The 144,179-nt window shown below is 37.3% G+C and overlaps 1 protein-coding gene across 3 annotated transcripts; it reads left to right on the top strand.

Annotated features, from left to right (window-relative positions):
- Positions 1 to 23,759: 23,759 nt before the first annotated feature.
- EPC1 (enhancer of polycomb homolog 1) lies at positions 23,760 to 123,286 on the top strand. 3 transcript variants are annotated; one of them, XM_072651940.1, is made up of 15 exons: positions 56,606 to 57,057; positions 91,293 to 91,452; positions 97,400 to 97,545; positions 97,645 to 97,851; positions 98,231 to 98,379; positions 99,172 to 99,331; positions 103,045 to 103,221; positions 103,313 to 103,402; positions 103,490 to 103,638; positions 106,222 to 106,574; positions 115,997 to 116,115; positions 116,196 to 116,282; positions 117,391 to 117,532; positions 117,641 to 118,007; positions 121,923 to 123,286. In XM_072651940.1, the coding sequence occupies exons 1-15, from the start codon at positions 56,905 to 56,907 to the stop codon at positions 121,993 to 121,995; spliced, it is 2,532 nt and encodes an 843-aa protein (XP_072508041.1). In that variant the 5' UTR covers positions 56,606 to 56,904; the 3' UTR covers positions 121,996 to 123,286. The 3 variants fall into 3 exon arrangements, with proteins under 3 accessions (XP_072508040.1, XP_072508041.1, XP_072508039.1); XM_072651939.1 differs by lacking the exons at positions 56,606 to 57,057; positions 116,196 to 116,282 and adding an exon at positions 23,760 to 24,071 and having other exon boundaries at positions 121,923 to 122,489; XM_072651938.1 differs by lacking the exon at positions 116,196 to 116,282 and having other exon boundaries at positions 121,923 to 122,489.
- The last annotated feature ends 20,893 nt before the right edge of the window (positions 123,287 to 144,179 follow it).

The raw sequence follows: 144,179 nt of genomic DNA, 5'->3' as shown, positions 1-144,179 counted from the left end.
CTTCTCCCTCCTCACTTCCTTCCCCAGAGACACAGAATAACTTGGACTCTTTATGACAAGCATTTGGCAAAGTTTAATTTTAGCAGCCTACCAAGGCAAGAACCAATGCAGGCTCTGAACTTAACTCAGTTTTTGCATAACTCACAGTGGTATGAACACCACCACCCAAAAGCACATATAAACCTATAAGTGTTACCTTACCCTTCCTTCAGTGTATGGACAGCTCTCCCTTAGATAATTTCCCCATCCCTATCCTCTGTGTCTTTTTTGTATAATTTGTGTAAATTTGGGTAATTTTGTGTAATTTGTAGTTAACACATTAATATCAGCCTTTGGAAATGGAAATCCTTCATGATAAAAGATTCTTCAGCCTTTGCACTCCATTACTACACTTGGACCACAATCTTTTCTCTTCACCTTGTTCCCTGTGTCCCAGTTGGAACTCATCCAAGTTCTGGCCCTGGTTGTCCTTAAGACCTTTTCTTCAAATGTTCAGTTATCAGTCAATTAGCAATTGCTTCTCACCTATTGCACTTGACATACCTCCCAATGAATACTTCATGTGTGTCCAATGGATCCTATCCCAATCCTAACAAAAGTCTTAGCTATGTGGTGCAATGGATAGAGTGCCAGAAGCCTCATCTTCCTGAATTCAAATCTGCTCTCAGATACTTACTAGCTGTGTGATCCCTGGGCAAGTCATTTAATCCTGTTTGCCTCGGTTTCCTCATCTGTAAAATGAACTGGAGAAAGAAATGGCAAACGACTCCAGTATCTTTGCCAAGAAAATCCCAAAAGGGGTCATGAAGAGTCAGGGGTCACAAACAACTGAATAAACAACATTTAACAAGTGGTACCATCCAGTATATGTCTGGGTGTCTGAAGTTTTACTATGTTTTAGAAAGAACCATTTTAGTCTTATGACGTTGATAATAAAATAAACTGCATTCAGTCTGATAGAAATCCTCAGACTCTTTAGGTCAGCATGATAATAGTGTCTTGAGGCATAAATACATCTTTTTATGTATCATACCCTCCCCCAAGATTAAAAATCTATGAATGGAGTATAGTTTTCAAAACAATAGAAGGAACATCAATCAATCATATACATAATACATATAAAGAAATACACATATGCATGTACATATCATTATTTATTTAAATAACAGACATGATAATTTTCTTTGCAAAGTAGGCAAGGGGTACTACTAAAAATCTCATGTTATAAAAGAGCTACTAGGTTTATGACTTGGTTAATTTGAGCCATGCTCCATTTGATTTGCAAGTCATGCCTTTAGAATGTCTCATTTGGTGTTCAGTTGGCACTAGCAATGGGGAGTGGCGAGTCCTCTAAGGGCATGGAATTTCTGAGGCAGTGTATGGAAGGAGAAGAGCAGGAATGGGGTCTGAGTCAGATTTCATAAATTTAAATCCTGGTTGCACTATTTCCCTACAGGGCAGCATCAGTGAAATCTCTTACTCTACCTATCTTTCTCATAAAATGCAGAAGTTAGATTATAATCTAACAAATAGGTAAACACTAAAGTCACAGGGGTTCCTACAACTCACTCTTCTCAGGATTCTAGAAAGAACCCTGGTGAGTAACTCTTCCTATTAACACTATTAGCTCATGAGCTCCCTCAGGTATATTTCCTATTAACAAATCAGCCAAGATAACTGCATTAACTCAACTAAAAACATTTACTAAACGGAAGTCAGAGCAAGAAGAACAATTACATAATATTCGAGAGGTATTCACAGCTGCTGTAATAGGATAGCACATGGGGGCCATCCTCCCAGCCCCAACTGACTCTGGGAATCAGGTCAAAGTAGTCCTGCCACTATCACAGCCACCTACCAAAGAAAGGGAGAGATGACCAGGTCATCCTTTTGTATGTACACTCAGTTCTGGTTCAGCACTCTCAGACTCTTTAGGTCTTCTAGCTCTACAACCAATTAGGAGACTTTTTTTCATCAAACAGTACCAACCTCTGAGTCAACATGGCTGGAAGTAAGCTAACCCCATGATTACTTGAGATTGAATTCCACCTCCAACATTCACTAGGTACATAACCTTGGGCAAAACACATCTCAGCCTCGGTTTCCACATCTTTAAGCCTAGTTTCCTCATCTATAAAATGAACGTAATAATGCCTTTAATGCCTTATACATTTATTTTGAGGATCACATGAGATAGTGGGGTTTTGTGCCTTTCTTTGTTTCCTCAATGCTTAACACAGTAGCTAGCACACAGCAGGTACATAATGGATGCTCTGTGACTTGGCAATGTATGCAAACCTCTTTGTAACCTGTAAAGTTCATAGTAGGAACTTAATGAATGCTTGAATTGAGTATCCTTTATCATACGACATGAGAAGAGACTATCTGTCATGTTTCTGCCTGTCAAGATCATTTTGAATCTTGACTGTTATCTGCCATTGTACCTACTCATCTCTTTGAGAGACACCCCAGTTTGAAACCAGTGCCTTCTCTGTCTTCACTCCAGTCACTGAAAAGAGTTGAAATGTTGGAAATGTTCAAAGTGTTGAATGGGGTTGAGACCAAGCCCATCAACACTTTGTTTTTTTCCACTTTGCATTCTCTCTGTCTGGGATCCCTTTCACCCTCTGCTTCTCTAAGCCATGGCCTTCAAACATCCACCCCAAACTCCCTTTCTCCAGGAAATTTTTACCTTACCTTAACTCAGAATGTTCCTCTACTTTACCACCCTTTGTAACCTATGGCCTTGATTTGTCTCCATTAATCACTCTTGTGGTCTTGTAAGTGTTCTTCAGTAGCTGGGGAAAGAGGGGTGTACAGTGAGAATGTTCATCAACGTGACCATTGTTTTCTCAGTTAGATTATAAATGTACATAGGAAAAGAGTGAGCTTTATGTGTAGAGCAACCCACCAGTGGTGAGGGCTGTTATCCCCCTAGCCTTCTCTAAAGAATACTTTTATTCCTGCCAGGAGAGGAAGCAGGAGGTTAGGGCTAGAGGCTATTCCACTCTCCTCAGATAAAGGGGGTACTAGTTCAGAATTATATCTATTTGTTCCCTTAAATATTGTTAGTCTGGGGATACGATCGAGTTTGAGCTAACTTCCGATCATTTCATCATCATTATTCAGGGAAAGGGGACTCAGGTCTACATCCAAGGCTTGTCTTCTTTCCCACTAAATATCAGTTCCACAATGGACAAGCATAGTGAAAAAATGCAAAGAAATCCATTTATCCAAACCATAGCAAAACAAAAATCAAAGAAGGTGTACATAGGAGAATATATACCAGACAATACAGGGTACAGGAGCTCTCCTTTTGGAAGCAAGATAACTCAGCAAAACCAAGAGAGATTGTCCTTGATCTCCCCCAAGGGGAAATTCCCCTAAAGTCCCTAGTGTAACAAGCTGAAGATAGGGATATGATGGAGAATGCCAGCTCCTCCCAGAGTCTTTTCTGTCAGCAACCTGAAATGGAGTTGGCCTCTCCCATCTTCAAATCTGGAAGTCAAAAATACCCAGAGAAACAAAGGTGGAAACTCTCTAACCTATTAACAGCTCCTCCCTGTGTTTCACTTAAGGCAGGGCCTTCATCTCCACCAATAAGGAGAGAGTACCATACCAATGAAATTTGGAACCGGGGTTACCTAAATAAAGGGCAGAGACTGTGACTTCTAATTGTTTCTGCCTATGCATACTATATACCATACTGCTCTGCATTTCCCATAGTTTTTTTATGTAGGCACAGTAAGCATTCAAAAATGTTTCCTAATTATAATTTGATAGAACCTGTGATTTTGTTGCCATAGGGAGCTCCCTACAAGGAAATACCCTCCACCAATGCAAATAAGCAACTGCTTTACAACTTAGCCTTGTAGAGAGTTGCCTGAGAAGTTAGTGTGTATCAGTTGTAAGACTTAAGCCCAGATCTGCCTGACTGCAAGACAGTGCTTTTCATTATTAATGAAAATAATGATTATTTGGGTTGAAAGTTAAGATAGTAACATGTTAGCTTTCATCATGTAGGACAGGGAGAGATAGAATGCCTCTCAAATTTGTTATGGCCTGAAAATCCCAGTTAGTCTGGATGTCCTTCAGGCTGTTTGCAAAGCAAGAGGGATGATTTTTTACCCATGGCAAAGGTCCCCAGGAGTAGTAACTTGGAACACTAAAGAAGAGAACAGGAGGAAAACTTCAGGGAAGCTACATGTCACTTCTCTACTCAATAAATTCAGGTGACTCCCCATTGTCTCTAGGATCAAGTATAGAATGTCAGTTTGGCATTTAAAGCTACATAACTTGGCCTCTTCTTACCTTTCCAGTTTCCTTACACTTGAACTCTTTGCCATGGACTTTATGATCCAGGGACACATGCTTTCTTGCTTTCACTTCATACCAGCAAATTGGCAAAGATGACAAAAGATAGAAATAGTCAACATTGAAGAGGTTGTGACAAGATAGGCCCACTAATGCATTGTTGGTAAAGCAGTGAATTGCTACAACCATTTTAGAAAGCAATTTTAAATTATATAAATAAAATGGACAAAACCTCCAGACATTTTAGCCCACAGATTCTACTTACAGGTATTATCAATCACCAAAGGAGGTCATTGGTTAAAAAATAAAACACTCTGTATACATCAAAATATGTATAGTAGCACTCTTATAGTATCAAAGAATTAGAAACAAAATAGAGAATATTAGAGAATGATTAAACAAGGTATGTTACATGAACATAATGGAATATTACTGTGCTGGAAGAAAGGACAAGTACAACGAATATCACAGAGAAGCATGGAATGGCTTAGAGGAACAGATGCAAAGTAAAGTAAACAGCAAAGAAAACTATACATACTGACTACAAAAATTCAAACTGAAAAAACAATCACAAGTTAATAAAAAATGAATGTTGCAAAATTAAAGAGAGCTTAGTCCCAAAGATGAGTTTTGAGAAGAAATCTCTCCCCACAACTTTGCAGAGGTAAGGGGACCGTGAGTGGGAAATATTGCACATATCAATTTTTTTCTATGAATCTAACAGTTTGGCTGAGTTTTTTCTTCTTCTTTTTCTTCAAAAAATTCTTCATATATAAAAGATTGCTCTCTGGGAGGAGGGAGAGAGAGGGTTATTGGGGGAAGACAAAAGATATAAATAAAATATATTTTAAAATAATTCTGCAAAAATGAATTTGTTCCAGCTTCTTCTTACCATTGATGTAACACATATTATTTCCCTCATGTTATTTATAAATAACATCATCTCAAAAAGCTGTGAAGAATGGTAGAGGAAGAGCCAGTATGCGGAAAGCTTCATGTGAGATCTAATTAAATCAGATCATCCCAAAAGCATTGCAAGGTAAAACTGGAAGAAAGTTAATAAACAGATGAAAAATGAACAAACCTGTCAGAATCTCAATAACAGGTTATTTTTATCCTTAATGACAATGGAACCAACACATTTGAAGTCTAAGATTTCAGTTCTAAATGTGCCAAGACAACAGGTAGAAATGGCACTAAAAGACAAAGATGGAGAGACAAAGTGAGTTAGACCAAGGATACACAAAGATAACCATGTAGGAGACAATATGTTTTGGAAAGCTCAAGAGATATCTGGAAGAGAAGATTCCAAACGACTGAAAACATTCACAGATGCTATTAATAACAAAAACCATGATCAATAAAGCATTAATAGTTTCTCATTTCTATAAAATCTTGATTAGAATCAATTACCCATACATAGCATGTGTACCCTCAATCCTTAGATACTTACTAGCTATGTGACCCTGAGCAAATCATTTAATCTCTATCAGCCCCAGTCTTTTGTACAACCTCTAGACCACAGGTGGGGAACCTGTGACCTCGAGGTCTAGTCTAGACAATGACAAATAAATAAGCCCTTTTTGGAATAGAAGGTGCTGTGGAGGATACCACCACTGCTTCTTCTCTAGCAGGACCTACACACTACTTTGTCTTTTCATTTTTCTCCTTCCAATCTCCTCCATTTCATTCTTAATGAGACTTTTTTCCCTAACATTTTTATAACTCCCACCTTGGGGCCAGCTCATGCTAAAAACTCACATGTAACTTCCTTTGGGTGAAGTTTCTCATACCTCCCCCAAATCATGGCATCTGTGCTCACACATGTGTGACCTTTAGACATAATGCACAATGGAATCTTGTTTGTTTCACCATCAACATACAGTAAAGACTGTGAAGTCTGTATTCTCTGCACCAAGTCAATTGTGTGTCTGTGAAAATATGAATTGCTAAAGAAAATAAGTCTCAGAAGCCTCCATTCCCTGTTTATATTTTCATCCAGGAAGAGAGAGGACTTGACTGAATTTGAAAAATTGTACAGTATTTTTAAATATACCATGCTACTTCTTAAAACAAAAACCCATCTTTTTAATACTGGTATTCTCCCAGTGATTCTATCTAGCTATAAGGTATGGAGCACCACAATATCCAAAAAATTAAAATTATAGATGATGTGCAAAATGCAACATTGGGCACAACAAATAGGCTACACATATACCCATGAGAACTTAAATGCAGGAAGTGGTATAAAAGGTATCTTCCAGGAAATTAATGATCAGAAAAGGAGGTGGGCTAGTCATATAGTGAAATAAATTTAACAGCTTGGTGAACTCAATCTATGAAATGTTAAAAGGAGAAGATAAAACCTTTTGGTAGATCTTTTTTGACGAATTTGTGGGAGGACATGGTTAAAAATTGCATAGGATGAGAACGTGTGGACAAAATGCCACCTGTATACTTTTAGAGAGAGTACACACATCAGTGAGATTATCATCTCAAATCAGATGATTCCTAGATTTAAAGACCTTGTCCTAATCTCTCCAAATCTCACCAAAATTATGTATCACCATCTCCCTGCTGAATATCTTCATCTGAGCATTCCATAGTCATTTCAAACTCAACAAATCCAAAGTGGAACTCATCTTCCCCACTAAACCTGACCTTCCTCCAAACCTTTATCTCTTTTGAGCACACCAACATCCTTCCTAGCCCACAGACCTTTAGTCATCCTTGATGACTCTTCACAATCTCTTATCCCCCACCTACAAACAATTAGCTGCCAAGTCTTGTCAAGTCTACTTCCACTCCATGTCTTACATATGTCCCCTTCTCTCCACCTACATTGTCACCACTGGACTTCAGGTCCTTATCTCTTTTCCCTGAGGATAAAAATAATAGTCTCCTAATTAGTCTCCCTAATTCCAATCTCTCCCCTCCTCACTCTATCCTCCACAAAGCTTTGAAAATAATCTTCCTAAATCACAATGCTCAAGAAGCATCAGTGGCTTTCTGTATCCCCAGGATAAAATATAAACACTCTAGCTTGACATTTAAAGTCCTTCACAGTCTGGATCATGCATACATCTCCAGATTAATTTTACATTATTCCCTTTTATCTGCTCTACATTATAGCCAAACTTGCCTATTTCCTGTTTCCAAGATGCAACATTCCATCTCCTACCTCCCTACCTTTTCACAGTCTATCCCACATGCCTGGAATGTACTCACCCCTTACATTCCCCTTGCAGAATTCTTAGATTCCTAATTAAAGCTTTATGCATGTGCTGCCTTCTATAACAACCTTTCATGATCCCCCTGATTATTATCACTTTTTCACTTCTCATATGATATTTATCGGCATATATGTATGAGTGTATAAAAACATGTGTATAGCATTCTCTAGGAGAATGTCAGCTGCCCGAGAGCATAGACTTTTTTTTGTTTTATCTTTTGTTTTGGGTACCTAGCACATGGAAGACTAACACATATTTGCTGAATTAAGTTAATGTCATTACTTTGTATTTACTTTGAATTTATATGTATATAACTTATATGTGTGTAACTTCTTTTCTCCCCATTAGAATGTCAGGGACATTCTTTGAGGTCAGGGACAGTTTTGCTCTTGTCTCTGTATCCTCACTAATTAGCATGATGCCAGTAATATAGTAGGTGCTTAATAAATGCTTGCTGAATACATAAAATCCACAGAAATATTATTCTCCTTTCTTCCAAGTTTCTCTGCCATCTTATTTTTTATATCTTATTGCACTGTCTGAGAAGGCATAGTTTCCCAAACATTCCAGTGTCTCATTAACCACTATGTCATCTCTAGCAACCATTTTAATTGAAAAAAAATTTGTAAACAATTCGTCCATTAATGATATTACCAAATAGTCTAGCCAGCAGTTCTTATTTTCTTTCTGAACTTTCTTCCAAAATAAATCATAAATTGTCTGTAACTAAGCTTGTTTTTTCCCATAACTAAACTTATGTCACACTTTTCCATTCTTGGCAACTGAACTACTGTAAAAATGTCTTTCAGAGTCATTTCCAGTGACATTACAGGCTCAGAGAATATGTTTTCTATATATGGGAATTTGGTGATTTCTCTGAATTGTTGCTGAACAACAAATCATCCTTGGAATGGTTCCAAGAACTTCTATAAAGGAGACCTACTGACTTTTCTTTTCTTCTGAGATATAAAGAACAAAACAGATGCCACAGCTGTGACTGTGATAATCACACATGTAGACACCCAATCAAACTATGTGATATTTGGAGACCCAAGAAAGGAGATAACTCTCCAAAATGTATGGCAAGAATATGCTCAGGAGCAGGAAACTTGACAATAATTTCTGCAACAAATTTCATTAGAATCTGGGATCTAAAGTTATGCCTATAAGAACACTTTTTTCCTTTCTTTGTCTCACTTCTACCCCTCTCTATTTCTGGACTTTCTGTTCACTTAAAACTCAAGTAGAAAGCAAATGTTAAAAAATTGTTTTAACATGTATTTTGGGGAAAATAAAATATATTTTAAAAACTCAAATGGATACATGGTCTTATCAGTTTGAGAGTTTCTTCCGATGGTGCTGATTGCAGCCCATCTATGCCTGCTCATCCTGGTGATTTTCGTAAATGCCTTCCCAAGAGTTCATTACAATGAGTCCACCCAGTATGCGCAAAGCCTTCCTTGTCTTCCTTGCCTTCTTTCCCACTCCCTAACCCCAGTCTCCTGTGGCATCTATGATTAAGGAGAGGAAACATCTAAAGGAAGGACAGAAGAATGGTAATGGTAACATAGCAGAAGAGTGAGCAGAAGAGGTGGGATTTGGATCAAGCAGTTGGTGATAAATAGGTCATCATCCACATGTTGCACTACCATTTTAGTATGGAATAAGAAAATTAAAGGACAGCAGCAAGTTTGCATAGCTCCTTTCACTATTGGGCTAAATCTGCTTAATGTCATAAAAGGAAATATTCATGTTATTGAATGAATGATTATGGGCATAAATTATCTTTATGGGGGTGGGGGTGGGGCAATACCTAACAGTTGCTTTAGTATCCTTGTTTACTTCACCATTAGAGAGCTAGTCTATCATTTTTACATTTTTCTACTACATTGGCCAAGATTCCATAGGCACTGCTTTCAGTGAAAGTCATACATACATTATTTCTAGAAATAAAATTACCCTTGCTAGATGTACTAGAAAACAGTGACTAAAAATTGTCTTTTTAAAGGTGTTTTGAACATTATATGTGTGTGTGTATATGCATATATACATTATACTTACTATCCTTTGAAAGCAAAAATGAGACCATTGTCTTATGGTGTGTAGGGTATACCATTGAATTTAGTACTGGGAGGGACTTTAGATATTATCTAGTGAAACTGCTTTACTTTTTGGTACAGAAGCTGAGGCCTAAAATGTGAAGCAAGTGGCCCATGTTTGCTAAAGTAGCCCAGTAGCAAAACTATAACTTGAGCCCAAATTCCTTGAATTCTCAACCCGATGTCCTTTCCATTGTACCCAGCTATACACACACACACACACACACACACACACACACACACACACACACATGCACACATTTCTGTGTGTAGAGGGAAGGGAAAGGGAAGAAGCATTTATATAATACCTACTATGTGCCAGGCTCTGTGCTAAGCACCTATTATCTCTTGATCCTGGGAGGTACGTGCTATAGTTATCTTCATTTTATAGATGAGAAAACTGGAGACAACTGAGGTGAAGTGACTTTCCTAGGTTCACCCAACCAGTAAGCATCTGAAGTCAGATTTGAACTTAGATGCTCCTGAGTCTCCAGGACCAGTGCTGTATCTACTGCACCACAGACTGTCTCTCTGAATATATTGTGAGTATATACATGTTAATGCTGTTTATACTTTTGGTATTTCTTTGCAGTAGTTGCATTTGTGTTGATCTAGCCACAATCTTTCAATCCTCTTTGTAGAACACGGCACAGGTTTTTGATGGCTAGCTTGGAAGTGGACTGTGTGCTTATGAATAGAATGACTTTGCCACTGTTCAGTTATTCAGTTGTGTCTGACTCTTTGCAACCCTGTGGATCATATTGTCCGTGAGGTTTGCTTGGGAAGGATACTAGAGTGGTTTACTATTACTTTCTGTGGATTAAGGCAAACAGAGGCTAAGTGACATGCCCAGGGTAACACAGCTAATAAGTGTCTGAGGTTGGATTTAAACTCAGGTTGTTCTTGACTCCAAGCCCAGTGTTTAATCCACTAAACCACTTGTCTTCAAGAATGACTTTAAGTGACCCCTAAGTATATTGAACTCATGACTCTCAACCTCATCAGTACCATCCCAACTTGGGAATTCATTCATACTAAGAGTACCTCCAACAAAGTTAAATGATGCCCAAAGATGTCATTTGACCAAGAAGAATCCTATGGATTGAGTCTCTCCAAGATCTCGCAGAACCATCCCTTCCTTGCCATTCCTACTGCTGCCTCCCCAGGTCAGGTCATCATTATCTCCTCCTAGCATCATTAAAAAGCCTAACAGGTCTTCCCTCCAGTTTATTTCTCTTCCAATTCATTCTGCCATTCAGATAAATGTTCTTTCTGCATAGCTTTGATCATGTCATTCCACTTACTCAAAGCTAACTCTTCAGTAGTTCATCCACTGGCTCTCCTTGAAGTTGAAAACAAAGGATTTGGCAGAGTTTTTTTTTATTGTGTGTCCAAAGGCAACAAGAAATGCCTTTTCATGGGACACAAGTCATCTCACCTTGTAGCAATCATGAGTAAAAAAGGCCACCATAAAGATAATCAGAGCTTATGAGACAACATCTGTTGTACAAGATGAGGAGGAAGAAAAATTCTATAAAGAACATGGCCAGGTCCTCCAAATTATATCATCTTCTCTGACACTTGGTGATTTCAGTGTGCAATTAGATAGAGTAGAATTGCAAAAGATATGTTGGAAACAAGTTTGAGAAACAAAAGAGACCAAAGGCTTGTAAACTACTCAAAGTATCATGCTTATAGATCAGGATTACTTTCTTCATGAAGAGAGTTTAAAGGTGCTGGATATGCTGAATACTTAACAGACAGGATATGACTGGTTACTGATGTTGGAGTCATATTAAAATCCACTATTCAAAAGCAGTCTGACTCTTGGTCAGAACAAAGGTCTAAAATAACATTAAATGAGAAGAAATGCTAAGAATGAGAAAAAAAACACCTTGAAACTGCAACAACTGCAACAACTTTTAAAAATTTGTTTCATTAACTATCTCCCAATTACATTTTGAAATTTTTAACATTCATTTTTCAAATGTTTAGGTCCAAATTCTCTCCCTCCCTCCCACACACCTCACTCATCCCTTAAGAAGGCAAGCAATATCTTATCAACTATACATGTGAAATTATGCAAAAGATCGTTGCACTTCTCAAACATCAGATTACTATTTACTATTGTGTATTGTGTACCTAATCTATTCCACTGTTCCACCACTCTATTTCTTAGCCAGATTCTTAGTACCAGATTGGTTCATGATTACCACTTAGTAATATAGTTTGAAATCAAGTATTGCTAGACTGCGTCCCTTCACATTTTTTTTCATTTATTCCCTTAATATTATTGGTTTTTTGTTCTTCCAGAATAATTTTGTTACTATTTTTTCCAGTTCTATAAGATAATTCTTTGGTAGTTGAATTGGTATAACACTGAATAAGTAAATTAACTTAAGCATAATTGTATTTTTATTATATAGACTCAGCCTACCCATGAGCAATTAATATTTTTCCAATTGTTTAAATCTGTCTTTATTTTTATGAAAAATGTTTTGTAATTGTGTTCATATAGTCTCTGGGTTTGTCTTGACAGATAAATGCTCAATTATTTTACATTGTCTGTAATTCTCTTACTATCTCTTCCTGATGGATTTTGTTGGTAGTATATAGAAATGCTGATTATTTATGTGGGTTAATTTTATATCCTGCAACTTTGCTAAACTTATTCATTGTTTCAAATAGTTTTTTTAGTTGAATCTCTAGGGTTCTCTAAGTATACCAGCATGTCATCTGCAAGGAGTGATAGTTTTGTTTCCTCACTGCCAATTTTTATTCCTTCATTTTCTTTCCTTATCTTATTCCTATAACTAACATTTCTAATAAAATACTATATATTGAAAAATAGTGATAATAATGGCCATTCTTGCTTCACCCCTGATCTTATTGGGAAGGCCTCTAGTTTCTTCCCATTACAGAAAATACTTGCTCTTAGTTTTAGATAGATACTACTTATCACTTTAAGGAAAGTTCCATTTATTCCAATGCTTTCTACTGGGTTTAATAGGATTGGGCATTATATTTTGTCAAAAGCTTTTTCTGTATGTATTGATATAATCATGATTTTTGTTGTTTTTGTTGCTGATATGATCAGTTATGCTTATAGTTTTTCTACTATTGAACCAACCCTGTATTCCTGATATAAATCCCACCTGGTCATAATGTACAATCTTTGTGATATATTGCTGTAATCTCCTTGCTGGTATTTTATTTAAAATTTTTGTATCAATATTCATTAGGGAAGTTGGTTTATAGTTCTCATTTCCTGTTTTTGTTCTCCCTGATTTAAGTATCAAAGCCATATCTGTATCATAAAAAGAATTCTGTAGAGCTCCTTCTTTGCCTGTTTTTTTCAACCTGGTTCTGGTGCTTTTTTCTTAGGGAGTTCATTTATGGCTTGTTCAATTTCTTTTCTCAAGATAGACTAAGTATTCTATTTCCTCTTCAATCAATCTGGGCAATTTATATTTTTGTAAATATTCATCCATTTCATTTAAAATGTCAATTTTACTGGCATATAATTTAGCAAGACAACTACTAATAATTGCTCTAATTTCATCTTCATTGGTGACACATCCACCATTTTCATTTTTGATAATGGTAATTTGGTTTTCTTCTTCTTTTTAATTTTTTGTCCATTTTATTAATTTTCCCCCATAAAACTAGTTTCCAGTTTTATTTATTAGTTCAATTTTTTACTTTCAATTTTATTAATCTCTCCTTTTATTTTCTGGATTTCTATTTTGGTGTTTAAATGGTGACAAATTTTTTCTTAGTTTTTTTTTTTAGTTGCATGCCTAATTCTTTTATTGGCTCTTTCTCTCTTTTATTAATGTATATGTTTAGAGATATAAATTTCTCCATAAGTACTGCTTTGGCTGCATCCTACAGATTTGGTATGTTGTCTCATTGTTATAATTGTTTTTATGAAATTATTGATTGCTTCTATGGTTTGTTCTTTAACCCATTCATTCTTTAGTACTACTTATTTAGTTTCCAATTCATTTTTAATCTAAGTTTCTTTTGGCCTTTATTAAATGTAGTTTGTGTTATTGTCTGAAAAGGATGCATTTGATATTTCTGCTTTTTTGCATTTGGCTGTAAGGTTTTTTATGCTCTAACACATGGCCAATTTTTGTGAAGGTGTCATGTACAACTGAGGAAAAGGTATATTCCTTTTTTATTCCTTTTCTCTAGAGGTCTATCATATCTAACTTTTCTAAGATTCTTAATTTCTTTCTTATTTATTTTATTGTTTAATTTATCTAACTCTGAAAGGGAAAAGTTGAGGTCCCGCACTAGTTTTACTATTTCTTCTTGTAATTCATTTAACTTTTCCTTTAAGAATTTATATGTTCTGCATCCAAATTTGATACATATATAATATTGATATTACTTCATTTTTTATGATCCCTTTTGGCAAAATGTAATTTCCCTGATTATCTCTTTTATTTAGGTCTATTTATGCCTTTAGTTTGTGTGATATCATAATTGTTACCCCCGGCCTTTGAAAAATTCTGCTGAAGCATAATAGATTCTGATCCAGCCCCTTATTTTAATTCTATGTGTGTCTCTCTGTTTCAAGTGTGTTTCTTGTAAATAAAATATTGTGGATTCTGGTTTCTAATCTATTTTGCTATCCATTTCTGTTTTATTGGTGAATTCTTCCCTTCACAGTTATAATTACCAACTGTATATTTTTCTCTATCTCATTTTTTCTTTTTCTCTCTCTCTCCCTCTCTCTCTCTTTCTCTGTCTCTCTGTCTGTCTGTCTTTTTCTCCTTCTCCTTCCTTATCTCCCTCCCCTTTTGTTTTTCATTTTATCCCTCCTCTAAAATCTGTTTTACTTCTGCCCACTGCCTTTATCCATCTTCCCTTTTATCACTTCCCCACCCCTTCCTTTCTCTTATCCCCTTCCATTCCTAGTTGCCTGTTGGGTAAGATAGATTTCCATATCCAATTGACTGTATGCATATATTTTTCCCTCTTTGAACCAATTTGAGATGGTAGCTTGAGAAAGATAGTTTCTTTACCCATGAAATCTTTATACAAATAAAATCACAGGTTCAGTCTCTATTGCTAACATTATTATGAACCTGACAAATATCAATAAACATGAACATTTCCATATACAGTGAAAAACAAAAAAGGAGAATTATATATGAAATCATAGATCTCTATTATATTTATAGCATGTGTGTGTGTAAGTAAAAAACTCAACACAATAGTTCCAAAGTAAAATCACCTTTACCACCACCAAGAATTACAATAATTTTTTTATATTGGTTGGGGTTATATTTGATTTCTTCATCTCTCTAGCTTTAGTACCTGATTTGGGACTTTGTGCCAAACAAATCATGAAAGCCAAGTTCTACCTCTTCCTGTGCTTTTGGGTGGTATGACCTACCCTGCCTGCTCTCACAATGAGTCCCCTGGGTTTCTTTATGGATCTCTGCTTTCTGAAGTTAAGCCTCCCTGAATCTTTGAAGTTCAGAGAGCTGGATCCTCAGGCTCCTCTCTGGTGTTAAGACAGAATGGGAAGGACCTCAAATCTCCTTCATAAATGTCTGCTATCACTTCAAAATATCTTGTATTCAGGATCATAGATTTCTAGCTAGAAAGGACCTTAGACATTGCTTGGTCCAGGGGTCCTTAAACTTTTTTGTGTCAGTCTGGTGAAACCTATGAGCTCTCCAGAATAATGTTTTCAAATGCATAAAATAAAATACGTAGAATTCCAAAGGAAACCAATTATATCAAAATATAATTTTAAAAGTTCAGGAATCCCAAGAACCCTTGGTCTAGTTCAACCCTACCTTCATTCCACAGCTTTGGGAACTTGAGTTTAATGACTTGTCTAAGTTCAAAGAGATAAGGAAGAGAGCTGGTAATTAAAACTATGTCTTTTGATTCTAAATCTAGCATTCCTTCTACTGTTATCTATTTATATGTTATATCCTCAAAGAGAGCAGGAGCTCCTTGAGAGCAATTGTTTTCATTTTTGTCTGCATCCCCAACATCTAGCACATAGTTTTGAACCTAGTAGTTTCTTAATTTTTAAAAGCTGAATCAAATCTATTCTAGAAAAAAATGAAATGGATGAAGAATGTCTATTGCTCCAATTATGGTATGCCATGAGAAAATCAGTTATTTAAGTTTGTTCATTAGTATTTATATATAAGACAGTCACTGCAGATAGACCATGAGGTAGACCCAAAACTGAAAGAAAGGAGGAGAGTAGAGTAGATTGCATTTGAGAAAATTTATAATTCCTATACTTAAGAGCTTACAGGAGACTACGAAGGATATGACATGTACATATAGTACACAAGTATAATAAGAAAAGTACAATAATTATAATATAAGTATAATAAAAGGCATGATGTAATGAGTTCAAAAGAGAAGTCCAGATAAAGTGGTCTATGGAAAATTTAAGGAGAAAGGAAACATTTTAAATTTGGGGTCACCAGTTACTTTGCTTAAACTGATTGGTAGTAGGCCAGTCCAATTGCAAACCCCTATTACAGTGTGAATCAGAAACTAGAAAGAAAAGATTTGTTTTTGGATAGTAGCTGTCTATTAATGTACTAAAAGTTGCCTGAAAGGCTTATTTTTCTGGCTGAAAAGCTATAATGAGTCACCTTACTGGCACTCAAGAATTTACCCTTCAGGACCTCTCCTTCCTTTATTAGCCAATTCAGCCACCAAAATAAAAGTTCCTTCATGCTTCTAGGATTGTAACATAACTTCGAATACAGACAAGTCATATCCCAGTACCTGCTGCCAGGCACTCTTTTGAGAAAGGGGAGTTGAATTCAGTAGTTGAAGGTCAGATGCACAGATCTCAGACTGAATCTGTGACACATCATTTTTGCTTAGATCCCCTTCTGAAGCAGTATGGTGTACTGGAAAGATCATTACACTTAAATTCACAGGATATGAATTTAACCCCTGTCCCTGACTTAGTTTGTTCATCTATAAAATAAATGAGTTGAACTACATAATTTTGATAGTTCCTTGAAGTTGTAAATCTTTTTGCTTTAATTTTGAAGATTTCAAAGGATCAAATTAGATAAAGAAGTGGCCTCAAAGTCAAAAAGGACTTGGCCATGCTTAAGTTATTTAACTTCTCAGTGCTCTGGGCAACTCAATAAGTCTATAAGTTGCAAAAAAAAAAATTAGTGCCACATTTTTTGGGGGTGGGAGAAAAGGAAGAAGAGAGAATTTCCTTATCCATGAGTTCTTCATACAAATAAAATCACAGTTTCAGTCTTTATTGCTATCCCTATTATTATGAACTTGATAAACATCAATAAATATGAACATTTCCATATATAATGAAAAACAGGATTGTATATTAAATAATAGATCTCTATTATATTTATAACTTTTGATAGTTTAAAGGTAACAAACAACACGATAGTTCCAAAACTGTCCTCCAGCTCTAAATCCATATATTTAAATTCCCTTTTCATGTATCCTTTATCATTTGTTGTTTTTCAAGCCTTTCAGTCATATTCAACTCTTTGTGACCCCATTTGAGGTTTTCTTGGCAGAGATACTGGAGTAGTTTGCCATTTCTTTCTCTGGCTCATTTTACACATAAGGAAACTGAGGTAAATAGGGTTAAGTGATTTGCAAGGGTCACATAGCTAGTAAGTATCTGAGGTCAGATTTGAACTCAGGTTTTCTTGACTCCAGACCCAGTGCTCTACTCACTGCACCATTTTTCTGCCCTAGATCCTTTGTCATGGTGTTAAGCAATTCAGAACTCAATTTGCATAAATTGACCTGCCTTATGGGTTCCCATTCGTTTCTTTCAGTGTCTCAATAATCAAGTCTTTTACAACCAAACACTGAAAGAAAAGAAAAAACCCTCTCCCATAATGACACTGCTTTGTTACTTTGACATTCACTCATAACGTTGTTCAACACATGGTGTGGTGAGTGGCACCAAAGGTCATCTAGATTCATATTTATTATATGCCAGTGCTATTCTTTAGCACTGACCGAGATGGGGTCTCTCTCACTCCTCAGGTGCAGGAAGAAGCTTCTGGAGTTCATCCAAAACATGACCCTAGTTGTGCCCCTCCACACTTGCTCCCGACAGTACATAATTTGAGTAAATTCCAAAGGTGTCTAGTATTTAGAATTGACAAAATCCTAAGCAGAGTGGTATGATAGGTGTGGTCTCTCCTGCTATGCTCTTTTACTCATGCTTAAAGGTGGAGACTCAGATCGTGGTCATTCATCTAAAAGTCTAAAGGTCAAACTAGCTTAAGAGTCCATATTCACTTTCAGCCCACTCCATAACAGAGGCTCTATTAGCCCCAACCTGGGCCCCAGTTCCCTCACAAATACAGACAAAAAAGAATCTCATTCTCCCAGGAACATTTAGGACAGCGTGCACGTATTCTGGACCACTGCCAAAAGCCTGGACTAGGACAATAGACAGAACCGTGTGCATAACTCACAACACTATAAATGCAGGGGCAGATCACCCAACCTTGTGAAGACCAGGTTCTCTGTGAAGCTTGGTCCTGAAAGTGTGTATAGTACTCACACTCAAATCTCCCACTGTTACAACTTTACAGAAAATTCCTTGGCATGCTAACCAACTAGGATCAGGGAATTTGTGCTTTGTTCCATAGGCAATAGTCATTGCTGTCACTCCTGAGACATAGTGACGCTGTTCCATACCGCAAAGGGTAAAGGGAGAAGTACGCTATTGATTTAGTTTATCTGAAATTGTGCATACAAAAAAAATGAAACAATACCCTATAGATTAGTTAGTTCAGCACCATGAGTATGATCCTACCTGTTACCACTGACAGATGTGTGTGTTGGGGGTTGAGAATAGATGCCAGGAAGCAGGCTTGAGGTATCAGGGAGAGGTTTTCATATATCAAAGAACTAGTTAGATATCATATATCAAATATTCAGATATCAAATACATCAAATAGTCAGATATTCATATATCAAAGATTTAGTCAGAGTGGGAATTCTCTCCAAGTCCAGCAGTATCTCTACCAGGACATGTTGCTTCCCAAGTGATATTTATACATATATGCACATTAAAAAGCAGAGAAATATTGAGATAGGACTTTGTGTAGTCAGCAAAGTGATCGGATGTGAGTAAACACAACAATTCTTTTTCTGTGGGCAAAGGGAGCATCTTTCTCTGGTTCTTTTGCATAACAGGAAGCCCATAATATAAGACCCAGAAAACAATAAAAAAAGAAAAAAAAGTAAAAGACAATATCTACAGCAAGGGTTCTTAACCTGATGTCAGTAAACTTCAAAAAAAATTGGTAACTATTTCAATGTAATTGCAGCTTTTTATAATTCTATATTTTTTATTTCATGTCTTTAAAAATAATAATTTAAAAATAATATTCTAAGAAGGAATCCATAGGCTTTACTAGACTGCCAAAATGGTCCATAATGCAAAATAGTTAAGAACCCCTGATAGGTGGTAAGTCTCATGAGAGTGAGGATCATCTTTAATTTGAACTTTACATCCATCTTCAACATAGTGGGTAGAAACCCTGTGGCTCATTTGTGGGAGGACATGGGAAATTTTTCCATATAATGAACCTGCACAGATAGATTGTAACCTCCATAGGTGGAAGGCCTATCTACAAGATCTGATAAGATCACAGGTCCATTCAATTATAGGATATTTGTATATCCACCAGCACCAAGCAGAGTAGCCTGAGTATTTTTTAGGGTGGTTGAAATGTTCACACCCCACACCTAGTTAGCCAGGTTCACAATGATAATCAAGTAAGCTCTCTTAAAACCTCTTTGAAGATTTATCTTACATTAATGCCCACAAACTGCTCTGATGAAAGTTTTTTTAAATGAAAATGATTTTTAAAAAACCTGAAGTAGATGACTATGGCCCAAAGTCATCTCACAAATGACTACTGAAGAAATCTTAATGGCATAGCCATTATTAAAGTAGACTCATAAGACATTGCTCTAAAATATATTTTATAATGGTATAAATTTTGTCAATCAGCTGACAAGCATTTAGTAAGCATTTTTCTACGTGCCAGTCACCGTACTAGGTGCTGGGCATATGAAGACAAAACCAACTATCTCTGCCCACAAGGGGCTTAAGCATATATAAGTCAATATAAAATACATTCTAAATAAATATAAGGTAATTTGAGCGATGAGTGGAGGGAGACTCGGACAGTTATAAGGAGTCTGGGAAGACCTCAGTTAAGAGGCAGTGGTTGATGTGAGAACTTTGAAGGAAGTTAAGGATGCTCAGAAGAGGAGTTGGGAGTGAGTGCATTCTAGACATGGAGGACAGACTGCAAAGGCACCGTGATGGAAAATGTAATATGTTTGTCAAAACAGCAAGAAATGAAGTTTTGCCAGAATGTGTAATGTCTGAAGGGGAGTAATTATATGATAACTCTGGAAATGAAATCTGGAGCAAGATGGCAAAGGGCTTTAAGTGTCCAACAGAAGAGTTTTCATTTGATCCTAGAGGAAAGAGAGAGTCACTGGAACTTTTTGAATTATGCTTTTAGAATTTCATTTTAGCATCCTAACATGGTGAAAAGGATTTCAGTATTGGGAAAAATGAAAGGGAGATCATCTAGGAATGTTTTTACAAGGTCTTATAAACAATAATAGATGTACCACTCAAACCATTAACTCTGACCTGAGCAAAACAGATTCTAGCTCTGTTCCTTTTCTCTGACTTCCAAAGTCAATAAAGCAATGTTCTCAAAGCCTTTACTTTCTTCTTGGTTCTCTGTTTGGTGGATTCTGGCATTTTCATTACTGATAACCTCTTTGAAAATATATTGATACTTCAGTTGGTAATGAATGATCTAAAATAGTTTTCTAATATCTTGAGCAGGGTTCAGAATCCAATTGCATACTAGTCAAAAAGAATAATATTAGCAAATTGATCAAGTATCTTCTTAATACTTCAATTTTCACAACTAAGTCTATTGGTGTCTTGCACTTTGTCTTTCTTTTTTTTTTTTTTCACTAACTCCCTGGTGTCTTTCCTCTAGGCCCAAGAAGTCACTTGTCTGGGTCTTGCATAACAAAAGGCCTACACTGCAAAGCCCTGAACATCATGTTTACTTACTTTTTAAAAAGAGAAACTGGCGTAGATGATAATCTCTGTGACAGCAAAAAATTTTTATCTGGGCCTTTCTGTCTTCCTCAGTATATAATATAGTGTCCTGTTTGTTGAAACTAAAAATGGTAACTGACCTGATTCCCTAGTATTGAATGTAAAATTTGTGAAATTTGAATATACTTGTGCAATATAAAAATAGTTTCTTTAGTCAGTGGCCACAGTGACCTGTTAACTGAACAAAATAAAAAGTAATTTCATGAATATTCTTGCTGTTATTTCCTACTCTAACATGAGAGAGAGAGAGAAAGAGAGAGAGAGAGAGAGAGAGAGAGAGAGAGAGAGAGAGAGAGAGAGAGAGAGAGAGAGAGAGAGAGAGAGAGAAGTAAACATTAACAAAGGTCAGATAATTGCCTAAATTTCTCACTCCATTTTACTAGTTAACTCTGACCTTTATGGTCTTGGAAAGTCGTTGAATAGTTTCATTTTATTTTTGTGTTACATCATAAAATCAATGACTGTAATTGTGCAGGAAAAAGTGAAACACCAAGATCTCTCAAAATGTAACACCAAAACCCTGATACAGACAGAAAAATCATGGAGTGCAACTAAAGGATACAGAATTGCCAAGTTAACAACAACCACCACCACCACAACAGTATTTGACTCATATATTCCTTTAAATATCTATTTCAGATCTATTTCATTTGAGACTCCCAGCAGCCCTGTGGGGTAGATGCTACAGGTATTATGGCCATTTTACAGATGAGAAAACTGAGGCTCAGAGGAGTTCAATGTCTTGCCAATAGAAATTTAAAATTACTTATGTATGTTATAGATACTTTTCTAGATACTTTTATTGTACTTTTCAAATGAACAAATATGATGTGCTATACTGATTTTTGTCATGTCTAAGAAACTTCTACCAAGTTATATAAAATTATAATTATGTCCATATAATCGCATATAATCTCTATAACTATAGGCCTCATGGTTCAATGTGCCCAGAATATACTAAACTAGGGGTATATTGTAAGCATTTGCATGTACATGCACATATATATGTGATATGTACATTTATATACATACATATGCAAAGAGTAAAATGTCTCTAGGAAATGGTTTCCATTGAAAGAAAACTTGTTCACAGATCACATACCAAAAGGTCCATTTTCTTCACTGAGTTGCGACCTTAAGGAATTTTTGCTATATGAGAATATAAAAGCATATCTCATGCTTAGAATTTGTTAACCTTAGAATCTGGCTTTTCCAATTCAGCCCATAACACAGTTGCCCACTGTTAGTTTCTGAATCTGAGCCATGTACAAAAGTGTTTTCTGAGTCTTTGGTATGTGTGCCTGTCATTTGATGGTCAGGGGAAGAGTGGTACACAACAGCTCTGAAAACCAGCGCCTTTATCCTCTGTTCACATACTGCCCCTTGCCTACAATCTAAGAAGACATACTTCCAAACAAAGGCCAGGACTTGCCTGTCAGCTAAAGGACAATGTCTAGAGAACACTAGTCTATCGATAGGTCAAGGAACTGTCCCCTTGACCCTGCAGTTGTCTAAAGCCCTTTGAATGTGCTATTAACTGCCAGACAGAAATGTATCACCAGAGGCAGGGGCATCTGCCCTGTACAATCCAAGGCAAACTCCTCTTCATTCTCTCCCCCCCACCCCCACCCCTACCACCCACCTCCTTCTTCAAACAAAGCCTATCCTTGATTAACTGGAAATTTAGGGTACAAATAGCTAAGAAAACAAAAGCATTCTTTGTATAGTGTTAATTCATTAATCTATGTATGCATATATCTGTAAGATCCAGTAATTACTGACTTTTGAGAGTTTTTATTTTCAAGGCTGGTGTTGCATTAGTTTTATGATTAAAATTTTAAATGACTAGATTTTTGGATGTTTTGAAAAGCACAGTTGCAACAACTGAGTACCTGACTCAGCTCACAACCAAAAAGAGACAGAGCATCAAATTTCCCAGTCCACTTAATTTGAAAGCCTGCCAAGATAGGTGAAAGACCTCATAAATATGTAAAACAGGAAGTTCAAACAACACAGACATGTAAATTTCCAGTGATTGATGTACTTTCAAACATTTTTTAAAGAAAGATGACCAGTAAAAGTAAAACCTTTTTTTAAAAAAGTGGCCCTCACCAGAGGTGTCTCCCAGAGTCCAAGCTGTGCGTTGTACCTGTAGAATTGTGTGTATTGGGGATTTTTAAAAATACCTACATATATTATGTACATATGTGTATATACACACACACATACACATGTATATATATACTTCCTGGAGGCTGGGAGAGGCACAGTGGGAGGAACCAAAAAACTCATTGCCACAGCCATTTTGTTTGTGGGCAGCATGGTAGAATTCTGTCAGTCAGTATAAGGAGGGGTTTTTAAATAGAATTTATAGACCACAGATGATTCCTGCCATTTTCATGTGCCTAGTCAAATTAGTATCACTGTCATTCATTTACATGGTAGGCAGTTGTATTCCTTGTTCACCAAAATAATTTTATGGACCTGAAGCATTAAAGGAGTCGAGGATTTTGTTTCTAGGTGGCCTAACCATGTCGAATCTAAGAGACTCCTACAGGATGACTTTAAAATGTCCATCTTTGTGTCCAAATTGTTGGATGATTTAATAATAAATATATATGTGTGTATTTTAAACCAAACACTTCCTTGAGAAAACCATATTGTCTTGGCCAAGCCGCATAGTTTAAAAAAATTAAACAGACAGAAATTCATTCCTTGAGGCCATGAGGAAGATATTTTTCAGAACAAGCAAGGCAGTCATTGAGAGCCATTGTTTTGCAGTGTCACTTAATATTGAGTCCAGACTTTTGTCATTTGGGTCGCTGTGCTTTTAAAAGCCCAGTGTAAAATGGCACACACACTGCATTTTTTTTCCCCAGGCTGCAGGAGGGGGGGAAGCGGGGGATAGTGCAGACTGTAGGGACACTGCCCTCCTAACCAATCAGAACACGCCTGTTTGCCATTGCAAAGTTGTTAACCCCAGAGTCTTCTGGCTGCTGGCTGCCTCCTCTGCTTTTAATCTTCTGTGGATATTGCTTCGATTTTTTCCCAAACGCCCACGGATCCTGGGGGGAAACCACCTCATGGAGCCACTGGTCGTGGAAGAAAGTATTACTTTTTATTTACCAAATATTTCTAAGATGTTTGAAGATCCATATGCTTCATGGAGGCTGCTGTTTCTAAGGACACAAGTATCCAGCTTATATTGGTACAATTATTTTGCAAGGACTGGCTTCTTTTCTTCCTACACTTATGGTAAGTTTGTAATTTTAAACATCTCTATGGCTGAATCTTTGAAACGAGACACCAGATTAAGAGGATTTTCATTGTGTTTTTAAGGAACAAAACAAATCTTGGTGATTTTTTTCTTAGCTTTGGTCTCTGTATATTCCACCACATCCAATCTGATTAATTTTGACAATAAAAAAAATAGTTCTTTCTATTGTTAAAACAAAATATTTGGAAAACGGAGGTTATACTTTAATTACTGTGAACTGTAGAAGAACTCAGATATTTCAAGATGGACTTGTTTTGTGCCAGAAATGCTGGCAATGCCAAATATGTGCATATCCTCCTTTATAAAAATCTTGTATTACCTAATTTGTCCACAACTAAAATATCAGCATGCATTACGATTGTAGTTTGAACAATTTCTAAAGCGATTGCTGTCTCTCTTCATGGATTACTTCGATACAAAGTATAGAAAAGCTGCCCTTGGTGTAATGAAGGTGGAGATTGACATAACAGGGTTTATATTAAGTTATGGCTGTTACTAAATAGTGGGTCTTTTATTTGCAGGGCAGATCTTTTGTAAGGGCTCCGCTCCTTGGAGGCATTATTTCTCCCAAGCTCCTCGTTAGGGCGTCTTTCACAGATATCTTGTTTGTTTCCGAAAAGGTACATTTGGGAGACATTTTGTGATTTTTGGCATTTTTCTAGGGTTTTTTTTTTTTTTTTTGCACACGGTGGGAGATCTTTTTTGTTGTGCATTGATCTGTGTTGGTGGCGCTGTAGCGCTCCTCAACAATTTATGTCAGTTTTCACTAAAAGAAAAAGGGAGAAAAAAAGAAAGAGGTGGGGCAAGATGGGATCTATTATCTCTGCTTTTGCTTTTATCAGAGAAAGTTCAATTTGGTCAGAGGAAATTATTCAGTTGCATTATCCAAGCTACGTTTTCCGTGAACCCTGTACGAGAGCAGACATGTCGTCACCACCCGTCCAGGAGATATCAAGGATAGGCGAACAGTTTGCAGCTGTGTTTTAGAAGGGGCTCCATGGGATGTGTCAGGGGATCGTATTTCTCCCCCAAGAACCGTTTCAGCTCCCCCTTGCCCCTTCCCCGTAGGATTTTGTATTTCCTTATATTCCAAAATCATGCTGCATCAAATATTCATTAAGGCATACACACACCTTTCCAACTTACCAGAACGTTTGCCTTTTTCTTTTTTTAAAAATAATTGAACAGTTGTGCAAGTTCAATCTCATCATTTCTATTTATTTCTTAAGTAACTAAGTTTTCTCCGTAGAATTATCTAATAGTTCGATAGATCGTAAGGATTACATCATGATTCATTTTCCTGTTTTGTTTCATTTTTTTTAGTGGGATTGTTATTAAGTTAAAAAAAAAAAGGTGTTGCCATAATGCATTTACACTGTCTTTTAAAATAGTAAATATTTAGGGTTGGGATGATCTTTTAGGTTTTTTATGTACGTCTATCCCTGACTTAAGGATACTTGGACACATGTAACTAAGGGCCAAAATAGGTGTTCTTCTGGGGAATTTCTCCTGGTTAAAGAACAAGAAATCAGGCCGAAGCCTGTTCTGAACAGAAATGTGTAAGGATATAAGATCGATTTTACTGATCTCTGCAAACATTTCTATTGTTTGCAGAAGCACTAAGCAGATTCCCCCCTCTAAAAGAGAAAAGGAATACTGGATAATGATAACTTAAAAGAACATTACTTTGCCAAATGAAATGATTGAAATAGACTTCTCAATGCACTTCGAGGTGTGATTAAATACATTCTTTCTAGAGAGACTGAAACCTCCAACTCCAAAAATAATGTTGGCAAGATTGTTCAGTGATTTGATTCCCTGGAAACTATACAAGTGCTCTTTCTCACTTGTGTCATTTCACCAGTTAAAACATTTGAAGAGTATTTGTGAAGAATGTTTTAAAATATAGCTTTTGGTTTTTTCTAAGAAAAATACGTCCGTGCCATATGTAGGGGGCTTTTCCTTTTTAGTTTTATTTTGTTTGCACTTTAGTATATTAATTTTTAAAATATGCTATGTCTTTGATTTGAAAAGCTTTTAAATGGCTATGTTGAGCCGTTTTGGAGACTGCTTATATGTATTTAAACCTCTGACATTCTGCTGGGGGAGTTTAGCCTCCTGAAAGAAGTTTATCTACAGAATAGATTATACTTGGTTTCAAATTTATTTGCTAAATATCTTTGGTTACTCAACTGGTAACATTTTCAGTCTTTTTCATCGTGAGAAATATATGTGCTTTTCTAACCTCCCACCCTTTTAAAACAAACATGCTGTGAACTCCATATGTAGCTATGCAATGCTCTTTGTTCTCCTACATCATGGACTGTTAGTTACATCACTGATTATGAAGTATCCAATACAGTTGCAGATTCACTTGGATTCAATTCAACAAGCACTTATTAATTGCCTGCTGTATGTAGAATGCTGTGCTAAGGGCTCAGGGAGGTGTTTAGATGAGACAGCTCTCATGTATAGCTTTGCTTTTTAAGTGTGGATTTGTAAATGACATCTTTACACTGTATGAGGGAGACTTAAAAGGCCATACCTACATATGCGTACATGTATGCCTACATCTCTACTTTCAACTAGTCTTAATTTATAAAACTCAATGTCATCATTCTTCATTTTATCTTTTGAGTCACTCAAATCTTTAAAAAATAATTTAAAAATAATTTTTAAATATTTAATATGTTCTTTTAAATGTAGGGGTTTTTGGGGTGGGGTTTGACTAGCACTGTTGTAGTAAATTAGTCATTCAGCATGATGATATACATACATAATTAGATTTAGACTTAGAAGGCATTAGATTTAGACTTGGATTCTAACTTTGCCACTTATTACCAATATGACCCTGACCTAGTCATTCCTCCCATTGGGGCTGGTTTTTCCTTTGGTAAAAAAATGAGAGTTCAAATCTAAGGATCCTTCCAACTCCAATATTATGTAAGTCTATGAAGGGAAGCATTTGTAGGCACATTTTTAATATCATCCCATATTACATGCTGTAGGAGCTAAATAAGGGTTACCTACAATAACTGAAATAAACAAAAATGCAAAAATACTATTTTCATCAAGTAAGCACCCTCTCCTCCAGCAGTCTTTAATGAGAACTAACTTCCACCTCCTTTGATTTCTCTCAGCCCTTCTAACTGAAGGACAAATGAATATAATGACAGAGCAGCAAAAACACTGGATTTGAAGTCATAGGACCCTGTGTTTCAGTTCTGACTCTGCTACTTACTACCTATGTGACCTTGGGCAAGTCATCCATAACCTCTCTGGGCCACAGTTTCTTCATTTGTAAAATAAAGGGATTGGATTAGATGGCTGATCTCCAAGTCCCTTCCAGATCTAAATCTATGATCCAAAGAGAGAGAAATAACATCCTACTACATGGATAATCCATGATTCAAATAATTAGCCTCTAACAACTGTGAATTGACTGTCATTAAATGAGCTGAACTTTGGTCTAAGAGTTGGTTAGAATGGAGTTGGTAAATCCCAGGAACAAATTTTTCATAGGAGAGATACTTTAGTATTTGAAAGTAATGTTAAATCAAGTAGTAGGGGGAGAAGGTGCAGGATTCAGCATGGTGGAAGACTAGTGAAGTTTTCCAGGCTACAAAAAAGTCTATCCAAAAAAAATTAACAAAGAGCTAAAAGAAGCATTATCAGAGAAATTAAAATTACCTAAGATAAATATGTAAAATAAGCTCTAGAACCAATCTAGAACACACTGAAATCAACTAATATAAAAGGAAAATTACTGGAGGTAGGAAAAGCTTGAAATTTTCCAGAAACAACAACCAAAAAAAAAAATCATAGGAATATTCCATCGAGATTCTCATCATGTGATTGAAAAATCTGATCTGATAGGCAGAGGAAAGAAATGATGTACATTTCTAATAATAAAGATTTCTTGGGTATGTCATTGCCATTTGAAAGAGTCTTATTTTCCCCATGGGAAAACAGAGATGAATTATTGTATTGGGGATTTTTTTTCTCAAATCATGGGTTGAATTTTGAAAAGGGAGTAACTGACTAGAGGACGGGATGGGGGGAGGTGGTGTTTGTGTTATGTGATTTAAAAACAAAAATAACCAGGAACAACAAAGGAGCAATATATTAAAAATGCTTATTTATTCATAGTTAAAAATAACTTTTCATTTAATTTTATGTTTTTCTAAGTGACCTCATTTAGTTTTAAATATGTCAAATTCTCAGTTTCAGTGAGGCAGGTCAATTAGACTTCTAGGTGAGAAATTATAGATTGACTATTTTTCTTGAAAAAAGAAATTGAGGAGAAACCAAGGTCCAACCTCCTGATGGTCGTGGGTGTGTCTTTCGAAGATCCAGGTAATAGGCGTTTTATTTTTGAGACTTTGATACAGTTCCGCAATGAGCAATTTGTTCACATTTTCAGGGGAGAAATATAGACATAAATATAACTGGTAAAGTTAAGAAACAGAAGGAAGAATCTCTAAAGAAAATTTTTCTTAATGGCTCCATTCCCAATGTGCTATCATTAGACATTGTTATTGAGGTATCTTTAAAATGAAAATAAATTAAATATTTATGAAGATTACATAATAGGACATTTTCTATAGTAGCTAAATAGATGAATGCATTGACCAGGAAAGTGAGATTAGGACTATATGGATAAATTGGTTGGCACTGAAATATTCAATAAGGTACTATTTGCTGTGGTATCCACACGGTCTTATACTAGGAAGTGGGTATTCCCTATTTGTTTCATAGGTTTTAGAGCTGGAAGAAAACTTAGAAATCTATTTCAAGCCTCTCATCTTGAAGACCAGGTAATGGAAACCCAAAGAGATGGAGTAGGAGCAAGCAACAGAGCTGGGATTCATACACATCCTTAGAAATTCAGTCTTGGTGTTGTCTCATATACCAAGATGCCTCAAAAAGATGGAGCAGGTAGAGTGTCACTGGAATTAAAACTGGAGAATTTGTGGATTAGACAGGCATGTTAGCCAGCTGATACAGAGTGTTTATTAAGGTGACCTCAAGAATCATATGATGAAAATATTTTTTTCTTTTAAACAGAGCCATAACTAAAGTTACATGGTTGGCTTAGCCATAGCTACCCATGCTGGCCCCTGGGCTAGAACTAAAACCCGTGTCTGGACAAATGAGGAAAGACATCCTCAAATCAGTTGTGAGTGGGGTGGAGAGACTTCAGGCCTTGGGCTACAAGAAACAGGGGGTGAAGGATAGTGGGGACATTTAGAAACACCTTAAAACTGCTGGTGGTAGAAGGATTTAGGTGGGGCCAAGCCAAGGAAGAGTATAGACCTGGTGGGGGGGGGGGGGGGGGAACTGGACCATCCAGTTACTTTCTTTTGACTAATTATTCTTTCTTAGTAAGTGCTAAGCTCAGTTTTTTACCTATGTTGGTTCCATCTATGTTTTGGGACCCTTTGTCATCCTGTTCTAGTGACTAAGGTGCCCCCATAGTACTGAAACTGAAAGTATGCTAATGATACATGTACAGTATTTCTTTAGCCTTTCACAAGACATAGTTAGCCAGGATAGTTAAAAATAGAAAGCTACAGATGGCTTGCTTTCTCCCCTCTTCCATATGTAGCCCCACCCCACTGATCTTCTCCTTGGCCTGGATCTGAACCCACTCCCAGAAATGGTCTTTTCAGTAGTAGTCTTATGATGTCCCAAGTTTCCCCAGAGGTGCCTTATGTCTTAAGGGTTGAAGTTTCTCCCCAGGTCCCCCTACTCCTCCAACTAAATTTCTCTGAAAATGGCAAGTTGATTCATCTGTGGTCTGTGTTGCTTGCCCTGGGCACCAGAATTGCTCCTTACTCCTCTGCCTGATTCTGTCACACTGAATAGATACCCCTTCTCCTGCCTCTGTGCCTTTGTACCAACTGTCCCTCATGCCTTGAATGCCCTCCCTTCTCACTTCTGCTTTTAGGTTTCCTTGACTTCCTTCAAAGTTCAGCTCCAGACCCTCCTTCTTCTAGAGGCCTTTCCCAGTTTTTCCTTCTACTATCTCCTTCCTTCTAGGATCACCTCCCATCTGCCTTAATGTTTATCTTCTAAATACAGTTATTTACATGTTGTACCTTCCATTACGGGCAGCTAGGTGGCACAGTGTATTAAGTGCTGGGCCTGGAGTTAGAAAGACTTATCTTCCTGAGTTCAAATCTGACCTCAGACACTTGATAGCTGTGTGACCCTGGGCAAATCACTCAACCCTGTTTGCCTCAGTTTCCTTATTTGTAAAGGGAAGTAGAAAAGGAAATAGCAAACCATTCCAGTCTGTTTGCCAAGAAAACCCCAAGGGGTCCCAAAGAGTCAGACACAACTGAACAACAAAAATCCCCCATTAGATATGAGCTCCTTGAAGGTAGGGACACCCTTCTTACCTTTAAGCAATTAATAAATATTTATTAATTGAGTGATTGACGGACGAGCAAATATTTTAAGGATTTTCTAGTTCAGTTTTCTGTGATAAGTGACCCACGACAAGGAAAGCATCCAAGGAAAGAGAGGTGTTTGATTGTGCATCTGTAGTACGTTTGTCAAACTGTAAGGCAGATTTCCTAAGACCGGCTCAGGTATGACAGCAACTTCCTGCTGAGAAGTTAAAAAAATTCACTGATACTGATGTTCAGGGGAAATGCAAACCAAGGAAACATGAAGAGAGACAGTGTGGCTTGGTAGATAGAGAACTAACCTCAGATTCAGGAAGATTTGGATTCATCTGCAGCTTGCAATACCTCCTGACTAGAGGATCTTGAGCGAATCAAGTATCTTTGTGCCCCTAGACTCCTGTATAAGACTCCAAAGTGCAGAATAGTTGCTGATCTTTACTAACTAGTAGGGAAAGTTTCCACATTCTACAAGTTCGTTTTACAGATGAAATCACAGGTCTGGACCCCCCAAAATTCTGATATCATGAAATAAGGTAGAATTATTAATTTTAACAGTGAATCTCTCAAGTGTTTTATTATTGAAAGCAATGCTTTAAAATAAAATTTGAACAAATGAATGTTTTACTCTGTGACTGCTTTGTACAAGCCATCTTGAACCACAACACATTTATAGTTAATAATTTCAGTATTAGGCTACTAGTATACCTCATTTTATATAATAAGCATGCTCTAATATATGTAGATGTAATTACATTTACATGCATTAGGGGAGCCCTCCAAAGGAATATTTTATTTAATTATTTTATAAATTATATTTTGATAAATCTTAATGTTCATATGTTGGGCTTACTTAAATCAAAGTGTGCCTGTACCATAACTCAACTCTTCTCAAATTTTTCCTGAAATTCATTAAGATACTGAAAATTTTGCAGAGAAAAAGCAGTGGTGGAAGAAAGAGTACTAACCTAGAAGCTGGGAAATCTGGATTCTAATTTCAGTTCTGCTTCTAACAAGTTGTGTTAACCTTGGCAAAGTTATTTAATTTCTCTGAGCATCAGCTTTCCCTTTTGCAAAATAAGGAGGTTGGAGTAGGTAATCTCTAAAATCTTTATGAGACTATAAATGCTGCTTTTCTGCGATGACTTTTAGAACTTGATTTTCCTATGTAAAGAAATTAGAAATGCAATTAGACTTTAGTGAATTGAATGAAGTAAATGTCATAAAACTGACCCCGGAACTTAGAGAACTACTTCTCAAGAGTCCCTCTAATGTTAGTTGAATTATCCCAATTCAGTGAAGATTTGGCAGAAGTGAAGACATCATTATTGGCTAGAAGCTTTACTTTTTACACAGGAGGCAGCAGTTGGAGAACTGCTAAAAACCTTTCATGGTGCAATATAGCAGCAAGGCAGGGAAAATAATTAAACCAAAATGAGACCCTTTAAAAAAATGATACCTTTTGTTTTTCTACCATCCTCATTTCCAAATATATCCCTGCCCCTCTCCCTGTGCAGAGAGCCATTCATCCTGTGTTACAAAGATTAAATAACAAAAGGAAATATAAAACATTCAAGAAAACCAACCAATGTATCCACCAAATCAAACAGTGTGCAGTGTTTTATGCCCAGAACCTTCCCTTCTACAGTGAAGGGAGGAGAGCACATTTTTTCCACTCTTTTTCAGGGCCTAGTGGGTTGTGATAATCACACAAACATTCAGATGACTATTTCCATCCTCTTTCGTCTTTGACTGTGCCCTCTCTTGTTTGTGTCAAATTTTCAGTTGCTAGTATTTGAAGGAGAGAAATCAACTGAACTATTTCCATAATAGCTGTAGAAAGCAATAGTAATGTAAGTAAATGCTATAGTAACAGCATGGTGAGCGTTACATTTGTCGATAGTCCCTGAATTGACCAATTTAGAAAGGTAATGAGGAGGGGATTTTAGTAATGAGAAAGGGTCATTGAAGAAATGCAACATTATGAGAATATAGCCTGATATTTGAATTATATAGTTCAGAACACTGAAGAAGCCATAGCAGAAGGCCATGAATAATGCTGTCCCAAATCAGGTCCCAGCTAGGGCTTTGTTCCACCCATCATTCTAACAGTAGCATTACAGAGCATTTTTTTCTCCATGGTGCTGCCTTCAGATACTTAGGATGTATCCTGCATAGCCTTAACTTTGATTAATAACCTATCTTTGATTATAAAACCTTATCAGCTTCAGTATTTAGAAAGGCAGCATGGTGCAATTTGGGAGTCCCAAGGACATAAACTAGAGTTGTGCCCTTCTAAGGTTTGTGTGTCCATGGACATGTAGTTTACCTGCTATGGTCCTTAATTTCATCATATGTAACATAGGAAGGTTGGTGAGGTCCCATCCAGCACTTTTTAATCCTCTAGGTGGTACTGTAGAAAGAGCTCTGGGCCTGGAGTCACAAAGACTCATCTTCCTGAGTTCAAATCTAGCCTCTGACACTTACTAGCTATGTGACCTTGGGCAAGTCACTTAACCTTATCTGCCTCAGTTTCCTCATCTGTGAAATGAGCTAGAGAAGGAAATAGCAAACCATTCTAGTATCCTTGCCAAGAAAACCCCAGATGGGGTCATGAAGAGTCAGAAACAACTAAATAACAATGACTGCAACAGCAAACATTTTCAGTTTGTACAACCTTCAAGGACAATGAATGAATTTAGACATTTGCTAGGAACCATAGCAGAGAACATTTAATTTTATTTGTCTCTAAAACTATCTTCTCAGAATTTCAGGCGGTTTCCCTTCTTACTAACTTTCATGAACAGATATCTGGGTTTATTCTCATAGACTTAATGAGTTGCTGAAATGCTTCCATTTTTGAGAAATTGTTTTTTCCTTTTGCTTGCTGTTTTGTTTTAGTGAGTCTAGCTCCGTTTTACTCTCCTCATACTTGGGATTTATTTACCAACATTTAAAAACTTATAAATATAAACTGATGGCCTGTAGTTTAGCTTCTTTGTACCCTTCGACAGTGTGCTCACATAAATTTTACAAGTTATTCAGGAACAGTGTAAAACTGGTATAACCTTACTTTGCTAAACAAATAGAAAATTATATCTGGAGACTCTCCCTACTTATGGCACTAGCAGGCCTTAGAATTTTTATCCTCAAAATCTTTATGTCTCATATCACCCCTTAGTAATAAATATACAAGAAGATTTCAGTGTTGTGGAGAAAAGAACACTATTGGGGAGAATGTGATGCTAATGATACATGTCTAATTGCATCTCAGGCCTCCTCTACCTTCCTCCTTGAAATTAATTCCACATCTGCCTTGACAGGAACACAGGTGTTCCAAAACTGTGTTGGAGAAATACTGCAACTTCCTGAGGAGGAAAAAAGTATGTTTCCAAAGATCTAATAACCCTGCTATTTTCTTCCAGTACTTGGGAAAACATTCCAGGGACCTTTGTCTTATGAACATTTTCAAGAAACACCTTGTCTTCAGAGTTAGCGATTTATATAACCAGAAAGACCTGGGTTCAGCCTCACCTCCAACGTTTATTGACTGTTAACCTTGTCCAAATAACTCTCAGTGCTCTAGGTCAGTGTTGTCAGGCTCAAATAGAAATGGATCTTTATTGGCTGCATATTAATTTAGAAAACCACAAATTAACAAATTGTATTTTTATTTATTTTTTTAATAATTTCCAAAAACATTTTAATCTGGTTGGGGCCTCAACCATTTGGAGCTCACCAGTTTGATACTTCTGCCTTAGATAAACTCTCTAAAACTAACTTTCAGAGAAGGTGATGTTTTGCATGGGTGGAGAGAGTTTCCTCAGTCAAGAAGTTCCGTAAAGCAATGAAATCACAGGCATAGGAACCTATTCCCTATCCCTATCCCACTTTGATCTCTAGGACAAATTGGAAGAAAAATCTTTCAGGTGAGTAATCTGTTGTTCTATACTCTCAGCCTTCTGTTTCCAGAAGCCAGTTTTGTTCCAAACAATTGGGAATATGGAAGAGATTACATGATGCTTCTAGAGGTCCAGCCCATAACTCAATGCCTAGTAGTGTAAAGCAACCTAGTGAGCTTACTATGGTGGTAAAGCCAACCTGGTATTTCATTTTGATTTGGGCTTGTAAGACTGGGATCATGTAATGAATGCCCTAAAGTAAACCTAAAATCTGTTGAGCCACTGTTAACCTTATCTTAATTTCTTTGGGTCCATCTGACCAAGACAAGATTAGATTACCTCCTGAAAGCAGAACAACACACTAGCCAGGGCACTAGTCCAGTACTACTTAGCCTCCATTTCCTCCCCAATATAAAGCATAGAAAGCTGTGTTCTACTCTCGATTTCACTACTAAGCAACTGTGATTTTGAGCAGGTAGCGACCTTCATGTCTTTGGATTTAATTTCTTCATCTATAAAGTGAGAGGATTAGACAGAATAATCTCCAACATTCCTTCCCCCTCTTAATATTCCGCTAGTCTAATCCACCGTTTAACAACAGGTATTCACCTGTTACCTAAGGAAATCCAAACTTCTACCAGAAGTAATGTAGGGTCAGGTCAGGGCATAGCTACTACCTTTATTTGGAAAGAAAACACCTCTATAAAGCAAGGTTTAGTAAAGGTTAGTTTTCTAGTTATAGTTAGCTGACCAAAAGTACAACCTCACCATGGCTAGCTCTATTCCCAGGATTAATTCTGTGCTTTTTGTGCAGAGAAGACTATAGTCACTAACCATACAAGCTTCATTCTACACCCAATCTGGTGATAAGCTTCTCTCCCTGGTGCTTAGATGACATATATACAGACCAGCATCATCAGTCTGTACTCTGAGTCTGTCCACCCTACTGAAGGACCTTTCAGAACTTGTACTCTGCCAACAGAGTCTTTGAAAGTCATACAAGGCACATTCTTGTGTAGATGTTAATTGATTGAAATGAAATCTTTCTCAAGTATATAAAAGAAGATATGATGAAACTCCATCATCTTCTGGACACTTAGGGAAAATATAAATAGGATCCAAGATTTAGAACTTGAAGACAACCTAGCTGAAAGGTCATTTTCTGTAATTCTCTCATTTTACAGATGGGCAGCCTGAGGCCCACAAAAGGTAACTGACCCAAGGTAGTAAATAGAAGGAACTCAAATCCAAGTATTCTTATTTTTCCCATTATACCAAGGATTTTTAACCTTTTTAGTATGTCATGGCCCTTTTGGTCAGTCTGGTGAAACCCTTCTCAGAATGATGTAGTGGTGATGGTACTGATGGTGGTGTTTTTGAGACTTTGTTTCCCTATTCTATCCATAGTAGAAGTACAGCATCTTGTCATGGGACCAATTCATTTGCTGACCATCTAAGAAGCTTTGACCTGTTGTTTTTCTAACTTGGGTCAGTTCACCTAACCACCCCTTAGTCAGCTTGGAAACCCCTCTGGTTCTGGAACATGGGGGGTGTCAACATAGTGGAATTCTATTTAGTATGAACATCCCAGGAACATTAGCCCTACTGCAGCTCAAGCAATCCACCAGCCTCAGCCTCCCCAAGTAGCAAGGATTACAGATATGAGCCACCACACTCAGCCAAAATAATGTTTATAAATGCATGAAATAAAATACATAGGATTACAAAGGAAACAAATTTTATTCAAATATAGTTATCAAAATATTTTTTAAAACATGTTTCAAAAACAGTCAGGAACCCCTCTACTACATCATCTTGTGAAGAAACTCTTAGATGAAACTGTTGTACTGTTTTTTCATATTCATCATTGTCATTATTATTGAGTGTTAGACCTACAAAGCATCTCAGAGATCATCTCATTTTCTAGATGAGAAAACAGAGTTTGGAGAAGGTAAGCAGCTTGCTCAGAGTCTTATGGCAACAGTGATGGATCCAAGATTAGAACCAGTTTCTGAATTATAGAATCACAATATTTTAGAAGTGGCATTGCTTCAGCACCATCTAATTCAACCCATACTGGAAAAAAAAGTTCTTCCACAACAAATCTAACAAGTATACATCCAGTTTTTGCTGGTAGACCTCCAGTGACAGGAAACCGTCCACCTCCCAAGGTATCTCTTACTGATTTTGGTTAGCACTTTTTGTTACAAAATATTTCCTTACATCAACATTAAGTTGCATCTTTGCAATTCAAATTTGGAAGCACAGCAATATTTATAAGTTGATAGATTAATATGAATGACTCCCATCTTGGGTAATATGAATGTAAGGGGCATAGGATAGGTCTGGCCAATGAGAACCGAGTCCCTAGAATATGTAATCATATTCTAATGAGCAGACTCTCATTGACCAGTCCCATTCCACAACCCATATAAATAAGGGAGTAAAGGATTAATTTGTTTAAAAAACAATTTGTGGCTAAGACTGTGGAAGCATAAGATGACTTATTTTTAATATTTAACTTTATTTCTTTCAATTAATAAAAATATATTTTCTCTCCCTTCTGCCTTCCCCCATGAGGAAGATGAGGGAACTCTTGTAACAAATACACATAGTAAAACAAAACAAATTCCTATGTTGATCACGTTAAAAAAAAAAAAAAAAAGCTTGTCATCTTGTATCCTGAGTCCTTCATTTTTTTTTTTTTTTTTTTGGTCAGGCGATGGGCAGCATGCTTTATTTGTTTTCTCCTGGAATCCGTTGACCATTGTATAGATCAGAATTCTTAAGTCTTTCAAAATACAACATGATTTTTAAAGCCTTCAGCAACAATGTCCTTATCCTTTTTAAATAGAAAGTGAGATGACATTATTTACTTTCAAGAATAAAAAGCCAGAGCTTTTTTCATTGAATAAGAGAAAAGATAAGACACAAGAATGTTTAAATCTTAGGTGGAAATTAAATATATACAGTCAAAGAAACTGTGCTATGGAAGTAAAAATCTAGATCATAGAACAGTACAGGGATAGAAAGTTACCCAAGTTTGATATACCTAGCAGGAATTAGTCTTATTTTCCTTATTTTCTCAAATAATTTTCTTCTTTTCCCCAGATGTTTTTATTCTAAAATCTATGGGGATTATACCAGCAATTAGGCCCTAATCTGGCATCACCCTCAGATTAGTATAAAATATTTCTTTACCTAAAGGTGTTCATATATGTGCATGAACATTTTTGATAGGGAGATAATGCAAAATTATTTTCAGTGTGATTTAGAGATAACATTTACATTTAGAATTATTTTTCTTTCCATGTTTTAAATTTGGGTTGGCACACACTTGCTCAAGGAGAGAAACGATTACACAAGTATCACACCCTGAGTCCATTACTCAGCTGGGGTTTGGAGGTGCTTTGCTCCTTGTCCAGGGTATTCACTGACCAATGAGCACAGTTCACTGCCAGCTGACTGCTCCCTGATTTTTAATCCTTTCCTGCTCTTGTGAGTGTTCTGCCTCTGAGCTATGAAAACGATTTGTGCTCCTAAGGCATCTCCGTGGGCCATACTTCAAAGCAAATGGGGAAGGAAGAGTTAGGGAGAATTTGTGGAAAGAAAACATTTTTTTCTTGGTTTTCTTTAAAAAATATGGTTGAGGCAAATATATGAAAGGGAGATATGAAAGTAAAATGTAGTAACTTGTCCCTGAGAAGTATGGATAGAGAAACAAAGTACTTCCAACCAGACCCTGGCAGTCTAGAGTAGCCTAGAGTAGCTGTCCTATCTTTTTTCCCTTGAGCAAACAAAAGAGTCTTGTCTTATTTTTCTAATCTATCTCTTAAATGATATCTCTTCAGTATTTTCTGTGTACTTTGGGTTCAGAAGGCTTGAAAAATGGGATGATTTTTACATTATTTCAAAATAGAAATTAACTAAATTATCACCTTTACTTATACAAAATTTCATCCCAACCAGTTGAATAGACAAAAGATTAAATTAAAGGAGAATCTGAGAATAAACCGTAAATCAAGAATTAGAAGGGACACCAGAGGCTATCTATTCCAACCTCCTCATTTCTCAGATGAAGAAACTGAAGCCCAAAGAGTGACTTGTCAGGACACAGAAAAGTAACAAAGGCAAGATTTGAACCTGGGGTCTCTCCCTGCAAAATTAGTTCTTTGTTCATTGTGCCATACCTTAAATGTGAAGAAATCATCCCATCCCTCTAGAAACTAAGTCAGAACAACAATGCACAGTCAGTCCAAAGGATGACTCTGGGGCAGCATGTTTTAGAGACGCTCTATCTAACAACATTCTCTTCCTTCCAGAGCAAAAGTTGGTTGTTATTTTTTTGTTTTAACCCAGCAAATAAGAAGTAAAAAGAAAAGTTCAAAAATGTTCAATCTTAGATAGAAATTAAGCAGGTACTGGAAAGGAAATTGTATTCTTCCAATAAAAATTACAGAAGCCAAGAAGTAATGTCTTGGCCACTAATTATATAATCCTAGGCAAATTTCACTTTTTCAGTGCTTCAGATTCCCAGTTATTAGGACATAAAAATATGTGTCTTTCCTAATGTGAAGATAAAATGAAATAATCTCTATGTAATATGGCTAGAGGTAAAATACTCTATATAAATTATAATTTGCAAGATTCTTCTTCACTTTGATTCTCCCTCCAGCCTTGTTAGAAGAAAAGACATGTTTTTTCAATGGAAGCACACATTGACAAAAATCATGTCATTTTATGCAAGTAGGCACTGTATCATCCCAAAGGGAATTTGACCCAGTGTGTTATATGGGGCATGGTCCTGGACAAAACTTTTTTATATAACCACTCTTTTATATGGCTACACCAAAGAGAAAATACATAATTGTATTTTTGTATCTAAACATGTGCATATTTAAATATTGGTTGACTAAATGGAAGCTTAAGTGAATCTAGAAAATAACTATTGCTTTTTAATATAAGCTAATTTTAGTAACTAGTTTGTAGATGGCTTTTCTTTTGATGCTTTAATGCTTTTATCTCATTAAGAATTTCAAAGTCTTTTTAAATGCTGTTGGGTTTCCAACTTTATATACAAGGAAATGAAGCTCAGAAAAGTCAAATCATTAATTCAAGTTAATTGAGCAGGGAATAAAATTGGGACTCTAAATCCCATGCCCCAAGTCCATCATGCTTTGTTAGTAGAAAGACTTTAATCCAATTCTGAGCAGGTCTCAGGTACATTTAGTTATACTCTGGTCTGGACAATAAAAATTTATTGGACAGTAAAAATATGTACATGTAATTTTGATATTACAAAATGGAAATACTTCCATAATTTTAAGCTCCGCTATCTTGATGATTACATTGGTATGGGTCCTCCCCATCAACAATGCAGACTGCAAACTTTAAGATAATTTTTTTTTGCAGTTGTAGCCATAGATAGAGCATCTAAATTTTAAGGAAGCAGTTAAGAAATTTAAAGTGAGTAAAATGAAAGAAACTTAATTATTTGCTTTCCTATATCACAAAGCTTTGTACTTTGAGCAGGATATCTTGGTGTAGATGCTACCTATAGAGCTTTTGAAATGTTTTCTTTTTTGGAGGGAAGGGGGAGGGAAAGGGCAGGGCATGATAGAGGAGGGAGATTTAATAACAAGATTCCTTCCTCTTCTTCTCTCTCCACCCCAGTATACAGGCTTTTTTTTTTCCTATGGGTAGAAAGATAAGCCTTGTTTGCAAAGGAAACCCGTATTGGAAAGTGTTGCTTAATAGGCCCAGAATCTAAATTGATATACGTGATCAGCTCCTATGTGGTGTGGATAGAGCACCAGGCCTGCAGTCAGGAAGATTCACCTTCCTAAATTCAATCTGGCCTCAGACACTTGTAGCTGTGTGACCCTGGGCAAGTCACTTAAACCCGTTTGCCTCAGTTGCCTCATCTATAAAATGAGCTGGAAAAGGAAATGGCAAATCAGTCCAGTATTTCTGCCAAGAAAGCCTCACAAGGGGTCACGAAGAGTCAGACATGATTGAATGACAACATGATCATCTCTATCCCTTTCAGCTTCAGATTTCTATCATTTTCTATGACAGTGGGAGGATATAATGCTTGAGGAAACACATTCCTTTCAGTAATGATAATAATAATGTGACAGGACAGTCTTGTTGACCTGATCCCTGATTAGCCAGAGCTACAATTTATTCAGACCATTTTGCCGTGCAAGCTTTCTGTAGTTCCTCTTTTAGCAGAAAAGGATAAACTCCCTACAGTGGTAGGATCCCAATCTATTTCTCTAGGCCAGATAAATATTTGCCTGTCTAGATGTTGCTCAGGCCTGAGCAATCTGAATGTATAAATTTGTACCATTTTTACTTTATGCTAGGCAAGGATATTATACAAATACCCATCTAATAATTTTTTGCTTGCGTTTAGTTTCAGGAAGAACTTTGTTTTTGCAGATCAAGGTGCATGATTTTTGTCATCCAAAAAAGAAGGAAAGAAAGAAAAAAAGAAAGGAAGGAAGAAAGAAAGGAGGAAGGAAGGAAGGAAGGAAGGAAGGAAGGAAGGAAGGAAGGAAGGAAGGAAGGAAGGAAGGAAGGAAGGAAGAAAAAGAAAGAAAATAGTGACTCCCAGGGTGTTTCAGAAAATTAGAGACAAATTGATTGGTTAATTCTGGCGCCTGAAAACATCTATTCCTGTTTCCTTTCTCTGTTCTCTTTTAGCTTTAATTATCTTATCTCAGATAGATAATATTTTACTTTTGTAAAGCCCTTTATACTTTTTAAAGGCCTTTGATTTATATTATCTCAGGAATCAGAACTAGGCAGAAAATCTAGCATACACTTGAATTGTCTAAATTAAGCTAATATTAGGAAGGAAAAGGGGTATAAGACCCAAGTTTTACCATTATTATTATTTATGGAAGAATGAACATTTTTTTTAATATCTTATACCAGAAGATATTCTATATCTTAAACCAGAAAAAAATATTACATTTAAGTAGAAGTCTTTATTTAGAATGCGAGGTTTGGGGTGGGAGGAATGTCAGGGACCCCTTAGAAAGTTATACAACTTTATTTGTTGCAAAGTACCTAGCACAAATACTTTATACATAATAGATGCTCAGTAAACATTTGTGTGTGAAGACTTAATTTTTAAATCATCATACAGTGCCTCATCTAAAGCTCTTCTTTCATGCTCATTATAAAACAGGTTACCTGAGGTTAAAGGCTGTTGTGTTTGTCCTCCATTCTTGAAGAGGACCATGACATCAGAGAATGATGGTATGACTTGCAGATGATTTGGATTTAGGGAAGGGGTGTGCAAGGTCCCTAGCCTCACTTTCTCCTCCAGAGCCATCTGGGTCCAGTGGCCTGATATTCATCAGGATGACTGGAGATCCTTAGGTTAAAGACTGTACCTCTGGAGACTAAGCCCTAGCAGATCCTCTCAAGTTGAAAAGCCTTTGAGTATGGACCTGATAACAGTTGATTGTCCAAGGACCCACGTGGCTAAGTTCAGAGAAGGTCATATCCATGTTGGTAAGAAGTTGCTTAACTTTCCTGCTATGGTAACACTTGGAGACTGTCTACCTGAAACATAGAGGAGGGGCCACTGACACTGATGAAATCACCGAAGCTTAAAGATCTGAAGAAAATATTTTTTAAAAATAATTCACAGTAATTTGAATACTATATACCAAAATCTATAGTATGAGCTACCCTGAATCTGCTATCAATTAATCATTAAATCTTAGAATAATACCCGTTTTGTCCTTGTAGGGCCAATGTATTAATAGGGAGATGATTGTTTTTGGTATCTAATAGCTAATCAGTGAAAAATGACAAGATTTGAATTTGGTTCACAGCTCTGTTTCTGAGTCATTTATGCAACTGAAGTAGGTCTAATTCTCCCCTGTTGCTTAAGAATATGCATTCCTTGATTATAATATGGGGAGGTAAAGTAGAAAGAATGCTGGGTTTATTTCAGAGGATGTGTGTTTAAATCCCAGGTCTGTCACTTACTATCCAAGTGACCTTGGGAAAACTAGTATGCTAAGGCTCCAAGGGCCTCAGGTTCCTTATCTATAAAATGAGGGAATTGGATTATGTGACCCCCAAAAGCCACTTTCAACTCTAAAGATATGACATTAGGGAAGAGTCCCATCTCTGTGCTTCCCCAGAATGTGGCCTGGAGTCAAGAGTCTAGGGGAGTGCTATGGCTGTGTGTAGGTGAGCACCATTCTTTGTGTTGGGCCAGGTGAACAGCAAAGTACCCTGGCAGACAAAGAAGTGGAGAATTGGCTCAATTTTCTTCTTTATTTTCAACTATGGACACCTGTGTATAGTTTCTGTTTTTTATGGATTGTGCTAAAAAACTTTCTGCCATTAATGATTAGCACATTAATAAATGGTGCCTGTGTTGACATCTGTTCTCAACCTGATTTTGAATGTTACTGTTGCACCACTGATGGGTGTTATCTTTTTACTAGTGACTAAAAAATCAAAATTTCACTTCTTGAACTTGGTAAAATTTTACTTATATTTATAATCCTAAATGTTGGGTTCTATACATACCCTTTTTTTCTACTAAGGTTCTTATGTTGAAAATGAAATAAACCATTAAGGCTTCTTATGCAATATCCTATTTGAGATTATAAATACCATCGAACGTGAAACTTATTAACATGATAATAATAATTCCCACATATATAGATCAAATTCCTTATGTTGAGCTACAAGGACTTTTCCATATCTGTTTTCTTATATTGAATATCATTTTGCATAAGTGTCTTCATATAGGACTTAGTACTTAAGTTGGACCTTAAAAGAAGATAGGTATTTCAACAGAGAGATGGTAGAGAGTCTGTTTCAGAAATGAGGAACAGTGTGAGTAAAGGCATAAAGATGGAAGTGGGTAGAATGAGAATAGAAGACAGATAGGAGACCATTTTCATTTTTGTTTTTTGTATTCTCTAGCACCTAACAGTGGCTGGCACATATAGGTGTTTAATAAATGCATTTTGATTGATTGATATATTAAACTGGCCCAGACAATATTTGTAATACAGGATTTGTCCATTTTCTCCACAATAAATACTCTGTTCTAAACATTCCATACTTCTAGTAGAAAAACTTTCCAGTGATTACCCATTGCCTAGAATAGAAACTTCTTATGATGCATGGCAGTACCATGGCACAAGGCTGGGAGATAGGTTGAAGCTAGATTGTAGAAGGATTGCAATGGATAGTAAATAAAAGTTTTTGTACAAGTGTGGAATACTCAGAACAGAGCATATTAATATTATTTGGGCAGAGAAACCTATGAAACCATGTAAGAACTAATGTAGAATGAAGTAGGAGAACAATATATACTATAATCTAAATATAATGAAAAATGAACTATTCTGGAAGACTTAAGAACTTTGTTCAACTCAGCGATCAACTATGATTCCAGAGAACCAATGACAAATAATGCTAAACACCTTATGACAGAGTGGTAAAGGATCAATATGTAGAATAAGATAAACATTTTTGAACATGACCAGTACGGGAATTTGTATTACTTGACTATATTTATTTGTTACAAGGATCTTCTTTTTCTTCCCAGTGCGATGGGGAAAGGGGAAGGGAAAAAATAAATGTTTGATCACTGAAAAATGAATAAAAATAAATATTATTTGGGTTTAGTTAATAAATAGTCAAAAGAGTATTGATTAAATGGCTGCTGAGTGCCAAGCACTATATTAAATAATGGCAAAAATGAGATTTCCCTCATTCTACTTTGGAAGACCATAGGTTCACATTTAAGTAAATACAAAATACATTAAATATACACAAAAAGTAATTGGTAGGGGAGGCATTAGCAGTTGGGCAGATGAATAATGATCTCATCGTTATCCCAGTCTTCAAAGGACTCAGTCCTTAAGGAGCTCAACATGTTCTTTTTCCCTTTCAATATTTCCTCTAGCAGGCTACTAGCAGATGCTAAGACATCAGTATTTGTCTTACAAAACTTTTGCTGGGGAGCATTTGGAGGATAATTTGGGAGTCAGGATGACTATATTGTATTCAACTATTTGCTCCATAGGTCTAATGGTGCTCTCTTAGCGAGACCTTCATCATGAAAAAAAATGACTTTCCATCTGACCATAAATGAAAGCTATTCTGTCCAAACTACCAAAGGTTTTCAGAAATTTACTCTTTCTACTCAAAGAGAGTGAGAAAGAAGATTTGAGCTTAAGGTATATATCTATATTCAATAATTCTTTATACTATAATATAGTATATTATTCAAGGCTATACTAGATTGGACTTCACTGTACTAATGATCAATTGACACTGCTTAAAATGATATTAAGAATAACTAGCAGAGAGAAAATCTTTTTCATAATTTAAGCTTGCTACATTATAAGGAAGATAATTTGATACCTAAATTCGCAGAATGTCATGAAACTGATTCAAAATTATTTCCCTATTTGAGCCATAGTACAAATCCCTTTTTCTCTCTCTTAATCCTAATCCAGCCTTTATCTTTACCTTCTGATAAGGCTAGCTCAAACCTTTCTCTAGGAAACTATACAGAGGATAATAAGATTTAGATATGGGAAGAGAACTTAGCAATGAATGCTCATGAATGATTATCGCTTTATTTTATCATTCCTCATTTATCAATTCCATCATTATACCATAGTTATATGTCTTGGCTGATGTATTTCTTGGGAAGAGTAATTTTCAGTAGTTTCCTGTGTATATTTTGTTCAAGACTTTAAGTTTCATAAGAAAACATTATCTTTAAATGACTTAGATGGCATAAATGGCATCATATCACACTTGTGGAAGGGATAGATAGCACTGACAGATGACAGTTGTTATCCTAAAAGATCTTAACATGCTAGCTTAACCAACTAAATCTTAGTTGGTGAATGTCTCACACTTCTACACACTTAAAAATCAGTTGTCCAAGTACAGGATGGTGGAGGGTGATATGGATCCAAAGTAGTTCATTTGAAATACTCCAGGTGATTTGGTGAACCACGAGCTGAGTACGTCTCAAGAATGTCAAGTATGTATCAGCATCCAAAAAGGCTAAGGCAATCTTAGGCTACATTAATACAAATATGGGAGGTAAAAGGTCCACTACTACTATTTTAATGACTTTTTTTTAAAATAAACTTATTTTTAATTTTCTTGGGAGGCAATTAGGGTTAAGTGACTTGCCCAGGGTCACACAACTAGTGACTGAGGATGAATTTGAACTCAGGAAGACTCATCTTCAGGCCTGGCACTTTATTCACTGCACCGCCTAGCTGTTCCTCTGGTACTATCTATTTTCTTCGTGGAGTCTGTATTCTGATGCACTCTTTAACAACCTGGGGTCTTCTCCATGCTATCAGGAGAGTCAAGCTCTAGTGAAGCATAGGCCCATATTCCAGTGGAGAAGTAATCTCGTTGATGTAGGACTTGCCCAGGATCACACGGCTAGTAAGTGTTAGAGGCTGGATTTGAGCTCAGGTCCTCTTGATTCCAAGGCCATGCTGTATCCACTGCACCCCCTTAGCTGCCCCTTAGTACAACTCTTGTTATCAACTCAGGACAAAGTAGACTATTCTTTACCCTGTGAAGAAGGCCTTCACTTTTCCACCTCCATATATTTACTCATGATGTTCTCCCCCTTTTTTCTATTAATTTCCATTAGCTGAGAGTCTGCCTCAGATACTAAGACCCTTAACGTGGGAGAGTGGCAAGAGCCCCAGGTCTCCAGTCAGAGAAGCTGGATTTGAATATTGGCTCTGCTACTTCAGACCCATATATACTTGGTTTCATCTCAATTTCCTTCATTTTCACAGTGAGGGAGATGAACTAAGTGACCCTTCCTTACCCGCAAGGTCCCTATGATAAAGCATTCCTTGGTACCCTCCTGTCAGTTATCCTTTCCCCAATTTAACACTGTGTTTTGTAACATATCACTCCTCATATAATATTGTTTGTTCATCTTGTTATGTTCTAGTTATAGTTATGTTATAGTGCCTGGCACAAAATAAAGGCTTAATCAATGCTTGTTTGGTTGGTGCTGTTGTCTTATCCCCTCCTAAAAGTATTCCAAACTCCATGCGGTCAGGTACCATGACTTGTCTTACCCTTGTATCTGCCCCATCACTTAACATGGTGCTGTCTACCCAGCAGTCACTAAATAAAATACTTGCTGAACTCAGTTGAGAGGCATGTGATAATGTGATTATCTTATGTCCTAGTCAGATCGCATGTGTAGCATTCTGTTTAGTAAAGGTGACACATCTTCAGAAAGGTATTGATAAGCAGGAATGAGTCCAGATGACCGTGACTAGATTTGATAGATTATATACCATACAGTAAAATAATTGGTTCAAAGAACTGGGAATGTCGAACCTTAAGAAGTGAAGATTAGGTCTTAGGAGAGTGTAAGTACTTCCTTTAAGCATTTAAGAACTATCATAAGCCAGAGGTATGGAACTTGTTTTCCTTGGTCCCCCAGGAAAGAACTGGGAGTGGAATTTGTAGAGAGGCAGATTTCATCTTCACTTAAGGGAAAATTACCTAGTAATTAGATCTTTTCAAAAGTACAATTCATCTCTTTTTTTCCCAGTCAGAAATGTTGCTGCCAAATACTGCCAAAATGTTCTGCCCAAGGCACAAGTCTGACCATGTCACTGCCCAGATCCACAACATTCAGTGTCTCCCAGCTGTCTCTAAGATAAACCAAAACCCCATGACCTGGCTTTTAAGACATTCTGCAATCTAGTTTCAACATATCCTTCTAGCTTCACTTTCTGTCACATTCCTTTGTGTACTCTCTGTTCCTGCCAAAAGGGGCTTTGTGACCCAGACATTTCAACTCTCTCTTCTGCATATTCTTCTCCCATTTGAGCCTTCTTTCAAGATCATTTTCTTCCTTCCAGGCTTACCACCTAAAGCAAGGCCTCTTAACCTGAGAGGAGGTGAGAGCAGACTTCCCAGTGAATTCATAGACAGATTTCACAGAGTCCCATGAATGTGGATGGGGAAAAAAATAGCTTCTTTATTTTCACTGACCTATAACTGAAAGTTAGCATTTCTTTCAATCATAATTTAAAAAACTTCTGAGAAGGGGTCCCTAGGCTTTACTAGCCTGCCAAAAAAGATCATGCTCAAAAATGGTAAAGAAAACTGCTGAACCAAAGTGATTTCTCCCTTTGTGAAACATTTCCTCACCCCTAATTGAAAGTATTTGTTCACTTTTCAAATTTTCCCCATTATTTTGGATCTCTTTTTTGCTTTCCACTATTACCTGCTACCTGTGTACATGCTACATCCCTCCCTTATTGCTCTGCCCACCCCAAGTAGAATAGGTATTTCTTGTGGGCAAGAACTAAGTCTTCCATATAGTAGGTAATTAGTAAATATTTGTCACATTGAGTTCTCTGTAGTAAGTCACTGATGACCATCCCTGGCTTTAGTGATATAATACCGTTGATATTCTTCTACTACCAGTATCGTGCAAGTGACCCCCAAATCTTTTTAGGCCTGAGATCTTTTCTGAGTTCTTATTACCCCAAACTTAACACACTTGAATGAAACTTCTTATAATTCCCATTAAATGGGCCCCTCCTTTTGTTGTTATCTGACAAATAAATTCAACAAATTGTGGCTTCAGCCTTCTCCTAGCCTCTGATCTCTGAAAGCACTGATTCTTCCCCTTCCCTCACCTCTCCTATCTAGTCATGTACCATGTGCCTCCAGTTCCTCCCATATACCTTTCACATCTCTCCTTCTTACTTTGTGCCTACTGCTATCATATGAGAACATTAACTTTCACAGGCCTTAGTAGCTGAACCAGTCTCTAAACAGATTTTTCTGTGTCACTTTTCTCCTGAACTCTCAAATCATGCTTTATACAACTGCTAGACTAATATTTCTTATGCAGAAAGCTAGTTATGTTGCTCTGCTCAAAAATCTTTACTGACTCAGATATCAGAGTCCCCAGGAAACTGAGGTCTAGCAAGATTATTCATCTTGCCTTAGGTCACGCAGGAAATAAATAAATATTAGAGGCAGGATTTGAATACCAGGGAATGGCTGAATTTAATTCAGGTGATCAATACATATACTACTGTGGACAAGAATTCCATAGAAGAAATGGAGTAGCCCTCATAGTCGATAAATGAGTGAGAAGAGTACTGGGGTGTAATCTCAAAAATGACCAGAAGATATTCAAGGCACACCATTCAGCATCACAGTAATACAAGTCTGTGCTCCAACCACTGATGCTAAAGAAGCCAAAGCTGATCAGTTCTTTGAGTATATACAACATCTTCTGGACATAACACCAAAAAAAAATGTGACATTGATCATAAGGGATTGGAATACTAAAGGAGGAAATCAAAAGATAATTAGAATAATAAAACATTTAACTTTTGAGTACAGAGTGAAGCAGAGCAGAGACTAATAGAGTTTTATCAAGATAACTTGCTGGTCATAACAAGCACTCTTTTCCAATAACCCAAAAGACGTCTCCACACATAGACATCACCAGATGGTAAATACAGAAATCAGATTGATTAGATACTTTGCAGCCAAAGGTGGAGAAGCTCAACAGAGTCAGTTAAAACAAGACCTGGAGCTGACTGTGGTTTAGATCGTGAGTTGCTTATTGTAAAATTCAGACTTAAATTGAAGAAAGAGAAAAAATCAAATTGTATAGATATGACCTAATTAACATTTTTTCTGAATATGAAGTAGTGGTGATGAATACATTTAATGGATTAGATCTGATAGGTAGAGTGCCTGTAGAACTATAAACAGGAAGTGCTAAGAAAAAAACATTCCAAAGAAAAAGAACAAGAAAGCAAAATGGCTGTCTGAAGTTTTACTGGTAACTGAGGAAAGAAGGAAAGGGAAAGGAGAAAGGGAAAGATATGGCCAAATGAGTGCAAGATTCCAGAGAATAGCAAGGAGAGATAAGAAGGTTACCTTAAAGGAGCATTTCAGAGAAATAGAAGAAAACAATAGAATGGGAAAGATGAGGTATCTTCAAGAAAATTAGAGATATCAAGGGAACTTTGAGGCAAAAGTGGGCATGATAAAAGACAAAAATGGTAGGGTCTTAACAGAAGCAGAAGCAATTAAGAAGAGGTGGCTGGAATACACAAAAGGACTATACACAATAGATCTGAATATCACCAATAACTATGATGATGTGGTTACTTATCTAGAGCTAGACATCCTGGAGAATGTAGTTAAGTGTGCCTTAGGAAACACTGTTAATGTAAGGTTAGTGGAGATGATGGAATTCTAACTGAGTTATTTAAAACCTAAAAAATGCTGCTGTTAAAGTGCTGCACTCAATATGCCAGCAAATTTGGAAAACATAACAGTGGCCACTAGATTGGAAAAGATTAGTTTACATCCCATCTCTAAAGAAGGGCAATGCCAAGGAATGTTCAAATTACTAAGCAATTATACTCATTTTTACATGCCAGCAAGGTTATGCTTACGATTCAACAATATGTGAACTGAGAATTACCAGGAGAGCAGGCTGGTTTTCAAAGAGGCAGAAGAACTAGAGACCAAATTGCCAACATTCACTGGATTATGGAGAAAGCAAGGGAGTTCCACAAAAAACATCCACTTCTGCTTCCTTGACTACACTAAAACCTTTGATGATATGGATCACAACAAAATGTGGCAAGCCCTCAAAGAGAAAGGAGTACCAGATTATTTTACTTGTCTCTTGAGGAATCTGTATGCAGGTCAAGTTAGAACAGAACATGGAACAGCTGATTGGTTTAAGATTAGAAAAGGAGTATGACAAGGCTGTATATTGTCACCTTATTCATATTAAATTATATGCAGAGTACATTGTGCAAAATGCCAAGCTGCATAAATCAAAAACTGAAATTGAGGTTGCCAGGATAAATATCAATAAGATCAGATATGCAAACCACACCACTCTGATGGCAGAAAGTGAAAAGAAATTAAGAAGCCTTGTGATGAGGGTGAAAGAAGACTGTGTAAAACCTGGCTTGAAGCTTAACATAAAAAAAAATTATAAAAAACACCTAAGATGCAGGCAACTGGTTCCATTACTTCCTGGCAAATAGAGGGAAAAGAAATGGAGGTAGTGTCAGATTTTATATTCTTAGGTTCAAAGATCTCTGCACATGGCAACTGTAGACGTGAAATTAAAAGACCTTAGCTTCTTGGAAGGAAAGCTATGGCAAATCAGGACAGCATACTAAAAAGCAGAGATATCACCTTGCTAACAAAGGTCCATGTAGTCAAAGTTATGGTTTTTCCAGCAGCAATGTATGCCTGAGAGAGTTGAACTATAAAGAAAGCTGAGAGCTGCAGAATTGACACTTTCAAATTGTAGAGCTGAAGAAGACAGCAGGAAGATCAAATCAGTCAATTCCTAAAAAAAAAAATCAATTCAGACTCTTCACTGGAAGATCAAATACTGAAACTGAAGCTTAAATACTCTGGCCACATACTGAAAATATGGGATTCATTAGAAAAGACCTTGCTGTTGGAAAAGATTGAAGGCAAAAGCAAAAAGGGATGGCAAAGGATGACATGGATAGATAGCATCATGGAAACAACAAACAAGAACTTGGACAGACTTTGGAAGATAGTGGAGGATAGAAGGTCCTAGCATGCATGGGATCACAAAGAGTTGGAAATGACTGAACAAATGAACGGCAATAACAACCCCTGACTCAGAAGCCAGGACTTTTTCCCCAAGCAAAGTTCACATTGACTTGTCTGTCATTCAAGGCCCTCCACAATCTTGTCCCTTGACTTTTCTGTACGTATCTCGTACTACTCTCCTTAAATACATTCCAAGATCCAAATGAAGTAGACTATTCTCTGCTTTCAAGCGCAACAGGTATTTTCTTGCCTCCGTCCTTTTATTCACATTGATTTGGAAAACTCTGATTTAGCTATTCATCTGTTGATTTCCCATCTAACACATATGCCAACTCCTCCATGAAACTTCCCTGAGGTCCCCTTCCAGAGATGTTCTTCTTAGACTGTTGTTTTGTGCCTTTATAATGTATTTGCCACATAAGCATGGTGCATTATAGTCATTTGTATTTTTGTGTCATCCTATAGTATACTGTTAGCTCTGTGAGGTCAAAGACAATGTTTTTTTTAAAAACTTTGTACCTCCAGTGCTAACCACTGGACTCAGTATATAGTAGGTGATTAATAAATGTGTGCTGAATGACTCCTGAGGTCTCTTCCATTCATATTTAATGTCTATCTAACCTAGTAGCCTGCATACAGTAGGTTCTCAAGAAATGTTGTGAACTGATACAAATTCAATATAATTATACAATTCAATATAATAATTTTTAAATGTTTCTACTAATGTGCATGATTTATAATTCTTAAATTTTAGTTTTCAAAGATACCCTTTTATTTTTAATAAATTAATCATTGGAATTTAATTTTTTTAAAAACTCACCAAATAGTTCTTTTATCAAGTACTAACCAAAACATTGTTAAGAGAAAGGTGGTTCTATGGAAAGCCTGATGAATTTAAGGTCAAGGGACCTGAGTGTGAATGCCACATCTGGCACTTAACAAGGTGTATGACTTGGGAAAGTCACATCTTCTTTGGGCCTCAGCTTCCTCTTCTATAAAATGAGGCGTTTGACCTTACATGTCCTCTAAGATCTCTCTCAGCTCTAAATCTATGATCTATGAAAAGCTGCAACCAAAATATCATAATGCTTTCCAACCACTTAATTAATTTTTCATAAAAGCCAGCAACACTTTAAACTGTTGGTTTCACTTGGCAGACAAACAGGCATGTAGATCATAACAAAAACCAAGACTATTTTTACTAATTGAGTAATACCATCATCTCAGTCAATATTCAGTTGTGGGGTTATTTTAATGTCTCAAATTACCGTCTCTGTATATCTCACTATTCTTTCCCATCAACAACACCTAGAAATAGCCGCATTAAACATTACTACGCTGGTCTTTACCTCTATTAACCTTCTTTTTCATCAGTTTCTTGCAAGACTAGCAGGATGGAGATAAGTTCATTTACCAGTTTGAGAGTTAAAAAAATGAAGGTTAGGCTTGGAAGTAGCAGAAAATACCCAATCACTCCTGATTTTTTTGGTCTAAATTTAAGTGAAACTTTTTTCACTGACTTTTAACTTCACCACAACTTTAGTCTTCAAGTAATATAAAATAAAGTGCTTTGTACTTAGACAGCTTTTTATCTCAGAGGAACTCAAAGCATTTTATTGCTAGTAATAATTAATATGGACACTCATAGGCATCTCATGTGGGAGGTCAGTGTTTTTCCTCTTTAGAAAATTAAAAAAAAAAAGACCCAGAGAACTTAATGATTTGTCCAACATTAACAATGGAAATTTAACTATAATTAAGATGTCTTAGGCTAGCCCCATGACCCTCTCAAAAGGATTTTTAGAAACTGCAGTTTTGGTACACTTGTTGTGATTACTACATCATTCAGGAATAAAATATGAAACAATAAGTTAACTGCCTTTCCTTCAAAGGAGAACTTATTAAAGTATTTATTGTTTTACAGTCACAAAGTGTTTTACAACTAACATGCTATATTAACTTTTTAATTTTAGGAGCATCAATTTCCCTAAGAATCTTTTTTTTGGAGGTGGGAAGAAGTCTACATTTTCACAAACTAGTCCATCATGGGATTTTAGAGGAGGAAGGCATTGTTTAAAAAAAGATGGATTTTATTTTCCATAAACTAGGGTTTTACAAATAGTGATAAGATTTAAAGTGTGTGTATATATAACATATGCTTATATATATATATGCAAATCAGTCAATTGACAGGCATTTAACAAATGTGCTACTGTGTACTCAGCCCTGTGCTAGACATTTTGGGAGAATATAAAAGATATAGAAGACATGACATCTGCCCTCCAGAAGCTTATCATATTCTAGTTGCAGAGATAAAATATAAGACAACTAAAAAAGTTTTCTACAACTGACTATACAAGTAATAGGAGCTCAGAGATACAAGAGATTATCAGTCTGTCATTGAATTTTTCAAGCTGAAAGAAATCTTGGAAATAAAAGTGTAACCCTCTCCTCTGATAAGGAAATAAGCCCAGAAAAAGTCATTGGTTCACTATGGAGGTTAGACTTGCAATGGACAAGAAGCATTTTGAAAGGGAGACTGAGGAATAAAGGATGGGGGATTGCCAGAGGTGAGAATGAACATAGCATATGCTAATGGCAGGAAACTGATTGTCCTGACCAGCGAGGAGCATGACTTTTCGATGTTAGGGCAGGATGTCTGTAGGGGAGTCATTGTAGGTATTTGATCTGCAGAAGAACAACGAACGTAGTATTTTAGGAATATTAGATTGAGAGAATATTGTTGGATGGGCTGGCAAGAGGACAAGGTAGAGATAGGGAAAACAGGAAGTCTATTGTGGACTTCTAAGTGGGATGACAGTGGGACAGGAGAGAATGAATTGTATCATGAATTGTAGATATATTTTGAAGAAGTAAATGACAGGACCTGGTAACAGATTGGGTGTATGTGTAAACATTGTAAGCATGGTTTTATATATATATATATGTATGTATGTATGTATGTATATATGTACATGTGCACATATATACATATATACACCCACACATATGAGGGTACTTGTCTTTAGGTTCTGTTGGTTTGACTCTTTTTTTCTTTCTTTACTATTCATTAATATTAGCAGAAATCCCAGTTTTGAACTAGAATTAATGTTTTAGGTTTAGATTTTTTTTCATAACTTATGAGGATTATCACTTAAATCATTCATCATTTCCTTTCCATTCCCAGTGCTACGACTTTAGAGCAGACGCTATTCCATTACCCTCCTAACGTTCTCTCTTGTATTTTTCCATAGACCACTTCTCAAGTTATTCTTCTTAGAGGACAGCTTCAGTCACATTAGTCCTTTGCTCAAAGATGCCCAGTGACAACCAAATCGAGTCCAAATTCCTGATGTTCAAAGCTATCTGAAATTGGATATAACTCTTTTTTAGACTTACCTGTGAGCAGTTAGCCAGATATGGCGCTCTAACAAGATCAGACCTCTTGCTTTCCCCCAAACATGCATTGCTCCTTTCTTCCATAAGCAAACATCCTTGATCTCATCCCCACAGCTCAACTTCTTGACCCCTTATGTATCCTTCAAAACTAAGCTCAAATGCTACCTTTTCCATTCAAGTTTATCTTGGTCTAAAGTGATCCTTTCCCTGTACTCATGGTACTCATTACTGCCTTGTGTTGTGTGTTGTATTATCTCCCCTACTAGAGTAGTCATAAGCACCTGGAAGTCAGAGATTGTCTCTCTCATCTTGGTATAATAGCTGTCATGTATATATTTACAAGGAATTTCCTTCATAATAATTCTGTGAGGTAGATAACACAGTTCATCCATTTCATGGATGAGGAAATGGAGACAGAGAAGTGATTTGCTCAGTCAGAAAGCAAGTGTCTTTCCTTGGTGCTTTTGTATTTTACGTAACCCGTATGAAGCGCCTTGCATGTAGTCTATATTCTGTATATATTTGTGGGGTATATACTTGGGAATCAGCAGTAGCTGTTTTAAGGGGATTTACCTGTCTAAAGGAGTCATCATATTTGTTTCTGGAGGAGGAAGGATTTTTGTATAAAGTGAAGGGAAAGCTGACTCTGCTTTCTTAAGTTTGTTGAATCAATATTCGTTATATTAGCATCCTCCCGCTGGAGGGAAGTAGCGGCTATTGCTGTCCCCAGGATGGGCTAGAGCTAACCCAGGCCAGGAGGTAGCAATTTGCCCATTTGCCCATTTGCCCTCAGCCAGTGGTTAACGATGCCGACCGATCGTACTTATCTTGACGTGATGTGGGATGTACAGCCGGGGGAAATGGACTGAGAAGACGTTTTTGTGGAGTGAATGTGGGGATTTCTCTGCAAGACCAATCAGCCCATCCCGGACCATTTTAAACTGGGAAGGCTCTTGGAATCCCTATTCTGGCGTCTGGAATAACCCTTAGAAGACGAGTTCGCCTGCGTCTCATTCATAAATGACTAGAGGCGCTCGGGCTCTTGCTGTTTCAGCTGCAGAACGTCTTTTACGACCCTTGCCACAAATGGCATTTATTTAATGTGTGTAAAATGTTTTAGAAGAAAGCCTCCTAAACAGGACGAATGACCGTCCGTCACGGCCACTCGGGAAACAGCCTCTTCTTCTACCACCGGCGGGGAATCAGGACTTCGCGAAAGCCCCAGCACCGGGACAACTGGGGGAGAGGGTCCCGGCTTCGGCAAAGAGGAAACCCTTTCGGAACGTCCCCGTCCCGGTTACGTTCAGGATTCCCCTCCTCCGTCCGGTTCCATGTGCGTCTACCTCCCCGCATCTGCAGATAAAACAGAATGAAGCCTCGCGCGGGGCAGCCGGGTGTTTAATATTGACGCCCCAGCCCGGCGCGGCGGCGGGGTAACGGTGCCCAGGGCCGTGCCCCCCAGCAGGGGGGCGGCTCCTCGAGGGCAGCCCGTGTAGACGGCGCTGACTTCGCGACCGTTTGGTTTGCAGAGAAGCTCGAGTGGTGTCGGGGCGCGCGCCCGCCCGCGCGTGTGTCGGTGTGTGCGCGCGTGTCGGTGTGTGTCAGGGGGTGTGTGCGTGTGTGTGTGTCAGGGGGTGTGTGCGCGCGTGTTCGCGCCGCCACCTCCGTCGCGCCGGGCTTTTCTCCCCGAGGCCCCCCAAGTTGCCGGCCCGGCTGCAGGAGCGCGCCCCGGCCGCTCCGAACCATCGAGCTCTCGGCGGCTGCCCTCCCACGGCAGCAGCGGGCGCCGGGGCTCCGGGACGGGGGGCTCCGGGCTGGAGGAGCGGCCGGGATGGCAGGGGCCCCCCGGAGCCCGGCGGCGACCGGCCCCAGCGCTCCCGCGGCTCTCCGGGAAGCCTCGGCCGGGAGCGGGGCAGCCCGGGGTCCCGGCAGCGCGGTCCCCTCCGGACCGCGTCGGGCGGGAGCGGCGGCCCCGGGGCGGGGGAGGACCGGGGGGAGGAGAGCGGAGCAGGCAGCGGCGGCGGCGGCGGCGGGAGCAGCCAGGAGCCGGAGCCGGAGCCGGAGCCAGCCTGGGGAGCAGGGGTTGGCGGGGGCGCGCGCAGTCCGTGCCGGCGCCCGGCCTCGAGCCCGCGCTCCCCCCCTCCGCCGCGTGCCCGCGCCGCTGCGCGATGCAGTGTGGGGAATGGCTGGGGTTGGCTGAAGAGCGCACAGTGGAGTTTTAATGTCCGCCATGTTGGCCATGGCGTATTGAAGAGAGCGAGTGAGAGCGGAGCGGAGCGGCACAGGCACCCACCCTCCCGGCTGCGGTGAGGGCCCGGACGGCGGGCCCCACGCTCCGCCCCTCCAGTCCCCGGCAGCGGCAGGCGAGTGGGGACCGAGCCCCGGGTTCTCCATGATCCCGCTGGCCGGGGCCGTTTCCCCAGAGCGGAGAGGTATCTGCTGCGCCTGAGATGAGTAAATTGTCGTTTCGGGCGCGGGCGCTGGACGCCTCGAAGCCGCTGCCGGTCTTCCGCTGTGAGGATCTGCCCGATCTGCACGAATACGCCTCGATAAACCGGGCCGTGCCGCAGATGCCCACCGGAATGGAGAAGGAAGAGGAGTCGGTACGTGTAAACTCCCCCGCCCGACCCACCGCCAGGCCCCGCTCCCCCTGCTGCCTGCGGCGGCCACGGAGCAGTCAGCCCCACACAAAATGGCCGCCATCTTCTCTTCCCCGCCGACGTTCAGTCGCCGGCCCGGCCTTTACCCCGACTCCCTCGGCCTCGACCCCCGGCCCGCCGCGGCCCCGCCGGGCCCGCACCGGCGCTGCCCACCGCCGCCCCCCCCTTCGGCCGCTTCCACCCGGGACCCGCCGGGTTCGGGGGCCCGAAAGGCACAAAGGGGGTCACGTGACGAAGCGGCCGGCAGCCATTTTGTGGTCTTTAGTTCTTGGGTTGGGCCTTGTGCAGCGAGAGAGGGGAACGGGTTGGGGGGGGCGACGGAGGGGGGGAGCGGGGAAGGAGCGCCCGCCTGCAGGCCTCCCGGCTCGCCGCTGGGTGGCGCCGCCAGGTCGTCGGGGCCCTCTGGCCGCTGCCGTCGCCCGGGCCGCACGCTCGGGGATTGTGCTCGGCCGCTCTGGCCGGGAAAGCATTTCCGTTTCTAGGCAGCTCCCACGTGGGGCCTGTGGGAGGCCCGTGTTTACTGCAGGCCCCCGGAGCTCCTGTTTATTCTCAGGACCGACTGCGCCCCGCTTCGTCCCGTCCCCGGGAGCCCCTCGGAAAGGCCGGGGTTGCGCGGCCAGGCCGGAGGTCGGTTAGATCCGAGCCCAGGACCCCGGCCCCGGGTCGCCTCTTCCCTCCCCACTCCCCGGAGCGCTGCGGGTAAAAGCCATGGCTCCTCGTCCCCGGCCGAGCCTCCCGGAGGAACGGGCTGCAGGTTTGTCTGGGCCGTAGGGCTCGTTGCTCGCGAGGAGGGGGCCGGCGGAGGCGGCCGAGCCCCGCGGGGGTGGTGCCACCCCCGGCCTCCGTGCCAGGGCTCCGGTGGGGCGAGTTTCTGGGTTCGGAACGTTGTCCCTCCTGCTGCCTACTTACCATGTGTATTTTTGTTGTTGTTCTGGGCTTCATGGAAGCACAGGCAGAGCAGAAACTGTTCTTTTTTTAAAAAGTTGGGTTCTGAGGGGAGGCTCCTTAGACTCTCCTCTCTGCTCCCCCGCCTTCCCCTCGTTTTTCACCGCATAACTTGATGCCTTCTAATCCTAAGGAATTGCATACCTTGGTTTTCAGGTACAGCCACTTAAAACAGGGTGCAGTGTAATGACAATTCCAGGAAGTCCACGAAGCACACAATACCGCAGTTTGTGGAACAGTTGTCCATTAGAGCCCAGTGCTTCTAACAGACTTGTGTGTAACTGTACTGCAATGACTTTCCTTGGGACTGTAACATGAAAGATGAATTGTATGGTGGTGATTGCTCATTGTAATGTTACTCAAACAATAAAAACTGATGAAATTGTTTTGGTTGCTTAGAAAGTTAATAAATAGTTGTATCGGTTGAATGTTAACTTTTTTTGAAAGAGTAGTGTCAAATCTATCACATTTTCATGTGCACTGAAGGAACCTAGTGTAGTGTGAGGCGTGAAGCTTTCACTGACTTTCAGCACCTTCTCTGTGAGACAGAACCTCTTTAATTTTTACTTGTGTTAACTTTAGAGTAGAATAGTGCAATTTTTGTTTTGGATAAGTGATTTTAAAAAATTAAAATACTTGTGACCGCAGTATCTTGTCTTTTTGTTTTATTTTTATTTGTATGTAGGCTTTGAAAATTATCTGTTGTGGGAGGGGGTTAGTAGATGCTAGTATTACACCTGTTTAGATGCAAGTAGCTCTGTGGTGGAACCAAGAAGAAAGACCCTTCATTGCTTTATTTACTCCATAGGTAATAATCCTTTCAGGAATGTCTTGTGAATTAAATTTAGGCATTTCCAGGAGTGGCTCAGTTTTGCTTGTCTTGACACTGACTGCTTAAGTTGGCAGTATATTTGATTTTGCATTTAAAGTTTCAAATTTATGAGGGAAATTACATCCGTTGCAACATGCCATTTCTGTAGATTTGATGTATGTATTGCATATGTGTAGTTGAAGGCAAAATTCTGTTTACCATTTAAGTTATTTTTTCCATTTACAATTCGAAATTTGTTAGATTTCACTAACCAGAGAGAGAATGGATGTTAAAATAAGAAGCCAAGCTGAGGGGAAATGACAGCCACTAAAAGAAATTTTATACCAGAGCTACTCTTGATCTTCAGGTCTTAGTTTCCATATTAAGCCCCTAGACCAAACACTTAAGTGATCAGCACTTATCTTATGCTTTTAAATTCCTTTATAATATGGGGAAGTGAGAAAAATCTTTCATTGACATCTAGTTTTAGGCGCTTAGATACTACAGGTTAAATTGAATTGGGACCCTCCAGTACTATTTTCATGACAAAAAAAAAAAGAAACAATGTAGATTTACTTGGTAATCTGAAAAGAGTTTTGTTTACCATTAAACCTATCAAAAATCTGTCACTTAGACTAGGAACATACTGCTGCTGTAAATGTAAGCAAAATGATTCCAGCAAATACAGGTCAGTTAAATATACTACTACATAGCCATGCTCATTAAATGAATGGTGGGGGTAGAAAAAGATACTAAGATCTGGAAGTGAGTTGTCTTAATTTAGCCTGATCTTTTTATCAGGAGAACTATGGTCATAGCTGTGCTTCTTTTGATTATGATAGGGTTGAAAAAGAGCCTCAGTTTGTAAAGGAATTGGTTTCAAAGGATGTGACTGAGTCATCTGGGTGGACCAAGATGACTGAATTTAGAATTGCATTTATTACATAATCATCAACAGGATAGAAATATGGGAACAAATGAAACCAAACATTGCTCTACTTTCAGGTAGGGAGTTTGGTATGGCATGTTCTTAAATCAAGAATTGATGGACGGGTAAAAGGTTATGTGTTTATGGGATCTTTTTTTCAAGTTTATAAAGTTAATATTTTGTATGAGGATCAGAATAAAAACTGTGGATATTTGACCTCCTAAAAACAAAGTTAAAAATCAGCTGTTTCATACTCTGAATTAGGAAGCCAACTTTATGTTCCCAAGTTTAAGGACAATAAAATTAATGCATAGGATTAGGATGGAGAATGATGGAAACAATTGTTTTCTCAATGAAATCCCAAGAATGTTTTTTTAAAAACTAAGCAGTTCTATGGTGACAGTTCCAGATCACAGAATCATAAAGTCTTTTTCGAGCAGGAAAGAACCTTAAAGATTATCTCCTAGATTTTTACACACCTTGACCCCTCCCATTTAATAAATACACTGAGGTCCAGAGAGATGAAATTACTGGTTCAAGATCATGTAAGTAACTAGTACTGTTGGTTTCCTCTCCGGTGCTCTTTCCACTGTATGATAAATCCAAAAAAATAAGCTACTCTTCATCTCCTTTCAAATTTTTTTTTGTTGTTCAGCCCTTGTGCTAGTCTATTGACTTTTCTTTACACCTTTTGTTTGCATATGTTGGTGGAGCACTCTAACAATTTGGTGTACTTCAATTTATAGACTTGTATGCCAAAAAGGTTCTGCAAATTGTATCATTTTTTCCCCCTCGATGTTGATTATAAGATTGGTACAAATTCATGCCTAATAAGAATTGCTATAATTTAGAAAGTATACATTTCTTAATTTTGTATTTTTAAAAATTGAATTGTACATGTGTTCTTTTTTTAGCAGAACTTAATACAATTCAAGAATGAGAGAAATAACATCCCTCTACAGTTAACTGGGTTGATTTGAGATGGGATGGGGGCTTCAGTGGTAATGAAACATTTGTTCTAACTTTTAAGTTCAGCCTGTACTTAACACGTTCACCAAGACCATTAAGTTTCATATAATAGTGACCCCAACCTTTGGTTTGCCCATGCTACTCTTCTCCAGCATAAAAATTCAATTGAATTTAGTTTGGTTACTTTATGAGGATAACAACTTCCAAAAAGGATTAAGGGGAAGAAATGGAAATAATTTTTCTTCTGTTAACCTAATATATTCTAAAATGAGGGAAATCTTTACTGGGATTAGAGTATCCTTAATTTACTAATCCTGAAAAAATATGAAATCCATTTTTTGAATCTTATTTTTCATTGAAACAAACCAAGAGAATCTTAATTTTTTAAAGGCAGTACTATGAAGTGTTTTTAAACAAGTGGTCTGCTCTTTGATTTTTTTATGTATGTGATCCCACAGCTTTGTAAATAGTAAAAAATCTGAAATTAATAATTAATCCTTGGCCTAACACTAAATGTCCTTCATCATCTGATACCACCCTATCTAGTCTACTTTATCTTATTCTCTTCCTATCCATATTATTCTCATATGGATACTGTTCCCTGTATCTGGGATGTTTTCTTTTCCCCAGCTCCTAAATTCTTGTCATTTCATTTTTAATATAATCTGATGTAAATTTTAGTCTATCAAAATCAAACATATAAATTCCTGTCAGAACATGAAATTAACCAAATTTTGGTAACTTGGTGTACCACTCTTTTGTTTTAAAAATTCTTGGTTTTATTTGTTGTTTTTTTTAATTGATTATATGTTTTGTTGTCTTGCAACAAGCCTTCCTACAAAGTGCATTCCCCAGTTACTTTTTTTTATAAACATCATTTGCTAGCTTTTGGTTTTATATCACATTTTCAATATATTCTTATCCCTTTCCTTTGCCTGCTTTGCTGGCCTATCTAATAATGAATAAAAAAGAAAAGGAAAAAATGTTAAGGTAAACTAGGTAACACATCACCTACTTCTCACTGTAGATGAAATGTTCCATGTGCACATTGCCTCACTTTTGCAAAAAAGAGGGGTGGTTCTCCTTGTTTGGGGGACTAGCTTGTTTCTTATATATAGCCTTCAGTTTCATTATTTTCTTTGCATTTAAATGATTGTAGTTGTTAAGTATTGTTTTCCTGATTGTAGCTTGTCAGTTCATGGAAGTCTTCCCTTGCTTCTGAATATTACATATTCATAATTTTATGGGGGCAGTAATGTTGCAGTTTTAACTGTTCCCCAGTTGACAGGCATTTACTACTATGTTAAACAGTTCTCTGCTACCACAAAAAGTGCTTCTATGATATTTTGGTGTAAATGGGATCTATTTGTTTTTGCCCTTCTTAAGGTATATGACTAAGCCCTTGGGACCTCTGGGTCAAAAGATAGGCATGTCTTAATTGTTTTCCAGAATAAGTGGGACCAATTTGTACCACCACCAACCATGCATTAGTGGTCCCATCTTTCCATTATCCCTCCTATATTCACTATTCCCATCTTTTTGACACCTGTGCAGATTTGCTGGGTGTGAAGTGAAACCTAAGTTGTTTTGATTTTCATTTCTCATATTTGTCATTTGGAGCACTCTTTCATATAGTTAGTTGTTAATTGTTTGAAGTTCTTATGAGAACTGTTCATATCTGTCATCTACTTACCCTTGAATGGATGACCCATTTGTTTTAGTTCTCTGAGGAGGGTTTTTAAGTTGGTATCAGGTATGATGCAAAGATATTTTCCCCCCAGTTGATAGTTTCTCTTCTTGGGCCTTTAAATTTGTACAAAAGCTTTTCAGTTTCATGAAATTGAACTTATTTCTATTTTATCTTTCATTTCCATCCTTTGGATCTAAGTCATAGCTGTGAGAGGTATTTGATCTTGGATCTCATAATTTTTTTATGGTGTGACCTTTAGTATTTGTAGTAAATATCAATTTCTTGATTACAAAGGAGGGATGCCTTTTTTTCGATGGTATGATAACATTTACCCTTTCTATATTTAATTCCATATGCAATAATATTCCATTACATCCAAATACCAAGATTTGGACACACATGTTGTTTTTTATTATTACACATAATGCTGCTGTCATTTTTGTACTTTTCATGTTATCTGTAATTACCTTTGGAGTATATGGTACTTAACAGTGAAATCCGAGTCAAAGTGTGAGAACATCTTAGTAAGTTTTCTTTCATAGTTCCAAATTGTTTTCCAGAATGGCTGAAACAAATCACATTTGTACCAGTAGCAAGTGGTGTCTGACTTCTGAAAGCCCCTCCACGCTAAGTCTTTGCTAAATTGATGGCAATGAGGGAATCTCAGGGTTGTTAGATGCATTTCTCTTCTTATTGGTTGAATTTTGGGTAGTTTCAGATAATTTTTGATGATTGTTTTAATTTGTATTGAACTTTTTCTTAGAACCTTTGATCTTGTCTATTGAATGGTATTTAATCTTTTTGTCAGACATTTAATGCACGATTTTTAAAATTTACCCATTTATGATCTACTTTTTATGAGTTCTGTGAATTCTTCACATAACTATGGTTGGGGAAACTATAACTTTGCATTCTTGTCTAATTTTACTGAGATATGACTGTTTTAGATAGTCTGTTCATTTGAACTTTATCTTGATATTTTGTGTAAAATACTGATCTAAAACTTTTCTGTCAGACTGCCTTTCAGTTGTCTTAGCAGTTTGGAGAGGCATAGTAGAGAGTCCCTTCCCTCTATTTCCCCGCCTTGGGTTTGAAGAATGCATTATGCATTTATTTCTACGTCTTGCTTATCTTCAGCTGCTTTCCCCTGATCAGCTTTTCATCAGATAGAACTGACGCTTACTGCTTTGTAATGTAGAGATTTGCCTACCATACTTGTTTTAAAGCTCAGCTGAAGTTCTGCCTTCTGATTCTCAACAAAGACCCCCCCCCCCCCCCCATGCTCTCATTTGGCTCTTTTGTACCACTCGTAAATTACTCACGTGTTACTTTGTATTCAAGTGTATGTAAGGTAGGCACTTCTGATATGGAAATCAAATGCCCTGCCCTCAGGGAACTTACAGTCTATAGAGGAAGGTGTGGAATATGTTTTTCTTTACAGATAGTAAACTAGAAAGTAATATCAGTGGTTATCAGGAAAGACTTCAAAAGAATATTGGGATTCTGTGGAGCAGGTAAAAGTAAGAAGTTGCATCTCAGCTCTGGGACAACCCAAAGAGGCGGCAGCATGGTATAGTCAGGGCACTTGACTTGTAGTCATGAAAACCTTGGTTCAGATTCCACACAACTCCGACAAAGCTCTTTGATCCTCACTTTCCTCACTTGTGTAAAATGAGAAGGTTGAACCCAGTGACTTCATGAGGCAGCTCTAAATCATTGATACTATATGACCAGTCAGGATACAGAATGTTGTCTTTACGTCGCAGTTAGCAGGCTCTTGTGGGAAGAGGAGTGATGTAAAATAAAACTGTAAAGGCAAGTGATGGAAGTCTGTTTGTAGAAAGCATTTAAGACCAGTCTTAAGGATTTTGTGTTTTATTTTAGGAAAAATTTGAGATTTTAAAATTTATTTTAAAATTTTTTAGTAGCAGGATTATGATGTCAAAGTGGTGATCTAAGAACATAAGTTTGGCAGATGTTTGAAGGATGTATCAGAAGCAGGTGAGAGGTGAGGATGACCCAGAACCTAGGTGAAGATCATGTGAGTAGAGAGAAAGGAAAGGATAGATGAAACAGGAGCATTTTAGATTTGTGTCATTTACTAGGCTGTAAGCTTTATGAGAAGTAGGGGTTATCTCATCTAAACTTTGTGTCTCCTCTGGTGCTTAACCCTAGCACAGTCTTTGCATGTAAGCCCCTAAATGTTTGAATTGATCATTATCAGGATGTTTAACCTTATATTTTGCTGCTTTGTACCAGGTGATATTTAATAATGATAACAAGAATGTAAACATGTAGGGCATCCTTCGTATGTGTTTGTTTAATAAAGTTTTGCACAGAACTTCAGCAGCAGTTCAGTGAGTAGCTGGTATGTCACTAATCTATTTGTAATTGAAAATTCTTACTCAGAAGTTGGGTGTTTAATTAGGAAAAAGTAGTTAAAGAGCAAAGCAGCAGAGGATGTAGTAAAAAGAAATTTTATACCATAATGTCAGTGAAGATAGTATACCTGAGCTTAGCTTACTTAGCTCTGAAAGACATTTCATCATGTGTTCTTTTTAACTTGCTAGTAGGTCATGGAAAGGGCAGTAATATTCAATCCCAGTGGAGTAATTAGAATAAAAATTTGCTTTGATATGAATTAACATGAATGCCACAAACTCTCATTTTTATTTTTACACAGATTTTCAGATAGTTATTGGAGGGGGTATGAGAGGGCTCTTAATGTCAGGCACAACGCAATAAGGGCTAAGAGTACAAATACAAAGAAGCAAAGCTATCCCTGCCCTCAAGAAGTTTACATTCTAAAGGGGGAAGGCACCATATACAAGGAGAGACCAGACTTTGTGTGGTTCTTGATGTGGAGATGGCAGGGCCTGTTCAGGACAAAGATGAGGCAAGAGAGAGACAGAATGGGGGGAAGGGAAGGGGAGGAAGGACCAAAGTATACACAGCATGTTGTGGAGATGCAAAGCGGAGAAACAGATGAAGGGAGGAAACAAGCATTTACGAAATACTTCTTATGTGCCAGTCATTATGCTAAAGCCCTTTACCTATATCTCCTCTGATCCTCAGGGACTGTCCTCGGAGGTAGGTGCTGTTTTTACTCCCATTTTGTAGTTGAGGCAGATAGAAATCAAATGCTTTTCCAGGTCTACTGGGGTGGTACTGAGTATCTGAGCTTAGATTTGAACTCTAGTCCTCCTGGCTTTGCCCTCCATCTAGTGGAGCTGCCTAGAGGAGAGGCCCAGTTAAAGGAGTTAGTGTGGCCTTTGAGGTGACCTTTGAAGGGAGCTCAGGCTTCTAGGAAGTAGAGAGGAGAGCTGGAGAATTCTGGGCATGGGGGGATAGGTAGGGAGTTCAGCCTATGTGTAGACATAGAGGAAGGAGAGAAAATTTGGTCTACTGAGAACAAATAGACCAGTTTGGCTTAACTGTATGGTGCATAGTGTGGGGAGAGGGTTGTAGGAGAGTGCTCTGTAATCAGTTTGGAAGGCCAGATTCTGAAGAATTTTAAAGGCCAAAACAGGGACAGGGTAGTGACAGGGTTTTAGGACTATAAATTGGGCAGTTGCGTGGTGGATAGATTGAAAAGACAAGGGAAGACTGCATGGAAAATTATTAAATTAATTAAGGGAAGCCATGATGAATCCTGAAGAACCAGATGTGCTTTTGTAAGTGGAGGGAAGGGGATGGAATTCAGAAATATTGGGAGAGATAGAGTTGGTATGAGTTGACAACTTAGGAGATGGGGGGTCGGAGAAATGTGAGGATGACTCCTAGGTTGTGAGCTAGGGTAAGGCAGTGGTCTTGACAGAATAAGGAAAGAGCTTTGGGGCCGGTTTAGGGGGAAAGATAATGAGTTCATTTTAGACATTTATCTACTATGCTTATGGTATAACCAAAGAGAGGTGGTATCTAACAAGTATTTGGAGACAGGTCTGAAGCCCAAAAGAACAGATGCTTGGGCAGTCATCTGCAATAGAAATGATAGTTGAATCTCCAGGTGCTGATGAGATCACCAGGGGAGTGGAATGAAAAGGGAACCACCCACATAGGGTCGAACGTAGATAACTGGTCCCACCTGCAAGTGAGATCAGTAAGGGTTGGTCCCTGAAAGATAGTTTCATGAAAAATATCAGGAAGAGAGAGCTTCTAGAACAAGGCTTTCTAACCTGGGAGTCCCAGATTTGTTTTTTTTTAGGAAGAAGGGGGTGATTAGAAGCGTCACATGTTGTAGAGAGGTCACGAAGAGTGAGAACTCAGAAAAAGCCTGTCAGATTTAGCAATGAAAAGGAGGGAGTGGTTCATTGGAAGCCAAAGTAAGAGGGTCTGTATAGAATACTAGAAATTGAAAGCAAGGAGCATAGACAACTTTTTCTGGTAGTTCGGCTGTGAACTAGAGCTTGAGGACATGGGATGGTGAAGTGCATACTGTTTAAAAGCTGAAGTTATACAAGTAAGGTGTTCACTTTGTCTTTAAAGCTAGGCTTCCCAAATGTAATCAGCCCTTACAGTGAAGTCTCCAAACTTCTCATGGAAATAAATGGAGAGAATATGATAACATTTAAGTATTCTAAAACACTTAGAATGCTTTTCTTGGAAAATCAAGGTCAAACTGTTTAACATAATCTTTTAAGTACTTTTACAAATTCAAATTCAGTAACAAAACTTGAAGCCATGTGGTTCACAGGTAATACTTTAATGTTTAGTTCTTTTTCTGTCATCCTTAATGATATGCACTGTACTTGGGAAATAATTTCATTACTGTATTCTAAATATATGTAAAACTAGTGATTTGTCATACTGTATTTTTTAAGTGTAGGAAAGAAATTTATTCATTTACTCTTGAAAATATCTTCCCTTTTATATGTTATCATGGCAGTGGTTTCACAATGCTTGATTTAGGGTTGGTAAAATTGTTACTACGCAGATAATTCTGAGTTTTTATCATGTTTATGTAATGAGTTTAAGGAAACAAGTCAATTTGGTTGTCTGTAATAATGAAGGTACAACAAAAATCATTTTGCTTAAGTTTTAAAGTACTGTGTAGCAAATTAACAATTTACATTTTTGTTGCAGCAGATGTTTAAAACTAGTTTGTCTTCATGTCTTCATTGAATGAATACCTGTGAGAAGAGAGGTAGAAGCTGAGAAGGCATCAAAAGTAGAATTTGATGCCTCGTGACTCCTTTCTCTCATTAGTGTTGGATATATGCTTTCCAGTGATGCAGATTGTATCCATCCATAACTTACCCTGTGATACTCTTGTCCACCCATAAATATTTTCATAGAAGATTTGCCCAGAGTACTGAAGGTCATCTTTTAGGGCTTTTAAGAGAACTCATTCTGTGGAAACAAAGGGTTCTGGGCTGTCAGCCTTAGCTCTTGCCAGTTACTGAGCCACTTCTTTTCAAGGCAAACATTTTCATTATTATACAGAAGCTGAGCATGGCAAAATGGTTAAAAGACTAAACCTTGATGTCTCTAAGACCTCTTTCAAGTCCTTCCTTTGAAATGTTATGGTAGGCCTGTCACTTAACCTCCTAGTGTCCCCAGGCAATTCTCAACTGGATTTATTACCCAAGGAGTTACATCTCTGTTTTTGTGAAGGGTAATTCCTTTTGGTACCAGTCCAGACCACTGCCTTCTAATGAAGGTTTAAGGATTAGAGATACTTGGGTATATTTGAAGACCGATAGGAAAGAAACCAATTTATTAACAGAAGATTCAAGACGGAAGACAGGTGAGATAATTAAGGTGCAATCTGCTGAGTAAGATTGGAGGGAGTGGGAATAAATGTTGAGTTGAAGTTGGATAACTTGAATGTGTAATGTAGCTGGTTAGCATTGTTGTGTGATGTGGTTGTGTTTGTCCTTCCATTCTCGAAAAGGACCATGACATCAAGGTGATGACATGACTTACAGTTGGCTTTGATTTGAGTGAGAGAGGGCTGTGGGAGGTCATGAGCCTCACTTTCTCCTCCAGAGCCATCTAGGTCCAGTGGCCTGATATTCATCAGGATGACTAGAGATGACTCAGAATGCAGTGGGAGACCCTGGCCATTTTAGGCTAAAGTCTTATCAGATTTTCACTTTGAGATACATCCATTCAATGATTAGGCCTGTGATGTAGGAGTGGAGGGGATGGGTGGTGGAGTAATCTAGAGTTTAATTTTGTCAAGTTATAATAGGACCCTAGTAAATGATGAGTAAATGGAAAATCATTTTGAGAAGAAAATGTCTGGAAAACCTGAATGAAGGAGAGTTTCACAGAGGAAGTGGAACCTAATTTTTACCTTATGGAAAAATCTTAGGATCCTGGATGGAGATTCTGAGGTGTTGATCAGGAAGCCTGTGACTTTGGAGTTAGGACCCCAGTCCTAATCTCACCTTTGCCACTGAATACCTTTGTTGCCTTGAATAAATCACATAACCTCTGGGCCTCAGTTTCTCCATTTGTAAAATGCGGGGGGGTAGATTCAGTGACCACTAAGGTTACTTCTAGTTCTAGATTTATGATACTATGTGGAGAGAACACATTCCAGGCTTGGAGACATATAGTGCAGATGCATGGAGGTAGGAGATAGACTGTGGAGATCAGGGCAGTTAATTTTTGTGGAAGACAGTGATATGAAATAAGGCTGAATAAGGTCATGCATATAGTACATTTGAGTATTAAATGTTAAAGTGTTTTATATAATTATTGGCTATTTAATAAATAAGAGTACTGTCTATTAAATGATTAGCATACAGGTGTGAAGAGTCTGGTTGTGTGAAATTGTTTGGGTCTGGTTTAATTAAGCAAGACTTCTTGGTTGCAAGGAAAGTTCTCAGGGGCTTTAAGACTGTACGTATATGGATTGGTTTTGTAAAAGTCTTTGCATTTTGATTTTGGTATTGAGAATTAAGGAATGGGAAGGTGAAGAGGAGTGCTTGTGTAGGGAAATAACATTTCCTGTCAAGGGAGGAGGATTTGGGTTTTTGTTAAATACTAGAGGAGAATTTTGTGATTGTTGTTTGATAACTGGAGGCATTTTAATTTGCGGCATGGTATCATGTCCAGAGATTTAGAAAATTCAGTTGTAGACTCTTATGACAACAAATAGAAAGGTTTTGCACAAAGTTCAAATTATATTACTTTTCCATGATTTCATTCTGCCCTCTCTGTACATTTGTACTTGTTCTCTCCCTCTGCCTGAAAATTGATCTCACCTCTATAAAAACCTTCTGGATTTACATAAAACCACTCCATTTTCCTTAATGTATTAAAAATTGTTTGCTTGTCACTTTAGCTGAGAAGAAACCAGCTCTTTGTTCCTATTTAGCACTAGTTCTGTAGATTGGAAATGCAGTTTTTCTTTTAAGTAATGTCATCACTTTATTGGGTTTTCAATATGCCTGACACTGTGCTAAGTCTGGAGATCAAAGGAAAGTCAGAAACTAACCCTTACCTTCTAGGAGCTTACTTTCTAACAAAAGAGACAACATGTAAATAACTAGTTACCAAGAAGATATTTATAAAGCATATATGAAGTAAGTTGAGAAGGGAGGAGAACTGGCATCGAGGGTAGAACAAGACATTCCTATAGAAGTTGAGATTTAAACTGAGCCTTGAGGAACAACAGTATAGTTAGCATGAAGTCATTTGGATGTCCACTTTTTATTTTACTTTTTTTCCCCACTGTTACCTTCCATTGATTCAAATATTAGGTTTTTTGAGATACCGCTTAAATATTATTGTGATTTGTTTGTACTTTGAAATTAATGCTTTGTCATATCTTGAGCAGATTGCTCTTCTCTGATTTGGAAAGTACTTTTATTTTTCAGGTAATGCTTTTGGAAAAACTGTGCATTTTATTTTGGTTTTTAATTTCTTGTCTTGTTTGATCAGACAAGATGGCATTTTGGAAAGAGTGGACCTCAAGTCAGAAGATTTGAAGTGACCTTTGTAGGCATTTTAATGCTTTTATTGAAATGTGAGGCCCACTTCTGGGGCCAGTTCTGCCTGGTATTTTCTATCACTTAGTAGATAAAGCATCAGCAAACGTTTATGAAGCATCTGCTATGTCCTAGCCACAGGAATACAAGGGAACATTGAAGTACTTTCTGCCCTCAAAGAACTTCCAGTCTAGCTGGGAAGACATCAACATATGTAAGTATAGACAAGGTATTTAAGGAGGTGAGGACCAGGAGGGAGAGAATGGAGGACTGCGAAGACTGGAAAAACCTCTTGTACAAAATGTTGGCACTTAAACATTTTGAAGGCTATGAGGAATTCTGGGAATCCAGGGGTGAAAGGAAGTGCATTTCTGGTATAAGAGAAAGTCAGTGCATGGAGGCAGGAAGTGAAAAACCATGTATGAGGAACAGCAAGAAGATTTAGTTGGACCACAGTGTGCTTACAGAAGAGTACTAGAAAGGTCCATTGGAGCTGGTTGATGAAGGGCTTTAGATGGCAAACAGAGTTTATATTTGATCCTAGTGATCAACAGAGGTTTGAGTAAGGGGTTAACAAAGTCATCAGATTTGTGCTTTAAGGAAAATCAGTTTGGTAACTGTATGAAGGATGAATTGGAGAAGGGACAGAAACTTGAGACAGGGAGACCAACTTAAAAAGCTGTTTGAATGATCTGGGAGTGACATGGTAACTGAACTGAGTTGGGTAGAGCATGGGACAGATGTGAGAGTATATGAAAAGAGGTTAAGAATATTGAACTGCTTACCTCAAAGAGGCATTATGGAGATCAAATAAGACTATTATATATTTTTTAAAATGATAATCTGAAGTGTTGTTTAAGTTTGTTTTTTGTTACCCAGAAGGGAAAATAAAAGGTTATTTAGAATTTTTAGTAGAACCTGCTTCTAAAAGGAAATTCCCTGAGATTAAATGTTAAGCCCTTTGTCAGAAGAGCCCATCTTTTCTTTTTACTTATACTTTGAACATTGATGTGCTCAGTAAATGTTTGAATACATCTAAAGTTGGGTTATTTATAGTTATATGTCTACTACTTCATTTTAGGCCCACTACATTATAATGTTGGGCTAATACGTGATAACATACTCTTTAGGAAAATTTTATAATTGTTTAGGTGTGGTGGGTTGTAAGTTTCAGTTTTTATGGTGTTTTTTGTTGTTTTGTTAGAAAGAGTCAGGGAGCAGAATATTTATTGGTCTGAATGAGAGTTAGAGACTAGAAGATTTATAAGTAAATTTACCCTGAGCTGAAGTGGTCAGGTGACCCTCAAGCTGGACTTTAAAGGAAGAGGAAAGATTTATTTAAACCAAAGGGGAGACGGTAGAGGTCATTTTAGAATGCCTTTGATATTACTTGTTTGAAAGACAATGTTTTTATAGGTTGATTATTGAGGTTCTTGCACTGTCTGTCTACAAAGTTTAGATTTCCCTTCTAAATAGTAAAGAATTATTGGAGAATTTTGAGCATCAGGGTAATATACACAAGGTGCTACACTTGCAGTGAGCAGGAAAGATTAGAAGGAAAACTAGAGGCAGGGAATCCAGTTAGATTCTTTCCACTAGTAAGGATCTGATAACAGTGGGAATGAAAAGAAAGGAATAGATTTCAGTTACAGATGTTTAAATATATATATATGTATATTGGTGATCCACCCAACGCTCCTGAAAACTGTTCAAAGACCAAGTTGGGAATCATTGCTTTATTCCCTATTGCCTCTAGGTTATAATACAAAACTCCTTAGCTTAGTTTTAAGAAAAAAAATGAAATATTACTTCTCTAAACTTCGTTCCACTTAAACTGGACTACTAGCTCTTCACTTTACTCCACATATCTCCACCCTCTGCATATCTGGAATCCCCAACTTTCCAGAACCTTCTCTTCAATGTTCAGTTCCAATATCACTTTCTCCTGTGATATCCCTGCTCCCCAAAAGCTATCTCTTCTAAATATCTAGAGCATTTTCTTGGGCTGACTTGTTCATCTTTCATCCCTTACCACCTTGATTTGAATGTATGTATCTTCTGTGTCCTCTTCCCAAATAGTAAAAATAACAACAATAAAATAATTTTGGGGCAACAAAAATTGTGACCCCACCCCCCAAACAGTGCCTCCTAACACATACAGTAGGTACTTTATGAATATTTATTGAGTTAAATTAATTGAACTGAATTCGTTGAAAATAGTTTCTTTACTAAGCATCCTCTGAAAAGACCGCTTATGGGAAAAATGTCCCTTACAGTTGGCTATTTATGCCCATGATGACATGTTAAAGCAAGTCAGGATGTTATAACCTCTTCTGAAACAAAGAATTCATTGGAGAAATTTGTATTGATGAAAGCATAACGTTTTATGTGCATTGTTGTTGACTTTATATTTACTGTATAGAATTCTATGGTCTAATTCTATGTATAATTCTATGGTATATTTTATGTATTCTATGGTATAATTCAATACTCAGGAAGGAAAATGAGCATCTTTTTTTAATGTGATAGTGTTTCTTTTTTCTTTTGCTTTTTTTTTGATCCACAAATTTTTACCTAAAACGTGGAAACAACTATGTTTTCTGAATGAAACAGGGGGATAGCCCAATCTTATTGCTTGGAAGGGTTTCAGTTTAAAGAATGAAAGTGTCTATCATTTATGTGTCTACAAGGACTTGTGCATACCTAGATTTGGATAGGGCTTCTGCCCTGCTGTGCATATCCCTAACTTCATCCCTCCCCCTACAGAATGGCTTAATAATGGTGATGGATACTGTAGTGGAAATAAAACGGTTTATGAAACCACTTCATTGGATCAGGAGTTCTTAATCTGGAAAACATTAAGATAGTACAATACGAAGAAACAGGTTAGAAATCAGGAAAGCTGGAAATTTCTGTAATAGATTTGGACATTGACACTTTGTACATTAACAACTCTATAGTAATTAGCCATGCTTTTCTCAGAGTGCTTTACAAAAATGGAAATTATTAAGATGGGGTAGAATACATATTTTCAAACAGAACTAACCTTTTTAGATTGTTAGACCATGCTTTTACTTTAAGTAGTTGATACATTGTAGACATAATCTTCCTTTAGTAATACAGATATTAAAAACTTATAATGGTTTAATGTTATACTGTTACACTGTAATCTTGCTTGCCATCTGTAAAAAACAAATTTGGTAGCCTGACCATATCTGCAGTACTATTAAGATTAACCTTCTTTAAAAAGAAAAACAGAAAGGAACATGAATAAAAAATAGTACTTAGTTCCACATAGTAAAGGAGTGAAACAGTCACTGCCTTTAAGGGAGTTAATGTTACAGTAGAAGAAAGAAAACAAGGACATGGATAATGGTAATATAAAACAATAGGTACAAATTGTTGCTGAGCAGGTGATAATTTTAAAAATAATTACACTTTCATCAAAAGCTTCAGTATTTTGAAGGAATCATAGTACCTTTCATAGCAGTTTAGAAATATGACTAGGTTGTGTTTTCTTTTACAACATGACTGATATGGAAATATGTGTATGTATAACCTAAATCAAGTTGCTTGCTTTCTCAATGAGGGGGAGAGGAAAGGAGAAGATTTGAAACTCAAAATTTTTTAAAAATGAATGTTAAAAATTGTTTTTACATGTATTTGGGTGAAAATAAAATATTTTTAAAAATTAAAAAATGTGACTAGTGTTGCTAATTTTGCAATATAATATAATTTTGAATTTAAACTTAAGTGACTAGATAAGGTACAAGGTACATAAGCTGATATTTTTCTTAGGCTAAAGTTTAAGAGCTTGGGCAAAAATTGATATTCCTTATTATTTCACCTTTTTGGATGCTTGCTAATTATCTAACCTAAGACCCAAAATATCCTTACTCCAACTTAACACATACTTGCTTTCCACTAAAGTTTGTTTAATAATAACTGGTATTCCTATAATTAAGGTTTACAAAACCATTTTATATGTTAGCTTCTTTAGATCTGATCCTTTTGCCTTTAGTCCCTTGAAAAGCTTAAGCTGCTACTGCTGAAAAAAGGACCAGTTACTTTTGCACTTTCATATTCCTATTACACATGACTTTTGGAGTGTTCATGATAGGCAAAATTGTAGCATAAGACTTTAAATTCATTTTTATTTAAAGTTTACATGTGTAAATTATACATAAATTAGTATTTACATCCTGTCTATAACATCTGAAAATCAGCCCTTCTTTTATATGGCTTATGTATCATCACTAACATAATTTTTAAATAGAAATTAATTTCAGTGTAAAAGAAGATATGATAAATGATTATAAACTGAAAAATACCAGTTCAATTTTCTTTGTAAAAAAAAATTACTAATAAAAGCAATAATAGCATTTTAAAATGCTTTTGCTCCTTTTAATTTGTTAATTCCAGCCTTTCCCTCTTATTTGAAATGGTTTGAAAATTATGACTTGGGTTGTAGTTAGTATTTCATAATCCTTATTAACTTGTAGCAGCGCTAAAAAAATGGCATTTTGCGATTATAAGTGACAACTTTGTATCTCTAGTCAATTCCACTTAAAGGGAATTGCTGTCTTTTTTATAGGAAAATATTGAAATCAAGCAGAACTTAGTTCCATAGAATGGTGCTTACAACCCTAGGCTTATGGGCTCTAAATTACTGAAGTTTATTATATTATACCCACATTAAAATTAGATGGCTAAACTCTCATTTCTTTTGTTTCTACCATATCTAAACATGCAACAAGTTGAAATCACCTCACTTAGCTGATTCCACAGTGGTAAGAATATATCTGATGCCTGTTGTGTGCTTGGTACAGTGCTAGATGCAGCAGGGACGGTGTGACACATTCATTCCAGGACCAACAGGCAGTTGGCAGGTGCTATTTTCAAGGCACAGTGGTAGACCCTGAAGATACATGAGCAAAAAACTTCCCCACTTTCTAGGAGCTGACATTCTTCTGGAGCTTCTAACTTCCTTGAAGGGTGTGGACCTTGTAATTAGGAAGATGAGCAGTACACATGACATGACAAAACACTAATGAACCCCTGTCAAATGAATATAATTTCATTGCATTCTTAAACCATTTTTGTATCTCCCTTTGGTGTACTGAATTGTTTTTATATTTTCACAGAAATATTTCTTGTGTGATGTATTATTACCATATTGTAAAATAGGCACTTTGTTATATGCAAAGTCTAGACAGTTTCTTCTTACTCTAATAAACATGTAAATTCAGGTTAAGATGGTATTAGACCCAAAAGTCACACTGCTGGAATGGAAGTAAAGCAAAAAGAACATTAATTGAGGACAGGAAGAAGCATGATTCAATTCAATTTCCTCTTATATCTCAACTTACTGTTATCAGAAGATACAGAAAGTTGTTTTATGACATCTACCACTACTCAAGTTTTAAAGCCCATTATGTGTAAGGGCATGTTAAGTGGTCAAAGATGACAGAAGTGCTCCATTTACAAGGACATCATCTGTAGCCCTCAGCAACTCTGGGGCAGACAGTTCTCTTTTCTTACATCATGCCTTTCAAGTAACCTGCCAGATGTGCAATCCAGAGGTGTGATTTCTTCAATGGTTTGATGCTATAAAAAGGCCTCTTGGCTGGATGAGGATGGGGCCAGTATGTTTAGATTAGTCACAAGTCTTCCTCTTATCCCCTTAGTTTGTCCATCTGCAGAATGGGAGGATTAGGCTGGTTATTTAAGATCCTTTTCCTGCTTTGTCACTTGGATAAATAAGAAATGGCTCATTTTTTCAGTGCCTGGCACACAGTAGGTGCTTAATAAGTGCTTGCCAGTTGATTGATAAAATTACTTCTAAGGGCATAAAGTAAAGTACCAGCAACTTCCTTTGGGATCTGAAGGGAGGGGTAAAGTCAAGGCCTTGTGGTAGAGCTTGAGTTATTTTGCTGGTCTGAAGCCTGTGGGCACCTTTCTCAGTATAATAGTTTTAAGTGCATAAAATAAAATACATAGGATTACAGAGGAAACCAATTATATTGAAATACAGGTATCAGATATTTTTAAGTTTTTAAAACCCACTCTAAGAACTTCCATTTAAAAGAGGAAAATGCTGATTTATACAGATGATCCATATTCAGTTATAGCCTTGACACTTTACTACTTGTGTAACTTTGGCTGAGTCACTGAACCCCTTTGAGGTTCCTTTTACAAATGAGGGTCCTGGACTAGATGACCTGAGAATAATTTCGGCTCTAAATGTATGGTCTACGTATGACCTACAAATCATGTAGCCTTCCTGGGCCTCCTTCCTCATCTTCAGAATGGGGAAATAAGGGAAGTGTTAACATTTTATCTAAGATCCCTTCTAGTACTAAATTATAACTGAGTGCATCTGCTCTCCTCCCTTCCCCCAGGTGTTTTGTATGTCCTGGTGGAAGAGTTGAAGTGGGTTATATAGTTGAAGTTTCCATCCTATTAAAAAAAAAACTTGGCATGTCAGACATCTGGCTAACATTTTTTCCATCTCAGAAACATAGAACCTTTAGCAGCAATGTCAGATTATTTCTTAATTGTGGTCTTAAGCCTATTAAGCTTTTTTTTATATATATAATTTCTTCCCCTCTTCTACCCCAGCTATGGCTTGATGTCAGAAAGCATTATTGTGACTCTGCTAGTAGGTTTGCTAATGACAGGTTACACTGAGTGAAAAAACAGCATTAAGTTTCCACTGAAGTACTAATATGGTAACTCCATACTATGCTGCTTTTTTTTCCTTACATTTTCTCAGTAAAGTAAAAAAACCAGTTGAAGAGGCTAATATTTTTTATTTACTTGTTCTTAAAACTATATGTATACTTTTGGTTTATGGAAATAAATCTAGTGCCTCTTTAAATTTTGACATGGTTATTTACAGTCAGTGTGTTAATACAGAGACTTTTGGAATATCCCTATATACATTTTTGTGTTACTTGGAATTGAGGAAGCATATTTTTTTCTTTTACATTTTGGGCCAGCATCATTAAGAGAGAGTACTCTAATCATACATATCTTTTAGCATGAGAAAACTGAAATAGTTGTGATAATCGTTAAACTGTTACTGTGTTGCATTTGAAACTATAAAATTGTACTAGATGTAGCATTTGGGCTTTGTGAAGTCTTCCACCACCCATTCTCCCCCACGTATGCAGACACACACACAGTAATGTAGACTTAACTGGAAGAGGTTATGATTTTAAAATTTTTAATCTTGTAGAAAAAAAAGCAACATCATAAAAAATCAGGTCAGTTTACTTTGCCAGAGATGTGTTTATTTTTATTTTTTCAAAAAGTGCTGTTGTCTAATTCTTTTTCCAAGCTAATAGGAACAGTGACTAATCCTCTGGGTAATACAGTTGAGTAAGCATTGCCCGAATTTGTTATATAAAGTGGTGATGATACTGTTCTTGATTCCTTCAGAAGTCCTGCCTTGCTGTTCTTGACAGTGACAATCTACTTACAGGAGTTATGCTGAGGAAGATTCTTTTAATAAGATTGGAGAGGCAGCTAGACGGCTGAGTGAACAGAGCACCAGCCCTGGAGTCAGGAGGACCTGAGTTCAAGTCCAGCCTTAGACACTTGACACTTACTAGCAGTGTGACCCTGAGCAACTCAACTCTGATTGCCTTGCCAAATACAAAGTAAAAATATTGGTAGAAGGAAGGTATTCAAAGATGTGATAGGAAAGTGGAAGATATACTTGGACTTACTCTTATTTCTGTGTATCAGTTTTTATGTTATACACAGTATAACTTATGGCATACCAGTAATACCTCTGTTAATGAAGTGAATGTATTCCAGCCACATACATTGTTATCAGAAATTTAGCAGGGGTAGACATGACTGTTCAGGATATTTGCAAGATATCAGATTGGGGGGATGGGGGGAAATAAATGAATGAGACTAAAATATCATTTAATGCTAAATAAAATAATTTCACATCTTCTAGACTATATGAAATGGCCTTTTTCATAAAAAAATTTTTATGTTTAACACTTATCTTGACACTCACTCACCTAATAAGGTAAAAACAATCCAGCTGTACTTAGGTATTAGGTAGCATGGTGTTTTACTTCATAAGTAGTCAGCATGCTTGTTAAGTACTAGAATGCAGTTTTTACAAAAGTCCCCCTCCTCTGCACAGACAGAGGTGTTAGCTTATCTGAAAGTGCACAAATCAACTAGGGTAGCAAATTAAACCATCTGCTAAAGGATATACTCCTCTGACGACCTAAATATGAAGAGGCCCTTCGAAGATCAGGCTGCAACTTTGTTCTGTAGCTGAAAGTGAATGTTCTTCACCAGGACGCAGTCAGATGTGGAAATGACCAGGGAAGAAGAGGGTCACCTGTAATCACACTTCCTTAATGGTTTTGTTAGCACTTCTGTCCCAGGAAGATCCAATGTTAAAGGGACTTTGTTTTCAGAAGATATGCCAGTTGAAGTATCTATATGTAATTATGTTAGAAAACAATAACAGGAAAAAATTACAATAATAAATGGATTCAAGTTATCTTCAAAATAAGACAAAACTGTTAACATGAAACTTTTTTTTACTGTGACAATGTATTTTAGGACTTTTGTTCACTGAATAGTGCACATTATTGGTTTATTACTATCAAACTGTACACTTATATTAATCCTGTCAAGGCATGAGGTTCAATAAATACTTGTGGAATGAATGAAACTTGTCACCTTTTTTTTCTAAGTTAAAACTTTCAGTTTCTTCCTTTTCGTCTTTCATTCTTAGGTGACTTGATGATTGTGGTAATTATGATCCTTAGTAGGGCAGTGTCTGAAGCAAACTCTTTGAACAGATGTTATTGCTATTTCCTCACCACCTTGTCCCTTAACTTTTACCAGTGGTCATAATGGTCAAATTCCTTTGCTAGGCTTGACACTAATTAGAAATTCCTTGTCTCCTTTGGCATAGTTTCCTAACTTCCCAGTCTCTGACTTGGATTCATGAGATCCTTTTTCTTTTTCTCATCTTTTAACTGTGGGTATCCCCAAGGCTCTGTCCTTTGCTGTCTGCTCTTCCTCTGTATTCCTTTGAGGGTCTCTTTGCTTTCAGCTGTCATCTCTATTCATGACATAAAGCACTAGCCCTCAGATCAGATTCCTTGTTTCCAGATGCTTATAGGCTATCTCTGCTCATTTCAAACTGTTTGAAAGTCAGATGCATCGGTTGAAAATGTATTGTGCTAGCTGCTGAGGATACAATGGGAAAAAAAATAAATGGCCCTTGCCCATGAGGAGTTTATAATCTACTGAGAGATAGCCTGGTACTGTGAGAAGAGCACTCGCCCTGGGATCAAAACCCAGCTTTGCTATTTAGTATTTCTGTGACCTTGGGCAAATTGCTTAATCTCTGAGCCTCAGTTTCCTCATCTGTACAAGGAGAGGATTGAACTGCAGGGCCTCTAAAGTCACTTTAAAGTCTGGAACGATGATCCTATATAAACAGAGAAGTATATAAAAGATAAATGGAAGGTGAGCTTATCATTTTTTTCTCTTACCCCTCAGAGATATTCATTGGCTCTACCTTTTCTGGTTTTCCTTTTTATGAGATGCTTCACTATTACCTTATGTCTCTGTGCTCTCTCACAACACTTGCAGATTAATTTTTTAAAACAAAGAGTTCCCTTGTTTAACTCCAGTTAAGTCCAGATTCTGACAGCTTGGTATTTTAGTTTGTCCACTGGATTCCAACTTGTCTGTCAGCCTTACCTCACCTAACATAAAACTTATGTTACATTTAGACTTAGCTCCTTAATATCCGCTACATATATTTTGTTCATTCCTGTTTCTTTGACTTTGCCTGGGTTATACTTCATTTATTAAAATGAACTGTTGTAAAGCATCTATAAGTAGGTTTTTAAAATAAATCCCTTCCTGTCAACCCAAATCTGACACTTTCATAAAAGAGTACCAAAACAAAAAACAAACAAAAAATTTGTTGCTGAGGAGTGTTCTAGTGCTGGGGACACAAAAACAAATGAAATAGTCCCAAGTTCTCTGGGAAGCCCAGGTTAAAACTTCAAGAAGCCTACTCTGATTACTTGAGCCAAGGGTAGTCGTTACTGTTTCTGAAATCCTATAGCAAAGAGAGGTGCCACCACACAAACTCTTGATTTGCATGTAGTCTTCTATTTTTCAGTTTGTGTGTGTGTATGTGTGTATCTTTGCAACTAGATCGTTGCTTTATAGATTTAGAACTGGGAGAGATCTTAGTTTAACCAAAACACTCATCTAGTTTAACCCTCTTATTTTACAAATGGGGAAAAAATGTGAGAGACTAAGTGACTGCCCCAAAGTCACATAGCTTTGTTGTTTTTCAGTCACTTAAGTCTTGTCCAACTCTTTGTGACCCTGTGTGGGTTTTTTCCCCACAAAGATACTGGCAAAACCAGGATGACAAACACCTTAAAAACAAAATCTGTGTTTACTAGATTTTTTTTGTATCTACTTCACAGGGCCTAACACAATGTTGAACACACACAGGATCTTAATATTCGATGTTAAACAGTTTGAAAAACCCAGGTTCTGATACGTGGAAGAGGAAGCTTAGTGAATTGTTATTATACTGGCTGTTAAGGTCCATGTAGCACAATTGGGCATGGTGTTCAGTCTAAAAATACCTTCATCACAAAATAAATTGAATTCAATTAAAGCATGATTGTTAAATCAATGATGCTATAGATATTAGAGGTTCAGAATACTTAAGTCATAACTCTCATGAAGGAAAGGTTTTAAACCAGGGACTGGCAACCTCTTCAGGGGTTGTGTGTCAAGTCTTTCTATACCTCTTTGTGGTGGAAATGGGGAGCAGTCTCCCCATAGGTCATGCCACCATCTCAAGAAACTGCTGCTGTAAGTTGGCCTGGCTGTTTGCACAAGTCAGTCAGGGCCCAGACCACAAAGCGTGAAGATTGAAGAGAGAAGAGAGTAAATGATGAAAACTTTTCCACCCTGAAACATACACCTGTTTATCTTCTCTTTTACTCTAACTGCTGTACCAAAGACTGGCTTTATGAATAGGCATCTTCTACAAACCATATTACCTGTCATTTCATCATAATCTCTTCATTTTTTTAGAAGGCTTTTTTCCCTGTCATTTGAAGATCTCTTTTTAAAAATATATTTTAAACTTATTATTAAATTTATTATTACTAATAATCTTGAAAATATCTTTTTAAACTTATTAAACACTATCAGGTTGGGGGCAAGTTGACAGGTTAACTATAAACAGTATTGGTGAATAGTATAGGTTTTGGAGTGAGGCTAAGGAAAATGTCTTGGGGTGGTGACTATTAAGAGGGAAAACAGGGCTGCTAGTATCAGAAAAGTAAGAAGATACCACAGTCAGAGTACTCTTGAATGGTTTTACAATAAGATCATGCTGCACAAAATCACTTTGTGGACATGTGCCATAGATTACCAGTCCCTGTTAAATTATCTTGTTCAAATGGGTCCAGTGGTAGTAGAAATCATTGCCAATTATTTTTTAGGTAAAGTATCAAAGGTGAGCGGTTTTGACTAGTAGATGAACAATTTTACAAATGTTACACACTTAAAAATAATAGGATTAAAACACAATGAGTTAGGTTTCAAACAATACTAGGAGGAAATTATTCCTCACTAATTTGACATAAAATAAATGAGCCAGTGCAGTAATGTCAACAGTCTATATAATGGGAGGAAAGAATGGAAAGAGTAGTCATTCTGTTTCTCTCGCTTTTTATATAACAAAACCATGAAATGTTGGTGGTCTTTGCCTTCCTGTTACCATACTTCCCAATTAAACTTTCAACATGAATATTCCATTTAGGGGGTATTCTCTTTTATTCAGCATATCCTGTCAGGGTCATTCCTTTGTATTTTGATAGATTGAAACTTAGGGTTTTCAACCAGAGAGTAGCTAAAGAACTTTCCAACTCTATCTTGCTGTAGGTGCACTGGAAGGACCTGGCTTTACAAGCATGAAAGATAGGTCATACCCTCCAAAACTCACTCATCTCCTGTATGTATGAAGGTTGAAACTGCATTATTGTAATATTAAAATAACAAGACAAATCCTAATTAGAATTGTTGGAGAAGTAGACTTTGTCTTCAAAATTAAAATTTCAGGGTCGAGTGAGTCATAATTAGACCTTTATTCAGAAATCACTACAAACCTGAATAGCTCTTTGCATGAGGAATTTTGATGTTGAGGACCATTCATGAACCAAAATGATTTTACTTAATGTAAATCTTTATTATTTGATCCTGTAGTAAGAGAAATAAATAATTTTGATCCTCTTTTCATTTAGTGGTAGAATTTAAATGTTTATGTAGGTCATGAGTCATTTCTTTGTGAGTACACTGACAGTTAAGACACTTAAAACAGTTACCAACAGTTAATATATGATGCCATTTGCTAATTAGTAGATTCTTTTTTAATTTTAAAAGATTTTGAACATGACAAAAACACCAACTAAATGAGTACTTTATAAACAGAATAGAAGAGAGGTTTTTTAAAGTAGTTAATAAATACAGCATATTACTTTAATATCTGTTCTATTTATCTTTTATTCCTTCTTGCTTTTCTTCTACAAAAACATGTTTGTGATCTTTTTTGGCAGCTACATTCCCTGACCTCCCCTTCTCCCCACTTCTTTCATTGTTGAGAAAATAAAGAAAAAAGATTCCCATTGACTGTGTCCAAAAATTTTGTATGGCCATCATTCTGACTGATACCTAAGTCGATCTTCCCACTATTAGGAAGTGGGTAGCATACCTCATCAGTCCTTCGGAACTAGTGTTGAAAGACAGATTTTCTACCAAGTTGCCTAGATTTCTTCCTTTTTCTAGCCATCTTTTGCCCTAGTCTCTTGGTGGTATTCAGGTGCTCATAGTTTAATCCTGCTAGGTAGGTTCTCTGTTTGCCAGATCTAACATGCTTCACATTGTACTCTACATGTGACCTATACTTAGAATTGACTGTTTGACTTGCATCCATCAGTGTTCCCTTAACCACAAAATGCCAGTTGAAGTAGAGGGAATAGAACTTTCATCCCTTCTCTACAAGAATCACATCTGAAGGAGTCACAGGGGCGATGAAATCTAGTTCACAAACACTGTTCTCATTAGAACTTTGGGGCTGATTTTTCCTACAAACTTTCACATATTTAATATTAACCTTTGCTGGTATCTAATAAACACTTTCATAATCCTTATCATTCAGAGCCATCATTTCAAAATTCCTTTTCTAGGCTACCTTCATACTCTCCTCTATATACCTACTTCAGCTGTATTTCTACCTTTAATTTCCCCTTCCACTGAGCTTGCCAAAAAACAAGGTGGTCCATCCCCCTCCTTCTTTATTGCTAACAAATACCCCCTTTAGTCATGGCACTGATTGAAGCCTGGCTTTTACTCCATTTCTTGCCTTTCTCTCCAATACTGACTACTACTTCTCATGATAGGATACACGAGCCCTAGGAATGGCAGTACTTCATAGATTACTGGTTCCTGCTTCCAGCCCAGTCCTCACAGCCATCCCCACCAACTGCCACATAAAAGGCAGCCACACCATCCTAGCAGAAGTAACAAGGCTCTGAGGACCAGACAGGAGTCAGTATGTGTCAAGCATATCAAACCACCACTACCACCTTGACTACCATTTCCTCTCAGATGTTAATGAGGACAACCCAGGACCCTGAGTCTTGGGACTAGTCATACTTCCCATCTGACTCAATGCCCTATCCATCACCTGCAGAAGTACCCCTGTTGAGATAACAGGTTGGCAACTGCTCCTGCTTGTGCTGCAGCCATAGCTAAAAGAAAGCTCTTGCCATCAAAGGCCTTGGCATTCTCAAATCCAATATCAGAAACTAGTTCATTTTTTTAGTGGAAATGACATTAAAGAAGAGGCATTAAAATCTACTTTTCCACTGAACCCTAAGGATCATAAGATTTGCAGCTGAAATCTTCTACATGTTATCTCCCCATTAGACCATGTGCTTCTTAAGAGTAGGAAGTCTGTTCTATTGCTGTCCTCAGCTTCTTGGCACAGGGCTTTGCATATAGTAAGTTCTTAATAAACATTTCATTCATTCATTCACACACTACTCGTAGGGCCCTCAAAAGTATAGTCTGTTCACATGATGTGTGATTTTCCACACTGGGGCTTAGACATTTTCACGCAACAACCAGCCTGACTTTGAAGGAAGCCCTGGCTACCTCTTAAACAGGCCTATTCAATGAATGGGCATTACCTCACCCTAAGTGAGTGCCTGCATAGACATTGGTCTGAAGGGGCCAGGGTCTCCCAGTGCATCCTGGGTCATCTCCAGTCATCTTGAGGAATATCTGGTCACTGGACTCAGATGGCTCTGGAGGAGAAGTGAGGCTGGTGACCTTGTATAGCCCTCCTTCACTCAAAACAAAGTCAAGTGTAAGTCATGTCATTTCTCTGATGGCATGGCCTTGTTCAGCAACGAATGTCAGACACAACAACCTTTAGGACATTTTTCTACTTTCCTCAGTGTCTTTGGCACTTGACTTAGAGTCCTTTCATCGCAACACCTGGCATCATTCTTGGTGACTTCATTATTTGTATAAATGACTCAATTCTCATGACTTCTAGCTCTCTCTCTGCTTTAGCCCTCCTAGACCATAACATTGTTAAAAACTTCCACCGTCACAATCTAGAATTTGGAAGTTCTTTTTTCTGATCAGTCCTATCAATTCTTTCTCCTTCAGTTCTCTTCTGAACTTGTGACTTGTGGTTGTTCATCCTTCATTCTTGAAGAGGACCAGTGACATCAATAGGGTGATGTCTTGATGTGAAAGTGAATTGGATTTGAGTGAGGCGGAGCTGTGCAGAGTTATCAGAATCAGCAGAACCTAGTGGCAAGACATAGGTCAAGATGACTGGGAATGGCCGCAGGTGTCATGGGAGACTGGGAGCTTTTTTAAGCTAAGGGCTTTCTCAGGACTCAGTTTGTCTGAGGCAATGCCCATTCGGTAGTTACAGGATAGGTAAGAATTGAGGTAAAAGTTGGCCTAGTTTGCAAAACCTTAGCTTCAAAAAGGCCATGGTCTCCCACTACATCCAAAGCCATCTGTATCTTGCCACCGGACGTCAGTGACTTTGGAGAAAGTAAGGCTTATGATTGCACGGCTCTGCCTCACTTAAATCCAACTCATTTGCAAGTCAGAATATCACTGTGCTGATATCCTTGGAGCTCTTCGAGAACAAAGGACTAAAAACAACGATTTCTAGTTTATCAGACTCTCCATATCCTCCCAATTTATCCTTGTTTTGATTGTACTTTTGTAAATGTACATCCATTTCAGCAAGGCTTTCTTCTCTAGTTTCGAGTTTTTTTTCCCTTTTGCCTTTATCCAGCCCTAATAATTCTGTCTGGATCATGTCTGCTATCTGCCTTTGACACTCTTACTCCTGATAGACTAAGCACTGCTAGAGAAATTCATGAAGATGTCCTAACCAGGTCCACTAGAGATTCATGCTCTCTTATCTAACCTCAACTGGGCCCTCATGACTACACTGCCTGTTAAATTTTTATTTGTGATAGATTCCCAACATGCTCATTTATAGGTACTACATTTTAGGAAGGGTATTGACAGGTCAGAGAGCAGAGAAGATGATGAAGGGACTGTGAACTTATCCCATATAAAACTCAGCAGTAGAAAATGGAGATGTTTAGCCTTGAGAAGAGATGACCTATATGATAGCTGTCTTCAGATATTTGAAAAGTTGTCAGGTGGGAGAGGAACAGACTGGTAAACTGATACTCTTTGGCCCCAGGGGACAGAAGAAATAGTAAGAGGAAATTGTATAAGGACAGATTTAGGCTGAAGGCAAAGAAAAATTTTCTGACATTTAGCACTATCCAAAAGTGGAATGTACTGCTATGGGACATGATACATCTTTGAGATCTTCAAGCAAAGGCTGTGTTGGGTGATCACCTGTTAGGGATATTGTAAAGGATTCCTCAAGAACATGTTTAACTACATGTCTTCTGAAGTCTTTTCCATCTCTCAAGTTCTTTGACCCCTACAGCAGGTGATCCAGACCAATTTTCTCTTGCCCCAAGTTTTACCCTCCCTTACTTTTCCTGCCTTGTATCTTCTGTGTTGAGTTCTCTCATCTCTTTATAGGATTTTTAAGACTTTATTCCAGCCTTGATTTTCTCCCTTTCCATCTCTAGGTCCTTTGATCTTAACAATTCATTCTTTCACTTTTTCTCACATCTTTAGTCTCTCCGCCTTTTTACAGAAATTAGTCTTGGTGCTGACACAGTCGTTCCAGCCTTAAATAACTCTTTCATTGCATGCTCTCACCTTTACTTCCATAGGTTTAATTGTTACTATTGAGATGATAGCTAAAGCTCTGTATTAATCTTCATTTTACTCCTGAACCTAAGTCCCGTATTTCCAAGCACTTTGTGAACTTCTCTGAAATATAGCACATTCAAAACTGTACTGTCATCATCTCCAAAAACATGTTCACCAAATTTAGCTATTTCTGTTGATAGCACCCCCATCCTGTAGTCATCTAGGCCCCAGACCTCATTATCATTCTTCCTCAGTTCCCACCTAAAATCAATTGCCAAAGCATGGCTAATCTACCTGTACACTTATGGTGTTGAACTCATAGAAACAGGGCCACTAAACTGTATATTGACTTTGAAAACCACATATTTACTTTATCTGGGCTCTGGTTTTTTAAAATTTTGTTCAATATTTCCCAATTCTATTTTAAAAGTGTGTGGTGGAGGGTGGGTATGGCAGGGACAGGTCTGCTTTACACTCTCACATTTGACATCTGTCTCCTGCTCCTCATTCACAACAGCTGCCATTCTTGTTAAGGCATTATTCACTCCTCAGCAGTGCTTACATTACAATCTTGCCACTTCATATATCTAGCTGCCTAAATAGTACTTTCTAATGCCCAGGTTTGAATAGAATGCTAACATTTCTAGCTCTTCAGGGTTTCCAGATTTTGGCATTTGAACTACAGCTACCTGCTTGGGACCTCCAGTTCTTTCCATCCAGCCTGTGGCAGAACTCTCTAATGTCTGTTGCCTTCTCCTATTAGAATGTAAGCTTCTTGAGATGGAATGTCTTCTTCCTCTATTTGTATCTCAGTGCTTAGCACAGTGCTTGGCATAAAGTAATTGTTTTAATAAATACATTTTTGTTCATTTATCTTTTCACTTTCATTCATCCTTCATTGTCTCCCCTGTTGCCTATAAAATGTTCCTTAGCCTGGTATTTAGAAGATCCACCACAGATTCTTAATCTTTCAAGCCTTGTTTCACTCTAACTTCCCTGTGCACTTTATATTCCAGACAAAACAAGTTTTAGCTGTTCTGTGATCTCCTTTGGCTTTGAGTATTTGCTCAAGTTAACTTTCTTGCCTCTGATATACTCTCAACCTCCTCATCCCTGCATTTTAACTCCTTTTAGTATCTGGTCTTTAGTATCTAGTTCATATGCGACTTCTTCTATTAAGTCTTCCTTGAGCCATTATTTCTAGCCTCCCCTGCTAGTTGAAAGAGATTTCCCCTTCTTCAAGTTTTCTTAGAGAATATTGGATCTTGTCTATACCTCTAATTACATTTTACCTGCATTGTACTTATGTACGTATGTTATGTACATACTGCATTCTTGCATTAGATTATAAACCCCTAAAGAATAGGGATGATGTCATTTTTCTTTCTCGGGCTGCACAGTGCTTTACACATGATGCATAAGTTTTGTTGAATTGAAAAGAAATTAGTGTCACATGGAAGATAGGAACAAGAAAAAGGAAAAACTTTTTAAGACAGGGTGATGAAATGAACAAAAAAAGACTGAAGCTATGTTAGATGAGAAAAAATTAGGGGGTGAATGGAAAATGGGGAGGGTAGCCAAGCATAGATGGGTAGGTTTGGAAGAAAAGGAAGTGTTTTAGATGGAAGAGAAAAATTTGTTTTATTCAGGTAGAAATAGATGACTGATAATTATATAGTAATGATAGCTAAGAGTTTGAGTCAAGTCCTTTGACTTCAGATTTGTGCTCAGTACATTATGCCATCTGGTGCCTGATTAAAACAATGTCAGTGATCAGTGGAAGAGATGGGTTGGGGGAGGGGAAGGTAAAGACAATAAGAAAATCAGTATAAAAGGGAGAGAAGGAAAGAAGAAAGGTGCCATACAAAGAATAAAAAGGCTATATATGAAGTGTACCGGAGTGGTGGAGCTATTATTAAGCTTTTAGTGCATATGACCTTTCAAAGTTAAACTTACAAAAGAAGTACAACTTTTGCTTCACCTTTTATAAAAATCATCCTTGTTAATACATGGATGAAGAAGTACTCATGTCCTACATAGGATGTATTTTGTGTAATTATGATTAGTGTTAAAAGTCCTTTTTTTGTTTCCGACCTGGTAAATTGTGATTTATTTGAATTTATTAGCTGGAATGTTACGGAGTCATTTAAGTTGTTTTGTCTCTGTAATACAGAAGTGAAATTTTCTTTCTAACAACAAATATCTTGATATTAGAGATGGGGACTGGACTGTGAGTTCATTAGTATAGAACATTCCTTGACAAGGAAACTCCCCTTACCAGTGCAGGGTGGCACCTTCTTTGTAATTTATAATCTTAGCTAGTTGCCTAGAGCAGAGGTGTCAAAACAGGGCTCCTGAGGAGACCAAACCAGAGTAAAATGTGAGTGGGAAGTCTTCAGTAAAATATAAATGCATAGATAATATTACATTTTAAAAATGTCATTATGTGGCTCTTTTGTACTATTTAGCGGACCCTGTTTCTAGTTTATTTTGATGCCACTTGCCCATGGTTACACAGCCAGTATTTATCAGAGTGGCACAGGTAGATAGGGTGCCAGGCCTGGAGTCAGGAAAGTCTGGTCTCAGACACCTTACTAGCTGTGTGACCCTGGGCAAATTACTTAACTCTGTTTGCCTCAGTGTCCTTATCGGTATAAATTAATCTGGAGAAGGAATTAACAAACCCCTCCACTTTGTCAGGAAAACCCCAAATGGGATTAGGAAGAGTCAGACACTGCTGAAAATGACTGAACAATTTATGACTCCCAGTGCCAGCTCTATGAGTCTCAATGTCAAACTGCACAAGCCTCACATATTATTTATTTTACTCTGGTATTTTATTTTTCCCCAGCTTCATGCAAAAACAATTTTTAATATTTGTTTTTAAAAGTTTGAGTTGCCAATTTTCTCCATTCCTCCCCACCATTGAAAAGACAAGCAATTCAATATAGGTTATACAGGTCTAGTCATGCAGAACATACCCATTGTTGCCATGTTGTGAAAGAAAATATAGATCAAAAAAATTCAGGAACAATAAAGTTTTAAAAAGTATGCTTCAGTTTGTATTCAGACACCACCAGTTCTTACTTTTGGGATGGATGGTGTCTTTCATCATAATCCTTAAAAGTTGTTTTGGATCGTTGTATTGCTCAGAATAGCTATGTCCTTCACAGCTGATCATCTTACCATATTGCTGTTAACTTTGTATACAGATACATTTCACTTTGCATCAGCCCATGCAAGTCTTTCCAGGTTTTTCTGAGAGCATCTTGCACATCATAACCATACATATTATTAACTCTAATAGTTGTGGATAACCACAGTACTTTATGACACCAAAAATTAACTTTAGTCATTAAGGTAAAGTATTTTTTAACTGCTTGACTTAACATAAGTTAGCTTCTTCCTCGTTGCTAAGGTACATTTATTGAAAATTAGTCTTTATTTACATTGGGTTCACATTCAAAATATTGACTATTCATCGAGTATTAAACTGAATGAATGCCTGTACACCAACTCCAACTTCATCTCAATTTGGATTAAATTTAACAACTTGCAGTTAATAAATAGCTTATTAGTGTGTCTAGTTTTCCCAAACCTCAGCAATAATTTAGGTGCTTGTATGATCTTTTAATGGAATGAGTTAGGTAGATACTGAATGAAGCACATAGATGATCCAACTCATATGTATGGTTGGAATCTATATCTAATAAATGAATTTCCTCTTCTGACCCTATTCTTGAAGAATAGTCTTGTATTTATTTTGGTTTTAGAATCATTATTTTGCCTTTTAAGTCTGGCTCACAATTTAAATCAGAAATCCCTCTATTATATAAAAACTTAGGTTATTTCATAACATTTCATAATTTCTCATCTGCTCTTATGCTTCTATCCAGGCCAGCTTTGTAGGTTGCCCCCACCCTCTGTTGGTAGAATGCATTGCTCTCCCTCTATTTAGAAATTTTAACTTTCTTCATGGCTCTTTTTAGTCCCAGCCTCCTATAGGAACTTTTTCCTGTTCCCTTGGTTTGTTCTCAATTTTCTCCTCCTTTTCCCATGGTAAAATTCTTCCACTTCCCATTCTGAACAGAGAACCATTTCTGATTCTGATATGAAATAGAGCTTTCCTCTTCCCAAACCTTACCTAGTTTAAGGAAAATAATTTGATTCTTAAGGAGGTAGGTTAAAGTAAAATCTGGTGCCAGTTACATAATGTTAGCAACAGGAATCTATAGTAAAGATTGCATACCTTGGACCATCAAACCTTGACAAATTTTCAGTGCTATCAAAATTGATAAGCAAGTCATCTTCCATATCTGTCCAAATCTGTATGAACTACAATGTGGGTGGTCTCACTAGGGAGTCAAAAGTTGACTATTCAATTTTGAGATCCATTTTTCTTTGCTGTAACATTTTGCTCTGACTTTGACACTCTAACTCTACATAAAACAGCTAGTAGGATCTCAGCCTTTTGGTATGTTCTGTTAAAATATGGTTTGCTTGTCTGTTTTCCACCTTTGTTTTTAGGAACATCATCTCCAGCGGGCAATTTCAGCACAGCAGGTATATGGCGAGAAGAGGGATAATATGGTTATTCCCGTCCCAGAGGCAGAGAGTAATATTGCTTACTATGAATCTATATATCCTGGGGAATTCAAGATGCCAAAGCAGCTAATTCACATACAGCGTAAGTAATTATTCTGTTATAATTTCTAAAAACTTTCTGCAAAACATCTTCGCTTACTACTGTTCTGATTTTGTTCTTTTTTGTTGTTTTTTAATGCTTTGTTCACTTTTGATATTGAATTAGTAGTTGGGTGGAAATTTTGATTCTCTTAAATTATTGGGGATTTTTTTCCATGTAAAAAGTGTTTTTCTTGATAATCATTTCTACAACTGTTCAAATGCTAAAATATTTCACCGCCTAGGTTAGCACACAATTAGTTTTGCATTTCTAAAGCCATTTTCCCACATTGAACAGGATGCTCTTTAAAAATGGTGACTTAAAGTGGTTTTAATGAAAGAAATGTTAGCCACATTGAATTTCTGATTATAGTTAATCATAGTTTTAGGCTGCTTGATAATTAAGATCAAAATCTCTATCTCCTGAATAATAAATTAATCATATTAAAGAAATAAGAAAAGCCATATTTTTTTATCTGAATTTAGACTAGAGAAATCTCAATATACTAACACAAATAGTGAAGCTAGACATTTTTTCAAATACTAATGAATAGACTCTGACATTTGAAATAAATACTCCTTTAGCTATTCTCACATTTGATAGTGAATAATTTCCTGTGGTGATTTAAATTGGAGTTACACTGTGTCTAGAAAGTCTGAACATTTCTTCAGAAATGTGGAACACCTAAGCAACATGTTTGGGAGTAAACTACATGTTTAGGGACATCTTGCTTTTGGAAAGTTGTATATGTTAGGAGAAAATGGAGATGGAGGAGCTACTGAATTTATATAATTTGGTACTGTCCTCATTCTTTTTTTGAAAAGGTTGGAAAACTGCTACTAAAAATTTTTTTCCTGCCATTTGTTACATTAGGTATTTATTTTTTCATATCACTTTAATATGCTGGAAAACCTTTTTGGTCCATTGGGAATCTGTAGGATGTTTTTGAATCAGAAAAGTTTATGTGCTTCCAAAACCTTATGAATAAAAAGCCCAGGTAAATCAATCCCCCAGTTCCCCTCTTCCCATCTTAGCTTGAAGTAGGTTTTCAGATTGTTCATTGTTTCTGGCTCCTCTTTCTGCTCCCACATAAAATCCCTTGCTTTGTTTTATATCATGTCTGTTAAGTTTCATGTAGCCATTCACTCCTTTTCATTCTCACTGGCAACACTCAAGCTTGAGTTATCTTATTCTCATGTGGATGATTGCAGTAGTCTTTCTAACCTTTAGTCACTCTACATCCATGACCAGATGAGTTTTCAAACAAGTAGATTCAGATCTTCAATAGAAAGACAATGCAGTATAATGGAAAGAATAGTAGACTTAAAGTGAGTAGAGAGAGCTGAATTTGAATTCTGTCTCCCATACAGAAAAGTTTTGTCACCTCTTATTTCCTCAATAAGACAACAATAGACTTATTTTTCTAGTTAATAAAGGGTGTGTAATAATACTAGTGTACTTAGCTTACTATGATTTCTGGTTTCTTACAGAATAAGCTCAGACTTGTAGCTTAGCATTAAGATCTTCTTATAGTATGAACCCAGCCTCTTTCTAGAATTACATCTCAGAGCTCTTCAATACCAACAATATGTTCCACTCAAATTGGCCTATTAGCCATTCTCCAGATATTGCAGTAACCTTCGTTTTTGCCCATGGCTGTTCATATTCCCCCTGCCTGAGATTACCTCCCCATCAGTCTTTACTTATTCATAGCCCACCCTTATTACAGCCCAACTTTGATGCTTTTACAGAACTTCTACTTGTACCTCTTGCATATCACTTTTCAAATTTTACCTTATAGATTTTTGTGTACAAGTCTTGGAGATCTTGTCTTCATTCACATATGTTCCAGTTCCTTGTTTTTGAACTTTGAAATTCCTTTATTTGATCATAATCTTGTGTCGTTCTGCCTTTTCCCCTAACCTTTTTTTATTGTTCAGTCATGTCTCACTCTTCATGACCGCATTTGGGGTTTTCTTGGCAAAAACTCTGGAGTGGTTTGTTATTTCCTTTTCCAGCTTATTTTACAGATGAGGAAATTGAGACAAACATGGTTAATTGGCTTGCCAGGGTCACACAGCTAGTAAATGTCTGAATCCAGGTTTGAACTTAGGAAGATGAGTCTTCTGACTCCAGGCCCAGCACTTGAACCCCATTGTCTCACCAACTGCCCCCCATCTCTACCACTGGATCTTCTTCATTCATACCCCTTCATTCTTTCCTAAGCCATCACACTAACTACACTTCCTTCGCTATTTCCATCTTGTGGTGATATTGTTTCTACTTCCACAAAGTTCAACTAATTCTTTACCTTCTGGTGCTGTCATCAGTCATCATGCCTTTCCAAACCTTAGCTTTGGGTTACTCTCACCTTGCTGCTGCCTTCACTGAAACTCACATAATCATGCTGAAGGCATTTCTGATAAATTTAGGTAAATTAATATCTGCTGGGTTCTCTTTGTCCATTCCCCACCACAGCTTGTTCCAAACCTCTTTGTGCTTTTTTATCCCTCCTACAGCTTTCCACAACACCCCTAGACTCTACCTTTTCAGATAAGAAACTTGTCTTATCTTACCAAAAACGAAAAGGGAAGCCATTGTCTGAGACCTTCTTTTCTTCTCCTTTTCTGGTCCTCTCAAATCTCTCAGATACCTATCTCATCTCATGAAGGGATGGCCCTTCTCCTTGCCTAAGACAAGCCCTTCTGTGTGTACCCTTGATCTGTCTCTCCATCAAATTGCACCTGCTATTATCCCTCAACCTCACAGTTCTGGGCTGCTTTTTGCTTTGCTAACCCATTGTTGGCTCCTGTCCAGCTTGAACTTGATTGTTAAATCTTCTGGCAGCCATAGTAGCTCCTTTTATCAAGAAGAAAGGGGAGAGTAAAGAATGTATTCAGGGAAAACATTCTTTTTGATTTTTCCTTTGAGAAATGTATAAGGATGGTGCACATCAAAGAAATATGCAAGTAAATGTTACTGATGTGTTTAAAAGAATGATTTATCTATATCACAAATAAAAATCAACAATTCAGTCTTTCTTCATGAGTTTTTTCTCTCTTCCACTTCTCTCTCCTTTTCAATGCAGTCTGATTTCTGATGAAATGATCTTCACTCAGTGTGTCTGTTTTCTCACCTGTGCCCAGGGTTGCCCTTTAGCCTTGGCAGTGATTTGAAATGGAAACCATTAGTTATTGGATTTGTAGAGAAAGTATCAGATTCTACAATAATAGAGATTAAGGAAATGTATTTGAACCTACAAAGTTTAAGTACACTTGATGATTGTGAGAGAGATATCTTGCCTTAAAATAAATAGCCAAGGTTGTTTTTTGACAGGATACATAAAAATAGTCACATTTTCCCCTAAAATAGAATGGGATTTGATCGATGAACTTTATGTCTCATTATTTGAGAATGAAAACTCACCATTTATTAAGCACCTACTATGTCATAGGGGTAGCTCTACTATTCGTTGGGGATATAATGATAAAATGACACACTGCTCTGAAGGAGCTTACTCATAAATGTAAGACATGCACACACAGAAACAATTCAGGTTGAGGTCTGTATGTGAGAAATATAGTTCCCATGGAGAGTAGACTAGCAGATCGCTGAGGAAGGTATAAAAGAATCTGCTCTTAGAGTGGAGGATCGAGAAGGATGGCATGGAGAAGATGATGCCTGAGAACTTAGAGCAAAAAACTACAGATTTTAAGAAGCAAAAGTGAGAAAGGAGAATTTGCTAAACGTTTAAGACTGTGCAAAATGTAAACATAGCTATATGCATGAGAAACAGCAGGAAGATCAATTTAGTTCACAGAGTATATAAAGGAGCTTAATGTTTTAATAAGGCTGGAAAGGTGGATAGATAGGAGCCAGATTGTGAAGAACCTTAAGATCAAAGAGAGTAGTTTGTATTATTCTTAGAGATAATGGGGAACCAGTGAAGTTTGAGTAAGAGAGTTGTGACTTTATGGGACATGCTTTGTGAATATCATTTCACTTGAGATGAGTAGAAGATGAGTTGGAAAGGAGAGAAACTTGAGGTAGGTTGACCAGTTAGGAGCCTATTGCATAGTTCAGGTAAAGGAGTAATAGTAATAGGGGCCTGAATAAAATAGTGGCCATGGGAATACAGAGAACGGGATGTGGATGCAAAAGGTGTTGTGGGGGTAGACTTGACAAGAGTTGGCTACTGATAAGGGAATTGAGGAGTGGAAAACGATTTCAGAGTAGCTAGATTATAGGGATGATTTTTACCTTTAACTGAGATTTTAGGGACCTTTGGAAGAAGGAGGAGAATTTTTTTTGGGGATAAAGATAATGTTTTGGACATTTGGAGTTCGACATGCCTTTGGGGCATCCAGGTGCAGATATCTAATAGGCAGTTGATAATAGAGGATGAGCTCAGGTCAGAGGCTAAAACAAAGATCTGCTTGTTTTTTTAAGTTAATAGTATGAGGTTTATGTATATGCTATGACTTATGCATTGATTTTTTTTTTTAAAGAATCACTTTAAATGGAGATTTTTCCAGAGGCTAATACCAAACTAGAATGGGAATGTGAATTAGTAGTAATAATTAATGATAAAAAATTTTTAAATTGATGTAACAGGACCTTGCCTATCCAATCGCTACCCATTTATATCTCTAGGTTGTATAGCCAGTAAATGAGAAGTTAAGGTTTTTTCAGAGTGTCTTGTTTTGTTTTCTCCCAACCTCATCTATGTGCTAAAAGTGAGTGTGATGAGTTCAGGGAAAAACCAGTGCCAAGGGCGGATTTAGAACTGAGATGTAACCATAAAAAGGAAATGATCTTAATTTTCATTTATTCAGTTTACTGATTTACTAAAGCTTGTACAAATATTGTGTGATTGCTATGTTTTTAATCCAAAGAAGTCTTTTAACCTCTCTAGGCTTCTTTTCGCTTCTTGAAAATAATCAGGTTGCACTAGTTCTCTAAGGTTTCTTCTGGCTTTGTGATCACAGGAAAAAGAATATTCTAACTTCTAACTCACTGGCATAATGAGGAACTCCCAGGGAAAAACTTTGTCTGGAGATTAGCACCTGCTGTGCAATTGACAGTTGTAGAGTGCCTTGTGGCACTGACAAAGTTAAATGATTGCCTAAAGTCACCCAGCTAGGGCTCTTCTGGATGGCACTCTATCCATTTGCCATACTGCCTTTTACTGGCTTACATTTAAAATTTTTATATTTATTCATCTTCAATTTGCAGTGACTTCTTACTTTTCAGCCCTGTTTTTACTTTCTGTTCTCTCTGAGGTAGTATAATAACCTATATGCAAATAGCTAAATATTCTAAAATTTATTTTTTATGACCTTAAACAGAAGCCCTTTTATAAAATAAGGATCTTTTAAATAAAATAGGCCCCTAATTTATTTGCGCAGGTCAGGTATGTGGTATAGTGGATAGAGAGCTGGGCCTGGAGTCAGGAAGACCTGAGTTCAGATCTAACCTTAGACACTTACAGCTGTATAACCCTTGGCAAATCACTTAATTCTAAGTTTCCTCATCCATGAACTGAGCTGGAGAAGGAAATGGCAAACTACTGTAGTATCTTTGCCAGAAAAAAACCCAAATGGGATCACAAAGAGTTGGACAGGACTGAAAAACATCTAAACAACAGTAATAGCAATGTTTATCTGCATTGGAAGCCCTGTTTCTTTTATTGGTTTTCATTAAGAAGGTCATATCTGCAGGGTTTTTCTTTCATTTGTGTTACCTGTATTAAAGATTCCATATAAAACCAATAGTAACTCTAATACTTTAAAATTGAAAGCATATTGATGTGTTGTCTAGATTTTCCATGGCTCCCAAAACAGAATGTATGTGGGAATCTTAGTTTTGAGATTTCTATCCATATACTTATGTAGTTTTATTGTGTAAGGAGTAAGTGAATGATTGTGTAAGATTTTCATTATGCTATTAGCTTTTAGTTTGGATGCTGAGCAGCCTGATTACGATTTGGATTCTGAAGATGAAGCCTTTGTGAATAAGCTGAAGAAGAAAATGGACATCTCTCCTTTGCAGTTTGAAGAGATGATTGACCGGCTAGAAAAGGGCAGTGGCCAACAGGTACAGCTCTATTGCAGATTCAGTTTAAAATGTAAGTACAATCAGTACCTGCATAGATGGATGCACATATAAAAATGACCCTGTGGATTTTACATTTAGCCAGTCAGTCTGCAGGAGGCCAAACTGCTGCTGAAAGAAGATGATGAATTGATTAAAGAAGTGTATGAATACTGGATTAGGAAGAGGAAAAACTGTCGAGGTCTATCTCTTATACCAACAGTAAAACAAGAGAAGAGGGATGGCTCCAGCACCAATGATCCTTATGTGGCTTTCAGAAGGCGTACTGAAAAAATGCAGACTCGAAAAGTAAGTCAGTTTGGCAGCATCTTTGCTTAAAGGAAAAATGATTAGTGTAAGTCTGAACTATATCGTTTATTTCTTATTTTGCGTTTAACCTGTAATTATTTGGAAGTGAATTTTAAAGCACAGTCTTGCTTTATTCTCTCAAGACTATGGATATGTTTTTTCACTTTAATTTATGTAAAAGTTATGTATCAGGTGATTTCCCTGGTAATTACCCTTTTAAATTTAACAAGTATAAAGATTTATATAGTTCCAATATATACATATGCATACATACATATATATATATTCTTTAAAGTAAACTACTACTAATAATTTTTTTCTGGAATAAAATCATTTACAACGGAATGAAACTAACACACAGTTTCTTTCGTATCTCCAGAACCGTAAAAATGATGAAGCTTCATATGAAAAAATGCTTAAATTGCGTAGAGATCTGAGTCGGGCTGTTACTATTCTAGAAATGATAAAAAGAAGAGAAAAAAGTAAGAGAGAACTATTACATTTAACACTGGAAATTATGGAGAAAAGGTAAAGTGTAGTTTTCTATTCTAAATTACTTAACAAGTAATTATCCATAACTCATTTAATTATCACCTTAAATATAAATTTGTACATTTATATATTTGTTAATATATTTGTGTATATTTCCAAAGTGGCCAATTCAAGAAAGTTAAAATACACTCTATTCTCCTCTTTGTTTTGGACCCTGTGGTCTTACATTTAAAATATGACTGCATATAAAAATTCCACTGTGTTTAATTCAACTTCAGTTATCAGTTTTAATCCTCCCATCAGATTTTTGCATGTTTAATTGATTTGAACCTCTATTTCCCTCTATTATCCCTTGAAGTATAGATGTTCTTAAATTATAAGATAGCTTAATAAGAGTTTGGGGGGGGGCAAAAGAACTGAGTAAATTCACAGGCTGGGTAATTAGCTAGCAAATAATCAAGAGTTGCTTTTAATCTTTAAGTGATTGTGTTGTAATAACTTATTAACAGTTTATTGGCTAATTTTTGCTTAGCTTTAAATTGACATGACAACATGGTGTAATGGGAGACAGCACTGGGCCTAGTATTCTGAATTCAGAGTTTTGCTTCTAGGCTTGATTCTGCCATGAACTTAATTGAACCAGTTTGTTTATTTACAAAACAGGGGTGCTAGCTGATATGATTTCTAAAGTCCTCTTCAGTTCTAATTTCTTGTCTATGATATGTAGCCCTTCCGTGAAATTGTACCCTAATCATTTGTAAAGTTATTATCAATTCAAGTATTTATGAAATAACCTTCAGAAATATGTCTTCTTTGTAATCATTTCAGGTATAATTTGGGCGACTACAATGGAGAGATCATGTCTGAGGTTATGGCACAAAGACAACCAATGAAACCTACTTATGCCATCCCCATCATTCCTATTGGTAATAGCAATCAATTTAAACATCAGGAAGCGATGGATGTTAAGGAATTTAAGGTTAATAAGGTAACTCCATGTACTTTTATTTACTCTGCCAAGTTGTGCAATTATTATTTATATGCATGCCTCATTCATCCCTACTAGAATGTAAGCCCCTGGAGCACAGAGGCATCATTCAAGTGACATTTTGACAAACAGTTTATTAAGTACCTACTATAAGCAGGGTGTTGACAGAATCTAAATGCTCCCTGCCCTCAATGAGTTTACATTACACTATCCCCTTTAGTAGGACATATTATCTTGTTACTAAAGTTGAGTTGAGTTAAAACAGCTTCCCACTTCTAGTATTCTAGCATTTTTAAAATAAACGCATATTTATTTTATGTATACTTTTCATGATTTTGTCATTTTAATGGAGTACCTTTTATTTTTAAGCTCTGTTATATTGAAGGCTGTCACTGTCCCCTGCTTCAGAAATAGGAGCTCTCTGTAGAAAATGCTGTGCTTCAAATTCTTCTTAATTGAAGTCAAGATATTGCTAACAAGACTTCCTTTACTTACTCATAACATATAAAATTACATCTCAATTAATTATCCCTCCAACTACATACTTAAGGCTTCATAGAACAAGAACAAGGCTTTAAATTTTACTTGGAAAGCAAAGTGGTAGAATTGATAGGAAATCAGCACTCCTCTAAACACCTGTCATTTTGCCAGCCTCTTCCAGGGCCACAGGCTCAGTTATGACTGTAGAAATTACTCCTTTCACACTTCAGAGATGTCATCTCCAGTTGCTTTGAAACTTCAGCCTTAAGCTCAACATGTCCAACATCTACTTCAGTAGCTTTTCCTCCCTAAATTTATTCTTTCTAATTGTTTGTGCTAGTGTTGTCAACCAGTCTTCTATTTATAAAATTTAGGTGCTATTTTCGACTCTTGTCACAATCACTTCTCATAGCCAGTTAGTTCCTAAGCCCTCCCTGTTGATTCTGTTGCCGTGTCTTTTGCATCCATGTTTGTCTCTTCCCATTTCCATTACCCTGATGCAACATGACTGTCTTCTTGGTCTATTGCAGTAGCCTCCTAATAGATCTGCCCAGCATCTCCACTGTCTTTCATGTTCCTTTTAGAATTGACTTTTTAATGTGTCTGTCCATGTTGTTCCTCTGCCTCCAATCCTTAAATGTTTCTCTGTAGCCTACCAAATAAAATTCACACTCAGCCTAGCATTCAAAGTCCTTTGCAACATAACATTAGCTTCCCTTTCCAGTTTCCTCATTGAGCAGGCCTACTTGGTATTCTGTATTTACTTATGCTGTCCATGAAATATTCTTCCTTTGTGAATTCCCACCAGTCCTTTGAAGTTCAGCTCAAATGCCATCTCCTCCCTGAAATCTTCTCTGATCTCCAGTAGTTAGTTGTGACTTTTGTCTGTCCTTATACCGCACATAGCGGTTTTCTCATACCTCTCCAATGCCTGTTTTGTGTTATTTGTTTGTGACTTTCTGGATTGTGAACTCTGAATGCAGAAACTGTCTACTTCAACTTTATATGTCCCCACCTAGAGTTAGTATTCATAATACTAACACATAATAGCAACTTAATAAAAAATTTTTCCATCCCCACCCCACACTAGAGAAGGCCACCATTTGACACAGATATATGTGTGTATGGATGTAAAGCCATACTATCCATAGTTCTGTTTATCAGTTCTTTCTTTGGAGGTGGACAGCATCTTTTCTTACAAGTCCTTAGAGGTTGATTTGAATTTTATAATACCCAGAATAACTTGGTTGTTCATGATTGTTTTTAAAGTAGTATTCGTGTTACTGTATGCAGTATTCTCTTGGTTCTGCTCATTTCACTCTTCATTATTTCGTACAAGTCTTTCCATGTTTTTCTAAAATCAACTGGCTCATCATTTCTTTATAGCACAGTAATATTGCATTACAGTCATATGCCACAACTTGTTTAGTCATTCCCCAATTGATGCATGCCCCCTCGATTTCCAGTTCTTTGTCACCACAAAGACAGCAGCTGTAAATATTTTAGAACCTCCAGGTTCTTTTCTTTTTTCCCTGATCACCTTGAAATAATGGTATTGCCTTGGAATAGTGGTTATTATACACAGTTTAATAATAACCCTTTGGGCTAGTTCCAAATTATTCTCCAAAATGGTTGGATCAGTTCCACACTTCCACCAACAATGTATGTTAGTCTCAATTTTTCCACATCCCCTCAGATATGTCATTTTCTTCTGTCATTATAGCTAACCTGCTAGTGCAAGATAGAAATTGCATTTCTCTAATCAGTAATGATTTAGAGCATTTTTCATATGACTACATGTAGTTCTGATTTCTTTATCAAAAAACTGCCTGTTCATATCCTTTGACCATTTTTCAATTGGGGAATGACTCATACTCTTAGAGATTAGACAGATTTCTCTTTATGTTTGATATATGAAACCTTTATCTGAGAAATCGTCTGTAAATTTCCTCCTCAATTTTCTGCTTTCCTTCTAATTTTGGCTACAGTTAATGAATATTTGTTGAGTTATCATCTAAGTCTGTTGTGCCTTCTAGTCACACAACTTATTTTTCTGTGTGTTTCATGGATACATCTTCATTTCCTGGTATTCAATTCAACCTTTAATTGATGTCTTTCTCCTTCAGAATTCTTTTCAAATTTTCATCCTCTTGAAATCCATAATATTGAGCAACTATCAATTATTTTTAGCCTTTAATACTCAGTTTTCACTTTATTTCCTTTGTAGCTGTTGAGTCTTTCTTACCACTTTTCTCACTATATAGATGACATTCTTTGAAGGCAAAGACCATTTTTGTTTTTTTCTTGTCCTCTCGTAGTTTGTACTTAAATGTAACTGATTACATGCTGTAATGATGCATTTTATAAGATAGAAAGTTTTATAGCACTAATTGGAATAAAGAGTATTATGGGTCTTTGCCAGACCTAGAGGCCTGTGGGCTACCCGAGTCTTTCTTACCTCACCTCCCGAGGTCTTCGGCTGGCCACGCCGGGTGCGCATATGAGAGAAAGGACGTTCCAGAGTCGAACAAGGGTTGAGCTTTATTTCAGGGTCTCGGTTACAAGTGCAGGGGATTCTTCCTTAGGAGGGAGAGAGAGAGGGATCTCCCAAGGAGGCAAAGATCTTACAATAAGAGATTGGAAGTAGAAGTATAAGTGAGGAGAGAGGGGGAGGGGAGAGAAGAGAGAGGAAAAGCGGAGCCTTGTTGTCCTGTCCGCTCCGCACCCCTCCCCCAAGAGAGCTTTCAGGCTTTCCTGATCCTACTTAAACTCTTCAGCAGCATCGTTTGCATCTGAATACCGTGCCTGTTAGGTAACTAGGTGTGCTCCAATCCGGGACAATCTCGAGGGCGGGGAGAGCTCTCTCCCATCACGTTTCTCACGGGAAGAGGCGGAAATACACGAGATAGCTCGGTTCACCGCGATTCCCAGCCGTTTCCTGGGGGGGTCTCGTGAGAACTCTAAGATTTAGAAGTTCCCACCTTTACCCGCCCGAGACTGTCTTCCTGGAATTGAGCTTCCATCCCCAGCAGGTCTTGTGTATACATAATTGATATATGTGATATACTCCAGACCAACCTCTTGACACTCACTGCAGTCAAACATAATGGGCTTTATTAAGCCAGTCTTATTTTATGTGATTAAAAACCTCAAAATGCATCACTTTCATTTTCTGATAGACTTTTCAGAAAACTTTAACTTAGGAATTGACTTAACTTGTGATTTTATTGTAGCAAGAAAAAGCTGATCTTATACGACCGAAAAGGAAATATGAGAAAAAGCCCAAAGTCTTAGCCTCGTCTGCTGCTGCTGCTCCACAACAGACGAGCCCTGCTGCACTGCCAGTCTTTAATGCTAAAGATTTAAATCAGTATGACTTTCCCAGCTCAGATGAAGACCCTCTCTCCCAGGTAAGATTTAATATCTCTGTTTTCAGCATCACAGAGGACCATAATAGTATAGTTGTCATGGTTTGACCCTCTTTATTTGATGTGTCCAAAGGTTTTGTCTGGTTCTTCTGAAGCTGAGGAAGAGAATGATCCTGATGGCCCTTTTGCTTTCCGTAGGAAAGCAGGCTGTCAGTACTATGCTGTAAGTGAAAGAGTTTTCTTTTCAGTTAATGATTTAAATTTGTTAACATTACTATAAAATACTTAGTTTGTGTTAATTGTCTTTTAGCCTCACTTAGACCAAACTGGCAATTGGCCATGGACTAGTCCTAAAGATGGAGGATTAGGAGACGTGCGCTATAGATACTGCTTAACTACCCTCACTATACCCCAGAGGTGTATTGGATTTGCACGAAGACGGGTTGGGCGTGGTGGAAGGTAAGAGTTATTTAATTATTAAATATATTTATAGGACCATTTTAGATGATTTTGTAACTTCTGTATTGCAATTTTCAAGAGTCATATTCTAGGTATTATGTTTGGTTTGATCACCAGCTGACTGCCACCTAGTTCTTGTCTCTTTGTGAGTCTGCAGTTTATATTGGAAGCAAAACTACTGAGATCTTAAAGATTGATTTATCTTAGCATATAGCAACAGGAGCCAGACTTTAAAAGAAAGAGACATTTAACAGACATTCAGTAAGCAAATAATGAGAAAAGTATCCCAAACACAGAGACCAACATGAGCCCAAGACATAAATGCAGAAAAGGATAAATTGTACCAATAACAGAGAGTAGACCAGTTTTATTATAGTATAGAATGTGCTTATAATAAGATTATGGATTTACAGTTAGAAATAATAGCACAGACCATCTATGTGAATCCTTCATTCTATTGATGAGGAGCCCAAGTCTCAGAGAATCGCCACCAAGATTAGTAACTGGAATTAGGACCCAGATTCTTTGACTCCAAATTCAGTACTCTTTCTGAATACTAGATAAAGGAATTGTATTGATTTGGTGACAATTGAGAGATACCAAAGGCTTTTTGAGCTTAGAAGTGACATGAAAGAAATTCTTCTAAAAGTAGTATCAATACTGGATTGGAGGGGGCAAAGACGAGCTTCAATCTTGCTGATGACAAACATTCCAGGGACCATGTTGTGGTGGCCATAACTTGATTATTTCAGTATTCCTGTGGACTAATCAGAGAGGAGTCATTTATAGCTGTTTTCCAATATCTTTGGCCACATTGCATTTCTTAGAGATGAGGTCCAGACATGATGTAAGAGAAGCTAGTATATGTGAGAAAATGAGTAAAACGTGGTACTTTAGTGAGATAATTCTCTTCTCCCAATAGCATGCTAAAAGAATATTAAGCTGTTAAATTTTTATTTTGTTGTTGCAGTTTGATTTCGTTTAAATATACTTATTTCAGAAATATTTGAACAGAATTGAAAGTGTAAAAAGTGTTAAAATTGAACATACATTTCTAGAGCACATTTTCCCCTTAAATAGATGAAACACTGAAAAATTATAATCGCATGTTACTCCCCTCCTCAGCAAAATGCAATGATTCGCTGTTAACTTGAAATACCAACTGTGTTGTTTAGTATTTAAAGTCCTAAACAACCAGGCTCTGTTTTCTTTGTAGCTTTATTATACTTCACTCTTGTTCACAGTGTGTCCAGATAAACTGGGTTTCTGTTGTTCACATGTGACGCTGTCTACCATCTTCATGCCTGTTCACAGCCCTCACTCCTCACTCCCCCTACTCAAATTCACTCCCTCCTTGCCTCCTCTTCTTAGTTTTCTTCAAAGCTCAGCTTAAATGTTGCCTTCTACTGGAGGTTTTTCTTTGTCCCTCTATCTGCTAATGCTTCTCCCCAATAATCCTCCTGCCCCCCATTTATAGGGTATTTATATATTTTGTATAGGGCAGTTAGATGGCATAGTATGTAGAGTGCTGGGCCTGGCGGTGGAAAGATGTGAGAGCGAATTTGACCCCAGATCCTGTCTATAAAAATGGTGGTGGTAACAACAGCACCTTCCTCCCAGGGTGATTGTGAGGATCAAATAAGAGTAATTGTAAAGCATTTAGCACAGTGCTTGGCACGTTGTTGTTATTTATGTCTATGTTGTATCTCAGGTAATAGGAATGTAAGCTCTTTGAGGGCAGCGACAGTTTCAGTTTTCTTTCGTACAATCCTTGGTACAGAGCAGGTATTTAATAAACATTGGTTGATGGATTGATGGTGTCCATGAAAGAGAAAATTCTCTTGGTCCTTTGTTGTGGAAACCTTTTTAAAAGTTTCCAAACCAGTCACAACATTCATAATTTGAGATGAATTCATACAGAAAGGAATTCTTTTGTCAGCATAAAAGATATCTTCTAGGGACTAGGACATGAGGTCTCCTGTCTTCATTGCTCCTATTTGCCATTGTCCCTTCCCAAGTCAGCTTGGGAATAGAAATAGAAATCTAATTCAAAGAAAATCTTGAGCACTTTTTTTCCTGGAAAATATGATGGGTATATTATGAAATATGCTGTTGCTTTTAAATGGAAATCAGAATACAGTGAAAAATTATATTTATTTTAAGAAAGAAAACACTGTACATGTTTTTAGACTTGAATTTTTGGAACAGGCCATAGATAGAGTAAATGCCTAAAAGACTCACTGCCCTAGAATAATTTTATTCATGTACATGCGTACTCTCTCTCCCTTTCCCCTCATACATACATAGCATACACACATGTTGTATGTTGAATTAATTTTAATAAGGCTATACATGTCCAGCATTAGATAAGTTGAATTTTCATAAGTCAAAAAGATGATTAATTTTACACAAGATGTAAAGAAAATTAGGACATGTACCAGGATACAACAAAAGGTTATACATAATAATTTTTTGAAGCTAACTTTTGAATGTATGGTTCTTTTTGATAGTTAATAAGAGGAGAAGAAATTATTTCCCTTTGGTTTTTAAATAGTTGTGTAAATTTTACGCTTTTATTTTTAGGGTATTACTGGACAGAACTCATTCAGACTATGACAGTATGTTTCGCCAGCTGGACTTGGAAATGCTTTCCTCCCCTCAACACTCTCCAATCAATCAATTTGCCAATACCTCAGAAACAAATACCTCGGACAAATCTTTCTCTAAAGACCTCAGTCAGATACTAGTCAATATCAAATCATGTAGATGGCGGCATTTTAGGCCTCGGACACCATCCCTACATGACAGTGACAATGATGAGCTTTCCTGTAGAAAATTATACAGGAGTATAAATCGGACAGGCACAGCACAACCTGGGACCCAGACCTGCAGTACCTCCACACAAAGTAAAAGTAGCAGTGCTTCAGCACACTTTGGTATGTTTGTTTTAATACATGTTTCTGTTGAAATGTAAAGTTCAGTTTAGACGCTTTAAAATATGTTCATATTATTTTTGTGCTCTGTGTTCAAGGTAAATCTTAACTTTAAGGCACTGAAAAATCATTTGGGATCCAGTTTTTATTTGGAACATTTTGTATAGTTTATATACAAAGGCAATTTGTCACTCTTTTTAATGTATAAAATTCTTCAGAATGCACTTGATAAATTTTAAGATAAATAAACTGTTTCAGTTTTATGTCAAAAGTCACCCTACTGTGGTCTCTAAACTGTTACTCTTTTGCACTTGGGTAATTCTCTAGACTTTCACCTCGTCTAGCTGTAGGCAGAAATAATAATGATTTTTATGGCCTCTTTTATTGACTTAGGCCAAAACATAGGAGTAACAATAACTTGGAAAGGGCCAACAGTAATTTTTGGATGATGAAATATTTCTAAACAAAAGGTTTCTTCCATACTTCTTTTCAGATGACATCTAACTTATGGCTAATATACCATTTTAAAGAATGTCTGCAATAAACACTCTCCACCTTATACATTATCCATATAATCATAAATTCTATCTAAAACTTTTTCATAATTTGAAACATATTGAATATAGAAATTCACTGAAAAGAAATGTTGCCACAGATTTTTGTCACCATAGATGAATTCAAACATAGAATGAAAGATGCTATAAATTGGACTAATTTATCCATCTCACAGCTTCCAGGATTATGTTTAAATCTTCCCAGAAACATTAATATTCTGTGAGGTCCCCCAGTAATCTAGAACAGTGTTTTTAATGGCCTTCTCTATGAATAAATTTGAACTTTGAGGGAAAGTTTGCTGCTGTCATGCACCACGAAAAACACTTTTAAAAGTCAGCTAGTAATAATTCAGACCAACATTTGAAATCACTCTGAATATTTATATCATGTATCTTGACCTAACGATTCCATTAATAATTTGCCAGTAAATGTTTATTGATATATACAGTTCTATTAAATTTAACATTGATGCTGTTATAGAACCATTTTGCTCCTGTTTTAGTTTAAAAATTAAGTTGTATATCATTTTTGCATGTGTTAAGTTGTAGGGTAAGTTACTTTTTTTGTTGTTTTCTCTAAGACAGCAGATCCAGTAATATTTTTCCTGATTACTCAAATTTGTAAAATTTTTAAAGAAAGATTTCTTTAGATTATTCTACTGTTTTCTTCCTGAAAAGGCACATATATCATGAAAAATAAAACCTTCTTCATCAAGTTAGAGGAATTAAAATTGGGATGATGGTGTCCTTGTAATATTCTATTCATTGTAAACAGTTTTTTGTATGCTGCTAAAGTAGACATTGGTGTTCTAAAACTAATCTGCAGAAGAATCCTATTGTGCTTTTCTGATGAATATTGAGGAGGTTAGCACTAGGTTATTTTATCAAAAAACTGGATGTAAAAAATCTTCAGTAGTTTACCTTAAATGATGACGTGTGGAGTCTTTTTTTAGGAGTGTGTTTCATTTACTTATGTAATTTTAGTGAACTAGCTAGCAAAAACATTTTTTGTCTTACATTGTTTAATCTGTTCTATATGACTGTACTGTATATTCTTTAATTGTTGCTTATGGGTACCAAATCTATAATAATACTTCATTTGTCTGGCATTATTTTGAAATGAAATGTTCCTCAAAGTAAATATTCTAGATGCCTGGGGTTTTACAGCTTTCAGAATGAAAATTTTTATCATTTCAAATATTACAGACTCTCCCGTTGGCTTCTTAAATTATACTGAACATAATTTAATCTTTTCATGATCAGTCAGTCATCATTATAAACATCAGTTCCTGTACTACATTTGCGTAAAAGCTCTTAGGGGATATTTGACTGTTTATAAACCCCTGTGCTAAAAAAGGCCCCAAACTGCTTTTGAATTTTTTTTCTTTCCCTTGCTATGAATGTCACTTCTTCTGCTGTCTGCATGCTTTATTTGCATGTGTACTGCCCCTTGGCCTCACCTCACCCCGTTTGTGCTGTTTCTAATCAGTTTGCTAACAAGCTGGATTATTAACCTTGTTAGAACTATAGGCAAAATAAGAGGAAAATAGATGTCAGAGTGCTGACCTGAAGGTCTTCTCTTTGGCCAAGGTGCATGGATGGTCCTTTATTGGCGCAGTCTTTGTAAAGTCTTTTTCAGCTTCTTAACTTTTTTTTTTCCGGGTAATTCTTAGTGTCCTGTTTTTCTGGATAGCTGAGATAGCTAGATAAGTGACCTGTGGATAAGCAACTTATTTCTCTGGATATAGGATGCCATAATTTTAGCTAATATTAAAGGAAATTGGGGACAGGTTTATTATTTAGTCTGTATCTAGAACTTCTGAAGGCCAGTTGTTAGGTGCTTATGGTGGGAGACTGATATCATTGGTCTGCTAAATTGAAAGTTTGATGTAGGATTTTGTAAATTTTTGTAAATATCCAGTGGGTTTTGATATCTTAATTTTTCATATCAGTGGGCTTAAAAGCACTGATTTAAATTAGTTTCTAATAGCAATGTGGTAAATAACTTTATCTGTAAAATCATAAGCTCAAAGTTTAAAAGATCATCATTATTCAAATTCTATCCTACAATCCACAAAGAATCTATCTTCCAGATTATAATATTTTTCATCATCTACAAAACAACAAATTTTAAACTATATTAGCAGGGGGGAGGAGGAGGAGATAACATTACTAAAAATATTGACTTTAATATCTTGCCTAGCATAGGTGGCAAGCAATAGTTTTATTGAGAAGCACTTACAGAAAATTAGCTGTTAACCTTTGGATTTTTGAAAATTATATATATATATGTTTGCCTATATATACACATGTATTTGTTTGCTTGCCACATAGCAGTTACTAATAAATCTGCCTTTTGAGACTGGATCTCAGCAGCTTTGACCTGCCCCATTTCCGACTTGGGCTGGTTCGTTCCTCTTTAGGCAGCATGGTAACCCCCTGTTTCCAAGTCTTACTTACTACATTGGTGCCAGACATAGAGCAGATACCAGATTGGCGTTAACCCTACTGGAATTCAGAGCTTCCCTAGTCAAGCTACCAGCCCATTCAGCCTCAACCTCCTCCAATAGCAAAGATTTCAGGTGGTGCCACAGCCAGCAATATTAGTCTTATTTAGGCAGCATTTTATGTAGAAATCAAAACGTATGGGGGAAGTCACTTTTGTAAAAGAATAGTGACTTTTAGAAATTACAGATTTTTCTGTATAAACTTCAAACTCCTAGTCAGAGATTTCTTCATCATTTTAGATACATGTTTTCTAACCTTCATGTCTTGACTTAAAAATTTTGGTTATTTTTATCAGTAAATAAAATTTATAGCTAAAATGATCTATTCCAAGTCCAGATAACTAAAGACTTAATATCTAACCACTGATGGAAACGTCTTAAATTTCAGTGATGTAACTTTGTATTTATGGATGTGAACTTTTTCAAAATTAATTTAGACAGGACACAGAGAAAGAAATTTTCCTTTAATATCCACTTTCATGAGTAATAGCCACTTTGAATCCTGACCTCAGCTTAATGCCATTTTGCTTTTGCCCAATCCTTCATTGTAGACTATAGAAATTTTGCTTCTTAGTTTTATGATGTTATTTAGTTCATTCTCAAATTATAAATTTTAGTAATATTTTTAACTTGCTTTTCAAATAGTAAACTATATGAAAAGTAGTCTACACTTGTGTTAGGACATGGTACACTTGTGCTGTAACTTAGAGTCATAAAGGGAGGAACTAGGTAGGGTTATTGAAAGTGTAGACAACCCAGCACAGTGATCACAAGTGGTTAGTCTAATGCTGTAAGAAAACAATTTATACCCAAATTAGTTTAAATTTTAAATGGTACCATTAATATAGAACTTTCTGAGTAACCCAAGCAACCTAGAGCTTTCCAGCTGTCATGTTAGTCTTGATCAGTTTGAACAATCGTGACAAAATAGCGTATTTGAGATTTTTATGTGTGATCATCAGGTTAAACTTTCGCTTTGGGGTAACATGCAGCATAAAATGTTGTAACATAAAATGTTAACTGGGAAAAATAATTCCAAAAAGCACTGATTTCTTCATCGGTCATATTTTTTGAGCATATGTTGCTAAAGCAGAAATTTTGGCATCCCCTTCCCCCAAAAAAACCCCAGTAATAGAATAAATAAATAGAAGCTAAAGACATTTTGATCTAACTTCCTCAAAGAGTTTTTTCTTTTTAGAAAATGTGTAAGCTCTTCAATAGAGCATTCTGGTTCAGAAGTACCTCCTGATGCCTGGTTTTTATAATATTTGCCACAAGTAACAGCTGTTTGGTACATTAGCTGCAGATCTCTTCTTAGCAATCTTAAAATCTTCTTTTATTAAAAAAAAAAAACATTTAATGTAAGAATGCTGTATCGGGCTCTAGTGCATTCAGCCCAGGATTATATCTCTAACCATGATAATGAATAATAATTTGTCAGAGGGGAAAAATTGTCCAACCTAATCTCAGACTCCAAAATTTAAGAGGTATGTTCCTAAGAAGTCAAACTACTTTCCCTTTCTGTCTTTGTGATTTGTCATCCATGAATTTACTAGAGTTTATTTACATTTTCAGCTTTATATCTCCTCCTGGAGTACAATCTAAATTAGTACTTAACCTGGATTTGTTATAAATTGGCTTCTCATATTTCAAACTTTTGTTCTAATACTCTTTGTTCATCTTATCCATATTTTTCATAATATTATAGACACTAATAATTTTTTTTGCTAAGTTTAACCATTGCACATTAAATATCTAAATTTTTTGAAATTTACTTATACAGCAACTGCTATTTGTTTAACCCAAACTCTCTTCATTATCTTAGTTACTCCTCTGTAGATCTCCTTTATCTGTCTTGAGATATAGCAGCCAGGACTACATAGTACTTCCAGATTCAAGCATATCATGGTTTTGGTGAAAAAGGTAGACTCTTTGAATCTTGGAGTTGGAAAAAGGATATCATATGTTATCTCATCAAACTTCCCAACAGATTTAAAAAAGAAAAAAAAAAGGCACTTCAGTAACATCTCTTCAAGATGAGGAGTCTGAATTACCTGTTTATTTGTTGAACAGCTAACTCACAAATGTTAGGAAATTCTTCCTCCTATTAAACCAAAATTTCTTTGAATCCTCCCACAAGTACTAATTCTGCCATGTAGATATTTGGAAAGAACTTTATGATTTTTCCCCTTCCTTCCACTTTTTCAAAAGAAGTACTGTCATGTTAATTTCTCTTTTTCTCTACTTGTACAGTATTTTTTATTTTTAATCCCAGTATAGGACTTAATAGTTATTTTTAAATTCAGTCCTATTGATTTGCAGCCTTTGTTGCAGCCTACACAGATCACTCTATATCTTCTTTGATCTATAGGACAAATTTCTAGTTTGATATAAATTTGATTAACATGCCTTTTAGGTATATTCCTGAAAGTGGAAAATTCAAACATACCCCCAAATGCTCAAAACATAGCTTTTTAAATGAGTAGAAGGGTAAAGACCTTTTGATAAATTACCTGAAAGGGTCTTTATTTTTACTTTTCTCAAAAAGATCTTTTTTCTTTTTTAAAATGTATAAATTTTTCCTTAGAATCTTGGGGTTGAAAGATCTTATACTTTATCTAGTTCAGTCCCCTATTTGAAACATGAATCCCCTCAATAACATCCCCAAGTTTTTAACTAGTTTACATTTGAAGATGTCTAGTAATGAGGAATTTGCTACTTTTTAAGGCAGCCTATTTTACTTTGGAACAGCCCTAATGGTTAGAAATTTTGGTTTATATTTAGTTAAAATCTTCCTTCCTGAAATTTCTATCCATTGGTACAATAATTTTGCCCTGTAGAGCCTAGTAGAACATGTCTAATTCTATTTTCATATGACAGTCCTGCTGTCTGATGGGACTGAGAAGGGAATTGCCCCATCACATCCCTGCCTAAAAGTATTTACACTGAGTTAAGCATCCCCGATTCTTTCAGCTAATCCTGGTAGGTATTGTTTGAAGTCTTGTTTACTACCCTTTATAAGCTACCCCAATTTGTCAGTCTCCTTCCTAAACTGTGGTTTTCTAGAGGTCATCTTACCCAGAGCAGAATACATTTATACCTATTAAAATGGCTTTAGATTTGGACCATCTTTGTTGAATTTTTTTTCATGTTCTCTCCTCCATCTTGTCGTATAACATTTGGTGTCTTTCAGCCAGTTTTCTAAGGCTCCTAGGTTCTTTTTCTGAATCAAAACAGAGAATCTATAATTAAAATGCCTAAAAGCATTTTCCTACTTTTGTCTGTAGTAAAACACACCTACCATTTCCTGTCACGTTACACAGCCCCAGACAGCATGATTGTCAGAGTTTCACCATATAGGAAAGTCCATAAGATTTATATCTAGAAAGAGATCTTCGAGATCATCTAGTATAGCCCCCACATTATAAAATGAAAAAATTGGATTTCAGAGAAGTGAAATGATTGGCTGTGGATCAAACAGGACAGGTAGAACTGGGATTCTAGAACCTACATCTGATATTTTTTGTGCTTATAAAAAACTAGGATTTTATAATTAGGAGGGCTGTTGGAGATCATTTAGTTCAGTGCCATCAATTGGTAGCCAGGAGAGGAAGAGTGACTTGCCCAGAGCCACACTCGGTCACTGGCAGAGTTCAAGGAATTTGTCACATGCAAACTTGGGGGGTTTTACTGTACACTCCCTCTTTTAGAATACTTACATACATGCTGAGACCTGGGCAAGCATAGATCCTCAGTGAGATTTCAGCGTTAGTATTTGTACATTTATACCTACCTTTCAACTTCTACTATAAACTTCTACATCCACCTACCCTAATCTGATGTCGTTTTTCTCTGGCATTAGACTTAAAACTTTTTATAATTCTTTAAAAACACAAACGACATAGCTTCCCATGTCCATATTACTTATTTACCCACCTTCCCAAATACATTCATAGGATAGTTAGACTTGAGCCGTCTTAGAGAATTTGTGATTGTTTGATTCCTTCCAGTTAGGTTTTTAATGAGCCTGCCTTTTTATTTACAAATTCACCAAGTTGCCCTAGGAAGAAGATGAACCTCAAGGTTACCTATGATGCTTCCCTGTTCTGTACCTGCTCTTATGGAGATAACAAATTGGAATCTAAATTTAAATTTTGGCATTTCTAGCATCAGCTGAAAATAGACAATCATACAGATGATCACTATTGATCATAAGTGCATATTATTTTATTTTTACTTTTTATTTCTATTTTTTAATTTTAAAATAAGTAATTGTTAAAATAATATTTATTTCTAAATCCACAACATTAATAGAAAACAGCTTCTGTCAGCAATTAAAAAACACAGAACCCATAGGAGATATACCTTGTTAAATTGAGATTTAGATAGTGATCAACAAATGTGGGAATAATAGACTTTTATTTCTCCTATTTAAATAGGACAAAAATAATATTGAAATATACTGCCTTAACTTCAGCCTTCTTGTTTATTACATATCTTAAATTTAGGTACTCTTGAGAAATAATGTTATCAAAATTTCTAAAAAATAAATCATTGATAGTTGTTACTGATCCTGGGTCTCATAATTTATTAGATTTTATAGAAAAACAATGGGGCAACCTTCTTTAAAAGTCATAGCGTAAAATTATTGACCGTGAGGCGGTCATACAAAGTAAGACTTATTTCCATTAAATGAAACACTAAGGAATTGATAATACCTTATTTTAAGCAAGTATGCATGCTTTTAGTTGCCAACAAAAGTAACCCTAAATTGTTACATCACCTAGAGACTCTATTCTGTATACCTTACTGAGCCCTCACAGACCATTTCAGAAAGCAAGCTCTATAGTAGTTCTCATGTTGGATGGAGAGCTGCTTATCTTATCTGCTAATGTTAAAGGATAACACAACACCAAAATTTCTACTTACAGAAGTTCAAATAGAAAGAAAATGGTAGGGAAGAAAAATCTTTCAAAGATCTGTTACATAAGAGATAGAAGAAACAGATAGTAACACATTTTTCCCCCTGTTGTTTTCCCTTTAGCCTTACAAATATAGTTCAGCTAAGTACAAAAGTCACGTACACATACCCCAGATGGCCAGAGATGTAACATGCCTGTCTGCTGCTTTCTAATCCCATCGAAAAATGATAGAATTAATACCCAAGTAAGAGTGACATTACTGTTTACCAGATTGAAGCTGTGTCCTGGGGGAGAGAGATCCTTCATGAGTTACATTTGAAGAACTTCAAATTTGATTGAATATTCGGCTAACCTTATCAAAATGCAATTATGCTATTTTTATTTTTTATTTTTTTTAGTAAAAAACGTATTTTGAAACCATATTAACCTCTGGATTCAGGAAATCTGCATGAAATACAGATTCCCTGCAATCCCTAGATAGAAATGCATGATAACTTTTTTGTTTTTAAACTCTTACCCGAACATTACAGACTTCTTAAAGAAGCCTTTAAGCCTAATGTATTGTGAATGTATGTGCTTTTTTTCCTTCCTTTTTTTTAATTGGCAAGAAAGGTTTCCTTTAAAAATTGCACACACCCTTTTTGGGGGGTAATAAATGAAAATTTTTTTGTTTGTTTTTTTTAGAACTGAGCTCTCCATAGACAAACATAAGTAGCATAACACAGTGTCTTTCCTCAGACATCATTCTGTACAGTAAATCAACATAAACAACTCCGTTCTTATTGACTGGATTTTTTCCAGGTGGGTTAATTGGGTGGGGAAAATTGGGTAATTAACCTTTACTTTTGGAGCCTCCTTTCCTCCTGTTAGATTTAGAGGATGAATTCTTTAGAAAAAAAAACACAACAAACCAACAACCTTGTATGCTTCATAGAGAGGGAATTTGTGTGATAGGTAAAATTAGAAACAATGTAAAATGATGAATATCTGTAACAGAACTGGTAGGGGTCATCCAGATGCATTGGAAATGTAATGCGGATGAAATAGAAACTGGTTTTAATTAAACTTATTGCTGTTAAGCTCTTGAAAACTTAAATCCAAACCTGTGGGTATGAAAGCTGGTGTTAATCTTTTACACTGTCTAGCCAAGTGTCACCGCTTTACAGAAATACCTGGGAAATGAGCATTTCATTTTCCTAGGATTAGGTCAGGAAGTTATTTTGACTTGAGCCACTCTTGTAAAATGTGACAGGGTGCTTGCCAACTAGCAAACTGAGATAGATTTAGTTTGGAGGTGATACTTAGCAGGATTATGAACCTTTTAGGGACTCTGATCTTATACACGAAGGCTTTTTTTATGATGTTGGAATCTTTTGTTTTAGGATTTCAGAATTGTTATATCTCCTTTGATGCAGTGTTCTTTCATTCTGTATTTTGTTCAGCATTTACAGCCGAACAATACCAGCAACATCAGCAGCAGCTGGCGCTCATGCAGAAACAGCAGCTGGCACAAATCCACCAACAGCAAGCCAGCAGTCATTCCTCTGCCAACACTCCACAGGTGAGGGCTTCGTCTGTCTTTGATTATCCCTTGTTGTTTCCCTGCCAGGGATCATCTCTAATTGTCGCCTGTTGTCATAGAACCTTGCATCTAGCCAGCAGGAAAGTGGCTTTCGCCTGAATCTACATCATAGCCATTGTGTACAGGGTTTAGAAGGGACTCTGCAGGTGAGTGTGGCAGGTGTTGCCTCTGTCCCCTCCTTTAAAAAGCAAAACTTAAGAACATGGATAAATAAGGTAGAACCTTGTCTCCAAACCAGTGGACCTCTGGTCCACTTATATACCCCTTGAAAGAACTCCACATATCATTTATCATAAGCATTTTATAAGTTTTATCATAGACATCTATGTAATTTATTTTACTAGTTTTATTATATGATACCATCTCTACTGCTAAGAAAATTGCTTTTTTAAACCTAGAACATAGTAAATCCTGACTGTTTAAACATGTCATAGGTTTAATTTTTAAAAGCTGAGATGTTGGTCCTTATTGCACTGAAAGTAGAGATAAGTTGGAAGCCTTGAGCCTGTGAAAATCAGCATTTTGTAAGAACTATTCTTTCTTTTATGTTTTGTTTTGGTCTTGGTTTTAAAAGGGCCAAGTTTCCAGTATGTCTGGGCTAATCTTAAAAAGATTATTATCATTCAGTAAAAGCATTCAGCACCTACTATGTGTAAAATACTTTGCTGAGGTGCTAGGGTTGTCTCCCGTTCACCTCTACATTCTCTTTCCCCTCCTAAAGAAGCCCTTTATAGGCTCTGCTCTCAAAGAGCTTATTTCATTTTTAAATTCTCAAAGAACCTTCAGAAGTACATTTGAGGAGAGAATAAGGAGTGGGATAGGGGTGAAGAGGTATTAGTTTTATCACTAAAATCAGAGATAGATTGCTTAATCACTCAGTTGTGATTTCTGTTATGTTAGTGAAATATTTTAATGATTTTACTAGCTATTCCTCATATAGCCCTTTGAAGTGAGCTATTGCTGATTCCACTTAACCACTTAAGGATATTTGAGATTCATTGGGTCATTGACTTAAAGAGAGTATTATTAATTCAGACAATAGAATAAAATTCATAGCTCTTAAGTCCTCCCGAACAATATTGTATCTCTCACCATATTTTTCTAAATGTCAGAAAGCATCAGATTTTACTAGTTTACCAAGTTTGTTCTACTCTATCCTAACTTTGACTCCCCTGTCCTGTGCAGCTTGAAGTATCCATTAAGCAGTGACTAAGTGGTACAATGATTTGTGCTTTTATTTATTTATTTATTTAGGGTTTTGTTTCTAAGACATTGGATTCTGTTAGTGCTCAGTTTGCTGCTTCTGCTTTGGTGACATCAGAACAGCTGATGGGATTCAAGATGAAGGATGATGTGGTGCTTGGAATTGGAATGAATGGCATCTTTCAAGCCTCAGGTAAAGTGATGGAAATATTTAAGTTGGTCTTCCCATTTAAAAACACGTTTCTGCATTAGGTACAACAGAATTACATATTTTCTGAATTCTTACTTTGTTTCTTTCTAGGAGTTTATAAGGGCTTACACCTCAGTAGTACTACACCAACAGCACTTGTACATACAAGTCCATCATCAACAGCAGGTTCAACCTTGTTACAGCCTTCTAATATAACACAGACTTCAAGTTCCCACAGTGCACTGAGTCATCAAGTGACTGCTGCCAATTCTGCAACAACTCAGGTTCTGATTGGGAACAACATTCGATTAACTGTGCCCTCTTCAGTTGCCACTGTAAACTCTATTACCACCTTAAATGCACGACATATACCTAGGACTATAAGTGCTGTTCCATCATCTGCCTTAAAGCTGTCTGCAGCAGCAAATTGTCAGGTGCCCAAGGTCCCGTCTTCATCCTCTGTTGATACAGTTCCAAGGTGAGTAGGAAATGCATGTTCTTTTGTTCATTTTCTCTTTTGGAAATGAGAGCTATTAACTTAAAGGATGCCTCTTGCTGGTGCTCCCAAAGGCACCTTTAACAATGACAATAACCGTTTTTTTTTTTAAATATAGGTTAAAATCAGTTCTTCACTTGGTTTGGCGATTGAATTGGGGAATGCTTCGATGTTCTTGTTTAGATTTTGAGGCAGTACCGTGAGGTGTCACATACACGTATCTTGCATGCATACTTTCCCTTGTTTGATCAAAATATTCACCACCTTCTTTAAATTCCTCTCACAGTTCTGAGGTATTTCTGCCTTTCCTTTTTCTTAAGGCCAGTACCTTAGGGTACATTTCTTGGATTTGTTCCTTCTTATTACATCAGTTACCAAAAGTAAGTCCAACCGTGTCAACACTGGACTGATTTGTATATTTCATTCTTTTCTCTTTTTTTCCCCTTGAAATTTGAGAAATTTGCTTTTCTCCAATTTTGAAGCACCATTTCCTTTTCCTCTGAACTTTCAAAGATTGCTGGAGGTGACTTAGAAGTCATATTTCTAAGTTATTAAATGAGATAATAAGCATGATGCCTGGCATATGGAAGATGCCATATCAATGTTTATTCCCTTCCTTCCCCGTTCTTTCAGCACCAAGACAATGCTTTCTCTGCAACAACCTGTGGTTGATATAGTTTCCTAGGCACTGCTCATTAAGTCCAGAATTGTTTGTTCAAGTAAATATGACTGTGGTTGAAATGGGCAGATGTGTATTGGACTGTAGGCCCTAAGTGCTTGGCATTATGCTAAACATTTGGGGAGGATGCTAAGAATTGTAAGGCACTATCTAATACTGCTAAGGGTTTCATTGGGGGAATGAGATAAAGCTATGAAAATAGTCATAACAAAATATTAAAATAGATTGATATTTGAAGAGATTTCTTAAAATGATCACTATGATTGCAAAATGAATTGTACAGTAAATTCCTGCCACAAGAATGCAAAGAAAGAGCCTTAATTTTAGACTGGGGTAGAGAGAGAGGGCAGAGGAATGTTTATAAAGGAGGTGCCATTTGATCTTTTTCTTAAAAGGTTAATGCGTAGTGCTTTAAGGTTTGCCAAGTGCTTTACCTATTTTAGCTTGGCACATAAACCCTTTTATAAGATAGGAGATGATGCAGGTAAAGAAACTGAAGCTGAGAGGGGTGATATGAATTGTGCAGAATCACACAGCTAATAAATGTGTGTAGAAGGGTTTGAACTCAGTTTTTTCTGACTCCCAGTCCGGTGCTTTATATCCACCTAGTTGCCTTGTGACTTAAGGGAGGAAGACATTTTGAGAAGGTGGAATAGCAGGTATGAAAATGCAGAAATGGGAAAACATGATATTCAGTCGTGTCTGACTCTTAGTGACCCCATTTGGTGTTTTCTTGGCACAGATACTGGAGTGCTTTGCCATTTCCTTCTCCAGCTCATTTTACAAATGAGAAAACTGAGGCAAACAGGGTTAAATGACTTACCCAGAGTCACACAGGTAGTGAGTATCTGAGGCCAGATTTGAATCCAGGTCTTCCTGACTCTAGGCCCAGCGCTCTCTGCCTGGGAAAACATGGAAGTTTGTTGAATGGAACAGTGAGTAAGCCTATCTGGTTCTCGTTGGAGGATTTGGGAAGGGGAGCAGCTAGAAATAAGGCCAAAGCAGTAGGTTGGTAGGGAACTAACTAGTTAGGAGATATTGTCATTTCAGGCTTGCGGTGATAGGGGTCTGAAGCACAGTGTAATAAGAAGAGGGCTGTATTTGACCTGTGAATGACAGTTGTGCTTCTTAGTACTTCTTTGTTACCTGGAACTCCTCTTCCTGAGTTCTAATCTGGCTCAGACGCTTAGTAACTGTCACTTTGGGCAAGTCACTTAACCCTGTTTGTCTCAGTTTCCTCATCTGTAAAATAAAAATAAAATGTAGCGAAGCCCTTCAGTGTCTCTGCCAAGAAAACACCAAATCAGGTCAGGAGGAGCTGGACATGACTGAGAAATGACCCAGCAGCAGCAGCAAAGTGACCTGGGATTACACTAGAATCTCTAAGGTCCCTTCCAGCTCTAAATATTTTGATCCTGAGAGCTGTGGAGATGGGAAGGGGCCATGGAAAAGAGAGATTTCAGAGAAGCTGATAAGACTGATAGGACCTGAGTAGATGTGGCTCATATAGTAAATACAAGTTCAAAACAAGTTGTAGTTAAAAACTATTCTTTGGCTTGAACTTTTACCTTCAAAATGTCCATCCATCTCCCTGATTCCCGATAAGACTGCCCATGTCTGTTTCAGGTGGTTTAAGGGAAAGAAGCATCCTCTGTCAGGATCAGATTCAGCACTCACTAGCTGTGACACCCGGGGCAAATCCCTTGTCTGTAAAGTGAGGGTAATAACAGAGCTTATGGCTAGCTGGGTTGTGCGTGAGGGTCATGCAAGATGATGATCACAAAGCCCTGAGCACTGAGTCTGGCACATAATAAGTGCTGTATAAATATTCATTGTTGTTATTATCATGATGACTTCACATATGTTCTAGTCCTTACAATCAAGAAATTCTTGTTTATAACTAATCTAAATTCTCAGTTCATCTTCTCTCCTATTTTGTCCATAATGGAACTGACAAGAACAAATGTTATGCATAATTCAGATCCAGGAAAAAAGTAAGAGATTAGCCGAACTGATTCTCAGGTTTGTGGTGAATCACAAAGCAGAACATACCCTGTAACATTACTGTTAAGAAGCAGCAGCTTGTCTTTAAAATGACAAGAATGGTGGGAGTAATAGTTGAATTCTTCCCTTTTGTCATGGTCAGGACTGCCTTTATTGGCAATGACACAGACACTGACACTAATTGCTACAACAGCCTGGGAGGGTGGATTAAATCTTTCATGGCATAGAAGGCATTTTGCCATCTTACTTAAAAACGATGTGATTGTTGTTACTTTAAGAGAATTTTAGAGCTAGAAAGAGATTCTAGGGATTTCATAGTTTTGTTCTCTCAATTTTATAAATGAGGAAACTTGTCCAAAGATACATAGCTAGCAGAGCCACAACTGAAAATCCAAGTTCCTGGAATCCTACCTCAGTTCAGTTGTTTCCAAAAAAAGCCCTTTTTTCTCTAAACATAGTCATGTAGGATATATTTGAAACAAGTATATGGTATTTTAGAAGTAAGTTAACTAATGATTTTTAAAGAATCTGTATAGTTTGGTAAACTATTAAAAATGTTAAACCAGAACGCAAAATGCAAGTGTTTAATATCATATGTATTTTGGACTCCCTTTCTTTGGTTTTAAAATGCTCAGATGTTCTATAGTGAGTGTTTTCAAAAACTCCATCATTATATAAAATTCTTAAGTCTTCTAAGGTCTAAGCTTTAGAGTAGGACTGTTAAAGGTCTAGCTATTTGCTTCCCTCTTTTCCCATTAACTTAGAGACATTTTTTCATTCAGTTGTTTGATAACTCCTTACTACTAGAATCAAAATGAAGAAAATTCAAATTAAAGGCTGAACAACTTGGTTTTGTGCCGTTTAACAATATCTAAAAGTTTTGTAGAACTTGAGACTGTGAATTGAAACTCAAATAATTATGTTTTTAGTAGAATTGTATAAGTTATTCAAGTATACTATTACCAGTAACGTTGTTGACTAAGTTTCATAGGGAATTAAATACTGATTATAAATATTTATATACTGTTGTTTATAACTTACCCTTAGAGGAGTTAGTATTAGCATAATTTTATGAGATATCAGCTTTGTTTCCTTCCTTCTTTTTGTTTTTATAAAATAACCACAACTTTAACAGATTTTGTGCTGAAAAATTTATTGGTCTTTTGAATGTTTACATTACATAGTAAGTAAATAATGCATCTTCTCTTTAACAGGGAAAACCATGAAGCAGAAAAGCCAGCACTGAACAACATAGCAGACAATACAGTAGCAATGGAGGTGACGTAGTTTCCACAGGAATGAACTGCAGCCTTGGGGACTTGATTAGGTGCTATGCATCAGTAGCATTTTGAATGCAAGGGATGATGGAATGCAACATATGCGTTTCCGTGGCAGCTGTGGGGACTAGACAGCAATGCACATCTCTCATGCTTTGATTTTCTTTTCTTACTGTTAATAGGAAAGAATCAACATCTGTAAATTAAGCATACAGCAATTATCTGTACAGTACTGCATATTTGTAATACCCTTGTATATATGTTACTTGAATACAGAAATGTTCATTTGTGATGCTTTGCACTTGGGGTGGGGGGAGGGGGGGAGGGAAACAAATTGCAACAAAGAGTGTGAGATGTGAGATTGTATAGAGATGAAGTGTCATCACATCATGTGCATGGTGCGGAACCTGCTGTTTTATCTATTTATTGTGCCGTGTTTACAGTTTTTTGTACACTGTACCTTCATTGGTTCCTGTGCTGTAGTAAATGTGTTAGGTAGCTGTGGACTCCTTGGTATTTTGTAAATGGTATAACATAACTTGGTTCCCCTCTGGGTCCCTGAGTTTTCTGTGTATCATGTGAAAAAAAATGGTGACATACATACAGAATTAAACAAAAAAAAGGCATCAGTTTAAAATGGGGAATGTACTATTAAATGGGGATCTTCCTGGTCTACTATCATTAAGACAAGTAACAAGCTAAAGATGAAGTCTCTTGAATCCTCCCGTCCCCACTTACCCACAAAGGCGTGGGTGGTCTCTGGTACTGAAAGCACTAAGGTTATGTTGCTGCTCCACAAACAGCCCAGTAGTCCCATTTCCTTCCACACCAAAAAGTGTTAAATCAAGTATGCAAATGGAGTCCTTACAACTGGAGTTTATGTTGTCTTGCCCTTTTTTTAGCACACAAAATTGTATTTTTTTTAATTGTCGAATTGTTTAAAAGACTTCATTCTTTACTTGTTCTTCAGAAAAAGGATATAAGGGAGAAGAATGCAGTAATTGCTGTACGTGTATCATCATTCCAGTTTCTAAAAACAGCCAGCCAGCTTTTTTCCTTTTAAGATTCTCCAGAAGGCTGCAAGGCCAGAACCACAACTATCGGGTGCCTTCCTTTGGAAATATTGACCTCTCTTCCGTGAAGAGAATGGTACTTAACAGACGACTACTAGACTAGTGCTTTGTCAGTACCGAAGTCTGAATGCCCAGGCCAACGGCATACACTATCCTTAAGGTTTTTAATCCCACCTGGAAAAATTGTGACAGAACTCTCACAAAATAAACCCAGGGCATTACATGTTGGCTAATGTGTGGTGGTGTTCAATTTTCTTTTGGATATCAGTTCTCTTGTGTGAATAATTCAGATCTGTGGCTAATAAAAGGAGGGAGGCTGGGAATGGATCACTTATTCATCACTAAAATCATGGTGTGAACCAAAGGACAGTGTTATGGGGTGGTTGGGATTTCAGTTCTATGCTAATATTTTTGAGAAGTAACTGAGGGTGACAAATTTCCAAGGTAACCAATTCTAGATTTCTCTGAAGCATCTGAGTTCTCTGTCAGGGCTACCTATCTCATCTCACTCCTTTATTCTTGGACTAATCCAAACCAAGCAGCAATTCCATAGTATAAACATCCTCTGTCCCTTTGGAAATTCCACCAGAGAAAGCCTTTGCAGCTGATGAGGTGGAAATTATTCGCCACCTTAAACGCTAGAGTCATGCATGCGGCAGGTTTACCTTGAGGCCCATAGCTAATCACGATGTCATGACTGCTAATTCTGTCATTGGCTGTAAGGAAAAGCTGCAGAAATAGGTGGCACTTATAGCTCTAGGTACCTAGCTCTATCATCTAGCAGTAGCCCTCTGCTAAGGGTGGATGATAGTTTGTAACATATGGTTCCCAGTTGGTTGATGTCCATTCCCCAGCAGGATTTAGCACCAGAAATTTGACTGTTTAAGCATTTGTCCAGTTTTGTGCTTTACATACTTGAGGCCACACACGCACCCTCTACCTGCTCACTGACATCCCTCATCAGGACCACAAAGCAGGCAGTTAGGATTCTGGCTTTCAGCTACTGCTTGTGGCCCCTGATTAGTAAGGCCTTGAGACTACCCATCTTTGCCCAGGAGAATCAGTAGTTCTGTATATTTGGTACAATAAAAATTCATCCAGTGGGAGGGGAGGAATTGGTGGTGGACACTTTGATGCTTTCCTCTAAGGTCTCCCTGAAGTCCTTGGCATTGACCAGTGTGACCAAATTGAATAGTGGGTTAAGTGCCCCCACAGAAAGCTGCATTTAATGTGAACGGAACATGGGCTATGCCCTTTAGGTCTGTACTAGTACTTGGGTTGGACATACCAGTGGGGCAATTAGAAATGTAGAGAAAGGAAGGCTTGAGCCAATATTTCTAATCTGAGAAAGGTTCCTTCATAAGGCAATGTGTGAGGTCACTTAGTTTTGAACTAGAAGAGAAGTGTAACACAAAGGTATCTGCTGAATGAAGTGCATAAGTGAAAGAAAAATATTGAAGTATGATGAAAACCTTTGATTTTCTATCAGCTTATTAGATTATAGTATTATTTTAGGATCATATACTTAGATCTGGAAGGGACCTCAGAGGTCAGCTAGTCCAATCTCCTCGTTATACAGATGAAGAAACAGAGACCCAGAAGGGCCCATCTACTTTTATACAGACTCAGGAATTGAATCCTGGTCCTCAACACCAAGTCTAGTAACTTGCATACAACCCATGAGGAGCTGTAGAAATCATTTTAGATTATTCTCAGAAGATACTGTGTAAACAAAATAACTTAGACTCATGCACAATGTTATGTGAGCATGTTTATATGCGAAATGCAGTTTGGACTATGTACCTCAAACATGTGGAGCTAGAGATTCCTATTTCACTTTTCTCTACCATTCTGTTTACCAAACACTTACTAAGCACTTTCTATGTATTATGTGTGCTTATTCTTTTTTTCATACCAAAGTGAGTGTGCATTTTATTCCTTCCTTGAGTCAAATGTGATGAGAGTAAGCTTCATGTTTTTTCTCTCATCTCCCTCCTTTTTCCCTCCATGGAAAAGTCTTTTACTTGCCTCTTTTATGAGAGATAATTTGCCCCATTCCATTTCTCCCTTTTTCCTCCCAATATATTGCTCTCACCCCTTAATTTCATTTTTTTAGATATGACCCCATCCTATTCAACTCACCCTGTGCTCTCTTGTCTCTATGGGTGTGTGTGTAATCCCACCAGCTACCCAGATACCAAAAAAGTTTCAAGAGTTACAAATACTGTCTTTCCATGTAGGAATGTAAACTGTTCAACTTTAGTAAGTGCCTTATGATTTCTCTTTCCTGTTTACCTTTTCATGCTTCTCTTGATTCTTGTATTCGAAAGTCAAATTTTCTTTTCAGCTTGGTCTTTTCATCAAGAATGCTTGAAAGTCCTCTATTTCATTGAAAGACCAATTTTTCCCCTGAAGTATTATACTCAGTTTTGCTGTATAGGTGATTCTTGGTTTTAGTCCTAGTTCCTTTGACTTCTGGAATATCATATTCCACGTCCTTTGATCTCTTAATGTTGAAGCTGCTAGATCTTGTGTTATCCTGATTGTATTTCCACAATACTCAAATTGTTTCTTTCTAGCTGCTTGCAATATTTTCTCCTTGGTCTGGGAACTCTGGAATTAGTCTATAATGTTCCTAGGAGTTTTTCTTTTTGGATCTCTTTCAGGAGGTGATCGGTGGATCCTTTTGATATTTGTTTTACCCTCTGGTTCTAGAATCTCAGGGCAGTTTTCCTTGATAATTTCATGAAAGATGATGTCTAGGCTCTTTATTTGGTCATGCCTTTCAGGTAGTCCCATAATTTTTAAATTGTGCCCCCTGGATTTATCTCCAGGTCAGTTGTTTTTCCAATGAGATGTTTCACATTATCTTCCATTTTTGCATTCTTTTGGTTTGGAAAGGGGTTGCATTTGAATAGGCTCAGAAAAGGCTTTCATTCTCAGGACTTTTCAAAGGTATGTTGGGGGCAAAGGGATTGGTAATTAAGAACATGGTTATTCTTGGGGTAGGGCAGAGGTAGAGAGGACTAAGGGTAGAGGAGAAGGCAGTATGGTAATGTGCTGCATTTTGGAGTCAAAAGGCCTGCCTGAGTTCAAATTCTCTCCCACTTCAAACCAGTGTGACCATGTACAAATAGCCTTCTTTGTTTCTATAGCCCTCACTTTCCCTGTGTGCAAAATAGAAAAGTGAATTAGATTTTTATAAAACCTATGCATGCTAACATCCTATGATCTTCAGACAGAAAAGGAGAGAGCAAAATAGTCTGTAGGGAACTGAAACGAGAGAAGAGGGTAAGAGAGCATCTAGAGCCCCTCAATGAATTCTAGTCTGATTTAGGACAGTTCCAGCTAGGGTATGCAAATGGAACTGCAGATAGGATTGCAAAATGACCTGTTGTTTATTGATATTTGATCCTGGAAACTAGGAGAGCTGCCCCAGGCCTCTTGAAGGAGGGGCTGGATGAATTCTGAAATTTCTTCCAACTTTTAAGATTCTATGCATCTATACTTACACAAGAAAACTGGCTTCCATTTGTCTTGAAAACAAACATACCTTAATGCTGATTCCTTTTTTTTGTAAAAATAATCTGTCATATTATTTTCCTGAGGCTCAGTGGCTCTTGAAAAAAAGATTCTTCCTCACTTTTGTTTTAGAGTCTAGAAAGTATCTGTGTAATAAAAGAACTTGAAGCTTATGTCCAAGGATATGGAATCACTGGATTTATGAGTGAAAGCAATCTTAGAAGGAATCTAGTCCAGTCTCTCATTTTTACAAATAAGAAAATTGAAACTCAGTTTGAATGACACAAATATAATCCCCTCTATGTGTGTATCTACGTGTGTTTGCGTAAATATATTTTTATATCTATATCTGTTACAGTATATTTCTATGCATGCATATACACTCAGACTAAGATTAAGTCTATTTTTTCTGTGTTTTGTGCTCATTCAGAATCCATAGTCTCAGGAATTATCTAGGGTTAGGAAAATTTCTTGTAATTCCAATTATCTCTTGGATCATGAACCTAGAATAAAACCTTGGGAAACACCCACAAAAGCATAGTGTAGATGATGAACCTGTGAAGGCAACTGAGAAAGCACAGAACTACAAAAGGTAATGTCCAGGGCAGTATGATCAGCAGTATCCAGTGCAGCAGGGAGGGTGAAGAAAGGGAAACGACTGTCTGTCCTGGCAATTAAGATATCAGTGATAACTGTAGAGAGAGCACTTTGTTGAGTGATGAAATTGGAAGCCAGATTGCAAAGAGTGAGGTGTGAGGGAGAATAGGAAATGTAGGTAGGAGGCATAGACAAGTTTTTCAAGGAGTTTGAGGGGAAAAGAAGGGAAGAGAGACGGTAGATATAACCCAAAGGGATGGAAGAATCTTAGGAAGGCGTTTATATTTTTAAGGATGGGGCATATTTAAAGGCAGTAAGAAAGGAATCTGAATAGGAAACAGTAGAGGTGAGAGTGGGGAAAGTTGGTGGAGGATGCAATTTGTTGGAGAAGATATGAGGAGATAGGATAAAATGTACATGTAGAGGGGTTGACTTGACAAAAAGAAAGGCTTTGTCGGACATTGAGGGTCTGGGGGAATGAGAGAATGGAAGATGTCAAGAGGTTCTGATATGAAGAGAATGAGAAAAGAGGCAGATCACATTTAATGGTCTGTTTGTTTTCTCAGGAAAGTGAGGACTTCAACTGGTGAGGGGTTAAATGGAGATATGGGCGATTTGAGGAAGGAAAAGAATGTTTAGAATAATTAATTAGGAAAGAATAAAAGGACTGCTTTGTTACAACAGGAACCCATGTGAGATTGGGTAACATAAATTTGTAATACATGCAATCAACATGGCTGTGAGACTTGTTGAATTCAGTAGCTCTTGAGTAGAAGTGGATTTGATAGATGAGGGCTTCATGTCTGAGGTTCAGCAAGAGATCGAGATCCATGACAATCGAAGAGCAAGAGATGGTATTGAGCAGAAGACTAACGATTTGAGTTTGGAAGAAGGATTTGATTCGTACTTGAGAATTGTGTTTGAAGGAGCAGACTGAGAGGAGGGAACAGAGAGGGAGCATCTCTAGCCTTTTCTAGCAATTAATGACCCTAACTACATCGCATCTAGTGGTGCAAAGATCAGTAACAAGAGAAACAAAGAGAAGGAAGGACTGTGACAGAAGGAAGAGACGTTTTTCTTTAGCCTGAGTTTTCTATTCTGAGATGCCTGTATGTGCATTTATTTAACCTGCATGCCAGAAGCTAATTCTTGCTGGGTTCACATTTGGAGAAGGAAAGAGGGATCTGAATGGGAAGGGGACTAAAATGAGGCCAGTGAATTTTAAATAAGAACATTTTTAACCTTAGACTTTAACTGGTATTGAAAGTACTAAAAGGGAAAAGCCTGGGGAGACCTGAATTACATGAACACATGCACAGGATAGCTGGGGACCTCCAGCTTGTGATTAGAGCCCTCCCTGGTAGCTTGGGTAGCTAAGCCACCCCATGGAGCTTCACCCTTTAAGAACCTCCTGACACACTATTCCTAACGTGGGAGGGGAGGGAATAGTGGGCTTTCCCTAGAAAGACGCGATATAACCATGGATGCAACAACCTCAGGAAAAGCAAGGGAATTGGGGCCCTGGTTTTTCTAGAAATTTTTAGAAGCATCAACAAAAGCATCAAAAGCAAAGATGAACTGCAGTGCTCTATAGAGACCAAGACTTACTGAAAAAAATGGAGCTGACTGCACACTCTACATTTGGCATATCTTTCAGGTGTGCCTCATTCCCTCACCATCTTGAGATGAAGCTACAGAGCTGTGGCATGTCATTCCTACTACCCTTTCTCTCATCTTCAGTGTCTCTGGATCTGCTCTTTCTTTTCCTATTGCCTATAAATATGTCCAGCATGAGTTCAGTGCAGCTCTGAGGGCCTAATCATGATATTCATATACCATCACTGTGCCTTTGCATTGGCCATTCTACCTGCCAGGATTGCCCTCCCTCCTTTAGACCTACCTCAAGAGCTCCTACCTTTTAAATACAGCTCAAGTATAAAGCCTTTCATAACAACCCTCCACCCCAACTGCTGGTTCCCCCCCCTTTCAAACTGTCTTGTATTTAACTACTTCACATTTATTTCTATTTATTCACTATACATTTATGCTACAATGCTTATAAATGTATTTCTTATCTTCCCCATTTGAACATAAGATTGAAAGTAGGAATTGTTTCGTTGTTTGTTTTTGCATTACTTAGCCCGATGACTGGTACATCGTAGGAACTTAATGACTATTTATTGGTTGGGTGCTTGATTTTCAGCCTCACTTGCCCAGCCAAAACTCACTGACACCTCTGCTCCCATCTTTCCAATGTTTGTAGTAACAGGGATAGGAGCTGATATCACTAATGTCTGCAGTCACTCCTGACCCTCAATGAACTTATTCCTACCCCATCCCATGGCTGACAAACTCCATCCTCCTCCCTTGCTCCCTGTGGGTCAAAATCACTCATTCCTGAGGCAAAAAAAAAATCCCTTTCACCAGCTATGTCTCCTCCTGTGCTCACACATCCACCTCAGTCTCACTTTAGCCATTATCTGCTCACCCATTCCTCATTCCCTTTGGACTTTATGCTCTACTGTTAAGAAGATATCTATCCTAGTTAAGTGAAGGTATCCATCCTAGATATCTTCCTCTCACATTCTTTCTATCTTCTGATGATCATGGAATCTTTCTTTAAAAAAAAATAAAGCTCATCCCTGACCATTGTATGCAGTGTGGGTCACCCCTTCTCTCATCCCCAGCCTCTACACCACCACCACCTGTACCCTAGCCAAAAGGAGTTAGCATAATCCTTGCTCCCCACCACCACTTTCGGATCTTCTAGTTGATGTCTTCTCTTTTGAAGTTCTCAAAGAATCTATTCAAACTGGACACTAAGTCCTCAAGGGCAACTCTAGGCCTGTTAGCACTGAAAGAGCTTCATTTATCTCGGGAAAATAGCCCATTTTTCTTGTATCCCTGGTACTTTGTACTTAGCACTTAATAAATGCTTTATTCAATCTTGTCAAAATGACAGAAAACACCATAATTACGTATGCTGCACCCCCTCTGGGATCACTCCACTTGCATTCAGACTCATATGTTGGGGTCTCCGGAGGATTAGTTGGCCACTCCTTACCAATGGTTCCATGGGTAACTCAGAGATTCCCTAAAGGTGTGCCCCTCCCCCATTAGCAATAAACCAGATGAATTCCAGTAACTCTTAGAAAAGGTATTTACTGAGTGAGAACACTAATTATTTTTTAGAAAAATTTCTCCCAAATCAGAGCACACTCTCCCTTTGCATACACAAGGTCCCTAGGGAGAGTGATCTCAAAGTATAATGGTAGTTGAAGAATACATGTAGAGGATAAAAATGGCAAAGGTCACTCACAAATCCTTCTCTCCCTGCATTCTCCGCCTCAAGTCTGTGGTAGAGTGGGACATGGCTGGTGGACTAGTCTCTCCCTTACTAAATTGCACTGATGCTTCCCAGGACATGGGGTCATGGCTGAATGGGTCAGTCTACTGCTGGGATGAGTCAAGCCCTGAACCACCAGATCCCCCCGGCAGACTTGGCTGCTGTTGTGCTAACTCACCCATTCCATTTCACATCCTGCAATTTCTCCAGATTTTGCACTTCCCACAGGCTCACTGCCTGGACACATCCATCTCAGGGTCACTGCTTGGTTTGTGGCTACCATCATCAGCTCCAGTAGACTTGCTACCTACTCTAGTTGCTAGTTAGTACTTCAGGGGATCACTAGATCTTGCCTCCTCAGGTTGACAATATAAGACTCGCAGCTCAGAAGGTTGACAAGACTCTTATCTCAGAATACCTCAGAATATGCCTAAGATCAGGAAAGAGTAAATACATACATATACATACACACATGTGTACATATGTGTGTACTGCAGACAGGAGGTGACCAGGTGGGAGAAGGCAAGTAGCTATCTTTCTCCAACTCAGTGGTTTCCCTGACTTCAACCTGACAAGAAAACGGATGAGATATTGGGAGGTAGGAGAAGGAAATTGCAATTTCTTTTCCCCTTAATGTACCCTCAGTTCTGGATTAGGAGTTTCTGAATTCTCAGTGCTTCAGATTCCACAGTCAAGTGGAAGACTTTTCATCAACACATAGTGCCAACTCTGAGTCATCACAGTCAGGCACAAGCTCCCAGACTTCTATGTGGACTGAGCAGGTAGAGAAGACATGCCTTTAGAAAGGATGCAAGTGAGGTCCCAGATGGTTCAGGGGGTTATATGTGTGTGTACATATGTGTGTGTGCATACATACACACACACATACATACATACACACACACACCAAAGCTGGGGTCCTAACCTAGATTCTCTGACTCCAGAAACAGGGTTCTTTGCAACATGTGGCTGCCCAGAGGTATAACTAACAAGGAACAAATAGGGCTTGGTCCCACACCTTCAGTCAAGTTGGGAGTAGAATGTGCTTCCTGCTAGGGGAAATGCTTCCTCCTTGGGCTATCCCCAGAACGAGACAACTTCTGGCCAATCTCTTGGCCCTCTGGGCAACTGCTGACCCCAGTATCTACCACCTCGAGGTGCTATGGAGGACATCTGCCACTTCCAGGGTTTCACTGCCAGGGCACCCTTTCCTGGGTCACCTCCATCAAGCCCTTCTAAGGTGCAGCTGCACCTCAATGCCTTCCCCCCGCAACACACACACACACAGGCACACAAAACCTGGTTTTGCCCTCGGTAAAAAACATGGCATGTTTATAGCTCTATTTCCACTTATTTTTGAAAGCCATAAGGATTCAGCGTGGTCTGCTGGTGCCAGATGTTTTCCTGTTTTCAGTGATTAAATTACTAATTCAGACCCCAGCTGCAAAATGTTTACCGTGATTCTCTTCCATAAGTGAGGCAGCCTCTACTTTTGGGAAGATTGTCAGATGCAGCATCCCATTTAAAAAGTTCTCCAGTTCATTTGATAACATTATAAAATTATTCTTCCAACAATTATCTGCCAAATCACTTTTATTTGATACCTATAGAACACCTTTTTTTCAAAGATCAAGCATTTCACTTCATCCCATGTATGTGAGGGGTAGAAAGGAAAAGGGTGATAGAAGTCAAGGTTTGGGAATGTGGAATCCGGCTTTTCAAGATATCTACTTATCATTAATAATCATAGTAACAACTAATATTTATATAACCCTTAAAAAATTTCAAAACACTTCCTTGAGAATAAAGGGGTTTTTTTATATTTGTGTCTCCAGTACCAAGCACAATGCCTGTCATGTAACAAGCCTGTGAGCTAGGTATAATAGACTCACATAACTTTTTCCTATTGTTTTAATTGTGTCCAACTCCTCATGACCCCATTTGGGGTTTTCTTGGCAGAGATACCAGAATGGTTTGCTATTTCCTTCTCCAGCTACTTTTATGGAATAGGAAACTAAGGCAAACAGGGTTAAGCAACTTGCCCACAGTCATATAACTAGTAAGTGTCTGAGGCTAGATTTGAACTCAGGTCTTCCTGACTCCAGCCCCAGCTCTCTATCCATTTTGCCACCTACTTTCCTCTTAGTACCATTTTACAGATTAGGAAACTGAAGTTCAGAGAGGTTAAATGATTTGCCCATGACCACATAGTTAGTAAGGCAAGATTCAAACCCAGATCTCTCCACTATAATTCTAGAACTTTATCAACTATATCAGTTCTCCTGAGAGCATCAGAGTATCATATATTTAGACTCGGAGGTCATCTAGTCCAACTCTCTCCTTTTAAAAATGAGAAAAATCGAAGTTCAGTAAAAACTGCCAACAATACAAAAATGAAGGGAAATTAACTCCTTGTAGTCTCTCAGGAAAAAGCCTACAGGAGAATAGGTAAGGAGGCAATGACAACAACAGAAATGGGCCAAAAGACCATTCTTCTGGCCTCAGAGCACCAAGGAGCAACAGACACCCAGAAGAGTGGAAGGGCAAGGACCCAGGGAGGAGATCTCAAGGCAGTTGGGGGGAAATGACCAAGTGGAAGGCGAAGTCAATAATGAATTATACCAACAGGGACATAGAAAAGCTCTAACACCTGCAAGAAAATGTATCTTTATGAGGCACAACAGAGAAGACTTGGGCTGGGGAGCAAAATCTACAAGGAAAAAAGCAGAAACTGCTTAGAACACAGGTACCTTAGAAGCTTTAATTCCATGAAGAAGATAGGGACTCAGAAAGAACTAACTCAATAAGAGGACTATAAATCAAAGAATAAGAGTCTCAAATAGAGAGAAAAGGAAAATAAATAATGAAGAAAATGAGGGTAAGAAATGCTTTTAGAATAAAGGTTCAGAAAATTAAATGTTGAAGGGGGATGTCAGGAAGGTGAATTTTATTTTATTTAACTTAGAGGAAAATAGAGGAAGGATTCAATAACTATATAAAATTAAGAAAGAAAAAAGAACTAATAAGTTAAACAAAATGCCAAAACTTGGAACAAATTGAAGGGGTGGAGCTTGAGAACAAGCCGGTGGGAATAAGATCGTCTTAAAATAAATGAAGCTAAAATAAGAGACATGGTATTGTGTTTAAAAAGGAAGGGAGGGATAGTAATTTGGAAAAAGAAATTAGAGACAAATGGAAGAAAATTAAAACAATTCTTCTAACTTTGAATGTGAATGTATTAGACAATCTAATAAAATGGTAAAGACTGACAGATTGGATAGGAAAAGAAAATCCTACAATCCCACAATATTTACAAGAAAATATGTTTAAAACAATCAAAGACATACACAGAATTTAAAATGGACTGGAAAAAAATTCCTATGCCTCAAGTGAATCCAAAAAAGCAGAAGTTGTAATCATTTTATCAAACAAGGCAAAAACAAACATTCAAAACATAAAAAGGGATAAAAAGGTAACTAAACTATGCTGATGGAAACCATAGACCACAAACCAATATCCAATATTAAACCTAGATGCTTCAAATGCCTTAGCATCTAAACTCATAAAGGAAAAATATACTGAACTACAAGAAAATATAGACAGAAATGCAGTAGTGGCAATTTCAATGTTGCTCTTTCAGTTTTGAGTAAGTCTTGTAGAAAGATCAATAAAAGGAAAAATAAAGAACTTGACAAATAGTTGGGGGGGAAAGCTAGAACTTTAAAAGATTCATGGCATTTTAAAAATGGAACTGTTAAAGAATAAATATATCTCTTAGCACCATATGGAATTTTTACAAAACCATAACATGTATTAGGGCACAGAGACATTGCTAACATATAAAAAGGCAAAAATAGAAAATATATCCTTTATGTATGCAATAAAAATCATTATCAGTTTAGAAAGAACAAACAAAAGAAATAGATCAAAACAGAGACTTAACAATCAAATCCTAAATAATGAGTGTGTCAAAGAACTAATCATAGAAACAATAATCATGTAAAAGAAAATGATAATGATGAAACAACACACCAACATTTTGGGGATGCAGTTAGATAAAAAAATAATATTTCTACAAAAATATATTAACAGAATAGAAAAAGGATTAATGTATTGAATACCAATTTACAAAATTAAAAAACTAACAATTTAAAAAACTAAAATAAGCAGAAAGGAGGAAATATTAAAAATTAGAGGAGAATTATATGAGCTGCAAACCAAAAACAAATTTACAGAAATGAAAAATAAAACTAAAAGCTTATTCTTTGAAAAGACTAATGAAATTGATAAACCTTTAGCCAATTTGATTTTAAAGAAAGCAAGATAATCAAATTGACAAAATAAGAAAACAGGGCAAAATCACCACAAAGCTAGAAGATAAAATAATAATCAAAGCCTTATGCACAGTTCTACGATAAAACTGAGAACACAAAAGAAACAGAGGAATAACTTGAAAGATACAAAGTATCAATGTTCACAGATGTCCAAATCTTTAGTAACCCATTTTCAGAAAAGGGAATAGAGCTAGCTGTAAAAGAATTACCAAAGCAGGGAAAAAACTCCTGGGCATGATGATCACAGGAGAATTCTATCACACTTTTAAAAAACAATTAAAACAAACAAATTATTCTCAAAAACTGAGAAGGAAAGCACTTCACCAGATTCTTTTTATAGGATAGATATAATTCTAATACTTTAACGAAGGAGGAATAAAACCAGAAGGAGAACTTTTAGAGAAGATTACTAATGAATATCAATTCAAAAATTTTAAAATAAAATTGTCAGACTGCAGCAACGTATCCAAAAACTCATTCAATCTGACCAAGTTGGATTTGTACGAGGAAAGCAAATATGGTTCAACATTAAAAAATCAATAAATTTATCATATTAATAAGAGCTAATATTTCTATAGTGCTTACTATGTGCCAGGCACCTGTGCTAAGTGCTTTACGAATATTATCTCATTTGATCCTCACACTGGGAGGTAGGTGCTATTATTAAACCCCTTTTTACAAATGAGGAAACAGAAACAGGCAGAGGTTAAGTGACTTGCCCAGGGTCCCACGGCTAGTAAGTATCTAAGTATGGATTTGAACTCAGGTCTTCCTGACTCCAGACCAGTAGAGATGAAGAAAATCCTTTGACAAACAAAAACAAACAATCGCCCCCCCAAAAAGCTACAAAACATAGGCATAGAAGCACCTTTTTTTAATGTCGTAGAAAATATCTATCAGAATCCAAAAGCAGGTATCATATGAAATAGAGATATATTCAAACCTTTTGCACTGAACATGAGAGAAAAGCAGGGTTGCCAACTCTTTCCACTATTATTTGATATAGTTCTAGAAATGCCAACAACAGAAATAAGAGAAAGAAAGATACGCAAAGAGGAGATAAAATTATTCCTATGTGCTAAAGACATGAAGGTTTACTAAGAATACCCTAGGGATACTAATTGGAATGATTAATAGAAAATTTGCAAAATAATCTGGGGCCTCACCACAACAAAGTGATCTTTCTACTCTAGTGTAACTTCTTCGTTTTAGAGATGAGAAAATGGAAGTCCTAATTAGTGAGTTGTCCCCAGGGATGTAGGGTATGGTCCATCGTTGATTGTTGCTGTTACTTCCTTCTGACTCACTCCTAAGGTGTCCACACTTCATAAAATGATAGCAAAGGGTTAACACCTCATTGACACATTAATGCCTTGTCATCTATAATTATATTCTATGACTATCTCCACTAAGTGTGGTGGGAGGAGAAGAGGAGCAGGAGCCACAGTGGTCTCTCAACCCACCCTCCTTGCTGAGGACCTCATCGCCATACTTCACTAAAAACAAGGAGGTCATTTGGCAGGAACTGGCTCTTCTCTCCAACTCATATTGCCTCACTGAGACATATTTCCCTACTCTCTCCTCTTTCATTTTGTTTCCCATGAAGAGGAGGACCTTTTTTTGACAAAGCAAATTCTTCTAAATGGGCTCTTGATCTCTACCCCTTCACTTGAGCATAACCCCTAATCTTCTTTGGTTATCCCTACTATCATCCCCCTACTCTCCCTCTAATCTTTAATATCTCCCTGTACTGGCTCAGTCAATCAATCAGTTAAGCACCTTCTATATGCCTGGCACTGTGCTAAGTGCACTCAGTCTCTCCTCATTCTCAAAAAAAAAAAACCAAAAAAACACCTTACTTGAACTATCAATGTAGCTTTTACCATATATCTCTTCTCTCCTTCACTAAACACCTTGAGAAAGTTGTAAACACTAGGTATCTTCACTTTCTCTCCTCTTACCAGCTTCTAAACCCTATGCAATCCACCTTTAAATCTTATCATTCAATTTAAACCACTCTCTCCAAAGTTAACAGTGATCTTTTAATCACCAGATCTAATTATCTCTTCTCAGTCGTCACCCTTCTTGACCTCAGTGCAATGTTTTCCATTTTAGGATCACCCTTTTCTCTTTGATAGCCTTCTCTGTAGGTTTTCCTGGCATTACTATATCCTAGTTCTCCTCCTCCTCATCTGACCTTTGGATCTTCCTCCAGATCACATTCACAAGCCATGAGTGTTCCTCCAAGGCTGTCTTAAGCCTTGTTTACTTCTCCCTTTATTATCTCACTTAGTGATTGGCATGGATACATTTTCATGGATACAATTATCATCTCTTTGCTGATGATTCTCAGATCTATCTATCCAGCTTCTCTCCTGAAGCCAGTCTCATATCACCAACTACCATTTTGATGTCACAGACTGGATGTCTCATAGACATCTCACAACTCAATGTGTCCAAAACACATTGTTATCTTTCCTTATTATCTTTCCTCTCCAAACTTTTCCTTCTTCTCAACTTTTCTATTGCTGTTGAGAGCACTATCATCCTCCCAGTCACACAAGCTCACAATCTCCATGCCATCCTCAACTCCTCTCTTAAACTCACCCACTCTAGTGCAGGCCCTCATTCCCTCACTGCTGGACCATTTCAATTGCCTGTTGGTTGGCCTCTTAACTCATCTCTCTTCACTCTAATCCATCCTTCTCTTGGCTGTCAAAATAATTTTTCAAAGTGTGGTTAAGATCATGTTTCTTCCCTATTCAACAACTCCAGTGGTTTCCCATTACCTCAAATATAAAGTCCTTTCTTTGGGATTTAAAGGCCTTCAAAGAGTGACTGTTCTAGTCTTCTTACATTTAACTACCTTCCACATAATCCAGGTACATTAGACTATTTGTTACTGTTCTCCCATGACACTCCATCTCTTGACTCCATGACTTTCATTGGCTGTTGCTCACATCTGGAATGTCCTTCTTATTTTTTAACTCTCCTGACTTTCCTAAATTCTTTCAAGATTCAACTCAAATTTTACCTTCTACAGAAGGGTGGTTTTTTTGGTTCCTCCCCTTCCTCCCTCCCAGTATCTGCCCTCTGAGGTTACTTGGCATTATAAATACATAAGAAATATATATCTTGCACATACCAGTATACCCACACTAAAGTACTGGGAATTCCTCTACTGAGTGTTTTGTTTCTTTTTTCTCCCCCTATAGTGGCAGCGTGGAGTAATGGAAGGAGTGTTAAACTTGGAGTCAAGAAAATCTGAGTTCAGCTCCTGCCTCAGATGCTTACTATCTATGTGACCCTAGGCAAGTCACTTAACCTCTCTGTATCTCAGTTTCCTCATCTGTAAAACAAAGGGGTATGACTTGATGGTCTCTTCCAACTCTAAATTAATAATGATCTCTTGCTGCTCTGGATCAGATGTGAGTCTCATTCCTGTTCTTCACATGTTTTGTAGCAAATTTGTTCTTTGTTCAAGTGCCTATTAGGATCTCAGAGCTTGCATGGCGTTCTGGGCTATCCCTGTGCCCTAGAAGCTTAGGTTGAATGTTGGAACAACATGAGACACATAAATCATTCAGCACTTAATGAAAGGAGAGTTACTTAGTCATAGCAAGAGAAAGATATTCAACAAGGGTAGGTAATTGAGGACACCTCAAGTTGATTTAGCTGAGAGAATGTACCTTTCCTGAGTTGTCCATCGTTTTCCACAAGCCAACTATCAGAGAGGGCTCCCGAAGCTCTTTGTGGTTGTTTTGTACTCTGTCAACCAAGAAGTGATGTCAACAGCCTAAGTTGGAAGTGCCCTGAGCCAATCAAGTCTTATGAAGGGTCTCAATATCTTTGAAGGAAAAAATTAGTCTATTGTTCATGGAATAAGGGGTTAGGATATTGCTCTTCCCATACATAATATGATTGAATACCCTTAGGGAAAGGTCAGAAATGAGTCAAATTAAGATGTTCCTAGTTCTGGTTAGGGGCAGACATCAAGTCATACTAACTGATATTAGAGTCAAGTTCCCTAAGACTGAACCTGGTTCATCAGCAAAGAAAGGAAAGGTCTAGGAGTCTCACTTGACACACACTGCATTTTTTTACATTTATTTAACTGACTATTTATATATAGATGAACATGATTATGTGTAGGGATATTGACTAGACCTATGACTTCAATGATATAGGGAACTCCTGGACAAGGAAACTCCCTCTATTAATGCAGGTTGGCACCTTTATCAACATATGCTCCTAGAGAGTTGCTTAAAGAACTGAGGGTATAGGAGACTTGCCTGAGATCAAACATCTAGTAAATTTCAGAAGTACAACTTGAACCCAGGTTTTCTTGGTACCAGGCATGGCTGTCTACCTACAGAGGCAAAATTGCCCCCTAACATGACCATATAACTTGAAAGTCCAAGGAAATGAACCAAAAATAAATGACTTCAGATCTGGAAATCATCAGTGAAATCCACAATAATAAGTTAGATTTATATTTACTTGTGACAGGTAGAAAGTACAGTTATGAAAAGTAGCTTGGGGCATAGAAAGAAATTTAGCTTTATATATATGTGTATGTATATATGCATCTATATATATGTATGTGTGTATATTCCTAATAGTGAAAGATGGGAAAAATAAAGAGATAAATTGCTCCTGCCTTGAAAAACTGGACATAGTAAAAGTAACAATGAATTCTAAATTGATATGCATTTAATGTAATACCAATAAATATCACTAACAGATTCATGGTGAAATTCGTCTGGAAAAATACCCCAAAAAAGTATGTTAAAAAGTCAAATATGGATGATAGGCTTACAAACCTACCAGTTTTTTAAATGCTTCAACTTAATAACCTTCAAAATGGCATTGGTTTAAGAACAAACAAAAAAATGATCAGTAAAATAGAGATTCCAGAAATAAAAACAAACTATGGTAGAACTTAATAAAGGACAAATCGGAAGTAGCAGCAATGAAGAAAATGAATCACTTTTTAATAAAAATTATTGAGAACATTAAATGACAATGTGGAGAATTAACTTGGGTTCCTACATCACACCATATACTATAATAAATTCCAGATTAGACAAAAAGTTCAATAAACAATTTTTAAAAACTGGAAAAAACCAGAATAGCATATTTTCCCCAGCTGCAGAGGGAAGAGAAATCCATGACTGTGGAAGAAATGGTTAGTATCATTAACAAGAAGATGCATGTGTTTGAATATACAAAATTTAAAACATTTGCATACTGAAAAAATATCAAAAGCAACAGGGTGGGTAGAACACACACACATATAACAAAGACAACTGATTAAAAACTTATTGTTCAAAATACATAACGTGGTAGAAGCGTATAAGGTGAATACAAGACTCAACTCAGTAAACACTGGTCATTTCCTGTTTAGTTTTTCATTTTACTTTTTCCATTTTCCATTTTCGTTTTTGTGTTGTTTGGTACTTACCATATCTAGCATCTTTCAACTTTCTTCTTAACAAAAATATTCATAATGAACAGATGCAGAGTATTAAATGTTTGGCAAGCCTTTGATCTCTTTCACTCAGAACTCTGAATTGTATATTCCCAATATATTTTTTGCCATTCTCTTCTGTCTTTCCTTAGTGTTGAAGTCACATAGATTGACACACACTAGAGTTCAGTCTTACTACTTTTCATTCACAACAATCTATCTCCCCTTTGTCTTTGCTCTTAGATATTGGAATGCACTCCTTCCTCACCTCCATTTCTTTCAAACCACTATGCAAGGGCCACCTTCCACCATGAACACTTAACTGCTATTTGATATCCCAAATTGCTATTCCCCCCATTATCTTGTATCTATTTTATATCTAATATCGTATATATTTTATGTGTTGTATATTGTGACCCTAGGCAAGGCACTTCAGTTATTTGCCTCAATTTCCTCAACTGCAAAATGAAGATAATAATAGCACCTGTCTCCCATGATTGTTTGTGATGAAGATCAAATGAGACAACATTTGTAAAATACTTTGCCTATCTTAAAAATGCTATGTAAATGCTAGCTAATACCGTTGTTTTTACTATTATTATATACCTAGGTATGTAAATATTGTCTCCTCTGATCAAGGGAGGGCTCATTGAGGGCAGGAATCATTTCAAATTTGTCCTTGTGCCCCCAGGACCTACAACAGGGCCTGGTACAGGACATACACTAAGAAATGTGTGTTGATTGATTAATTGATTATCCTAGTTTAGAAGATGCTGTTGATTTGTTCACAAAATTTTCCTACTTCATCCTGCATTTCCTACTTCATGATATTGGTCCATAAGCTGCAATTGTTAAATACTTGTTGAATGATTGATAATGATCTTTCCTGACCCACAGTAGCCAGTCAATAAAAGCTTATTGATAATGATGATGGTCTGCACGGCATTCTCATATTTATCATGTGCTCTGAAAATGAGATGACCCCAGTCCCTGGCATATAGTAAGCATTTAATAAATGCTTGTGAATGGGTGGGCTGTAACTTTGTGTGTCTGCCTGCATAGGGATGTCTGCGTGTGGGATTGTACATGATGATGACCATTTCCATCTTTGTGTGACAATAAATCCCTGGCTTCCTTCCAGGCTGAGCTCAAAAAAAAAAAAAAAAAAAAGAAAAGAAAAGAAAAGAAAATGAGATGACCAAGCATCCCATTAAAGTGATGTTTTTGTTGCCTTTGAACACACAATGAAACCAATTCCACCTTTACTCTTTTCTCCGCAAAGGTCTTGCAAGCTTTTCTTCCATTTAACTGCATCTTCTTGATGACTTCTGGTTTTATTTATAACAGAGTCAATATGGATACAAAGACTAGAAGAGGCTGGAATGTTTGGAGCTTAAAGTTCATTAGGGTCTCCTAAAATCCAACTAGCAAAAATGAAACACTCCCAGCCCTTAAAGAGCTTAAGTTATGCTATATAATTTTGTTGTTTGGTCATTTTTCAGTTGCGTCTGACTCTTTGTGATCCCTTTTGGGGTTTTCTTGGCAAAGATTTTGGAGTGATTTGCCATTTCCTTCTACAGCTCATTTTACAGATGAGGAAACTGAGGCAAATAGGGTGGAGTGACTTGCCCAGGATCACACAGACAGTAAGTGTCTGAGGCCAGATTTGAATTCATGAAGATGAGTCTTCCTGACTCCAGGCCCTGTGCTCTACTCACTATGGTGTCATCTTGCTGTCCTCAAGAAAATGATAGTCCCATTTTATTTTGCCCCGATCAGACTATATCCAAAATATTGTATTATTTTCTGAGAGTCACCATTTTAAAAGGATATTGATAAGCAAGTGACTTTCCAGAGGAAGAGAAACAGGATGGTGGAAGGTATCAGTCATATCATATTACAAAGAGTTCAAGCAACTAAGGATAGTTATCCTTAAGGAAGGAAAACTGGAAATGATTGCTGTTTTAAGTATATGAAGGACTTTCAGGTGGAAAAGAGATTAGGCTTGTTCTACTTGACTAACTCCAGAAAGCAGAACCAGAAAGAATGGCCAGAAGTTGCAAAGATGCCAATTTAAGATTGGTCTAAGGACAGATTTCCTAATAATGAGTGCTATTCAAAAGTAAAATAGGTTGAGTGGGGAGCTAATGGGTTCCCCCTATTGGAAGACTTCAAGCAGAGCTTGGATCACCACTTTTCAAGTTTATTCTAACAGAATTCTTGAAACTACTCTGGATGGTCATTAACATCCCTTCCACCTCTCAGATTCTATGAACTTGAAGACAAATGCAATAATCCACTATTAGAAAGGGAAGCCTGGAAAGCTGAACCAGAAAACTGTGTTCCCATTCCATGGCATACTGGAAGTGAGCCTGGTCATAGTTCACACTAGTGTGAACACCCACCCACCACATCTTCAGATTTGTTTCCTTTTATTTTCTACCAGAACAACTATTTCCCGTTGGTGTAGTGGGACTGCTATGCAGAATAACGATTCATTTTGTTTCTAATACAAGCAACTGTTGATTGCCTTGTCTTTTGAAATCAGCATTCCATCCACAATGCTGCAAGTGCTGACTAATGAATATGACTTGAGCAGATGTTAAAATAATGTTTTGTGTTACTAGGGTACTTGTTGAACAAGGGTAGTGTCTCTCTAATCACAATTATCACACACACCACACGCACACACCTGGCATTCATTTTTGCTAATTGGGACTGTTTGATTTCATTTGCCGTAAACATCCCTTACATGGTTGATGCAGTGTGAAATTATCCCACGTGAAGCAAAATATAATATATAATAAACACTGGAAAAATCCATGGGCAAAAAGAGTGCTGTTTTGCATATGTTAGCATAGGAAGCAGATTTTGCTTGGCATATGTTACGAATTACTTGTCTTTCTCTCTCTTTTCCCAAGCTGAATGCATCTCCAAATAAGTAATGTTTACTTCATATCTGCAGAGAATTAAAAAATCCATTTATGGGGAAAGCAAAAGTAATGAATACCACAGTTGTTTTCCAGATTTTCTCTGGTGGCGCATGAGTGGTAAGGTCTTCTCCCATCTTTGAAAAGTGGTTTTGGCACCTCATCTGCGTGTGTTCCTGGAAGTTCAAAGACTTCCAAAAGGTGTTCTGTGAGTTATAGCCAATACCCAATTGCAGTTGGAAAAAGAAAAATGAGATCACTTAGACCAGAGGTGTTGAACTCCCCACCACAGAAGCTCCCATAAAACTCTCCCCTATCCAGGAGAGTTTATTGCTTACTAAAATGTATTTAGAAATATTTTTTCTAACAAAATAAATAAAAATACAATGTAATATAGATGATGTTCATTTGTGGCTTGCTAAGTCAATATGGGGTAACTAAGTGACAGTGGAGGGTCTGGAGTCAGGAAGACCTAAGTTTAAATTCAGCCACAGAAGCCTACTAGCCATGTGACCCTGGACAAGTCACTTAACCTCATTTGCCATAGTTTCCTCATCTATAAAATGAGCTGGAGAAGGAAATGGAAAACCATTCTGGTATCTTTGCCAAGAAAGCCCCAAATGGGGTCACAAAGAGTTGGACAGGACTAAAATAACTGAACAAGGACAAAGTCAGTGTGAGGTCTGAACTCAGGTCTTCCTGACTCTAAGATGCAACACTGTATCCACTGTATCACCTAAGTACATCAATGAAGTTTTCTTGAGGAATTTTACTTTGATAACAAATACACAGGTGGAATTGGAACCCTTTGCCTACAGAGTCAACATTCTTTCCATTGCATTTGCCCTACTTCTGATACTCCAGGGAATCTTTGCTTTGGTGGCAGAGACAATGACGCTGATATGAAATTAGCTGGCATGAT

Source organism: Notamacropus eugenii, chromosome 3, assembly GCF_028372415.1.
Source record: "Notamacropus eugenii isolate mMacEug1 chromosome 3, mMacEug1.pri_v2, whole genome shotgun sequence".
NCBI classification, from domain to species: domain Eukaryota; kingdom Metazoa; phylum Chordata; class Mammalia; order Diprotodontia; family Macropodidae; genus Notamacropus; species Notamacropus eugenii.
This window is presented reverse-complemented; position numbering and strand designations above follow the sequence as displayed.

Bases quoted from the DNA above. Each gene is read 5' to 3' on its own strand.
- EPC1 (XM_072651940.1), top strand. From the start codon at position 56,905: ATGAGTAAATTGTCGTTTCGGGCGCGGGCGCTGGACGCCTCGAAGCCG. The intron at 57,058-91,292 runs GTACGTGTAAAC...CTTTGTTTTTAG, and splicing joins TGGAGAAGGAAGAGGAGTCG to GAACATCATCTCCAGCGGGC. The intron at 103,639-106,221 runs GTAAGAGTTATT...TTTTATTTTTAG, and splicing joins CGGGTTGGGCGTGGTGGAAG to GGTATTACTGGACAGAACTC.